At 38.2% G+C, this 122,450-nt stretch overlaps 2 protein-coding genes across 2 annotated transcripts; one reads left to right on the top strand and one right to left on the bottom strand.

Annotated features, from left to right (window-relative positions):
* Positions 1 to 56,759: 56,759 nt before the first annotated feature.
* NAA30 (N-alpha-acetyltransferase 30, NatC catalytic subunit) lies at positions 56,760 to 79,000 on the bottom strand. The gene is made up of 5 exons (XM_002824781.5): positions 78,874 to 79,000; positions 77,843 to 78,611; positions 72,680 to 72,803; positions 69,684 to 69,739; positions 56,760 to 60,148 (listed from the first exon to the last, which is right to left on the bottom strand). Exons 2-5 carry the CDS (start codon positions 78,608 to 78,610, stop codon positions 60,011 to 60,013), a joined length of 1,086 nt encoding a protein of 361 aa, XP_002824827.1. The 5' UTR covers position 78,611; positions 78,874 to 79,000; the 3' UTR covers positions 56,760 to 60,010.
* Positions 78,334 to 121,785, top strand: LOC129049775 (actin nucleation-promoting factor WAS-like). The gene is made up of 3 exons (XM_054530168.2): positions 78,334 to 79,017; positions 116,597 to 116,729; positions 121,110 to 121,785. Exons 1-2 carry the CDS (start codon positions 78,683 to 78,685, stop codon positions 116,682 to 116,684), a joined length of 423 nt encoding a protein of 140 aa, XP_054386143.2. The 5' UTR covers positions 78,334 to 78,682; the 3' UTR covers positions 116,685 to 116,729; positions 121,110 to 121,785.
* Positions 121,786 to 122,450: the final 665 nt, after the last annotated feature.

Below are 122,450 nucleotides of genomic sequence, written 5' to 3'. Positions count from 1 at the left end.
CAAAAAGACCCTTTTATGCCTTATATGGGAAGCCTCCAAAAACAGAAAAAAATAGAGGAAAACACCACTTCAATTTGACATTCAATCCATTCACATCAGAAACTAAGAAGATAACAAGCCTGAGATGTCAGGCGATAAAAATTCATGTTTCTTCCAAGGACAGAAGGTTATTAGATTGTCCCTGGCCATATCTATTCCCAGTTCTTTGTGAGTAGTCTTCTTACTTTTTCTGTGGTAGGTAAGAAGCATATTTCCACCAAAAGAATGCATGTATTGTTTGACTAGTCAGCCTTCTAGAAAAAATGAGATCCTTGAGAGGATAAACAAATCCAACCTGTTCATGGTGTCCTCACTTATTGTGGTCAATATGGAAGGCTTAAAACACAAAAAATGGGATGGACAACTTTGAACACTAAAATTAGTGGAGCCAAAGGCACGTCTTCACCATTCTGTTCTGTGACTTGAAATTCAATTTCACGAAACCCACTTCCACAAGCTTAATGAACTGTGAGCTACATGAGGGCATAAACCATGCCTTCTTCCTATGGTATTCCTGCTTCCTAGCATGACAGCTGGCAAAGAGTTTATCATTAAATGTTTCTGAACTAATGAATGTGTTGAGTTTACTAGTCAATTAGAGAAACACTTGTTTCTCTCCAGCTATGCAGTTGCTCACCCTCATTTCCATCATCTCCCAGGAGTCTTGGATAGACAAGGTTGATTATACAGTAAAGAAAATGACTTTTTCTTCCAAAAGCTGTTGCCATTTATACACCTAAATGAATGGCCAAAATTAAGCATTGCCTTGGGATACAGGAACTATGTGTACATGCCAATAAGGATGACATAGCTCAAAATACTTTTCAAAACTATCAGAGTGTGTTAGCTTCAAAAGAAAATCCATCCTAATGCCTTCTCTGTTTATTAGCCAGCTCCATGTAGAACTCCTTATAATGCAGTTATGAATTCAAGGATTTTAAAGGAGTAATAATTATAGTAATAATTGCCAACATGCATGGCCTATTTATTGTGGGCCAGTACTCTTCAAATATTTTACCTATTTAATCCTCACAGTGATTTTGTAGGTCAGTATTAATATCATCCCCATCTTAAAGATGAGGAAATTGGGGCACAGAAAGGTTAAGTAAGTTGCCAGAGTCACCTAGCAGAACTTCCCTTTGGAGTAGACTATTGTTTACCAAAAGTGACCAGACAGAAGCCAAGGACTCTTCCCTCCTTTCCTCAGTTTTACTTCCAACTCACCAATTACATTACACAGCACCCTGTATTTGTTTTGCATTACATGGTGTGGTTCCTTTTGGGAGGAGCGGGGAAGAGGTAATAGTACACTAGAAAGGGTGAGAGCTTTGTGGAATTATCTTTTAGCAAGGAATAGCTTAACTGATAGCCGAACTGCAGGCAAAGGGAGGATAAAAGCACAGAAGAAAGGCAGATGAGAGAGTAAAGGAAACCTTAACTGTCTTCCGAATTTGGCCTAGGGAATCAGTCACCAACCTTTCAGCACCAGGGACCAGTTTTATGAAAGACAATTTTTCCACAGATGGGTGAGACGGGGGATGGTTTCAGGACGAAACTGTTCCACCTCAGATCATCAGGCATTAGATTCTCATAAGGAGCATGCAGCTTAGATCCCTTGCCTGTGTAGTTCACAATAGGGTTCACACTCCTATGAGAATCTAATGCCTCTGCTGACCTGGCAGGAGGGGGAGCTCAGGCAGTAATGCTCCATCGTCCACCACTCACCTCTTGTATATGGCCCAGTTCCTAACAGGCAATGGACCAGACCAGCATCTGTCTGCAGCCCAGGGGTTGGAGACCCTTGGCCTGGGGGCAGCATAGGTGAGCATCCCCACCGGAAAGCCCCATCCAGGGTGGATCAGTTGCACACTGTGACAAAGACTCAAGGGTAGCAGTTCTCAATGCTGGCGACAGGTTAGAATCTCCTGTCAAATGATCAAAAACTAATAACAGTCAAGATTTCTGGGTCCCACCTTTTGATTTAATTGGGTTGGAGTAGAGCTCTGGCATTAGGTGGTTGAGGTTTTTTTTTTTTTTAAGCTTCCAGGTGAATCTATCACACAGCTAAGTTTGAAAATTACAGCTTTAGCAATAAGAACATTCTATTTTACCAGATTATATCACCTTCTAGCTATAAAAGAAAGAACTTCTGAGATCATTTTTTTAAAGTTAAGGACATTAGGCCTGGAGCTTCACAAAACAGTAAGAGAAATGTTCATTTTGTAAGTAATTTTCTGAGAACACCAATCCTACACTTAATCTCGAATTTGTTCAGGGCAACGTACGGCCATCATAAACACAGCTGTTGCTGATAAAAACTATAAAATTCAGCCTAGAGGTAAAGTTGTCAATTTTCGTCAGCTGAAAATCTCTCCAGCTTTGGAAAGAAAAAAGGCTTGTCTAGGACTAAATGCATACTTTCTCTTGTGAAAATAATATTTTCCTTCTTGCTCTGAATTTTTCATGAGAAAGAGAAATATCTTTTTTCCTTGAATACTTTTGGAAATATATTTTTCTCAATTTTTTTTCAGGCAGAGTGTTGTTTTTCGCCACATACTTATTTTGATGATAATTCAGAGTTACTGTACTGGGGTTTAACTAAACGTAACTTTTGTAGGAGTCACCTATGAAATAGCCTTGTGAACAAATGGATAATGTTTTCTGCTTATGTAGAGCCTTTAAAAACAGAAAATAGAACCCCAGCTCTTTGTGCCCCTCCCTTTTTTACCACAGAAACATAATGATCATCAAATTATAATTAACATCAACTATTTTCTGCCTTGAATAAACAATAAAAGCCTATTTCCACATATTACTGCAAAACCTCACCAATTTAGATTGCTGCAGGGAAGGCTTCGGAGAAAGTATGCTAAAGGGTAGGCTAAGGAAGGTCAGACCATTAAAAATCTGAATTACATCTCATTTTAAGAGAAATGCTATTTCATTCAAGTACAGAATACACAATAACACAATTAGAAACTAAGTCAATAGTTAAGGATTTTTTAAAGATATATACTTTATAATAAGTCTGCAATTCATTCATTCGTGCATCATTTAATCATGCATTCAATGAGTGGGTTTGAGTATTACTACAGGCCAAGTACTGTTGCAGATGCTGAGAATATAGCCATCAACAAGACAAAGTCCCTGGACCCATGGGTTACATCCCAGTGGGGGAGATCACGAGCAGATAGTCGAGTACAAGATAATACAACTTCATGTAATGTTAAGCATGACTAAGAAAAATAAAGCAGATAACAGGGTAGGTAGGGATGGAGTGAACTGCTTGAGGCAGGATGCTCAGGGAAAGACTCTGAGGAAAAAACCGTGAATGAAGGGAAGGTGTGAACCACGAAAAGATGCATGGAACAGGCTTTCCAAACACCAGAAGAGCAGGTGCAAAGGTCCTGAGACAAGAATGAGCTTATAAGGTTCACAAGCCAACAAGAAGGCCAGAATGACAGAGCGACCAAAGGAGAGACAAACAGGGATGATGTCAGAAAGCTGGTCAGGGCCCAGATGTGAGAAGCCCAGAGGAGCATGGTATGACGATGGGTTTGAAGTGTAGTACAGTTTTAGAGTCAGAAAGGAATACTTGTGGTCTAGACTGATATCTCCAATATGATCATGAACAAAGGCAAACAGACCCACTAAAGTCACATGGCCATAGCTAGCTGACCTGGGGCTGACCCTGGACCCACTGAGCAATCAGAGAGGCCCTTGGTTTCTGCTGGTGGCAGGAAGCTCAGCGAGGAAGCTCAGGAGCCATGGGTGGCAGTGCTCTGCCCTGTAGGCCAGAGATGCAGAGAATGCTGACCTGTAGCAAAGAACCAGAGACCCATTGAGGCCTCACAGTACATCTGTTCCTCATTCCCAGTCCTGCCCAAGGCCCTGCTGCCCCCTGCCCTTCATTCTGAGACTGTGTACCTATCATAAATTGCACTTTCTGCTTGGGCCAGCTCCAACTGATTTCTGCTTCTTAAAATCAAACAACTTCAACTAATGGATATCTTAAGCAGCAGCCACCTCCTTGCCTCATGACACAACAGCAGAGGCTGTGGTGTGCTGGAATTGGCATGAGTGGCCAGCACCGGCTCTCAAAAGGAACCATGAGGATCTCTTCCCAATCTGTGTTCAGTGATGTCATGCCAGCCATGGTGGGAACATTTACACCAGAAAAATTAGTGAATGTTGCAGATCAGGGCTTTTTTCAGAAAGTTGATATTAAGCATTTACAGACACAACTGGCTAGAAGTAAGACCCACCAGGCTCTGGAGCCAGAGGTCACAGCCCAGCTTGGCCACTCCCTCTCTTAGGTAGTTATTTCACCTGTCTGGCCAGCATCTTCACTGTAAAATGGGGAAAAGGATAATGCCTACCTAACAGTGTGTTGTGGCAATGAAATAAGATAATACACATAAAGTGCTTAGAACAATGCCTGACACATAATAACTGCTCAATACACACTAGTTACCAAACAATGTTATTACCATTGAAATTAGGAATAAAATAAGATTTTGTGTGTGAGAGAGGTTCTAGAAGTCTAATCAGTTCAACAAGACATAGAACAAAAGCCAGAAGTACACAACTATGGAACCATGAAAATAAATGCATCACAATTAGCAGAGGAAGTAATTATATGGCTGGACTACCCAAGGGAATCAACAGAAACATTTTTTGATTTAATAATGGAATTAAATGGGTGTTGGATAAAAGAACTATATTTTAAAATCAACAGCTTTTGCAAACCACTTCTCAGAATTTATCCAACAGAACACTGTGCAAAGACAAACGCTCAAGGGTAAATAGTGAGTTCACCGATCACAAGGGAGATGTCTCAGGGTACACTATCTTGGAATATTCTTTCTCTGTAACTCCAAGTCTCAAGCTCCCCTTTCCATTACTATTCAAAACTGTGCTCTTAGCAATCCAAGGTACTTTTGTCACTCCTGGCTTAAAGTGCACCCTCAGGATTCTCTCCCACTCTCCCTTTTTCCTCCCCAGCCAGGATCCATGTCTAGGGGAAGACACACAGGCCTCGATTATGGTGCTATCCTGGGGGCATGTGGGGAATAGCTCATTGGTGCCATCCTTTGTCCAAGCTGGCCTCGACTGAACGATACCCATCTTGATGATCTTGGGCCTTGGCCTTCCTCTCCTGAGCATCTACCCCAACTTCCCTGGCTGGTGTCACTTCCCACCATACTCTCAGCACTAGCCTTGTGTAATGATTGCTCAGGAAGAAGCCCAGTGGTTTTCTCCTGCTGAGGTGGTCACCACCTCGGTCTAGAGGGTGTGACTCATCCTTCAATAATCAACTATATCTTCTATACAGTCCCTAAGGTAGGCTGTCCATGCCTCATGCTGTGCTAAGAAATCCCCATGGCTCTCAATTCTCAGCTCCCCTCCCCCTACTCTGCTTTGGAAGCCTTGGAAACTTCTTAAATATTCTCCATAACCCATGGGGTGGGGAGATGGGGGGCCTATCTCAGGCACTCTCTACCAAAACATGTCTTGCTGCCATTATTACTGTGCTGTAGTCCACAGATGTTGCCCTCCTGAAGTAGCAAACAGGTGGAGGCAAGGTACCATGAAGCTCAGGAAGCTTAAGCCTCAAGGCCCCTCGTGCACACAGCCCTCTGCCCTGGGAGGAGCACTAGCAAATCGTTTACATGAGTTTTCATTACAGTTCTCCAGGAGCAGACAAGGATGAAATGCAGCAGTTTATGTTGGAGCCAATGCCACGAAATACCAGTAGGGGAGTAAAGTGAGACAGGGAAAGCTGCCAATCAAGGGGCATAATCAAGGAAGTTACTATTCTGGGTACCAGGCTTAATCCTCTTGGGGAATTCTGTGCCTCAAAGTTATCTCATCTATAGAGGAAGTATGCTGGGGTCTGATACACCACCTTTAGTCAATCATTGCTTGATGGCTGCCAGAGCACCAGGGAAGAAGAATTAATTCTCTGGTACTGCTTAAATGCCATGTATCCTCAGGTCTATCTGCGGAGAGAAGTTCTCAGGCTCAGAGATACAGATGCTGGTAAAAGCCAAGCCAAATTAAGGCCTGTGGGGATATGGATGGGGGCGCCAAGAGCTTACTACAACTTGGTTACATGTTTTTGTAAAATGTGCAAAAGTGGCCGGCGTGGTGGCTCACGCCTGTAATCCCAGCACTTTGGGAGGCCAACGTGGGTGGATCACGAGGTCAGGAGATGGAGACCATCCCAGCTAACACGGGGAAACCCCGTCTCTACTAAAAATACAAAAAAATTAGCCAGGCCTGGTGGTGGGCACCTGTAGTGCCAGCTACTCTGGAGGCTGAGGCAGGAGAATCACGTGAACCCGGGAGGCGGAGCTTGCAGTGAGCTGGGATCACGTCACTGCACTCCAACCTGGGTGACACAGCAAGACTCTGTCTCAAAAAAAACAAAAAAAATCAGTGGTTGCCAGGGATTAGGGGAGAGAAAGAGTTGAATAGGTGGAACACAGACGATTTTTAGGGCAATGAAACTACTCTGTAAGATACTACAATGGTGGATACATGTCATTATACATTTGTCAAAAACCCATAGAACGCACAACACCAAGAGTGAGCCCTCGTGTAAACTATGGTCTTTGGGTGAGCATTAGGTGTCAACATAGGCTCATCAGTTGTAACCAATATGCCACTCTGCTGGGAGATGTTGGTAACAGGGGAGGCTGTACATACGTGGGGGCAGGAATACTTGGGAAATCTCTGTACCTTTGTCTCAAATTTTCTATAAAACCAAAACTACTCCAAAAAAAGTCTAATAAAAATAAAAAATTTTGGTTTATAAAGGCCGTCATGTTTTCCCCTCCAATTTCCCCTCTGTCGCACTTCCCTCCCCTTGGGTAGTATGTGAAAAGTACCAGCAGGTCTCAGAATCTGGCCAAAGGGAAGTACAATTGGGGCTATACTCAGTTGGGGTATAGTGGGATATATTACATGATTCCCAGTCCCTTCCATGTGTAGTTGTTATCTGTAAGCATTGTGATGAAGGAATGGCTTGGAAGCACACCCCAGCTGCCCACTGACTCATCCAGAGATGTGAGACCAGGGATTGTGTTGCAATATGAACGTACCCTGCAGCACCTGGCACTGGAAGTATGGAAGTAGTGGAGGGGAGATGAAGTTTTAAATATGTAATGCCAAAAGCTAGTCAGTCTGTGGTACATCGGGCAGTTAATTAATAGAAATACTATATTGTTTTTCTGTTTTCTGTGACATTTGTGGTATTTGTCAACTTTGTAAAATTTATAATTAAAATTTTTTTCTCATAATAAATATTTGCTTTCAGTTCCAATTTTATATTCAGAATTTTTATTCTTTTTTCCTTGTTTTTTTTTGGTAGAGATGGGGGTCTCACTATGTTGCCCAAGCTAGTCTTGAACTCCTGGGCTCAAGCAATCCTCCTGCCTCAGCCTTCCAAAGTGCTGGGACTACAAGCATGAGTCATCATGCCTGGCCTACACTTTTTCTTAAAGAAGACACTTGAAAACATATGTTTCTGTCCAGCTTGCAGTCAGAGACATAAGCTTTTCTGCTGTTAGATCAACAAATATTCCTAAGGGCAGGAGTAATGGTCAAAATATTTAACTGTACTCATAGCATGGGCGGCACCAATCAATGGCTCCAGCATGGTCCTCTAAACCTAACTTACTGAATCAGGATATGCTCCTCCTCTCGGACTTTGAACCAAAGGAAAGGCCAGGTTCCATGTTAGTTTCAAAGCTCTCTTGCTTTCTTCTCTCAGTTTCTTCCAACCCAAGAAGAAATTATTTCTTCTTGGTGTGGTAGGAAGTCTGTTCCTGAGTCATCATCTTGCCACCTCTTTGCCCTATGTTCAGAACATAAACACTATGTCCTCTGTGTTCTCAGACTTCCAGGCTGTGGCTCTTAATATCTAAAGAGAAGGTTTTAAAATGCAAAAGCCTTCTTCTCTCTCAAGAGCCTGAATTTTGTTATTGGAAACTAGGGTTGCAAGTTAATTACAGCAGCATAAAATTTGAAGTAACATTAATGTTAATCTATAGCGATGATTGAAAAATAATAGGATATCTATACTATAGCACCTCAATAAAGTTGATTCAGCTTTTTTACTGATAAATAAAAGTTGTACATATTTATGGGGTACACATGATACTTTCATATATCCATGCAATGTGCAGTGGTCAAATCAAGATAACTGGGATATTCATCAGCTTACACATTTGTTATTTCTTTGTGTCAGGATCATTCTAAATCTTCTCTTCTGGCTATTTTGAAATATACAATAAATTATTGTTAACTAATAATCATCCTACTGTGCTATCAAACACTAGAACTTGTTTCTTCTATCTAACTGTATTTTTGTACCCATTAACCAGCCTCTCTTCATCCCCCTCCCACTTTCCTAGCCTCTGGTAACCGCCATTCTACTCTCAGCCTCCATGAGATCAACTTTTTAAACTCCCACATATGAGTGAAAACATGCAATATTTGTCTTTCTGAGCCTGGCTTATTGCACTTAACACAATGTCTTCCAGTCCTATACATATTGCTGCAAAATGAAAGTATTTTCTTCTTTTTATGGCTGAATAGATTCCACTGTGTATATATATCACATTTTCTTTATCCATTCATCCACTGATGGGCACTTAGGTTTGGACTGAACACAAGCCCACAAATCAAGTAGCCATCTCAGAGAAAATGTGTCTGAATTTCCAATGCATCAGACAGCAAAAAGATGCACAAAAATGGCCCACAATAATCAGTCATATGAAAAACCATAAAATGGCCAGGTGCGGTGGCTCACACCTGTAATACTAGCACTTTGGGAGGCCAAGGCGGGTGGATCACGAGGTCAGGAGATCAAGACCAGCCTGGCCAACATGGTGAAACCCCATCTCTACTTAAAAAAAAAAAAAAAAATTAGCTGGGTGTAGTGTCGTGCACCTGCAGTCTCAGCTATTCGGGAGGCTGAGGCAGGAGAATCACTTGAACCCGGGAGGTGGAGGTTGCAGTGAGCCAAGATCAGGCCACTGCACTCCAGCCTGGGTGACAGAGTGAGACCCTGTCTCAAAAAAAAAAAAAAAAAGCATAAAATACATCCTACATAATAACAACAAAGAACATAAACTTTTTAGGACTGATCCTAACAAAAATGTATAAATCTTATGTGAAGAAAACTACAAGACATTGTTAAGAAAGACAAATAAATATTAAAATAAATGAAAAGAAAAACTAGTTCCTGGGTTTTGAAATTTAGAATATTTGCAGGATATTAATTCCCAGTGGGACTGGAGAGAGGGTGAAGCTTGAAAAAAAGAATTCCAAATTTATCTAGGAGCATATACAGGTAGATTAATAAAAACATTATGGAAAGAAATAATGAAATAATGATGAGGGGACTTGACCTACCTATTGGAACTACATAAATGTGTTAATACTTTATGGAAAATATTTTGAAATAGCTATCAAAATTTTAAGGGCAAGTACTCTTTGCCCCAGTAATTCTGCTTTTGGAATTTGTCCTACAGATATATCCACATGAACAAAACGACATTTATTCAAAGATACGTGTTGCAGTATTTTTTGTAATCATAAAATATTGGTAATAATCCTAATATCTATCAATAGGAAACTGGTTAAATAAACAACTATACAATGGAATACAATACAGCTATAAAAAATAAAACAATGCAGATGAGCAAAGATATTTTTGAGCAAAACAACAACTTGCAGAGAATATATATGGTATAGCATATACTTTTGCATAAAAGAAAGAGGAAAAGAGAAATAATCTATATCATCTATAAAATATATGACATATATGGTTGTTTACACACAGAATTTCCCCAAAGGAATATATAAGAAAATGATAATAGTGATTGGCTCCAAGGAGGAAAACTGGGAAGTCAGGAGAGAAGTTGGAGGGAGACTGTTTTCATACAAAATCCTTCTGTGCCTTTTGAGTTTTGTATCATGTGCAGGAATTGCCTATGTATAAGACAAAATAATTTTAAATGAATTAATGAAAATAATTTTAAATGAATTAATGAAAATAATTTTTGATATTAAAACTAGAACTAAAAGTTAGCTTAATACTAGGAATAACTGGCCGGGTGCGGTGGCTCACGCTTCTAATCCCAGCACTTTGGGAAGCCAAGGCAGGCAGATCACCTGAGGTCTGGAGTTTGAGACCAGGCCTGACCAACATGGAAAAACCCTGTCTCTACTAAAAATACAAAATTAGCCAGGCGTGGTGGTGCACACCTGTAATCCCAGCTACTCAGGAGGCTGAGGCAGGAGAATCGCTTGAACCTGGGAGGTGGAGGTTGCGGGGAGCTGAGATGGTGCCATTGCACTCCAGCCTGGGCAACAAGAGTGAAACGCCGTCCAAAAAAAAAAAAAACTAAGAATAACTAACTGTAAAATAGAGTTTTACATGCATAAAATTATAATTTGAGTTAGAAGAACCATAAATAGTTTAACAAATGTATCTGTCAAAAAAAACCAATAGATGTTTTGAAAATGAAAAATATAATTTTAAAGTAGAAACTTTATCTCACTCAGCTAGCAAAACAGACTCCAAATAAATTACTGAGTTAAATGCAAGGAATAAAATAAAAATCCTAAAGAACTATATTGGAGAATAATTAAATACTATAGCATGTAATGACATTTTTTAAAATTAGTAATATTCAGTGATTTAAAAAAGGTATAGCAAAACATATATTTCTGCCATATGCCAGATGCAACACAAACTCAATTACCATTGTTTTAAATGAAGAGATAGATGGGTGATTGCAGGAGTAATTTTACCTTTTGGGGAAATAAACTAAGGAGTAATTAATGAGCTGACAAACTTGTCTGAGGAAATCTCCAAGAATTTGAAAGAAAGAAGTAAACCATGAAAAGTTGATCTAATAATTCCCTCCTTTAGAAAACCGACATTATATATGGAAAAACAAAGAGAATAATGATAGCAGGCTTTTCATCAAAACAATTGAAGATAGAAGGCAATAGGGCAATATCCTTAAAGTACTAAAAAAAAACAAAACTATCGACCTAGAATTTTACACGTAGAGAAAGTATGTTTTGTAAATAAGGCAAAGTGAAGACTTTTCTAAACATACAAAATCTAAAATAATTCATCAACAGCCAACCAGCATTAGAAGTAATGTACACAAAGTTCTTTAGACAGAATGAAAATGATATCAGAAAAAATAAAGCACGCTAGAAACAATAAATATGTGGGTAAATACTTTTTTAAGTCTCTGTGAAAGCTAATTAACTGTTTAAAGCAAACTAACAATTTATTATGAGTTTTATAATATATATGTGGAAGTAACATGTATGTCAATAGCATAAAGGCCAGGAAGAGGGAAATGGAAGTATATTGTTATAAGACTTTTATACCACACATCGCTAGGGCAATCTTTTTAAAATTTATTTTTTAATAGACAAATTAAAAATGTATGTATATATTGTACACAACATGATGTTTTGAAATATGTATACAACATGGAATTGCTGAATCAAGCTAATTAACATATGCATTATTACCTCACATCATTTTTTGTGGTGAGAATACTTAAAACCTACTCTCAGCAATCTTCAAGAAGGCAGTACATTGTTATTAATTGTAGTCATCATGTTGTACAATAGATCTCTTGAACTTATTCCTCCTATCTAACTGAAATTTTTTATCCTTTGTCCAACATCTCCTCAACCCCCATCCTCCACCCAGCCCCTGGTTACCAACATTCTACTCTATGCTTTTAGGAGTTTAACCTTTTTAGATTCCACATATAAGTGAGATCATGCAGGGTTTGTCTCTCTGTGCTTAGCTTATTTCACATAACATAATGCCTTTTCAGGATTTCCTTTATTTTTGAGATTCAATAGTATTCCATCGTGTATATAAACCACATTTTCTTTATTCATCTATCCATTGATGAACACTTAGGTTGATTCTGCATTTTGGTTACTGTGAATAATCCTGCTGTGAACATGGGAGTGCAGATATCTTTTCAACATACTGATTTACTGATTTCATATACTTTGGATATATACCCCAAGTAGTAGCATTGCTGGATCATAAGGTAGTTCTATTTTTAAATTTTTGAGGAACTGCCATACTATTTTCCATAATGGCTATACTAATTTACATTCCCATCAATAGTGTGCAAGTGTTCCCTTTTCATCAGATCCTTGCCAGCACTTGTTATCTCTTGTCTTTTTGATAATAAACATTCTAACAGGTATAGGGTAATATCTTATTTTAGTTTTAATTTGCATTTCACTGATGATTTGTGATACGGAGCATTTTTTCATATACTTGTTAGCAATTTATATGTCTTCTTTTGAGAAATGCCTACTCATGTTCTTTTCTCATTTTTTAATCAGGTTTTCTTGCTGTTGAGTTTATTGAGTCCCTTATATATTTTGGCTATTAACTCCTTATCTGATATATATTTGCAAATATTTTCTCCCATTCTGCAGGTTGTCTCTTTCATGAGTGATATAATATTACTTGAACATAGACTGTAATACACTTAAAAAGTATACTACAGATGCTATAGCAACCACTTAAAAAAAGGCATAGCTAATAACTAATAAGCTAATAAGAGGAGACAAAATCAAATCATAAAAAATACTCAATCCAAAAAAAGGCAGAAAAAGTGGAAGAGAGTGGAAAAAAGAGAAGAGATAAAAATAAATAAATAAACCCAAATAGTAAGATGACAGATTTAAACCCAACTGTATCAGCCAGGCACAATGGCTCAGCCTATAATCCTAGCACTTTGGGAGGCCTAGGCAGGATGATCATTTGAACCCAGGAGTTCAAGATCAGCCTGGGCAACATGGTAAGACTCTCTCTCTGTTAAAATAAAAAAATTTAAAACAAAATAAAACAAAACTCAACTATATAAATAATCATATTAAATGTAAATGGTCAACAACACAATTTAAATGCAGAGATGGTTGAACTGGAAAAAAGAGCAAGAAGCAGCTATATGCTATCTATAAGAAACACAATTTAAATGTAAAAACACAAATAGGTTAAAAGAAAAAACCAGAAAAAGATATAACATGCCAACACTAATCCAAAAAAAGCTTCAGTGAGCATATTAATACTAGATAAAATAAACTTAAGAACATATAACAGGCATGATTGTCATTAGCAGCCAAAGTTATATATCCTTCCAATTTAGGAAGAACAGAAATAAAAGATAAATTTCATGCCCCCAACCCCCAGCATGAAAATAAATCCCTGAAAAGGAATCTGATAGCCATGAAGAGTCACATCCCCACCCTTTGCGATGGCAGGACCACGTGATTGAGTCTGGCCAGAATCACATGGATTTAGGAATGGTCATTTCTCAAAGAAGGGATTCAAGGACACTGACTAAAGACCAATGTCCACTACCAAATGGATGCTAAGGGACTGGCTACCTCTCTAACACATCACACGTGTGAAGCACAGTAATGGTGCGGTCCTATCCAAGAATAATGTGACAATGATGGAGGAGCTTGAGAGGAGAACATTTACAGCGCTTATTAGCTCTGGAGATAATGTATTTTACTTTCTAAGAGAATAAATGAAGAAATAATTTTGCCCGATAATTTATTAGCATAAACTCTACATTTTGGGATTCCTTGAATTAAAAAAAAAAAAAAAGATGTCAACATCAAATCTAGGTTTTCAGTAAAGACACAGAAGGTGACTTTACAGTATTATATTATTTGTGCTCCAATGAACTTACTCAAATGTTCCTGTTATCCTTCAACATTTTCCCTAAAAAATTTCTTCCAAAAATAAAATTCAAGCATTACCCCACCAGTGTAAAGTTGGGAACCTTCTAAATCTACTTCCAGTTCATAATACATAGGGAGGCTTATTAAGGAAAAGTAAGACTCAGGATCAAGACGGAACACCTCAAATCACAGATTACTAGGACTGAAGAGGAATTTAAGAAGCTTCTATTTCAACCTCCCTTCCTCAGCGACTGAGATAACCACGGCACTTACATGTGATCTTCAAGAAAGATTGATTGACCAGCTGATTTTAATGCATACTTATTTAGCTTAATTGGTAAATGTCTTCATAGCTATTTGAAAAAGGACTTATTTTTCAATCAGTGTGTTTTGCAACATACCACACATACACACACATAAGTCAACCACCACTCATACCCCAAAAGAAACAAGAATCCCCAGTACATATTATAGGCCTTCTTCAACCTAAGGGTTGTAGAAGTTTGCCATCTACTGACTTTTTGCTGAAGTATTTTGTTCTCCATGAAATATTGCTAATAATTATATATCAATGCCAGTACATAGATTGAGTTCTGTAGCCTTTTGCAAGTATTTTCCAATAGGATGTAAATTTTTTCTTTTTTCTTAAAAAAAAACTATAGGTAAAACAGCAACTCAAAGTACTTTATATATATGTGTGTATATATATATATTTATATGTATATATGTATATGTATATTTATGAAAGAAAACCAAAAGCTCAAAGATCCTACATGAAATATTTAACAGCATTCATATTCATTTGAAGGCCCTCTGCTGATCATTCTCATTATATGTACTTCTAGGTTTTAAAAAATAATAATAATAAAATTGATCACAAAAATTTGGGAACGGTGAATACATTTTCTCTAACATTTCTGCTTCTAGTTCTCTCCCCTACTCTAGCATTTCTTTCCCTGCCTGCTTTCTTTCCTGGGGTTTGAGTCAGATGCCAGGCATTCATTATTACCCTTTCTCAGAAAACACTTTGGTAAATCTGGCCCTGACTTGTCTAGTTCTGAGCTGGCTTCAAATTTTTCCATTATTATTTGCAAAGTTCCTGTTATCTAGCTTATGACATATTTCCTGACTTAATGTTTTACAGGGGGTCTGAAATATAGGCTATAAAAGGCACACTGAGTCTTCAAAATAATGCCTAATTACTAATAGAGTAATTGGAGGTAGGCACCAAAAGCCATACCCAGTTATTACATGGGGATCCTCTACAGACTAGGTTGTGAATATATCAGGACAAGATATATTGTCCACTAAATTCTGATAGCAGAGTCTATCCCCACAACTTTTTCTCCCTTCCTTACTCCCATTTTTAATCTTTTTGCCTTTCCTATTTCCTCTGCAGAATCTGTTGGGCTACTCTGCATCTCTTTCACTTTACTCTGTAGGCTAGAATCCTCCCTGTAAATATTGGAAAATATTAAAATAACTTTCCATATATCAAGGATGGTGTCATGACAGAACTACTAGGGTGGGGCAAGGGCAAGACTAGAGGATTTCTGAAATCCTTTGTGATCATCTGATTCTATGGTGATAAATCAACCCACTGCAGAGTTTATTTAAAATATTAGCACAGATATAAATGAGCTGAAAGTCTTCTGATAAATGCAAACTGGTTAATAAAGACTGACCTAAAAGAACTATCACTTGTGGAGGGGTATAACTGTGATAATAAAACTACATTAGCAAAACTACATGGAGTCTCAAAGCCCAGGAATAGGGAGATTGCAACAGATGTGGAGAAGAAAAATATTGTCAAAGCCAGCAATTTTTGAATATAGGTGATTCTCTGCCAAAGTTTCCTAGTCTTTTAAATGGTAAGACAACAGGAATCCTTGATGAAACACAGCTGCATGAAACCCTAAACAGAAACTCACTATCTCTGGTCAGAGATTTAAGGGTAATATATATTTGTCATATATATAAATATATACACAGTTGACCCTTGAACAACACAGGTTTGAACTGCAAGGGTCCACTTATACACAGTTTTTTTCAACCAAATGCAGATGGAAAATACAGTATTTGCAGGATACAAAACCAGAGTATCTGGAGGGCTGATTTTTCCTATAAGCTCCTTCCACGGGGCCAACCAAGAGACTTGACTGTATGGGGATTCTGGTTTGTGTAGGAGCAGAGGGTAAGTCCTAGAACCAACCCCTCACATATAACAGGGCATGGCATGTATGTAATTTACTTCTCAAAATTCTCTGAAGTAGTAGTTATTTTTTCTATTTCTAAAAATTTCCCCTACTTTTTATATGTGAAGAATCAACCTCAGAGATTAAGTAACTTGACCAACATAATGTGGATATTGAGAAATTAGAAAAAGAAGCTGGAGGTAGTTTTCATTTTTCTTAACCACCCAAGACCAATTTTAACTTCTGCTTCACAGAGAAGTCCATGAACAAGAGGAGAAAAGCAAAAAGGTACAGGAGGAAAGGAGTAAGGGAGACCTGCAGAGATTGTCAAGAGAGTTGTGTGTCCAAACATCCCACTGAAATGCAATCTCCATGAGGATAAAGATTTCTGTCCTGTGTGTTCAACATTATAGACCCAGCACTGGCCTAGCACAGGTATTTCACAAATATCTGTTGAATAAATGAATGAATGATTATGTGGTATGAATATGCTACTTCAAGTTTTGACTAAGCTTAGCATATAAGGTACAGGTTTTGAAACTGTATAAATGTTTTATATATTTTAAAAATGAAACTAAATCAAATATTAAAAAGTAATCTTGAGAATTACAGTTTTGAGTTTTGCATGTAAAGAGCATAGAATTCCTTACCCTCTCCTAACAACAAGTAAAACATGATGAAACTGAAATATTAATAACTCTTCTTGGATCCATCAGAGAAATGAGGTCACAGGACAAATCATTGTCTTGGAAATTGGAGAGACAGACAAAATAAATACAGAAAATTATGACACCAGAGCAGAAACCTCTGCAGGAACCAGTTCCAGGGTAAGAGAACCTAAACTACAACTGATGAATTGCTGGAGGCTCAGTGTAGACAAGTCTGAGAGATAAAAATTCCAGAGGGAACACAGTCATAAGGACATATCCACATTTTTGTGAGTTTTACCTATAAAACTCCATGAGGTCCTCACAAGGAATATCAGAGAAAAATCTCATGTTTCCAGTTGGAGGATGGAAAAAGTAATCATTTGCAAAATGTATTTCTAATATATTTCAATACACCAGCACATTCTGTTACTCTTATTAATGCCTGCTCTTAGGAGAAACTATTTTACTAGAAGCTAAATTAATGGGGTTTTACCAACCTTGGGGAAAAGAAATACTTAACTCCAGCCTCCTATAGCCATCCTATAGCCATCCTGTCCCATCTAAGGGGGACACACATCCTGTGTCACATAAGAGGTGGAGGGGACTGCAAAGTGCTGGTGAAGTTGACAGTCCAGAGATACAGGCCTACCAAAAGATGGAGACCTCATGATAGGACTATAAAATGCTTTCCATCCCCCCACAACTTACCACTACATTACTAAAGGCCTATTTAGTGCAGTTCCTTTCACTCATTATATCATGTCCTCTTTTCTACAAAAACTACAAAGGCATACTAAAAGGTAAAAAATACAATTTGAAAAGATTAAACAAGCATCCAGAACCAGAGTCATATATGGCAGAAAATCAGAATTATCAGACAAGGAATTTTTAAGAATTGTAATTAACATGCAAAGACTTTTAATAGAAAAAGCAAATAACAGGCAAAGCCAGATGGATAATGTCAGCAGAGATATGAAAATTCTAAGAAAGAATAAAAAATGAATGCCAGAGATGAAAATCACTGTGACAGAAATGAAGGACTCTGATGTGCTCATTAGCAAACTGAAAAGCTAAGGAAAGATTTTCTGAGTTTGAGGATATGACAATAGAAATTTCCTAAACTGAAAAGCCAAGAGAAAATGGACTGAAAAAAAAAATGGAACACAGCATCCAAAAACTGTGTAACAGCCACACAGGGTGTAAGTATATGTAATGAGAATACCAGAAGGAGAAGAAAGAGACAAAGAAACTAAGCAATATTTGAAGCAATAATGACTTTCCCCCAAATCAATGCCAAAAGCAAAACCACAGATTCAGGAAGCTCAGAGAACACCAAGCAGAATAAATGCAAAAAAACAAAAAACAAACAAACAAAAAAAACCCTACACCAAGAAAAAATATACCTTGCCTACCTATAGAGCAGCATAGATAAGAATTACATCCAATGTCTTCTCAGAAGCCATGAGAAAAAACACCACCAGTCTAGAATTCTACTCTGAAATTATCCTTCAAAGGTTAACGAGAAACAAAAACCTCACACCAACAAACTTGGAAGGAATTTGTTGCCAGTAGACATACCTTGCAAAAATACGTTTAAAAGTTTTTCAGAGAGAAGAAAAATGATATAGGTCAGAGATTTGGGTCTACATAAAGAAAGCAAGGGCATCAGAGAATGAATAAAAAACAGAACCATTTATTTTTCTTATTCTTAATTAATCTAAATGAAAACAGTTTGTCCAAAATAATAAGAGCAACAATGTAGTTGATTATTTGGATAGACAGATATGCATATGTATGTCTATGTGTACATAAAATGAATGACAGTAATGATGTATGTGACATGAAGAAGGAATTAGAATTATTTTTGTTATTATAAGATACTCATAATACATTTGAAGAAGTAGGGAGTATTATTTTAAAGTGGACTTGGATTAGTTATAAATGTATATTGCAAACTTTAGGGCAACCACTTAAAAAATGAAAAAAGAGGTATAACTGATAAGCTGAGAAAGAAGAGAAAATAGAATCATATAAAATGCTCAATTAAAAACTAGAAAAGTTGGAAAAAGAGTAGAAGACAAAAATGGGAACAAAGAATAACGGCAACAAATAGAACACAGTAACAATAAAGTATATCATAATCCAATGATATCAATAATCACTTTGAATGTCAACGGTCGAAATGGACAAATTAAAAGACAGAGATTTTCAGAGTGGATCATAAAACAAGATCCAATTATCTGTTGCCTACAAAAAACAAACTTTAAACATAAAGACACATATAGATTAAAAGTAAATGGCTGAAGAAAAATACACTATGCTAACATTAATTTTAAAAAGTAGTAGTTATATTAATTTCAGAAACAGGAATTGCAGAGCAAGGAAAGTTATCAGGGACAAAAAAGGGCATTACATAATGATAAAGGGGTCAATTCTTCAAGAAGACATAACAACTCTTAATGGGTATCTGCCTAACAACAGAAAATACATGAGGCAAAAACTGATGGAACTTCAAGAAGAAGTAGATGAATCCACTAACCCCTCTATCATAAATGGACAGGTCCAGGAAGCAGAAAATCAGCAGGGACATAATTGAACTCAACGGCATGATAAATCAACAGGATACAATTGACATCTAAGATTATTTCATCCAACAACAGCAAAATACATATTCTTCTGAAGCTCACATGAAACATTCACTAAAATGGAACACGTTCTGGGTGATAAAACACAACTTAACAAATTTAAAAAGATAGAAATTATACAATGCATGCTCTCAGACCATATGGAATTGAACTAGAAGGTGATAAAATAATAGCTGGAAAATCCCAAAATACTTGGAGATTAAGCAGCACACTTCTAAATAACACATGTGGAAAAATACTTCAAGAAAAAATTTTAAATATTTTGAACTAAATAAAAATAAAAACACAACATATCAAAATTTGGGGGATGCCATGAGGAGAATTTCTAGCATTAAAAGCCTATGTTAGAAAAGGAGAAAAATCTAAACTCAATAATCTAAGTTTTCACTTTAGAAAACTAGAAAAAGAAGAGCAAATTAAATCCAAAGTAAGCAGAAGAAAAGAATTAATAGAAATTAGAGCAAAAATTATTAAAATTAAAAACAGAAAATCAATAAAACCAAAAGCTAGTTCTTTGAAAAAATAAATGAAATGGATAAGCCTCTAGCCGGGCTAAGCAAAAAAAAAAAAAAAAAAAAAAAGAGAGAGAGAGAGAAGACACAGATTAATAATATCAGAAACGAAAGAGGAGACATCACGGCAAATCATGAACATCAAAAAGAGGAAAAAGAAATAATATACACAATTCTATGCCTACAAATTTGATAACCAAGCTGAAATGGACCAATTCCTTTGAAGGCATAATCTGTCAAAACTCACATAAGAAATAGGCTATCTGAGGCTGGACATGGTGGCTCATACCTGTTATCCCAGCACTTTGGTAGGCCAAAACAGGTGGATCACTTGAGGTCAGGAGTCTGAGACCAGCCTGGCCAACATGGCGAAACTCTGTCTCTACCAAAAATACAAAAAAATATTTAGCTAGGCATGGTGGCAGGCAGCTGTAATCCCAGCTACTTGGCAGTCTGAGGCAGGAGAATCACTTGAGCCCAGGAGGCAGAGGTTGCAGTGAGCCGAGATCACGCCACTCCACTCCAACCTGGGCAACAGAGCGAGACTCCATCTCACAACAAAAAGAAAGAAAGAAAAGAAAAGAAATAGGCTATTTGAATAGCACTATTTCTATTAAATTAATTGAAATACTAATTAATAACCCCCCAAGACAGAAAGCAGAAGGTTCAGATGGGTTCACTTGTGAATTCTACCAAACATTTAAGGGAGATATTACATCAATTCTCTACAATCTTTCAGAAGATAGAATCTGAGGGAATACTTCTTACCTCATCCTATGAGGCCATCATTACCCTAAGAACAAAACCACACCGAGACATTCCAAGAAAACTACAGAGCAATATCTCTCATGATTATAAATTATTATCAAATTGAATCCAACAATGCATAAAAATAATTATACTTCATGACCAAGTGGGATCTATCCCAGGTATGCAAGATTGGTTTAGCGTTCAAAAATCAATAGGCTAAAAAAAAATTGCATGAATATATCAATAGCTGCAGAAAAAGCATTTGACAAAACCCAATATCCATTCATGAAATAACCTCTCAGCAATCTAGGAGTGAAGGGAAACTTCCCGGCTGGGTGCAATGGCTCACGCCTGTAATCCCAGCACTTTGGAAGGCCGTGGGGGGCAGATCGCTTGAGGTCAGGAGTTCGAGACCAGCCTGGCCAACAGGTCGAAACCCCATCTCTACTAAAAATACAAAAATTAGCCAGGCATGGTGGCGGGCACCTGTAGTCCCAGCTATTCGGGAGGCTGAGGCACAAGAATCGCTTGAACCTGGAAGGCAGAAGCTTCAGTGAGCCAAGATCACATCACTGCACTCCAGCTTGGCAAAAGAGCAAGACCCTGTCTCAAAGAAAAAGTAAAAAAAAAGTAAAAAATTAAAAAAAAGAGGGGGGGTAATTTCCCACCAAGGTTAGGAACAAGGCAAGAATGTCCCCTCTCATCACTCCTTTTCAACATCTTACTAGAAGTCTTAGCTAATGCAGAAAAACTATATAGATTGGGAAGGAAGAACTAAAACTGTCTTTGTTCATAGGTGACATGATCATCAATGTAAAAAATCCAAAGGAATTGATTAAAAATTTCTGAAATTCATAAGCAATTATAGCAGGATTGCAAGATACAAGGTTAATGTACAAAAGTCAATCGTATTCCTATATACCGGCAACAAACAAGTGGAATTTGAAATAAAAATAACATCGGCCAGGCACGGTGGCTCACGCCTGTAATCCTAGCACTTTGGGAGGCCGAGGCAGGCAGATCATGAGGTCAGGAGTTTGAGACTAGCCTGGCCAACATGGTGAAACCTCGTCTCTACTAAAAATACAAAAATTAGTCGGATGTGGTGATGCACACCTGTAATCCTAGCTACTCAGGAGGCTGAGGCAGGAGAATTGCTTGAACCCTGGAGGCGGAGGTTGCAGAGAGCTGAGATCATGCCATTGCACTCCAGCCTGGGTGACACAGTGAGACTCTGTCTCAGAAAAAAATAAATAAATAAATAAATAACATTATCATTTATATTAGCACCCCAAAAATGAAATACTTAGGAATAAATATAACAAAATATATACAAGATCTATACAAGGAAAACTACAGCATTCTTTTGAATGATATCAAAGCAGAATTAAATAAATGGAGAGATAGTTCATGCTCATGAATAGGAATACTCAATATTGTCAAGATGTCAGTTCTTCCAGACTTGATCTATAGAATCAATACAATATCAATCAAAATCCCACAAGAAGAACAGAGTTGGAGGACTCACACTACCCAACTTCAAGACTTATTATAAAGCTACAGTAATCAAAATGATGTGGCATAGGCAAAAAGAAAAATAGATTGACAAATAGATAAATATAACAGAATAGAGATATTAGAAATAGATCTAACTAAATATAGTCATCTGATCTTTGACAAAGGAGAAAAGGTGATACAATGAAGCAAAGATAGTCTTCTCAACAAATGGTGCTGGAACAACTGGACATCCACATGCAACAAAATGAATCTAACACAGATTTTACGCCCTTCAAAAAATTAATTCAAAATGGATCACAGATCTAAATGTAAAATGCAAAACTATAAAACTCCTGGAAGTTAACATAGGAGAAAATCTAGATGACCCTGGATATGCCATTGACTTTTTAGATACAAAACAAACGGCATGATCCATAAAATAAATAATTGATAAGCTGGACTTCATTCAAATTAAAAACTTCTGCTCTGTGAAAGACAATGTCAAGTGAATGAGAAGAAAAGCCACAGACTGGGAGAAAATATTTGAAAAATATACATATGATAGAGGGCTATTATCCAAAATATACACAGAACTCTTAAAACTCAATAATAAGAAAATGAACAACTTGATTTATAAGTGGGCAAAAAACCTTAACAGACACTTCACCAAAGAAGATACATGAATGGCAAGTAAGCATATGAAAAGATATTCAGTGTAATTTGTCATTAGGGAATTGCAAATTAAAACAGCAATGAGATATCATTACACACCTATTACAACAGCCAAAATCCGAAACACTGACAACAGCAAATGCCTGTAAGGATACAGAGCAATAGAAAGTCTCATTCATCGCTGGTGAAAAAGCAAAATGGAACAGACACATTGTAAGACAGTTTGGCAGTTTTTAAAAAACTAAACATATTCTAACCATATGATCCAGCAGTCTCCCTCCTTGGTATTTACCCAAATGAACTGAAAACTTATGTCCACACAGAAATCTGCACACAGATGTTCATGGCAACTTTATTTTTAATTGTCAAAACTTGTAAGCAACCAAGACGTTCTTCAGTAGGTAAACAAATAAGTAAACTGTGCTTTGCTGGGCACAGTGGCTCACACCTGTAATCCCCCAACACTTTGGGAGGCCGAGACGGGTGGATCGCTTAAGCCCAGGAGTTCGAGACCAGCCTGGGCAATGTGGTGAAACCTTGTCTCTACAAAAAACAAAAATAAAAAATTAGGCAGGTGTGGTGGCACACACCTGTAGTCCCAACTACTCAGGAGGCTGAGGTGGGAGGACTGCTCCAGCCTGGGAGGTCGAGGCTACAGTGAGCCAAGATCACGCCACCGTGCTCCAGCCTGGCTGACAGAGCAAGATGCTGTCTAAAATAAAATAAAATAAAATAAACTGTGCTTCATCCAGACAATGAAATATTATTCTGCACTAAAAAGAAATGAGCTATGAAGCCATGAAAAGACATGGAAGAAACTTAAATGCATATTACTAAGTGAAAGAAGCTAATCTGAAAAGGCTACATACTGTATGATTCCAGCCATATGACATTCTGGAAAAGATAAAACTATAAACAAAATGAAAAGAAAACTGCTTGCCAGGGACTGGGGGTTGGGGAAAGGATGAATAATACAAAGCACAGATGATTTTTAGAGCAATAAAACTATTCTGTATGATACTACAATGGTGGATACATGTCATTATACATTTGTCAAACCCATAGAATTTACAACACCATGAATGAACCGTAATGTAAACTATGGATTTGAGGTGATAGTGATGTGCTGATGTAGGCTCATCAATTGTAGTAAATGTACCATCAAATGTAGTAAATGATGCAGGATGTCAACAGCAGAGGAGGTCGTGCATGTATGGGGACAGGAGGTATATGGGAACTCGCTTATTTTCTGCTCAATTTTACCTGCAAACTAAACCCACTCTAAAAAAATAAAGTTTATTAATTTAAAAAACCAGTTACTAAATATTAAAAACAAAGTAACCTAACTATCAAATTGGTGACATAACTACAGAGAATAATTATTTCAGTAACTTTTATATACAACATTTGACTTTCTAGATAGATAGATAGATAGATAGATAGATAGATAGATAGATATACAGAAAGATACAGGTATGAACATAGATAAAGATATATGGTTCATATAGATATATCTTACTGATTCTGCTTTTCTGGAGAACCCAAACTAAGATACAGAGACCAAGGACAGTTTATGACTCATAGCAATAGCAGTAGCCAGAGTATCATAATTTCTGCACTGGTTTCCCAAGAATCAGTTCTAACAAAGCAACACAAAGAGGGACAGATAACCCTGTACACGTAATGGGTTGCATCTGAGGAAAGAAACTCTGAGCTTAGGTAATTCTAATACTTTTATATGCTAAGAAGCTTGCCTGCCCTTTGCTCCAGGGGGAGACACTATCACTTTCTTCCAACACCATTGACTATACAAACATCTTTGAAAAGACAATCCAGACAACAGACAGTTAAAGCCTTGTCTTGTAAGATCAAGAGAAACACAACAGCCCCATGCAGAATTGTCTTCTAATGAGCTAATCAGCTGACCAATCTTAAAATCAGTAAAAATGGAGCAACCAGACATCATATGTCTCCTGATGTGATCAACAAGAAGTCCACATAACCACCCAGAGATTATTCTTGCCAAAGAGGGTGAATCTGAATCTAATCAAGTCTAGAAATCTAGCTACCAGTTTATAGAAAATGGAGGGGATAAAGAACAACTTGAACAGAAATTGTATGGGATACATGATTCAGTTCCTCCATCAAAAAGGTGAAATTTTAAAAGATGGGAGAAGAAAGGACAGTTATGGCTTAAAAGAGACTTGAGAATGCAATGTGCAGTCCTTGTCTGATTCTAACCTAAAGCAGCCAATTTAAGACAAGTTTTAAACAAAAGAAAAGATTCAACATGGGCAGGGAATTAGGTAACATTAAAATTATATGAGAAAATTATTATTATTATTATTATTATTATTATTATTATTATTATTATTAGGGGTTATAATGGCATTAGGGTTATATGTTTTTGAAAATCCTGTGTGTTCAAGTTAGTTACTGAACTATTTATGAATAAAATATGACACTGGCATTTGCTTTAAATTACTTCAGTACCACTAACAACAACCAAAGGAGAAGGAGAAAGACAAAGCAAACTTTGCAAAATGTTATTAGTTATTAAAACTGGGTGATGAACACATAAAAGTTTATAATACTATTTTCTTCTATATAATTTTGAAATTTTCTGTTAAAAAGTTTCATAAATAAATAAAACTGTAGAAGAATTTGTTTAAAGAACCAAATGAAAGTGAGAGAATTAATTATAAACATAGGGGTCCTAGGGCCCCTGGTGGAGTTGCTTTAATTCATACTCTAGTGGAGCATCTCAGACCTTCTGAAGCCTGACCTTCAAAACAGAATAACCTCCATTTCCCTTTGTTACATTTTTCATTGAGATGATAGAGTTTCTGGTTTTTTTTTTTTTGGGGGGGGGTATCCTCCTGTCTTTATTTATTTATTTTATTATACTTTAAGTTTTGGGATACATGTGCAGAACGTTCATGTTTGTTACATAGGTATGCATGTGGAATGGTGGTTTGCTGCACTCATCAACCTATTATCTACATTAGCTTTTCTCCTAACGCTATCCCTCCCCTAGCCCCCACCCACCGACAGGCGTAGTGTGTGATGTTCCCCTCCCTGTGTCCACATGTTCTCATTGTTCAGCTCCCACTTATGAGCGAGAACATGCAGTGTTTGGTTTTCTGTTCCTGTGTTAGTTTGCTGAGAATGATGGTTTCCAGCTTCATCCAGGTGGATTAAAGACTTAAACATAAGACCTAAAACCATAAAAGCCCTAGAAGAAAACCTAGGCAATACCATTCAGGACATAGGCATGGGCAAAGACTTCATGACTAAAACACCAAAAGCAATGGCAACAAAAGCCAAAATTGACAAATGGGATCTAATTAAACTAAAGAGCTTCTGCACAGCAAAAGAAACTATTATCAGTGGAATAGGCAACCTACAGAATAGGCGAATATTTTTGCAATCTACCCATCTGACAAAGGGCTAATATCCAGAATCTACAAGGAACTCAAACCAATTTATGGGTTTCTATTTTTAAAAAAGGTAGGAGAGGCCAGGCGCAGTGGCTCATGCCTGTAATCCCAGCACTTTGGGAAGCCGAGGCAGGCGGATCTCTTGAGGTCAGGGGTTCAAGACCAGCCTGGCCAACATGGTGAAACCCCATCTCTACTAAAAATACAAAAAAAATTAGCTGGGTGTGGTGGCAGACACCTGTAATCCCAGCTACTCGGGAGGCTGAGGCAGGAGAATCGCTTGAACTAGCGAGGCAGAGGTTACAGTGAGCCAAGATCGTGCCACTGCACTCCATCCTGGATGACAGAGCGAGACCCCACCTAAAAAAAAAAAAAAAAAAAAAATGTAGGAGAGATAGCAAAATAGAAAGAAACAGAGAGGGGAACTGAAGGGAGAGCAAGAGAGAGATTGAGTTTTGTCATAAAAACAAAAAACAAACACGAGGGTGCATTTGCCTTGGATTTTTCCCCAAGGTCTCACTCCATCTATTTGAGGCAAAATTTAGCTACAGTTTTCTTCCTGTGTCCTTTTAAATTCCTCTTATCATTATATATTATTTCAACAAATTCTTACACATTGGGCACTGTGTGAGATGCAAAGAACACGAGCAAAAAAGATGTGTCCCCTTCTTTTTTTATATGTATCCCTTTCTTTTATTTATAGTCTAGTGGAGGGGACACCCATTAATCTAATGGTCACATGGATGAGTGTTCAGTTATCAATTGAGATTAATCCTGTGAAGGAAGTAAAAGAAGATATTTCCATAAGGGCAAATGACACAACTTTGGGAAGCAAATAAAACATCCCTAAGGAAGTGGCTCTTAGATCTAAAGTGTAAGTGGATGTTAACTAAGTACAGGAACCTGGGGAGAACTGTTCTAGAACAGTCAAGGTGAAGGCCTTGAGCTCAGCATGCAGAAAGGAAAACATATTAAAGGGGACACCGGAGTACACAAAGGAGGGAGACTAGGAGACCCTCACAGTAGCCACGTTAGAGATAATGGTGGCTTACATGAGAATGGTGGCAGTGGAGATGGAGAGATGTGAACCACTGGAGAAATATTTAGGCAGTAAAACTGACCCGACTTGGTAATGGATTAGATATGATAATGAGTTTGCATGTTTCTTATTGTACTCAGTATTATTTCTGCACTATCCACCTAAAGCACTAATATTTGGGGGGCTGCTTTGTCAGTATATGACTGGATGAATTGATTGTAGGGTGCCAGGAAAAGTTACCAGGAGCTGGTCCTAAAGAAAGACTGAGCTAAATATTTTATATGAAGATGGAAAAACTGTGAGGAGAGAACTGGCACTGCTTTCTAGCACCTCACCACTTCTATCCATACACACAAATACATTCCAACTTACTGCCCAGCCCCTGAGCAAAGAGGAATTTTCTGAAGTCAAAGATCTGGTTTGCTTTTAGACTCTTACAAGCTGAGAGACATTGGTCATTTTAAGTTTCTGAGTCAGGGAACTCAAGCTGCCTTCAAGGACCATGAACAGAGACTCTTGACTCCTTAATAGGGTACCTGGGCTGAAATCTGAAGGGGAAGAAGCTGGTGAGAGCAGTTTACACCTGGGAGTGATGAGCCCTACAGTACTCCTTTGAAGGAAGGCTGGTCCCTTCTTCTTGTGAAATCATGCAAATGGTACTTTTTATTGTACAAATGTAAAGAATGTAGTTCTATTTCAAAAGAGTGTCTTTGCTTTAAATTTGTCTACCCAAAACCTGATTACCTCCCCACCCACAGAGAGAAAGATCCAGGGTTCTAATAAGCAAAACCTACTAAGTTTTCTCTAATGACTATAATGTGGAAAGAGAAGAAATGGCAGGTGAGGTGGAGTTGGGGATGGGGAAAGAGTCCAAGCAAGATAGATGTAACAACATAATCAAACATAATTTTTTGTCTGAGAAGGAAGCAGAGCAAGATGGCCAACTAGAAGCCTCTACTAACCGTTCTCCTTACAGGAACACCAAATTTAACAACTATCTATACATACACACACACACACACACACACACAAAAACCTTTATAAGAACCAAAAATTAGGTAAGCAATTACGGTACCTGGTTTCAACTTCATATCACTGAAAGAGGCACCGAAGAAAGTAGGAGAGACAGTCTTGAATTGCAAATGCCACCCCTCCCACATCCCCCAGCAGTAGCCACATGGCATGGAGAATCTGTGCATTTAGGGGAGAGAAAGAACAGTGATTGTGGGGCTTTTCAGGGGAACTCATTGCTTCCCTGTCACGGAAGAAAGCAACACGAGGCAGAACTCAGTCAACGTCCTTGAAGGGAGTATTTAAACCACCTAGCCAGAGGGATTGTCCATCCCAGTGGCCAGAATTTGCTACCATGGGGTGAAGTGCAATGGGGTGCTAAATAAACTTGAAAGGCAGTCTGGGCCACAAGGACTGCAACTCCTAGGCAAGTCCTAGTGCTGTACTGGGGTCAGAGCCAGAGAATTGGGGTCACACAACCTAGTGAGATACCAGCTGGGGCAGCCAAGGGAGTGCTTGTGCTACCCCTCCCTCAACCCCAGGCAGCACAGCTAACAGCTTGCTACTCCAAAAGACACTCCTTCCTTCTGCTTCAGGAGAGGGAAGAGCAAAGAGGGCTCTGTGTTGTAACTTGGATACTAGCTCAGCCACAGTAGGTAAGGAACCAGGCAGAGTCCTGAGGCACCCAATACAGGCCCTAGGTTCCAAATGACATTTCTAGACATATTCTGGGCCATAAGGGAACCCACTGCTTTGAATAGAAGGTCCCAGTCCTGGAAGGATTCATCATCTGCTGTTGATGAAAACACACTTGGGCCCTGAATAATCAGCTCCAAAAGCCAGGTAGTACATGTTGTTGGCCTGGGGTAAGACTCTGAGATGTGCTTGCTTTAAGCATGACGCAGCATATTACCAGCTGTGGTGACCACTGGGAGAGATTTCTTCTGCTTAAGAAAAGCAGAGGGAGGAGCAAAGAGGACTTTGTCTTACAGCATAGGTACCTGCTGAACCACAGTGGGTTTGAGCACTAAGTGGGCTCTTGGGGTCATCAGTTCTAGGCCTTGACTCTTGGGTGGCATTGCTGGACCTGCCCTGAGCCAGAAGGGAGCCCACTGCCCTGAAGGGTGAGTCTGAGGCTTCACAACATTTACCACAAGATGACTGAAGAGCCCTGGGGCCTTGAGTGAACATCAGTAAGTAGTAGCCTGGCAACACTCCCATGGCCCTGTGATAGTGGTGACCACAGAGGTGGCCTCTGCTTGTGGAAAGAGGAGGGAAGAGTGGGAAGGACTTTAGCTGTGGCTTGGGTGTCAGCTGCAGTATAATAGAGCACCAGATTGATTCTTAAACATCCAACTCCAGGCCCTGACTCTCAGATAACATCTCTAGACCCACCCAGAGCATGAGGGAACTCATCACCCTAAAGGAAAGGACGTAAACCTGGCTGGCTTTACCATCTGCTGTTTGTAAAGCCCTAGGGCCTTGAGTGAATATAAGCAGAGAGTTGTTACAGTGGGCCTTGGGTAAGACCCAGTGCAGTGTTGGTTTCAGATCTGACCCAGCTCAGTCCCAGTGATCATGGCCACAGGGTTGCTTGTGTCATCCCTCAACCAGTTCCAGGCAGTTCAGCACAGAGAGAGAGACTCCATTCGTCTGGGAGAAAGTAGGGAAGAAAACAAGAGTATCTGCCAGGTAAGCCAGAGAATTCATCCAGATCTTATCATCCAAAACCATCTGCAAAAGTCTGCAAGAGCCACAGCATTACTGAGCTTGGGGTGCCCTCTAATGCAGATGTGGCAGCAGTGACCAAAAACATAGATCACAACACCCAAGTTCCTGGAAATACTTGGAAAGCCTTCCCAACAAGGATAGATACAAACAAGCCCAGACTACAAAGACTATAATAAATACCTAATTTTGCAATTTCCAGACACTGATGAACATCCACAAACCTCAAGACCATCCAGGAAAACATGACCTTACCAAAAGAACTAAATAAGGCACCAGGGACCAATCCTGGAGAGAAAGGGATATGTGACTTTTCAGATAGAGAAATCAAAATAGCTATTTTGATGGGATGCAGTGGCTCATGCCTGTAATCCCAGCACTTTGGGAGGCTGAAGTGGATGGATCACGAGGTCAAAAGTTCTAGACCAGCCTGGCCAACATGGTGAAACCCTGTCTCTACTAAAAATATAAAAATTAGCTGGGCATGGTGGCATGTAACTGTAATCTCAGCTACTCAGGAGACTGAGGCAGGAGAATCACTTGAACCAGGGAGGTAGAGGTTGCAGTTAGCTGAGATGGCGCCATTACACTCCAGCCTGGGCGACATAGCAAGACTCTGTCCCCCATCCAAAAAAAAAATAATAGCTATTTTGAGGAAACTCAACAAAATTTAAAATAATACAGAGAAGGAATTCAGAATCCTACCAGATAAATTTAACAAAAAGATTGAAATAATTTTTAAAAAATCAAGCAGAAGTTCTGGAGTTGAAAAATGCAACTGACATACCAAAGAATGCATCAGAGTCTCTAATAGCAAAATTGATCAAGCAGAAGAAAGGATTGGTGAGCTTGAAGACAGGCTATTTGAAAACACATAATCCGGGGAGACAAAAGATAAAACAACAAAAAAGAATGGAGCATGCCTACAAGATTGAGAAAATGGCATCAAAAGGGCAAATCTAAGAGTGATTGGCCTTAAAGAAGAAATAGAGAGATAAAGGTAGAAAGTTTATTCAAAGGGATAATAACAAAGAATTTCACAAACCTAGAGAAAAATAGCAATATCAAAGTACAAGAAGGTTACAGATCACCAGGTGGATTTCACCCAAATAAGACAACCTCAAGGCATTTAATAATCAAACTCCTAAATGTCAAGGATAAAGAAACGATCTTAAAAGCATACACACACAAAAGAAACAAATAACATACAATGTAACTTCAATATGTCTGGCAGTAGACTTTTCAGTGGAGAGCTTACAGGTCAGGAGAGAGTGGTATGGCATATATAAAATGCTGAAGGAAAAAAGTTGTTTTTACCCTAGCATAGAAAATCCAGTGAAAATATCCTTCAAACATGAAGAAGAAATAAAGCCTTTCCCAGACAAACAAAACCTGAGGGAGATTTCATCAACATCAGACCTGTCCTACAAGAAATGCTAAAGGGAGTTATTCAGTCTGAAAGAAAAGGAGAAATACTTTTCTTTCTTTTCAGAAAGAAAATTTTTTTTCTGAAAGAAAACGAGCAATAAGAAATCATCTGAAGGTACAAAACTCACTAGTCATAGTAAGTACACAAAAAAAATCACACAACATTATAACACTGTAATTATGGTATGTAAACTCCTATCTTGAGTAGAAAGACTAAAAGATGAACCTATCAAAAATAATGAATACAAGAACTTTTCAAGACAAACAGTACAAAATTTATAAATACAAACAACAGAAAGTTAAAAAGTGATGAGAGGAAGTTAAGATGTAGAGATTTTATTATTTTTATGCAATCAGTGTTAAGTTGTCATCAGTTTAAAATAATGGGTTATAAAATATAAATGTGCAAGCCTCACGGTAATCTCAAATCAAAACAAATACAATGAATACACAAAAAATAAAAAGTGAGAAATTAAAACATTCCACCAGAGAAAATCACCTTCACTAAAAGGAAGACGGGAAGGAAGGAGAGAAGGATGAGAAGACTAGGAAACAACCCAAAAATAAATAACAAAATGGCAGGAGTAAGTCCTTACTTATCAATAACATTGAATGTAAATGGACTAACCTCTCCAATCAAAAGACATATAGTGGCCTGAATGGATTTTAAAAAATAAGAGCCAATTATCTGTTGCCTATAAGAAACACAATTCACCTATAAAGACACACATAAACTAAAAATAAAGGAACGGAAGAAGATAACCCAGGCAAATGGAAACCAAAAAAGAGCAGGAGTAACTATACTTATATCAGATGAAATAGATTTCAATACAAAAATTGTAGAAAGAGATAAAAACGAACATTATGTAATGATAAAGAGGTCAGTTCCGCAAGAAGATGTAACAATTATAAATATATACGCACTCAACACTGGAGCACCCAGATATATAAAGCAAATATTATTAAAGCTAAAGAGAGAGATAGAACCCAATACAATATGATACAAGACACCTTGGGAGGCCGAGGTGGATGGATCATGAGGTCAAAAGTTCTAGACCAGCCTGGCCAACATGGTGAAACCCCCTCTATACTAAAAATATAAAAATTAGCCGGGCAATACAATAATACCTAGAAACTTTAACACCCCACTCTCAGCATTGGACAGATCATCTAGACCAAAAATCAGCAAAGAAACATCAGACTAAATGTACACTAATGGACCTAATAGATATTTACAGAACATTTCATCCAATGACTGCAGAATACATGTTCTTCTCCTCAACACATGGATCATTCTCAAGGATAGCCCATGTTAGGCCACGAAGCAAGTCTTAAAACATTAAAAAAATTGAAATCATACCAAGTATCTTCTCTGACCACAATGGAATAAACTAGAAATCGGTAACAAAAGAAATTTTGAAAATTATACAAACACATGGAAATTAAACAATATGCTCCTGGATGACCAGTGGGTAAATGAAGAAGTGAAGAAGAAAGCAAAGTTTTCTTGAAATAAATGATAATGAAAACACAACATACCAGAATCTATGGGATAAAGCAAAAGCAATACTAAGAGGGAAATTTATAGCTATAAGCATATATATATATATATATATGTATATATATATATATATAAAATGAAAGTAAAACAACTTCAAATAAACAATAGAGCCATGCATCTTAAAGAACTAGAAAAGCAAGAGCAAACCAAACTCAAAATAATAGAAGAAAAGATATAATAAAGATCAGAGCAAAAATAAAATTAAAATTAAAAATCAACAAAACAAAAGGTTGGTTTTTTAAAAAGATAAATAGACAAACCTTTAGCCTAAACAACTAAGGAAAAAAGAGAGAAGACCCAAATAAATAAAATAACAGGTTAAAAATGAGATATTACAACTGATAAGGCAAAAATTCAAAAGATCACTAGAGGCCACTATAAGAACTACATGTCAATAAATTGAAAAACCCAGAATGCATTGATAAATTCCTAGACACATACAACTTATTAAGATTGAACCATGAAGAAATACAAACTCTGAACAGACCAATAACAAATAATGAGATCAAAACCATAATAAAAAGTCTCCCAGCAAAAAAAAAAAAAAAAAAAGCCCAGGATCTGATGGCTGTATTGCTGAATTTTAGCAAACATTTCAAGAAGAATATGAATCCTACTCAAACTATAAAAAAAATACAGGAGGAGTAAATACTTTCATACATATCCTATGAAGACAGTATTACCCTGATACCAAAGCCAAACAAATACACATCAAGAAAAGAAAACTACAGGCTAATATTCCTGATGAACACTGATGCAAAAATTCTCAGCAACTACTAGCAAACCAAATTTAACAAGACATTAAAAAGATCATTCATCATGACCAAGTCAGATTTATCCCAGGGCTGCAAGGATGGCTCAACATATGCAAATCAATCAATGTGATAAAACATATCAACAGAATGAAGGACAAAAATCATATGTTCATTTCGATCAATGCTGAAAAGGCATTTGTTAATATTCAACATCTCTTCATGATAAAAACCCTTAAAAAAAAACCTGGGTATAGAAGAAACATACCTCAACAGAGTAAAAGCCATATATGACAGACCCACAGCTAGTATCATACCAAATGGGGGAAAACTAGAAGCCTTTCCTCTAAGATCTGGAACATGATAAGAATGCTCATTTTCACCACTATTATTCAACATAATACTGGAAGTCCTAACTAGAGCAATCCAACAAGAGAAAGAAATAAAGGGCATTCAAATTGTAAAGGAAGAAGGCAAATTATCCTTGTTCGCAGGAGATATAATCTCATATTTGGAAAAACCTAAAGACTCCATCAAAAAAAACTATTAGAACTAATACACAAATTCAGTAAAATTGCAGGATACAAAATTGACATGCAAAAATCAGTGGCATTTCTATGTGCCAAAAGCAAACAAGCTGAAAAAGAAATTTTTTGAAGTACCATTTACAAGACCTACAAATGAAATTAAATACCTAGGAATTAACCAAAGAAGTGAAAGATCTCTATAATGTAAACTATAAAACACTGATGAAAGAAATTGAAGAAGACACAACAAAATGGAAAGATATTTTCATGGATTGAAAGAATCAATATTGTTAAAATGTCCATTTTACCCAAAGTAATCAACAGATTCAATACTTATCAAAATACCAATGACATTCTTCACAGAAATGGAAAAAACAATCCTAAAATTTATATGGAACCACAAAAGACCCAGAATAACCAAAGCTATCTTGAGCAAAAACAAAACTGGAGAAATCACATTACCTGACTTCAAATTGTACTACAGAGCTATAGTAATCAAAACAGCATGGTACTGGCATAGGAACAGACACACAGACAAATGGAACAGAATAGAGAACCCAGAAACAAATCTATACATGTAAGGTGAACTCATTTTTGACAAAAGTGCCAAGAACATACATTGGGGAGAGGACAGCCTCTTCAATAATGGTGCCAGGAAAACTGGATATCTATATGCATAAGAATAAAACTAGACCCCTATTCTCCAGCTATATACAAAAATCAAATCAAAATGCATTAAAGACTTAAATCTAAGGCCTCAAACTATAAAACTTTTTCAAGAAAACATTGGAAATTGGATTGGGCAAAGATTTCTTGAGTAATACCACACAAGCAAAGGCAACCAAAGCCAAAATGGACAAATGCAATCACATCAAGTTAAAAAGCTTCTATACAGCAAAGAAAACAATCAACAGAGTGAAGAGACAACCCACAGAATGAGTGAAAATATTTGCAAACTATCTATCTGTCAAGGGATTACTAACAAGAATATATAAGGAGTTCAAACAACTCTATAGAAAAAAATCTAATAATTTGATTCAAAAATGGGCAAAAGATCTGAATAGACATTTTTCAGAAGACACACAAATGGCAAACAGGCATATAAATAGGTGCTCAACATCACTGATCATCAGAGAAATGGCAAATCAAAACTACAATGAAATATTTTCTCACCCCAGTTAAAACGACTTTTATCCAAAGACAGACAAAAACAAATGCTGGCAAGAATGTGGAGAAAAGGGAACCCTCCCTCATACACTGTTGTAGAGAATGTAAATTAGTATAATCACTATGGAGAACAGTTTGGAGGTTCCCCAAAAAACTAAAAATAGAGCTACCATATGATTCAGGAATCCCACTCCTAGATATAAACCCAAAAGAAAGGAAATCAGTATATTGAAGAGATATCTGCACTCCCGTGTTTACTGCAGCACTATTCACAATAGCTATGATTTGGAAGCAGCCTAAGTGTCCATCAACTGATGAATGGATAAAGAAAACATGGTACATACACACAATGGAGTACTAGTCAGCCATAAAAAAGAATGATATCCTGTCATTTGCAACAACATGAATGGAACTACAGGTCATCATGTTAAGTGAAATAAGCCAGGCACAGAAAAACAAACTTTTTATGGTCTCACTTATTCTTGGGAGCTAAAAATTAAAACAACTGAACTCATGGAGAGAGAGTAGAATGATGCTTCTAAGAGGCTGGGAAAGGTGAGGGGTCCGGGGGAAGTCAGAATGGCTAATGGGTACAAAAAGATAAACAATGAATGGGATCTAGTATTTGATAGCACAACAGGGTGCTATAGTCAATAATAATTTTATTGTATATTTTAAAATAACTAAGAGTATAATTGGATTGTTTGTAACACAAAGGATAAATACTTGAGGTGATGAGAACTCCATTTACCCTGATGTGATTATTATGCATTGTATGCTTGTATCAAAATATCTCATGTTCCCCATAAATATATACACCTACTATGTAAGCACAAAAATGAAAAATTGAAAAGAAAATTTTAATAAACCAAATAATGTATAGAGAATGTATTTTTACATTCTTTAGTGATAATAATATGTTAAAAACAATTATGGCTAACATTAATATTGATAATATTACTATTGATAATATTAGTGTCAATTACTTAGTCTGCACCAGCCATCATGCCAAGCATATTACATGGATTACCTCATTTCATCTTCTCAGCTTACTCAATATAAACTTATTCAATATAAGTAATATGGAGTAAGCTTATTCAATATAAATTTAATTCAGAAGAATTTCCTACCTGGAGTCTGAGACCCTCTGTTATTGGCATGTAATTATTTTTCTGCAGCAATGTAACGATACATGTAGTAGCTATAAATCACTATTTTGCCTTAATACATGCAATTTACAGACAATCTTGTCCCTCTGTATCCCAAACAAGGCAGAAGAATATTATGAATCGATATCTCAATGGGATTCTATTTAAGTTGTGGCAAGTCATAGAAGGAGTCAGGCTATTGTTAGGCTTATGTCACAGGTCTACCTAGCTTTATACTTTCATATAAGACATTGTCTCGGTTTTCCTGAATAGCTACCTCTGGGGAGGAAAAACAAAGTCAAAATACAAGATGTTGCCCAGTATAGTGTTTATTGCACAAAGTACTGAATTTAAAGACAAAAGACCAAGGGTCAAAGCTCTTCATGATACTTACTAGTTGTGTGATCACATGCAAACTTCACACTCATTTCCCTTTCCTCATCTGTGGTATCTTGAATTTCTTTGAGTTTCCTCAAAATGGCTATTTTGAATTCTCTGTCTGAAAAGTCACATATCCTTGTTTCTCCAAAATTGGTCCTGGTGCCTTATTTAGTTCATTTGCTGAGTTCATGTTTTCCTGGATTGTCCTGATACTTGCAGATGTCCGTCTGTGTCTTGACACTGAAGAGTTAGGTACTTATTGTAGTCTTCACTGTCTGGGCGTATTTGTACCTGTCCTTCTTGGGAAGGCTTTCCAGATATTTGAAAGAACTTGAGTGTTGAGATCTAAGCTGTATTTGCTTTAGGGGGCACCCCAAGCCCAGTAATGCTGTGGTTCTTGCAGACTCATAGATGTACCACCTTGACAGTCTTGAACAAGATCTGGGCGATTTCTCTGGATTACCAGGCAGACCCTTATTCTCCTCCTTTACTTTCTCCAAAACAAGGAGCTGCCCCCTTCTCCCTCCTAACCCCTGTTTTGAGCCACTGGAAGCTGTAGCACCCCTGTGGCCACCACCACTGGGACTGTGCTGGTCAGACCTGAAGCAAGCACAGCACCGGGTCTCGCCCAAGGCCTGTTGTAACCACTCTCTTGCTATGTTTGCTTAAGGCCCTAGGACTCTACAATCAACAGATGGCAAAGCCAGGCCTCTGTCCTTCCCTTCAAAACAGCAAGTTCACCTAGGCCCCAGGTAGGTCCAGAGGTGCCATTTGGGAGCCAGGGACTAGAGTCAAAACCCTTAGAAGTCTAACTGGTGTTCTATTGTACTGAGGCTGAGCTGGCCCTCAATCCACAAGACAGTTCTTCCCACTCTTCCTCCTCTTTCCAATGGTAGAGGAGCCTCACCCCTTGGTCACCACCACAGGCCCACGAGGACTACTGCCAGACTAAGGCCAATGTTCCCTTAAGGCCCATGGGCTCTTCAATCAGCTTGTGGTGAATGCTGCCTGCCCTGGAACTCACCATTCCAGGCAGTGGGCTCCCCTCCAACCCAGAGCAGGTTCAGAAATGCCATCCAAGAGCCTAGGCCTGGAATTGGGGACCCCAAGAGCCCACTTGGTGCTTTCCCCTGCTGTGGCTGATGTGGTACCTTAAGGTATAAGACAGAGTCCTCTTTACTTTTCCCTTTGCTTTTCTCAAGCAGAGGGAGTCTTGCCCCAGAGCCACCACAGCTGGGAATGTGCTGAGTCTCGCCTGAAGCCAGAAAGTTTCAGAGTCCCACCAAAGGCCCTCGATGTAGTACCTGGGTATCGCTGCTGGTTTTTCAGTTAGCAAGTGGTGAATTCTGCCAGAACTGGGTCCTTTCCTTCAAGGTAGCAGGTTCCCTTCTGGCCCAGGGTGTGTCTAGAAATGTAATCCAGGGGCTAGAGCCTGGAATGGGGGCCTCAAACTCTGATCAGTGCCATATCCTGCTGTGGCTCGGCTGGCATCCAAGATGAAAGACAAAGTCCTCCCCACTCTACCTTCTCCTCTCCTCAGGCAGAAGGAAGGGGTCTGTTCTGGAGCATGAGCTATGCAGCCTGGGGTTGGGGAGGGGTGATGCCAGCACTCCCTTAGACACCCCAGCTGATGTCTCAGTAGATCACGTGCCCCCTCAGTCCTCTGACTCTGGGCCCAGTTCAGCACTAGGACTCATCTAAAAGTTGCAGTTCTTGTGGTTCGGACTGTCTTTCAAGTTTTTTTAGAGCCCCTAATCACCTTAGCCCTTGGTGGCTAGGTTTGTGGGAACTCAAGTTCATACCATTGGGATCAGAAATCCCCCTGGCTTGGGCTGGTTTAATGCACCCTCCGTGGGCAGGCATCAGCTAAGTTTGGTCCGGTTTTCCTTTCTGCTCTAACAGGACAGAACTGAGTTCAATGCCTCACAGTCGCTGTGCTCTCCCTCCTCAGTACCTGGAGATGCTCTCCGCACATGCTGCCACCACAGGGGATGAGGAAGAGATGGCATCGGTGATTCAAGGCTGTTTTTTCCACCTCTTCAGTGCCTCATACAGTGATACAAACCAAAACCAGGTACTGAGTGGTCATCTGATTTTTGGTTCCGATAAAGGTGTTGTGTGTGTGTGTGTGTGTGTGTGTGTGTGTAGTTGTTAAATTGGTGTCCTTGCAGAGGGGGTGGGGGACAATCTGTGGAGCCTTCTCTTCTGCCATCTTGCTCCACCCTCCCCTTTCCTCATCTGTGGGATTGATGATAAAGGCACCTATCCACCAGGTAATTTATTACGATCGAATGCAGTACTCTGTGAAAGCACTTAGTGTAGACGATTAAGTAAGAGCTGACTAATCATTTGCTTTCTTTCTGCAGAAGAGTATAATTTATTCAGTCATCTGTCCTTATCCTATGAAGACTTTCACCAGCAACTGTGGTGCACATGTCCTCAGTCTGTCCCTAGTCACTTCTCAGTCCTACTTAATAAGCATACTTGCCAGCCAAACCCAAATATGTTTCTGCTTGAAGGCTTGGCCCATCAGGTTGGCACCCTGGGAGACAGCTTGCTACTAGCTCTGTCTGGTCTACCAGAGTTCTAACTTTGGTGCCACCCCTCCAAGACACACTAGCACAGCCTTGACACATGAAAGTTGATGAACAAACCAACACATTTGTCCTATAATTACAGGCTTTGGCAGCCAAGCGTCAACACATTGATTGCTAGATTTTGAAAGCTTTATTGGGTCTTAATGACCAATTCAACTTTGCATATGACCAAAAATGACTGACCACAGCTTTGGAACTCTTCTGGGTTTGACTGAAAATATGTTAACCCAGTGTTTCTCACTGTGGTCCCTTGGCCACTTGCTCCTGAACCTCTTGGGGATCTCATTAAAATGCAGACTTTCCCCAGAGCTGCTTAATCAGAATCTGGGGGTGGGCCCAGAGATCAGCACTGTTAACAAGCACTACAGGTTTTTTCTTGATCACAAAAGTGAGGGCTGGTTGAGCAAATTCAAGGTTATCATCCAAAGTGCTAAAGGCTTCAAGAACTATATACAAGAGATAATACTTCCATCCAGGACGATGTTTAAGTATATTGAAATGCTTAATTCTCAAATATTAGTTATAACTTTAAAAAGGCAGTGCAACCTAAGAAATGTAAACTGGTAGCAAAAGACCTTAAAATTTGCTTTGGATTTCTAACCACATTAAAAAAAAAATTTTCCCCATATCACAAGTCATCATGCAACTACCCACATTAATCAAGTGCATTGGTTGCACTAAAATAGGTAGATCTGTCCATTATGCAATAAAATGATTGACTTTAATGGCTTCAGTAGAGTAGGTATTATATCAGTCTCTGATAATAAGAATAAGCACAGTAGATAATCACTTGCCAAGTCAATCACTAGCTATAACAATTGAATGTGAACATCTCATTTTGGTGTTTTACTTGTCTGTTTTGAACTTTGAGTTGGAGTTAAGTAGGAAAAACACTTTATATTACACTGAGCAGCAGAACCTCCATTTCAGGCTCAATTAAAGAAAAACATATACACCATCTTTTTCCCTTCCATTTCCCTTAATTGGGGGCAAAAATTTGGTCAACATATTTAGCATGGTCAGTGGGGCCGGGGCCAAAGAGGCAGCCTGCGTGCTCCGGACATTGGTATCAGTCATCTAAATAAATTTATTGAGGCACGGATTTTTCAGTGCGGAACCAGGAAGTTATAAGTAGGTAAAAGAGGCTAAGATAAACCCTGTGATACTGGATTGGAATTGAAGGTATCAGTTTTTAACAAAGACAGATAGATAGATGGATTCAGAAAGATGTGTATATGTGTATGCATGTGAGTGTGTGTGAGTGTGTGTGTATAAATATATTTTCTAGTCTTCTGAGAAGGCCTAAAAGCAATGACACCCCAATAGCAATGAACACCGAGATCATGGCTTATAAATAACGTTCTTCACTAAAGAGCCAGAACTCTAAAGAAATGACTGAATCCAGGGCTTTGATAGGGAAATGGCCAATAAGACTAGAACTTCTTGTTGTACCAGAAAGTCAGTGCTCAAAGAATGATGGGGACATGTCAAAAGGACATATGAGCCAGCTCAAAGAGGCTAATAAGTAATAATACTAACAGGTAATACACATTGAACAAAGTAAAAATCCCTGAGTCCATATTTATATAAATAAATGAATGAAAATATAATGAAATGGGAGGAAAAGGAAAACTCTACCTTACAACAAAATGCCAAATCATAATGTAGGAATTAAAAAATTACCATTTAGCAACTTTCATGGTAATTATTGATTTGGTCTTGAATCATCATCAATGGATGCTAAAACTAATGAGTGAAAATTTGATGAGGAGCAAGATATTTATATACTCTTAAAGAATCTCTCCACAATATATTTATTCATTGCTTATTAATAAATAGGTATATAATTGTTATTGATTTTATATTGACTAACTTGGCAGACATCATCTTAACAAAGTAATAAAAGTGAACAGCGACAGTAGGAGGACAAATATCATGTGCCTTCTAATATTATGTATTGAGAAGCGCACAACATCATTTCTGTAGTATTTCTGCCAAAAATGCATAATCTGAATCTAATCATCAGAAAACATCAGACAAACTCAAATTGAGGAATATTTTATTTTCATTATTTCCACCCTTGTTTTTTTCTATCTTAGATTCAGGAGGTACATGTGCAGGTATGATGCCTGGGTATATTCCATGATGCTGAGGTTTGGAGTACCAATGATCCTGTCACCTACGTACTGATTATAGTCCCCAGTAGTTTTTCAACACTTGCTCTCCTCTCTCCCTCCCCCACCAGTAGTCCCCAGTTTATACTGTTGCCATCTGTATGTCCATGAGTACTCAATGTTTAGCTCCCCACTTATAAATAAAAACATGCAGTATTTGCTTTTCTGTTCTTGCATTAATTCGCTTAAAATAATGGCCTCCAGCTAGATCCATGTTGCTGCAAAGGACATGACTTTGTTCTTTTTTATGTTCAGCATAGTATTTTGTGGCGTATGTCTACCACATTTTCTTTGTTCAGTCCACCACTGATAGGCTCCTAAGTTGATTCCATGTCTTTGCAATTGTGAATACTGCTGCAATGAACATATGCATGCAAATTTCCTTACGGTAGAAGGATTTATACTCCTTTGGGTATATACCTAGTAATGAGACTGCTGGGTCAAATGGTAGTTCTGTTTTGTTTGTTTTGTTGTTGTTGTTGTTGTTGTTGTTGTTTGAGAAAAGGTCTTATTTTATTGCCCAGGCTGGAGTGTAGTGGTGCAATCACGGCTCACTGCAGCCTTGACCTCAAGCAATCCTCCCACCTCAGCCTCCCAAGTAGTGGGGACTACAGGTGCATAGCACCATGCCTAGATAATTTTTTTTTTTGTAAAGTTGTGTGGGGGGTCTCACTTTGTTGCCCAGGCTAGGCTGGTCTTGAACTCCTGGGCTCAAGTGATCCTCTTACCTCAGCCTCCCAAACTGCTGGGGTTACAGGTGTGAGCCACCATGCTTGGCCTGTTTTAAGTTAAGAACTCTCCAAACTGCTTTCCACAGTGACTGAACTAATAATTTACATTCCCACCAACAATGTATAAGTGTTCCCTTTTTTCCACAGCCTCACCAGCATCTGTTGTTTTTTGACTTTTGAATAATAGTCATTCTTACTAGTGTGAGATGGTATCTCATTATGGTTTTGATTTGCATTTCAAATTGAAGAATATTTTACACAGCAAATTTTAAAAACTGTCAATGTCATAAAAGATAAGGAAAAAATGAGGGAGACTAAAGAGAAATGACATTTTAATGTAACCTATGACCCTAGATTGGATTTTGGACCTATAAAAGGTATGTTAGGACAAATTTTAATGTGATCTATGGGTTAGGTAATAGTATTGTTCAACATTAGTTTCCTATGGTTATGTAACAAAGAGTCTTTATTTTTAGGAAATATACACTGAAGTATTGGGGCAATGTGTGTCATGTCTATAACTTTCAAATGGTTCAGAAAAAATAATACAGAGAGAGAGAAAGAATGATAAGGCAAAAGTGGTAAAGTTAACAATAGGCAAATCTCAGTGAAGGACATATAGTTCTTTGTACCACTTTTGCAAATTTTCTGTAAATTGGAAATTACTTCAAAGTAAAAAATTTTAAAAGGTATACACACTCCATCCTTATAAACTAGAAACATAATTTTTTAAAAAGCTGCCAGCCATTTGCTTTATTAAAGAGGTGCTAACTCTGAAGGGCAAAATAAATGTAGAAGGAAATATTTCATTTCCATAAATGAGTAGTAAGCATCTAACTTGAGGAAGAGCGCCCTGTAAGGAACATTAGTAACTCAATCCAGGTGGAGCAAGCATGTTAACTAGGATTCTTAGAGATCTTCAATAAGAAATGTAGCCCTTCCTGTCAGACAACAGATCTCAGGCTGAGAGTGCAGGATAACCACATCAGCTAAAAGCTCTACAAATTCTGAGTTGGTATCCATTACAAAGATGACCTCATGTCCAAAGTCCAATTTTCTTGCCCAAATTCCTATTTTGGAAATTAACATAATGTTCAGATCTTCAAGTTAAAATAATAAGTCCTTGTTTTTTATTTTGCAAAATAAAAGTGCTGATATTTTCCACGTATAATAGTAATACAAGCAACTCACATGTATGAAATACTTACTCTGGGTCACATCCTCTTCTAAGGATGTTACCTGCACTGTTTCATTTAATCATCTCCATTTTCTTATGAAGTAAGGACAGTTATTATTCTCTTAATTTTACAGATAAGAAAACCAGTGCCCTGCCGGGCACGGTGGCTCACGCCTGTAATCCCAGCACTTTGGGAGGCCGAGGCGGGTGGATCACCCAAGGTCAGGAGTTCAAGACAGCCTGGCCAACATGGCGAGACCCGGTCTCTACTAAAAATACAAAACTTAGCTATGCGTGGTGGCAGGTGCCTGTAATCCCAGCTACTCGGGAGGCTGAGGCAGGAGAATCACTTGAATCCGCGAGGCGGAGGTTGCAGTGAGCCGAGATCGTGCCATTGCACTTCAGCCTGGGCTGAAAGAGCGAAACTTCATCCCAAAAAGGAAAAAAAAAAAAAGAAACCCAATGCCCTGAGCGATTAAACTCTCCAGGATCACAAAGCTGTTAAGTGACTGCACCACAGTTTGAACTAAGACTTTCTAATGCCAAAGCCTATGTTATTAACTACTATGTAAGATGCTGTACTATGCTTCCACATTCTGTTGTTCCTTCTAGCCTCTGGCTTATAGTAATAATGTAGGGTCAAAATCCTTTAACAAATACACCATGTCAGTTAAAAAAAAAAATCTGAGGTACCCAGATTGAAAACCATTTAAGGTAGCCATCTAAATACAAAACAAAGAAAGAGGAGAACTGCTCTGCCAATACTTGGGCCATAGTTTTGACTCACATCATGTTGCATACTGCCCTTGATTGCCTCACTGCTGTGGCAAACTGGTAAGTGTTTCATTACCTTTAGTCGTTCTTTTGGTTAAAGGGCAGAAGAAATAGCTTGGTTAGAAAAGAGCCTGAAAAATACTAATCTCCAATTGTGGTTTTCCTTTATGTTTTTAATTAGGAATTCCTGACTCAATCAATATTCTTTCTTCCTCAATTGAATTTTTAAATATGTCAAATAGCTACTCCTGAACAATGTCTCCAAAAATAAAATAGGAGCATCTAAGAGCCAGGACCAGACTAGAAGAAAAATCATGATCCTTGCTTCCTAGTTCAGTCCCAGGAGCTCTCAGGAATTTTTTCTGCCTCAATACTCAATGGATAATTGTTATGGTGTGACATACCGCCTTGCTCGGTTTCTGCAGGGTCAGCTGGAACCTTATCCATTTCTCTTTCAAATAGGAAAGGGTATCAGAATCAAGTCAGCTCAAGTGACATTATTATAGGGATGCTGTTGACTCTAATTTATTAAACACTTGCAAACTTTCATGTGTCAATTATTAACAGTAACAAGTCACAAGTACCTCTGGATAAATTTATATTATTTGTATATATTCTGGGATAAATTATTACTTTTTATTTATTTATTTTGTAGAGATGGGGTATTACTATGTTGCCCAGGCTGGTGAACTCCTGGCCTCAAGCAACTGATCCTCCCATCTCAGCCTCCCAAAGTGGTGGAATTATAGGCCTAAGCCACCATGCCTGCCCATAGGTTAAATTTGATTGTTGCTTCCTTTTAGGGCTATTACATTTTCCCCTCTTCTACTGCAACTATTTCATTTTACCTAAATCCCCACCATAGTAGATCTGAGAGAAGGGTGGCAGAGGCAGAGAAACCTGTTAGAAATCATTCCAGCCCAAGAATTTATACTTATAAAGTCTATCTTCTCCCTCATCAGCTATGAGACAGGAGTGGTGAGAACTGGAACGTGGGGAACAGGGCTTGGGAAGCCACTCTCTTTAAGATCCCTTCTCTGCTCCCAGAATGCCCCCAAACAGCAAGTAGAAGGCCTGACATTACACTGGACTCTGTTACTGCCTTCATATATTCCAATATTTAGTTGCTGCTATGTTTGAAAGGCATTCACATTGAGATTTTTGGCTAATCAACAAGTTTTCTTCCTAAATGAATTTGTGAATATGTCAAATAGGTACTTCTGAATAGTTTTCACTCAAACAAGTTGGAAGCATCCAAGAACTTGAGGGTGCTACATGCTCAAGTCCTAACATCCTGGGGAAAGGGCAGGCACAAAGGATCACCAGAAAATCTCACAAAACAGGTTGCCTCTGGTCCACCCTCGCAATCTGCAGCATAATGTAAACTCTAGCTCTATATCCCTTCTATGTTACTCCCTGTAAGAATGAGGGGCTTCCCAGTGTCCTGCTTGTGCTTCTAGATGTTCTGCATTGCCATCACCACTTCCTGCTGCCTCTGCATCCTGTGGTCTATAACTTCTCAGGGTGACATGGAACAAGAACCCTTTACCAGCACCAATACGGCAGGGCTACTCATCGCCAAGCCCTCGTGCCCTCAGTTTAAGAAATGGATACTTTGGTGAAACAGCTCTTTTTTGTGAATAATCAGTCCCATTTCTCTTTCTTGGACACAAGTCCATAAGTGCTACACTGAGAACAATGAGTAAGAGCATGCAGTAAGTCTGTGCACTTCAAACTGGAGCATTTGCTTCCCCAAGGATTCAAGATGGTGTGCTGCTGGGGAGAGAAAGACCATGGGTATAGGTGGCAAAACCTTCTGGAGCCTACATTTTACTAGATTTGAGGGCAAGAATGAAATAGTTAAACCATTTAAATGGTAAATGATTGTGACATATCAAGAAGAATGCAAAAATCACATAGATAATGGCTATTTGTTAAATGCAAGAGACAGAAGAAATTATATACTCGATGTAGATTCCTTCTATTTCCTCTTCTTTGTGGACCATAAACCCATCCTTGGAAAAGTTGGAGAAGGACCACATGATAATGCTGTGTTGAAATCAGGTGACCCTCCTCCACCACTGGTCCTTAGACCAGATTTCTTAACTGACCATACTCTCTACTCTCCTGGGATGTTGTTTTCCATGAGGGTCCATGGTCTTTGATACAAAGGTCACAGACCCCTCAGCCTGCCCTCTAGACTTGCTAGGCACACAGCTTAGGCTCCATCTCTAGGATCCTCTGCTCAGCAATGCTTTTGGAGAAACCTTTTAGACCCTACAAAGTCTCCACTCTTGCCTAAGATGGCAGTGGAGAAATAGTCCTTTAATTTGAAAGCAGGTCTGGGCTGGGCATGGTGGTTCACGCCTGTAATTCCAGCTACTCAGGAGGCTGAGGCACAAGAATGGCTTGACCATAGGCAGCAGTGGGGCGGCAGTGGCGGGGACGGAGGTTGCAATGGTCAAGATTGTGCCACTGCACTCCATCCTGGGCGACAGAGCAAGATTCTGTCTCAAAAAAAAGAAAAAAGAAAGAACATACAGGACTCTTCCCAGCTGTAGAAAGTTTTCATCCAGGCCCTGGTGGCCCAACTTTGGTAGCCACATTTGACTCAAGGAAGACAGAATAAGGGTCAAGGTATAACAGGATCCCAGGATAGGTTTCTCAGCCCAGGTGGCAGCCACTACTGTGTGTTCTTGTATTTGGGTTCTGCCCTTGTATTGTCAGACTCCAGAGAGCTGGACAGCTGGATGCCACCTCAAAGCTCTTCTCTCGGTTGCTCTGTGTGAAATAGGCTCTGAATATACAAGCTTTTAATAACAAAAGTGACAAAGAAAATAAACTTGAGCACTTAATCATGTCATAGCAAATGCTATTTAATCATCACCACAAATACGTGAAGTAAATTTTATTACTCCTATTTTACAGATGAGAACATTGAGGTTTAAAGTATTTAAATAACTCATCCAAAAGTCAGACATGTTTTGTACTAATGTCTCTGACTCCCAAGTAGTGCTTTTAACCCTAAGACTTAGTTTTGATGTGGCTGAGACCTTTCATTGCCCTTGTCCTAAGCCTAGACCCTGACAGCAGCTCTAGTTTACCTGCCACAGTCCTCCTATATCCCTTCAGTCCCTGATGGGAAGAGATGCAAAGATAGCTCTTATTGAAGCTATTCATGAAAAGGACCTCCTTCTCTCTACAAATCCCTTATCTCTTCTGGGCATGCTATATGGTGCAAGTGGGGCTCCTTGGGAAGTCAACTCTGAGATGAAGATCAGCATGCACTTAGTTTTGTTAGGAAGTACTCATAGGAAACATGGTAGAGAAGAAAGGGAAGCTGAACTGAGATGTAGTCTCAGTGAAGGCTCAGCCAATCCCTTAGGGAGTTCTGGCACTGGATGCCCCTTCAGAATTGTGAGGGAGCCGAGCCTTTACACATCCACATCAACCAGGACTTGACTAAGGGCATAACATTGAGCAAAGAAGCTGTCATTGGCTGGTGTACTTCCTAAAGGGGCTGATGCCTGAGGATTGTCTGCCAGTAGCACTCCCATTTCAGCAGCAGGCAGATTTTAAGGCCTTCATTCCTGAAGGGGGAACAGACTATTTCAAGAGGATCACACACACACACACACACACACACACACACGCACACACGCACACACACGTAAAATCCACAGCACTCACCAATGCCTTTAGAACTTTTTTAAGAGAAGGGACAGAGACATGCTACAAAATACTGACCTGAAAAGAGAGAATTAGGCTGCTGAAAAGATCCAATCACATTCGCATTACTTTTATTATGCAGTTAAGAAGTTTTAAACTGCTTACTAGGAAGATGAACTATCCCCTGCTTTCTAACTCATCTTTCAAAATTTGCCTTCCATAGTTCTGACTCACTGCACATCTGAATACCTATTTAAGTGTTCCTAGTTTCCCAAGAGAATTCGGAGACTGCTGTCTGCTCAAGAATACAATTCTCTCCAGGGCCTCACAGATCTTCGATTAGTACTTTATCTTTGCTTCCCTAAACTTCTGCTATCTTGGACCTCAGAGACTATTTGATGCTACAAGAGCGGAGGTGTCTGTTTCCTTCTACAGCGCCAGGTGTAACGTTTGGCACATAGTAAGTGCTCAATAAGTATCAGTCAGCGAGGTGACTAAATGGTGTCTTCCAGTTAGGAGTTTAAACTTCTCCTTTGATGCTGGCAAACGTTTCCAGTATTTCTGCTATGGTTTCCCCTTATTTACCCAAAACATTTTCCAGAAGTTATGCTGACTTAGAACCAAAAGGATTAAGATTACTTCTCAGGCATCCCTCTGCCCAGATATCCAAATACATAATCTGCTAGTTAACTTAGTTAATCCTTGAGGGCGGGCAGTGGGAAAGAAAAGAAAAAAAGTTGAGGCTTACACAGTTACATAACTGTTCAATGAGAATTCGATACTTTGCAATTAAAAGTCAAACACACACACACATAGCCCCCAACCATAATCCTCCCTTGGTAAAGGCAAACTAAACTTAGCAAAAAAGGTACCTATAACATTTAAAAACTGCTCTTTGTAAAAATAAAATCATTCTAGATGAAGATTCAGAAGCCCCTACTTCAATTCACAAAATTTCTGCAAATATTTCTTCACCTTTTTCTGCCTGTTTAAATAACCAAACTCTTAGCCTGAGCTAGTGGATTATCTTTGCCTACATTTTAAAATGTCCCTGCTTTTAGGCCTGGATTCTCCCTGCTATCAGTAGGCTGCTCTGACTGAAAAGGTGCGTTCATGTTCTTGGCTTTGCCAATAAATTAACTTTATAGCTAACTTGGCAAGGTTCCTTGGGTGGGGGAGACAGAAGTGGAGTATCAAGTGGTCAAGGAATGGGAAAATATAGTTTATAGATTAATAAAACTTGAGGATGGACACTGTAAACTTTTAAAAGCACTTTTAGTTTTAAAGCGCTGAAGTTATACCTCATAATTAAAGGTATGTACAAATAAACTGTAAAATAAAGTGTCTAGCTGCATTAGGTTCATAAAAAATGATTTTGTTTGGGATAAAATATATAAATTAAACATCTCAATTTCTGTAAAACTTTATTCAAATTCTTAGGTCTAATTTTTATAAATCAGGGTAATTTAATTGTATTTGGATTTTATGTGTCTGAGCAATTAAATGTCTGACATGATTTTTAAAATCTTTATATTCATAACAAATACAACGGGTCTTTGTTTCTTTTAAAAATGTCACAAATTTTTGTAAAATGTCAGAAAAGTATTCAGAAAGAAAAATATCTTTCTTTCTTAGTAATTCTCCCAAGTTTTTGTCATGTCAACATCTCTAGGATCCTAAAAAACAGTTTAGTGATCACTTCTGCATATCACATCAAACTTCAGGTAGATCTGTGAGCCCAACAGCCATTCAGCAGGCTCTGTTTTCTGTGCCTAGCACAGATGCCCGGTCCAGAGCAGGGACTCAATAATTGTTTAATAAATAACTGAACAGAACTGCCTCATGGCAGAAAATAATCTCTGATGATCTTATGATGTAAAGGTAAAGAACATTAGCAGAAGTAGTATATATACATTCATGAATAACAGGGAAAGAAGGAGGAAGAAAGGGAGGGTAATATGGAGATTGCCAGTTAACACCTTTGATACGTCGGAGGATTTTAAGTCTGAGAACTCCTTTCTGTTGCGCACCTTAAGAGGATTCTGCATCATAAAATGATTTTGTCTGCATAAAACCAATGTATTTATTTTATGCCTAATACATTCCAGGCACTGTTCTAGATAGTGAACAAATACAGCCATGAACAATTTCCCTACTCTCATGGAGTTATACTCATGGAGTTATACTCCAGCGAATCTACATCACTACCCTAAAAGACAAATATTGATCTGACACTCATTTTTATGAGTAGGGAAATGACAAAGTTTTTCTCTCATAGTATGCTTGAGATCCCTGCCTATCCAGTGGTTAAGTGGCACAGGCTTTGCATATGCCTACTCTAATTGAAGTCAACTATAATTACAGAAGACCAATCCAATCATTTAACATTGTATCATACCAGTTGATACGTTAAGCAAGTTGATACGTTAAGCAAGTTTTCACCAACAGGAAAAGGGTCCATTAAAAATATATATATACAGCTGGGCAAGGTGGCTTAGGCCACCGTGGGATTAGAAATCCCAGCACCTTGGGAGGCCGAGGCAGGCGAATCACCTGAGGTCAGGAGTTGAAGACCAGCCTGGCCAACATGACAAAACCCCGTCTTTACTAAAAACACTAAAATTGGGTGGGCATAGTGGCGCATGCCTGTAGTTGAAGCTACTTGGGAGGCTGAGGCAGGAGAATCGCTTGAACCCAGGAGGCGGAGGTGGCAGTGAGCTGAGATCGCGTCACTGCACTCCAGCTTGGGTGACAGGATGAGACTCCATCTCAAAAAAGAACAAACAAAAAATTTAAAATATATATATACACACATATACACAGACACTTGTTTCCTGTTTTCATGTTTATAGGCCTATTAGAAAGAAGATATTAATATGACCTGATTTTGCATAGTGTTAAGTATTGTTATATATTTCAATTAGACTTCAAACATGACGAATAATCAACATAGGTTCCCCCCGCCCCCACCATGTAACTCTTTTATTTCCCTTATAAACCTATTTCCACGGGCTTACTTGAAATTTGACCAAGTAAAATTTTACCTGAAAAATGATGTTACATGCTAGAGTAAAATATTTATAAATTTAAAATTAAATATAAATGATTTAATAAAGATTATTCATTTCAACTTTCATAGAACCAGACAATATATAAGGAAAGTTTGTTCTGAAAAAGAAACAAATCCCAGTCTCCTTGAAAGATATTATAGACCTAATCACTGGAAACCAACTAGATTTTAAGAAAAATCACTTAATCCTAAATCCTTTAATGGATTTTACAAATCAGACGTATTAAACATTTTGACAGCACTTAAATTTTATGCTGAATAAAACCATATTTAAATTTATAGGATTCATTAATGTTATAATTTACCCAACAAAACATATTGGGCTCTATCTTCTTTGGGTTTCATCAAGCACCATGTGTGGTAGCAAGAAAACTAGACCTATGAGACTCAGGAGGGCTGGGTTCAGGTCACATCACTGATGTGTGACCTTAAAGGTGTCATTTAAACACCTTGAGTATTGTTTTTTAATCTGCAAAATGAAAATATCTTTCCATCTCTAAAGATCCACATAAAGGCTGAGTAAAAGTAGGTGAAAGTACCTTGAAAACTGTAAGAAGGCAATCTCACTGTGTGCTATTTGTTACTATTACTCAACTGCCCTCCTGGTAATAGAGAAACTTAATCAGAGCTCTCACCACTCCAAAGTGAGGGACTAATATCCCAACAGCTGCAAGGATCCTATAAAATCATGCCAGGCCATAGTGAACTCTTTCTATTAAGTGGTACAAAGGTGTTCTGCATCTCTAGTTGGGTGCTCTTGTAAACAAAAAAAAAAAATCTGGGCTCACTAGTTTGAGAATGACTCTGTGGCTCATACTCAATATATTTAGTGTAGTTGCAGTACAATGAACTCATAAAATCATCTCTTAATTTTATTCATTTCTGGCAACTCTAGTCAGCCATATGGTTTCGGATTTCTTTTTAAATTCAGATAATGGTTGTAGTAAATTTATTCTGAATTATCCTCCACTGATTACTTTCTGACCATGATAATTGGAGTATTTGATGATAGGGTGTTTATCTTTGCTGCATCTCAGGTTTTCACCTAAACTGTCTTCACTTGCTTAATCATCTCTATTAAAACTTTGTGCATATATTACCGCCTTTTTCTCTCCCACTCACCCAATTATCTTTTCTACCATGCCTTGCTGATTATATTTCAAAACCCAACACCTTCTCCTAAAAGTCATTCTTTAGTCACTGTTGGTAATTTCACCATATTTATCGGCTCCATTTTTCTCCCAATAAATGTCTTATTATATCCATAGGAAAACACTAGGTACTTGGGATATGCAAGACACAGCCCCTACTCTCAACCTCACCTCTACTTTTCCACTTAATCATTTCCTTTAATTATCTTATATACTTAAGAGTAACTCCTCTGTATTCATATTTACTGTCCATGAATGTAACCCAATGTTACTAAAAATAATTTCCTAGAAATTGGAACATTAACTGGTTATATGATGATTAAGGATTAGTGTGAGATGGTATCACGGTTTACGTTTTTTAAAAATGAGACTTTACCATTTGAGATAAGTACTGAAATACTTATGGATAAAATATAATCTCTGGGATTTGTTTTAAAATAATATGGGATGGGTGGAGATGAACAGGGCCAGATTAGCCACGGCATTGGGCCTGATTTTTAAGTATATGGAGAGTTCATTATACTTTTCTATCTACCTATTTTAATATTCCCCATATTACAAATGCAAAAAGATTTTTCTCTTCATTTGCTACAGTCTGGGCTACTCTTGCAGGATCTAACATAATATTTAGATAACTTTTGTCATTTAAATAACGCTATAAAACTCTATTGAATAGACAGCCGGGCGCGGTGGCTCACGCCTGTAATCTCAGCACTTTGGGAGGCCGAGGCTGGTGGATCACAAGGTCAGGAGATAGAGAGCAGCTTGGCTAACACACTGAAACCCCGTCTCTACTAAAAATACAAAAAATTAGCTGGGCGTGGTAGCACATGACTGCTGTCCTAGCTACTCGGGAGGCTGAGGCAGGAGAATCCCTTGAACCTGAGTGGTGGAGGTTGCAGAGAGCCGAGATCGCACCACTGCACTCCAGCCTGGGCAACAGAGAGAGACTCCATCTCATAAAACAAAAAACAAAAACTAAAACCCAAAAAACTCAATATGCAAAATACAAAATTATATATAAATTATATATACTATTAATAGCTACCATTTGTTTACGATGTACTAGGCTACTAGGCATTAAGGTAATTTATGTACATAAATTATCTCATTTATTATTCACAATTAGCTCATCAGGTAGTTATCACTAAAAGCCCAGAGAAATTAAGAAACTTGCCCACTATCATCAGGATAAAAATAAACTTTGAACATTATTAGTTCCTAATATGAAGAAAATATCCCACAATGACTTAAACACAATGCCCACATCCATATTGATATACTTCGTTTCCAAATTATAAGCTATTAAGTAGACTTGGCCAAAGACAAATTTGAAATCAGTTTACATTTACCTAGTTAAGTCAATACTTGGTGGACTTACAAATTTTATTTTATTTGCATTCACAAAGAAATCAAGTATAACGCTGACTATGCAGAGTCACTGTTTACAGCCACAATTTGGAGGGAGGGAGGGAGAGAGGGAGGTGTCAAAAGTATAAAGGCAGCAGGTTCAGCCCCTTAAAAATGATCAATAACCATATACAATCATGAGAAATCTTGGCCTAAACATCACAATGATCAATCCCCTACATGTTAGGGCATTGAGTCCTCTGAGTGGTTCACAAATTTTAGCAATTACTTTATATCTTAAACTTTTAAAAGTTTCATGCAACTGTGGATTTTAATGCAGCACAGTTCCTTAAAAATGTCAGTACTTCCCTTACTGGAATTAGCGCATTCCTAAAAATACATGCATTTTTACAAATTATTACAACTAGCTTTCCCTCTACACAATATTTAAATACCAGGAAATAAAACTTCTTAAAATGCCTATTTAAGGGGCAAAATATTTTGTTTTTGGTTTGTGCAACCTGCTGGCTTTTAAAAAGGGTGAGTTTCTTTGGCATGAAAGGAAAACATAGGAGACATACAAATCTTTGCAGTTGTAAATGAACAAGTGACGGCACACACTTCCTAGAATACAAATCTCACTAAATACTTATACTAAAATCCCTCGGTCAAGGAGACCAGAAAAGTCTTATAAACGTTTTTAAGAAATTTCAAATTGATTTACTATGTAACACATCCAATAACAAATGTCTTTACACAATTTCTTTAAAAGCAGGTCCTTCTCCTAGCATATGGTAAATTATTTTATTTACAAAAATGTACATACAGTTCTCATGAAACTGAGGTATTAGAAAATTAAGATATTCATACAGCAAAGAGGTAGTCATAAAAATCCATATCTAAAAATAAGCTTCTTAGCATTATAAAAACCTTACATAATTAGACTAAAACTATTTCATTATAACCCCCATATTGCATAGTTTAAATAGTAGTATTAGAAGATAAATTTGGCACTTCAGCGGTCTTTGTTATTTCTAGGTCTGTTTCATATTGAGATTAAATATTGACTTAATCCCCAAAGTAATGCATGTTTTGAGCTCTTTCCTCAACAGTGTTAACAGGTTGTACCAAGCTTGGCACTGTCTTTGTGTCCAGGTGTTTACTATCCCTATTTCTGCTCTTTTGATGAACTACACTTACCAGATGACCAGCCAGGGTCAAAGGTAATACACCATGGTGATGGAAGGCAGCAAAATTAATCTGGTTCTTCCAGAAGTAACATTGGCCTTTGGCCTCATCCCCATAAGTGGATCTTGGAGGTTAAAAACATGATAGACCTCCATGTTCCAACTTGACCACTCATGAGATGATCAATCTCATTTACAACTGAAATGATTTCAAATTCATCAAAAATGAGAAATTATTAGGGCCAACTATACAAATATTTTAAGGCTAAAAAGGTAAGTCTCATCAGAAACAACTTTTGGCACTTGAATCTGCATCTCTGCAACCCAAGGAACTTCCAACAATAAAATCTGAAAGGGCTGCTTTTCTCAGAAAGGCTACACATAACAAGAGCAGTGGTTGGTGGGGTGGAAAGTGGTCAAACACTGTATTAATGAAATATATTGTCAGTATAAACAGTTCAGCTATACTCTTGCTCAGAGGTAATTTTTAGTTGTGTTATTTTAAAAGATTTTTCAGAGACAGTCTTGCTATGCTGTCCTGGCTGGTCGCAAACTACCATTTCAGCCTCCCAAAATGCTGGGATAATAGGCGTGAGCCACCACATCTGGCCTAATTGTAATCCTTCCATTTTATCTTTCAACCTATACAAACACTCCCTTCCTGTTATTACTGCTTATCTAAAGCTCTGCTGTCCAATACAGTAGCCACAAGTCACATGTGGCTAACTTTGACTAAAATTACAAATTCAGCTCAATCATCCCAGCCATACTTCAGGGGCTCAGTAGCTACATGTGACTAGTAACTACCACACTGGGGAGTGAAAAGGATACATCTATCCTTATATAAAGTGTGACTGGACAGTAGTGATCTAAAGTGTAGCAGTGCTATATGCTTATGAGATTTTTTAACTTTTTAAAAGTTGCTTATAAAAAGAATATCATAGGCTGAGCGTGGTGGCTCACGCCTGTAATTCCAACACTTTGGGAGGCCAAGGCGGGCAGATCACTTGCGGTCAGGAGTTTGAGACCAGCCTGGCCAACATGGTGAAACCCCGTCTCTACTAAGAATACAAGAAATTGGCTGGGCACGGTGGCATGCACCTGCAGTCCCAGCTACTCAGGAGGCTGAGGCACAAGAATTGCTTGAACCCAGGGGGCAGAGGTTGCAGTGAGCCAAGATTGTGCCCCCGCACTCCAGCCTGGTCAACAGAGTGACTCTGTCTCAAAAAATAAATCTAACACCTCTGGGCTACAGGTTAATACTGATCTGTGTTCACTGGTGTGAAAAAATGGTATCAACCTTCTGGTTCTTATTTAGACTTTAGACTGAATTTATGAAGTATTCGAGTTCCACATAAGGCCCAAATAAAACAAACTCAGATACTTTTACAGCATTACTATAAAGAATAATGTAAAGATTTGGCATGCATGATAAAAGTAATTTAGCAGTTAAATGATTAAAACAGATCATTTCATCCTTCCACTAAAATCCGAAAATCTTGACATACAGAAGTATTCACAGCTACTTAAAGCTCCTCACAAGGCAGGGGCAAAAGGCTCTTTAGATATTGCTCTATTTTACTTTGGTGTCTTACCAAGGGTGGGATGGGGTGGGGGGAACATTACAGAGTGGCAGTGTACAGACAAAAAAGTAAATTAAAATAAAAACTGTCCTAGAAATAAACTGCTATGAAACAGACTAAAAAGATAAACTTTTGACTGAACACATGGAAAATGTACTGATAACTGACATTATGAGTTGACTAACTGAATACTTTTAGGAAAATCAAGGTTATGTTATTTTCAAATTTACTTTGTCAGAACACACAACAGTGATGACAATTATGTAATACTTCTTCCCTGTAACTCTTAGGTGAAAGGCAGGAAGTGGGAAACAACATATTGTTTGTTGCTGTTTTACTTAGTAGGTAAAAGCAAAACAACCCAATCATAAAATGCACACAGCTGTATCTAAAAGAAAAATGCAAACACAACTTAACCATACTTTATTTGACTGCATCTTATTTAGACAGCTTGCACATTTCAAATCCCATTAAATCTCTCTCCAAAAGGATATGGGACAATAGAAGAAAATTATGCAGCAATATCCAGTCAAACAGCAGTCCAATATTTTGAGATACACGTGATATTTTATAGATACTCAACTCATATCTGACGTCAATATAATTTATGGTTATGTTTTTACAAACCTGAAAGCCCTGTAACATTACAGCACTCATTTTAGTGATGTCATGGTGCACTGAAAAGTAACTCTGATGCGCTACCAATTTGATTTTATCTATACTCCTGAAAAGTGATGAACTTCATGATTTTTAGACACCATAATAAATATACACATCCAGTCTTAGACATGTCAGCCAGTACCATAACACAGGGCAAGGTAAAGTTAAAACATGAAAAACAAACTGCTTTACATAGATTTGTCGAGCAAGTGGGAAGGGTAATTTGGGAAAGAGGCAGAAAATATTAAAATCGATTTTTTTTTTTTTCTTATTTTGCTGGTTTCAACTTCAAAAACTACTGTCTGGTTTCTGATCTGTGGACTTTGCTAAAGTAGTTTCATCCCAATGTACAGGAAATACAGGAAATTATAATCAGCCCACACATCAAAAATGATAGTATACCCGTTAGCTTCTTCAATACTAACATATATAGCTTCATGGTAGCATGTATAAAAATGTTCAGCAGTACCAACTGCCAAACCAGTGTCAGTGGATAGTACAGTCAGTCCTAAAGAGGCAGCACCCCATTAAAAGAAAGTTGCACCTATTTTGCTCAGTTGTAGCCAAGTGAACCCATGCTACCAACTTCAGATAGAATTGTTTTAAGCTTATTTAAGAACAACAACAGCCTATTATCAAAAAGTAAGTTACTGTTTGAAGCTACTTCAACCTGAATGGAGTCTTTCAGTGTTGGTGCTGGGTTTTCATGCTAGAGGCTAAAATTTTAATCTACTTAAGTAAAAATTTTTTTGCATACCCAATTAAAGACATAAGGCATACACTGACATTCAACATATACGAAACAATATGGCAACCATCTGACTTTTTAGTCACACAGTTAACATCATCTTTACAAACACCCAACCAGTTCAGTCAATTCGGCAATTTTGGAGGAAAAGGTCAGTATGATGGTTTCATTGACAATCTGGCAAAAACATTAAAATGGTTGAACCAATGATCTATCTACTTTACAACCATCCCCATTAGTGATTCAAGCAAATATATGTTCATCAACCATTATGTATCAACCAGCAAGTCAAATATAAAGAAGTGGAATAAAATTTGATGACATAAATATGTTTTAGTTCAATTTCCTTCATATTAAATAACAAAAGCATCACTCTGGTTGGTATTCTTCTAAATGCTAGTGCCTAAATGAAGTTTGACCAAAAACATACTGAAAGGCTGAGTACTGTGTGGTTACCATATTTTTATTATAACCAGTATTGTATTCTGCCCATTAAACTTTCAAGAGCAATATAAAAAGGAAAACATTTTCTTTAAAAATAAAGAACTATAAATAATCCCACCAGCAGAAAGTTTTTATTTTCAAATATAAATTGTGTATCTTTATTTTTAAAGTATTTGTTACTATGTTCACTTTCAAAACACTATACTGAGCAAAGAGCAGCTTTCCTTTAAAAAAAAAAAAAAAAAAAAAAGCAACAAACTTTCCTGAAAAGGGGCCTTTACCAACTGTTAATGGAGGTAGGGTTTTTAAAAATACAGTAATTAGAGCCACAAAATATATTCCAAACCAAACACTAGAGTAGAAGTAGAGCATATTCAAATGAAAACAACAACAGATTCCTACAGTTTTCACAGAGAATGAATCTTTTTTCTTATGGGTACCTAGGTTTTCCAGTTAAATAATCTATCACAGGTTTACTGACTCAATTGAAAGCAATTAACTTTAAAATTTGTTACATTGCACTGATTGGCCAAAACACAATGTAACTAATAAACATGGTGGCTGTTAAGAAAACCCACAGAACTCATTCCAAAAAAGATTTCCATTTCCCCCTTTTGTTTTTCTGGCAGAAGAAAAGCAAAGCTCCCCTAAGAATTTGCTCATACAAGTGAAAATAAAATAAAGCAGCTTAAAATGGATACAATGCACCTTGAAATTTATTTCCAAGACCAAGAACCTGAAGTGAAGGATTTTAAGAAATGAAAGCAATGTGAATCCAAATCAAGTGGGAAAAACAAATTCAGCTACTTTGTAAAAGCTGTTCTTCGCAGCGTAGCAGTAATTTTGATTAAATAAAATCATATCAATTTACACTAATTTTCTATTCTTTTCCAAAACTTCCCTTACTCTCAAAAGAAAAAGTGCATCTAAACCCCAGCAATTCCCGGCTCCATCAACTTTTCTTATCTCTTTTGAGCCATTTCTCAATTTTCCAAGTAGATTCAACTTGCTACTGTAAGGAAAAAGGGACTTCTAAAGTAAACCATTCTTTCATTCACCTGAAAAAAGTATCCAAATTATAAAAATCTGAAATAATTTATCAAATTTAGAATTTAAATAAAAACAAAAGTTTGCTTGCAAAGGCCTTAAAGGAAAAGATAGCATGCATTCAAAAACTAGAGATGAAGACAAATATATTTATCTACACAGGCACTGGCAGACAAAATTTAATTGTTACCTTTACTCATTGTAAGACATACCCCACCCTACATTTTTTTCATTCACTAATCACTGAGGTACCAATATTCAAGAATGGAAAATTTAATATTGAAAAAATAAAACCTAAAACTGAAGCGTCTCCCTCACACCCTTCAGAAAACTAGGGCAGGTTTTGTGTGAAATGTTAGTATACTTAGAGACTTTTACAATCCACATTGGCTTTTTTAAGGAACAAAAATTATGTTCCACTTACTGGTTCTGTGATAAAATGATCACTGTGTAAATAACATTGTCAGCAGACTTTGCAAATGAACACATAAATCTTGGCTATCAACTGGCACATCTTGTTGGTACCAAAAGAACTCCTGAAGTTTAAAACAATCTTTTAATTCAGAACAAATGCGCCATGCCAAAGTGCAACAAATATTGTGCGACACTCAATGAGACACTGACAGGTAAGAGCTGCATGGAAATTACTAAATCCACCTGCAAAGCAATTCTGTACAAATTGCATTGCATGCAAAGGTCGATTCTGTGTGGATGAAAGTTGTTCCTTGATATCAGTTTCTCAACGCAGCCACAGTTTAAGTCGCAGTGCATCAACTCCATTTAAATAGTATCTGAACAGCCTCTTATCTCGAACAAAGCCAAGATTTTCATAAAGTTTCAAAGCGGACTTATTTGTTATTTCGGTTTCCAAAACAACCTTCAAAAAAATGAGAAAAAAACTAAGTTATAATTACATAATTTAAAAAATAATTTACCAAGTAAACAATTTTTTTAAAATCATACATTATTTTAAAAATTGATAGTGAAAACAATAAATAATATACAGAAAGAACTCAAAAACAGTCATCAAAATTGTAATATTATATTTGGGTCAAGGGCTTGGAGGACCACTGCAGATTTATCTTCTGTTCTACTGATTTGTGTGGTTTGAAATGTTTAGCAATGAGTATGCTTTATACTAAAACAAAGATTAATTATTTCCCGGTGGGGAAAGGTAAAATGACTAAAGACGAAAATAAAATCAACAATCAAAAGTGCTGGTTTATTTCCTTAAAATAATAAGCTATATTATTATAAGCAGCTATTCAGATTGACTTCCAACTTCCGTATTTTCATTAATATGTCATTTATTCTGGCAATAACTACCATATTTGTCTGGAGTCTAGACCAGAGTCTGCAAACTATAGACTTTGGGCCAAATGTGCCTGCTGTCTGTTTTGTAAATAAGGTTTTAGTCAAACAGCCATGTTTACTTGTTTACGTGATGTCTGTGGCAGCTTTCTCAATACAAGGGCAGAGCTGAGCAGTTGCCACAAAGACCCATGGTCCACAAAGCCTAAAATAATTACTAGTGGGCCTTTTACCAAGAAAGTTTGCTGAATCCAGACAAGAGGTATTCAAAATGTTACAGTGTGTCATAATCACCTGAAGGGCCTGTTAAAATAGATTGCTGAGCCCCACCCTCAGAGTTTATGAGTACGTTTGCAGTAGGACACAAGAATCTGCACTTTTAATATTTTTAAATTGCTAGATGATGATGTTGCTGCTGGTCAAGGGACCACATTTTGAGAACCATTGATCCAGATAGCAAAGCTTAACAGAGGAACATACAGTATTAACTTTCCTTTAAGTCTTTTGAAATATTACTGAGCCAGTGGCCCTGACAATGAATAACTGGTATTTTCGAAAACTGCGAATTTATTTTTACCTCCCTCTAACACCCTCTACCCCATCTTCCCAACTTTTACACACATAGCTCTATTTGCCTTTTCAATTGATTCTCAACTTATTTCATTGACAACTATCAACACAGTGAGCCACAGTTACTGTTGGGTGTCAACCCTCAAGTGTTTGGAGTGGGTGGGGGGGAAATGGCAAAGTATAATTAAACAAAGCCCCAAGTGAAGCATAAGTCTCTTCCTGTTCTTTCTCCAGCTATCAAAAAGTCTGACAAGAATGCAAACAACTGATGCAAATAATAGAGAAAAGACAGTACCTCAACTTTTATCCAAAATTGAACTCATAATCTGCTCTTCCTCCTCAATTCCATATCTCAGTAAACAGGATCACCCCCCCGCCACCACACCAATGCCTCAAACCTGAAACCCAGGAGTCATCTTTGAACCTTCATTCCTCTCCAACCACCTATATGCATCCAAGCACTGATTATTGTCAATTCTCCCTCTTAAATCTCTAAGTGGTCCTCTTCTTTCTATGCTCGATATACCACAGTCCAAGCTGCCATCAACTCTCACTATAATTACAAGAGGCTCCTAACTCAAGAGGTCTCCCATTCTCTATAGAGTTAGGGTGATGCTCTTGTTAATTCTCTACTTAAAACCGTTTATTGATTCCCTCTTGTCCTCAAGAGAAAGTCCACAATCTAAAAATAATATCAAGAGACATAAAAAGTCCATCAATATATTGGCCTCAGCTTTGCTTTAGGTCTCTCTCTTCTTGCTTTCCATGCTCAACACTGAATTTTCAGTTTCTGGAACCCACCATGATCTTTCCCACCTTAGACCATTCAAATAAACTGTTTTCTGTCTGGAAGAATGCTCTTCCTATCCTCCTCTCTTTTGGCCCTACCTTGTCACTTCCAGATTGGGTACAGTGCCCCTTTCCTTTTATAACACCCAGCAACATTCTGCACTCTTCCTATGACACATTCTTATTCAACATTTGATGAGTGGTATGTCATCTCTCCTAGCTGGTAAGCCCAACAACAGCAGGGACCAATGCTAAATCTAAACCTTTAAAAGATCTAAAATGAAGTAGTTAACAGTTCAGGATCAAGAAAATACACTCCTAAGAAAATCTAAAATAAAAGTTGTACAGCAAACAAATTGGTTTAAGATAAGTAAACGTCAATTTCTCTCTGCACTTAAAAAAACACAATTTGGCCAGGTTTGGTGGCTCATGTCTATAATCCCAGCACTTTGGGAGGTCAAGGCGGATCACTTGAGCCCAGGAGTTTGGGACCAGGCTAGGCAACATGGTAAAAACCCATGTCTAAAAAACCTTAAAAATTAGCCAGGTGTGGTGGTGTGTGCCTATAGTCTCAGCTACTTGGAGGGGCAGAGGTGGGAGGATCACTTGAGCCCAAGGGGTTGAGGCTGCAGTGAGCTGTGAGTGCACCACTGCACTCTAGCCTGGGCGACAGAGCGAGACTCTGTCTCAAAAAACAAATTAAAATACTCACACATACACACACATAACTAAATTTCTAGTAACATAATTAAATTTCCAGTAACGTATGTCATACTAGAGTCTGTAACACCACAGTCTGGTCAATACAAGTTTTTAGTTTTTAACAATTCTCTTGGGTAATTCCTGCAATTGTTATTAGGTCCAGCACCTAATTACAGCTAAAATGTTAAATCAAAGCAATTTAATATGAGAAACTAAAGTCACAACAACTCAAAACTTGGAATTGATTTCACACAAAGTGACAATTTTAAAATATGACAGCTAATATTTATCGGAGCTGTACTATGTGCAATGTAAAGCATTCTACATGTATTATGTAGCTTTATTTTCACAATAACCCTATGAAATTGATGTGGTTATCCATTTTACAGATGAATAAAACTCAAGGCCACCAATAGAGCAAGGACAGAACAGAGTCCAATTATGAACTAAAGCTTAATAGTAACTACTCTACTGTACCTCCCCCTTATTTCCCAAAGTAAAGCAAAGCAGTGACTGGGAAATCTAACCTACTTAAGACAAGATGAAAGGGATTTTAAGTCCGCCATCAATATTTAGCAATCTAAAATATTCCAAACACATCTGAGGCTACCACTACTACACAAATACACACTTAAAGTGTGGTTAAGAACTGAGTTCAAGTTTGTTTGCATCCTAATATATTAATGAAATGAAGCTCAATTACATAGAAAAAAGTTACACCAAGGTCTAACCTAGTCAAAATGTAAAGATTCTCGTGGCACACTCATATTTTCTAAACAAAGAGATTCTTTCTTTAGAAAATTATCTGACACAACAGAAAAATGCCAGGATAAAGTAACTAATTTTTAATTCTTAAATTCTTATAAACATATTAAAAGAATATCTGGATTTATATTAGAAATTCACCATAAAATGAGGTTATTTTGGTCCTAAAGAAACTTGACAGAGTTGGAATTCTACTTAACAGAAAAATAAAATTACAGTGAAATTCCACCGATCCTCTTAGCAACAGTAACAGACCATTATCAGGATAAGCCAAACCATTACAAAATATTACTGTTTAAGATAATATTTTTTAATACTGTAGCTGGAAGATCCTGGAAGGCAGGCTTGTTCACTGCTAGAACTTTAGCACTACCACACTGTCTGGCACCTAGAAGCCCTTCCACTGCTATTTGCTGAATGAACAACAAACAGTACTGCTCTTCACAACATCTCTTTAAGATCAGAATTAACATCATGTTGCATAGACAAAGAGAAAGACCAGAAAAAGTTAAATGGCCTGCCTACAATCACACAACTGCCAAGTGAGAGAAGATAAATATGGAAACCAGGCTTCTCATACTCAGTTATTAGGCCAAACTACTCACCCAAAATCCTTGCAGCTTAACTAACCCCACTGTATTCTGTTCTTTACCTTGCAGCCTCTATCACATAGCAAAATGTTTCCAGTGAAACTAAAGATGTTTTTTATATATATACATATATAATTAGTAAATACATAATAAACACAATAAATATAGTCTAATTAAAAAGATAAAAAGTAATCTTTTATAATGGGGGAAAAAGAATGACTGTACCTTTTCTAAGTTGGACTTTTCTAACTTAGAAAAGTATAAGTTATTTCAAAAAATAACTTAGATCTCCTTGGCTCCTAATAATCTAATTTAGTCATTAGTGCTAATGTGATCTATTTTATTCTTTTAATTGCACAAAATAGAGTCAGCTACTATATTATCTAAAATTTACCAAAATGTCTTTGGCATTACCTTTATATTGCTAGAAATAAGTAGCATTAAGCAGGTCAAGCAAATCAGGTTGTAGGGAAAGTCATGGGTTTGAATAGCAGATTGTAAACAGTCTGCCACAAGTTACATGGCGTACTATTTACAGAAGAAACTGTCTAGTAAAAATAAATGTACACAACAAAAAAAGAATGGAAAGAAAACACCAAATTCGATGTGTGATACTGTTTGGCTGTGTCTCCACCCAAATCTCATCCTGAATTCCCATGTGCTGTGCGAGGGACTTGGTGGGAGGTAACTGAATCATGGGGCAAGTCGTTCCCGTGCTGTTCTCGTGAGTGATTTAAGTCTTGCGAGATCCGATGGTTTTAAAAAGAGGAATTCCCTCGCACAAGCTCTCTTCTCTTTGCCTGCCACCATCCACGTAAGACGTGACTTGCTCCTCCTTGCCTTCTGCCATGATTTTGAGGCTTCCCCAGCCATGTGGAACTGCAAATCCAATGTGGTACTCTTTCTTTTGTAAACTGCCCAGTCTCAGGTACGTCTTTATCAGCAATGTGAAAACGGACTAATACAACGTGCTAGAAAGGTAGGTAGTGAACTTTCTTCTTCTGTTTCCCAAGTTTTCTGTAATGTTCATTACGGTTTTTCAATGGAAAAAATGTCTTTAATGTAAATAAGCGAAAATTAGATGACGTGATTTTCAACTAAAAATATTTTAAGATACTATAAATTCCATTAAGAAATCCTAATTCCACTGTATTCTGATCAGTTATCTCTGGCTATTCATATTCACAGTAATCGACCTAAAAACTCTCTTTGTGTGTGTGTGTGTGTGTGACAGAGTCTTGCTCTGTCCCCCAGGATGGAGTGCAATGGCGCGATCTCGGCTCACTGCAACCTCTGCCTCCTGGGTTCAAGCGATTCTCCTGCCTCAGCTTCTCCAGTAGCTGCGATTACAGGCACGCACCACCACACCTGGCTAATTTTTGTATATTTTTAGTAGAGACGGGGTTTCACCATATTGGCCAGGCTGGTCTTGAACTCCTGACCTCGTGATCCACCCACCTTGGCCTCCCAAAGTGCTGGGATTACAGGCGTGAGACACCATGCCCAGCCTAAAATTCTAAAAACAAACAAATAAAACAAAACAAAACAAAACAAAAACAACCTTGAAGTTTTCAGAGATTAAGATTTTAAGGATATCAATGGCTTAAAAATCGAGGCACTATTCATCATACTGATACTGATCAATCACCTGCCCATATTCTAATTTACTTCAGGGAAAAAAGTACATAAATGTAAATGGCCACCAAGTAGGTTGATTTTAGGTACACAGATCCTATTTTAAAATCTACATCATAGAAAACTCATTCATTCTATAAGTATTTATCTTATTCTTTCTTCTATTGTGAAACATGAACCTGACATACTTGTCCTAGCCACTACACATCTGGCAGCCAGAGCATGTAGGGGGTGTAAACAAATTTAAGCCAGATCAGCATACTGGTAATGTATTTCTTACTCATGAAGTAACAAATCCACTTGTTTCTTGTTTTGATACTATAATTTTTTAGTCAGCTCCAAATACATAGAAAATGAAAAAAACTTTTAGCTATACTGTTTTAACATATGTCTAATTCTGATATGAAAAGTTGGGAAACTTACAGTAAGACAAAATGAAAACATCAATTAGACTAAGAACAGTGCAGCATTATTTGGAGAAAAACATTATCAAAACATTATCTACCTTTCAATTCTGTGATTACTAATAACTCTGGCTGAATACTCTGAGCTTAAAATGACTAGTAACAACAAAGAACAATATAAACATGACTCAAGGTCACAAATTCTGTAGACAGAATAGAAACTAAAAATTGTTTGATGTGCACAGTAAGGTTTCACAGAGATTTCCAAATGTATCTTTTTTTTTTTTTTTTTTTCCCGACCACGGAGCACAGTAAGGTTTCACGGAGATTTCCAAATGTATCTCTTTCTTTATGAGAGTCTCACTCTGTCTCCCAGGCTGGAGAGCAGCGGTGCAATCTTGGCTCACTGCAACCTCCGCCTCTCGGGTTCAAGCGATTCTTCTGCCTCAGCCTCCTGAGTAGCTGGGACTATAGGCGTGTGTCACCACGCCCAGCTAATTTTTGTATTTTTAGTAGAGACGGGGTTTCACACCATGTTGGCCAGGCTGATCTCGAACTCCTGACCTCAAGTGATCCGCCAGCCTTGGACTCCCAAAGTGCTGGGATTACAGGCATGAGCCACAGTGCCTGGCCAAATGTACCTCTATTAAAAGGTTCACAGATTTTAAAATCTCTATCTTTGTAAGAATTTTAAAAATAGCAGAATAACCTAAGTAGTAGAAAATCTAATTTAAAACCCTTCTCAAATGTCTTTCACAGATTTTCAGATAATTTGTCAAAATTTCTAAACCCTTTAAAAGAAAGGAAGGTTGGTCTAAATTAATGAGAGTGAAAGCACATGTTTATGTGCCTTTTCATTAATCACTGTATTTTTGGAGATTTATCATTTCAAAAGCATTTTAACAACTTGGTTAACCCTGAAGATGCCTTTTAAAAAAAAAATCCTACTATGAACAAAAATAAGACAATTGGTGTTTTTAGAAAGCTTACAGGAAGTTCAGAGAGAAAGACAAGTTAATAACAATACAAGTCAAAATTTAAAGGTGCTTAAACAAGAGAGAGAGGGATACAAACATCATGCTGGAAGCACAGAACTGATCATTCAAAAAATATCTATGAAGCAGGTACTCTTATCACAAATGTCACACTAAGCACTCAGAATACAGCAACAAACAAGAGAAGGCATCTCTGTCCTACATTGTGCTAAGGCACTGAATAAGTGAAATTAAGTGCAATAAATATTACAAAAAGAGTAGCAAAAATAACAGAAAAGTGCAATGGATCCTGTCCAGAAGGATCAAGAAAAACTTAAAGGAGTTGTTGGTATTTGAATTGGGTCTTAAAGACTAAAGTATTTTAACAAGCAAAGGAAAACCAAATAGCTACCAGATCTTATAAAGAGTAAACAAGAGTTCATATGGCAAATTATTCGATCTGAATAATGCTGGACACAGATAAGCAAAATTTTTATACCAAGAAAAGGTTATCCAATCCAGAGACAGAGGTATTCACAAACTGCAAAAACCATAATCATACAAAAGGAGAAAGTTCACAAAGCTATCCCTGATGTCAGCCTAAAGATTAAGTAACATTCATTGTTTCAAAAGAAAAAATGAATGAATCAGCATTCACTTTTTAGGCTGGAAATGAAGTTTTTCTACCATAAAATATATCATTAATTTAGAATTTAACCTTGAGACCAAAACAATAAAAATCTTCGTATCATTCCTGACATCTTTAAATGAAAAGCCAACACTATCCAAACCTTTGAACAGTTAAACAAAAGCACACAGCCTGCCTCACAAGTAGTAACTTACGATATCAAGTAGGATAACTCAGAAAAGGTTTAATCATAGGGAACATAATACTCTCTGCTCTTAACACCCCTGTTCACTGGCTCTGCGGAAGATCAAAACATGATCTATTATCCTAAAGATTTCTCCAAGCTGTTAAGCAACTTTTGTGAAACCTGACTTTTCTCGATGAGCTGACAAGCAGTGTGGCTATGGTCCAAACACGGACCTATACTCATGAACATATCTGATCCAATCCTCTCCTCAAAATTTCAGTTACCAGTCATGTAAAGCTTTGGCTACTGCACCTTTTGCATTTTAATATTAAAAGCTGTGAATAATGTGAGATCCTTCAACACCTGTGAATTATTTCTTTGGAGTAAAATTAGATATTTTTAAATCCCAGGATGACTTCACTGTGCCACCCAGTATGTCTGTAGGCCTTCTCATATAACCACCACTGAGAATGGATCTGTCAGAATAGAGCCTAATGTGAACAAGAAGCCTGAGAATGCTCAGCAGTAAATCTCTGTATTCTAATACGGAAATGCATTCATGAGATATTGTTAAAAGAAAAAAGCAATTATTATTGTTAATAATTATTGAATAAGAATTACTTCATTTGTATTTTTAAAAACTATATATTTGCACATAGGTGTGTTTAAAAAATGAGAGAAAGCATTTCAAATAGTTAACAGTAGCAATAGGCCAGGAGCAACGGCTCATGCCTGTAATCACAACACTTTGAGAGGCTGAGGTGGAAGGACCACCTGAGGCCAGGAGCTGGAGTGGTCTCCAGCTGGACAACATAGCAAGACTCCCATCTCTACAAAAACAAAAAAACAAAAAAACCCCCAAAAACAAACAACAACAAAAAACAGTAGCTATCAATGGAAAGATGGATAAAGAGTTGAAAAGCATGAGAATCGTAGAAGGGACTTTGTTAACAAAAACACATGCATACATATATCATATATGCTGACTGTGTATAAATTTTGTACCAAAACACTCCATTTCTTTTAAGTCACTAAACAAATTATTTATTAAGGTCAACCTTTTGAAAAAACTTACCCAATTTCACATATTTTGAGAATTCTCTAAGGCACATCTGACCTCTAATAATAAAGACAATTGCTACTTCTATTACTCATAAAACTACTAGTACAACTTTGCTCCTCCTTAGTCACCACTGCTATGTTAAAGACATCTATACTTCTCTAGTTTATACTTGTTCCCTTCCACACTGTGCAACAGTAAATGTTAACATTCCCAATCATCACCAATATTTATCATGCACCTACTATATGTAGAAACACTGTGCAGTAGGATACAAAGAAATATCTGCCATCAGACCTTACAAACAAGCTGAAAAGAGAAAATGCTCTTATGTTAATGCGCAGATAGCTCTACTCTTAAAAAGTGGTTGTCTTCCCCCAGCCAACATTGTCATTATTTAATTCTGAAAAGATTATTTTCAAGTGTGAAATGTCCTCCATATAGACTGATAGTTTTCCATTTGTTAGAAACTAAGGCCAATATGTAAGCAAATTATAACAGAGTCTGTAATAAGAGCTACCTTAAATAACTGATGATAAAGCCTCTGAATACCAAAATTGTGTACTGAAAATGTCTAAGATTCCACCCACACATTTTGAAGAAATTTTAGCTCCATTTTAAAATTTGTTCTAGGTCAAAAATTCATGTGTTTTTAAATGGAATATAATTTTCCCCACAAGCTGCATTTGTATAGTAACACTGCAATGAAATCTGCAATAAATTACAAAATATTTATAAAAAATACCCAGTAAGAATAATGCCCAGATAAAAAGTATTAAACATTTTTAAAGACTTACCTCATCACAGTCTCCCTCAACCATGGCATATATAGCTTTCTTAACCAAGTTAGTACCTAGAATATAGATCTGAGTATTAATGAAGGAAAAATGTATTTCTTAAAGATAACCTAAATTATAATATTCGTAAGCACAGAAATGTCAAATGCTAGTTTCTATCTTGAATCCAGATACATGGATTATCTCAAATTAAATGGGAAAAATTTTAGCTATAAGCTAAGAGAAGCCAACAGAACCTATACATAACAGTATGTTTCCTCTTGAAAGACCTATCTCCCAATATACTCCTTTTTCTCAGACATAATTATTTGCCACAAGCAGGAGTTTGTTCTATTGTGTTTGAAAGCAGTAGGAAAGCGAAAGAGAAAAAGACAACATATGGTATGGCCAGAACAACCCAGGAACTCCGCGTGAGTTGGCCAGAACTTACTGCATAACCTGAGCTGATCTCACCAAAGATCCTTCAAACTCCCCTGGACACAAGGCACAAGACAACCTCATCAGAACTGTTGTTACCCACAGTAGGTTCCTATAAACTTTACAGTGAGCACGATGAAGTCTGGCAAGTCTGGCACTCCCACTGACGTCAGTGGTGTGTCTGTAAATGTCTAGCAAAATGTATCCTAGTTTAGGGTCAAATATAATTGGTATATTAAAAGGGAAAAAATTTGCCAAATCTGATTTTAAGAGCAGACATACAAATTTTATTTAAAAACTCTTAGGCTGGGTGCAATGGTTCATGCCTGTAACCCCAGCACTTTGGGAAGCCAAGGCAGGTGGATCACTTGAGGCCAAGAGTTCAAGACCAGCCTGGCCAACATGGTGAAACCCCGTCTCTATTAAAAATACAAAAAATTGGCCAGGCGTGGTAGCTCAGGCCTGTAATCCCAGCATTTTGGAGGTCAAGGTCATGGCAAAACCCCATCTCTATTAAAAACACAGAAAACTGGCTGGGTGCAGTGGCTCAGCCTATAATCCCAGCACTTTGGGAGGCCAAGGTGGGCGGATCACTGGAGGTCAGGAGTTCAAGACCAGCCTGGCCAACATGACGAAACCCCACCTCCACTAAAAAATAAAAAATTAGCCAGGCATGGTGGAGGGTGCCTGTAATCCCAGCTACTCAGGAGGCGGAGGCAGGAAAATCACTTGAACACAGGAGGTGGAGGTTGCAGTGAGTCAAGATCACGCCACTGCACTCCAACCTGGGCGACAGAGTGAGACTATCTCAAAAAAAAAAAAAAAAAAAAAACAATAAATCAGCTGGGTGTGCTGGTGTGCGCCTGTAGTCCCAGGTGCTTGGGAGGTTGAGGCACAAGAATTGCTTGAATCTAGGTGCTAGAGGTTGCAGTGAGCCGGGATCACGCCATTGCACTCCAGCCTGGGCAATACAGCAAGACTCTGTCTCAAAAAATAATAAAATAAAATTAAAAACTCTTAATTTTCAAACCATGCATACAAGTATGCATGCATTTTATGGCCCAAACAAAGTATGTCTGAAGGCCAGGATGCAACCCTAAAGCCACTGGTTTCTGCCCTCCAAACTAGCCAAACAATTGGCTATAATTTATCATGAGTCCTTATCAGTGCTTTTTAATGCATCAAAGGCTCAAACTTAATCCATAAAACAAGCCCAATTCATTAAAAATCTTAGTGGAAAGAAGTAACACTGCAATAAAGTTGGCTAAACCTAACATATTAAGTAAACCTATTTATAGTTACTTCTCATGATACCTAGGACTGTGTGAGAGTCTTAGGTTGGACAATAACACTTAATAGTTTTTAAAAAAACATAAAAGTGAAAAAACTACTAATGATTAAATACTGGTACAGGTATTAAACTTTTTTTATGAATACTCAGCTAAAGCACATCACAAAATTTGACATGCTTAGACAAATTCTTGTCTACCCAATCCTCCATTGTCAACAGAGGGCCACTAGGTCGTAGAGACTAGAAGAGTGGTTTTTCAAAACGGAGTCTTGCTCTGTCACCCAGGCTACAGTGCAATGGCACGCTCACTGCAACCTCCACCTCCCGAGTTCAATCGATTCTCCTGCCTCAGCCTCCTGAGTAGCTGGGATTACAGGTGCCCACTACCACGCCCAGCTAATTTTTGTATTTTTAGTAGAGACAGGGTTTCGCCATCTTGCCCAGGCTGGTCTTGAACTCCTGACCTAGTGACTCGCCTGCCTTGGCCTCCCAAAATGCTGGGATTATAGGCGTGGGCCATCGCACCCGGCACCTGGTGGCCTATTGAGTTTTATGGCGTTATTTAAATGACAAAAGTTATCTAACCCAGCCATAGAAGAGTGGTTCTTAATCAGGCTTACATCACAGTCACCTAGGGAAGCTTCAGCCCCACCTTTGACAAGACAAACAAGAGTCTCAGGGTGAGGGGCCCAAGTATGTGTTTATAAACTACCCACATGATTCTAATGATCATTATAAATCATGAGCGTAAGATTAACTAAACATGTCAGGAAAAGTAGACCCAACAAAAAATTAAGTTTGGGAATTATAAGAAACAATCAATTCTCATGTTCTGATCTTTCCTGAATTGCAATATATGGTTGATGACTAGCACCAAGTAATGGTAACAATTTGTCAATAATTTTGGCCACTTAACCCAAATACAGACAAGTGCTTGAAGGCTGGGATGAAGGACCATCATAATGTAATTATAAATTGCAGTATTTCTTGTGGTACTTAGCATAATGCAAAGTATTTTGAATGTGATTAAAAAAAATCTGCAGGTGAAAGCTGATGATCGGCTACTTGTTAAAAAGAAAAACTGTCAAACAAAACGTTAATAAAGAAAAAATTCTTTTTAAGAACTTTTTAAAAATACCATTTTGAAATTAAAAATTAAAAACCGCCTTAATTTTCTTCCCTTAGTTTCTTCCATTTCTACATACTTACATTTAAGTCTTTTATTTCAAAACACAACAAAAATGAAAATAGCTTAGGCATTCTTTCCATAAAATAATATTTTTCTTACCAATGCCATTTCTCCTGTATTTGGAATCCACGGCTAACATGGCTATATAACCTCTGCGGAACATCTTTTTGTGCATATCCAACTTGCAAACGATGGCACCTACACACTCCTCCCCTACCATGGCCTTAAAAATAAACAAACAGTTATGAAGAATACATTGCCATCAGGTACTGCACAATTATCCAGAGAAAACAACAACCAACCATTGGTAAGCATTTTTGACGGGGGAAGATAATGGGAACTCTTGCAAGACAGCCGTCACAGAAGTTTCAGAAATTTAAATCCCCTAACTCCTTTAAATGTTCTAGTGTTAAAAATTCTCAATATTCTTTAGAACATGAATTGTTTATGCTTACTATTAAAGCCTAGGGAAAAAAGACAAGATTCCACAAGGTAAACATTCAAGTACTTTATAAGATTACATATGAGGTGCATATAATCACAATTATTTGCAACAAAGACCTACCTAAGGTTCTGGAAGGGGAAATATGCAAAAAAAAAAATTATTATAAAGAAAAAGTCTATTCATTAGGACATAAAATATTGTAAAACTTGCCCATCAGCAGAATATAAATTTAAATATATTCAGTTAAATTTAGTAATAATGGCCAGGTGCTGTGGCTCATGCCTGTAAACCCAGCACTTTGGGAGGCAGGGGCAGGCAGATTGCTTGAGCTCGGGGGTTTGAGATCAGCCTGGGCAACATGGCAAAACCCTGTCTCCACCAAAAATACTTAAATTAGCCGGGTGTGGTGGCATGCACCTGTAGTTCCAGCTACTTGGAAAGCTGAGAAAGGAGGATGGCTTGAGCCGGGGAGGCAGAGGCTACAGTGAGCTGAGATTGTGCCACTGCACTCCAGCCCAGGTGACAGAGTGAGACCCCATCTCAATAAAAGAAAAAAATGAAAATAAATTTAATAATAAAGTTTTAATGAAAGCCAGATATAATACATATTTACACCTGAATGGCAGATTTCAATCAGAAAAAAAAAATTAAAAATTTTCAGAAAAAGCACAGTTTATAAGGTATTGCTTAGATCATACCCAAGAGGTTTTTGTTAATATATGTAAATGTAGCATAGTCTCATTTTTAGGATACTCCTGACAGTGTGGATAACTGTCATAAAGCTCTCAGAATATAGTTCAAAATCAAAGCTTTATGTTAAAAGCTTTAATTTTACAGAAATTTCTATTTTAATAAAAATGTACAGCTTTCCAGAGTATTAAAAGCTACATGTTAAATTCTAATCATCCATTTTCATTAAGATTTCTAGTGTTACCACTGAAAATGTTTTCCAAAAATTCCAATGCTGATAAAAAGTTCTAGTAACACAGTATTTCTGGTAAATATAAATAGGGCAATATCTCCAACTGTTTAAATAATGTGTCAGTAAGAAGTCTGTTTTCCATAAATTAACTTTCCAGAAGAAACTATTTCAACAAAAGCAGAAATGAGTCAAAAAATTAATAAGTAATGTCCAATTTATAATTAATACATATTTTAAATCTGTGACTTTTTTAGTCTGTCATTCTGTAAATTGATTAAAAGGCCTTTTTTTTTTTAACTGTGGAGAAATCTTTTAGGCAAGATAATTCTAATCCATTTCATGCAAACCTAAACTAGGTCGGAAAAATCCTTTTGAAGGAATATGAAATTCAACAACCCACGCTAATTCATTTCTGGTTTATCACACATTCCAAAACTATTTTGGGTCAATAAACCTCTGAAATTGTTATTTCTAATTTTTTCCCTCACAATACATCAATCTTTTAAAAAAAAATTTTTAAACAAAGACCTGAAGTATGCACAAAAATCGCCTTGACCAACTCTGAAAGCTTTTTCTGATTTGAAACTCACTTCAAATATATTTGTGTATATAGAGACATGTATAAATACATACACATACATAAAATTATCACAGACCAAATGGTATATTTAGAAGGGCCAGAAAAAATTTTGGCCTGACCTCAAAAGCCAGGCTCATGTGAAATGAAAACCTGTATTAGATTGATGATACAAACCTCAGAATACCTACACCTTATATAAAACTATCCAAAAATGAGGAAAAATTAAAACCATTAAACACAATACAACTGGACAGTACTTTCAATCTGAACAGGAATTTCAAACAAATCTTTGTCCTTTGAGCACGGAATAAGCAAACAAAATATTGTATTAGTTCATTCTTAAGACCTGATTTCTTCCTAATTTAGAATCTGTAGGAGCAAAAATCAATCTGTATACATCATCTACAAAGCCCAATATATCATACACCATTACGATGATATTAGTAGTGAAGAAGACCAATGCTGCATTTTTTTCCTGATAAACTACTCAGGAATATATGGTACATTTACAGGAATCATTAAATTGCTTGTCAATTTTTCCAAATAAAAGCTCTGCATATACATTTGGAATTCATGCTATTAAATGTATTTTTTCAAGGATGGGAACTGAAAAATCCCTGGCAAGATTACGACTTAACACTACAAGGCCAAAGGGTTGTCAATCTATAAAACTATGAAAAAAATAAAGTGAGAGATTCCCGAATTCTAGAACACTACAAATAGAAAACTGGAGGAAGCCAAAAAGTTAAATTTAGAACAAATAAACGGAAGTACTATGTTACATTTGCTGAGAGTAAGTTTAAGAACTTCAAAAAGATACCAACAACTGAAAATGTTACTATGAAAACAGGTAAAGATAAAATGGTTAAGTACAGAGTAACTGAAAGTGTCTCACATTTGTCCTTTTTTTTTTTTTTTTTTTTTTTTTTACATCTTTTACAATTAGGAAGAATCATAATAAGCTATCATTTTTATTAGTCAATCAAGTATTGGCAATTTTGTAAGGTTCAACCCCATATATTCCATTGACCCATTACAGGTTATCCACGGAAAACGGAACATTTTGGAGGTTTCTAATCTCTTGAGATTGATGTAAGGGCAACTGTCCCTTGGTGAAGATAACTTGGTGACACAATAATCTTCACTGAATGGATGAAGGGTATGTCATTTTTCAGGTTCTTATTTGTTACCATATTGAGAGGCCAGGAGAACTGGGTTCTAGCTTTACCCTTCCGTCGGTAAATATCTGGAGATTGAAACATTTTAAGTCACTTTGGTTCTTAACTTCTTTTCAATGAAAAAACAAAACAAAACCTACCCCTCTGTCAGTAAATATCTAGAGATTGAAACATTTTAAGTCACTTTGGTTCTTAACTTTTTTTCAATCAAAAAACAAAACAGAACAAAACCTAAGTTGGGCTAGATTATCTCTAGGATGCCTTTCAGTTCTAAAGGGATATGATTTAAAATAGACATTTACGCATCTGTATTTTTTAAAAAATAGTTCCTATGGGAAACTTAAATTTAAAAGTATGCCAAGATAAAGGCTTCAGTTCTAAATGGCCTGGTTGTTTTTTAACTACTGTTTTATTATTGTTTAATACCTCCTGATTCATACTTGCACCAGTAAATCTTATAGGTCAACCACTTGTGCATATCGCAATTTCTAGTTACTCAGAATATTAAACAAACTTAAGCTACTAAAGGCTAACATACACATTAGCTGGTGAACTGGGAAGGTTCTACATAAAATCAAATCTAAAGTTTACTAATATTGTTGACCAGAGTCTAAAATAGCAGACAAGTTGAGAGAGGCTTAGGTAAATATCAGGACTCAAAAGTTGACTAAATATCATATACACAACTATTTCCTGGAATTGACAGAAAAACATCTATTTCAATTTGAAATGTGACTCAATCACCTACTTCTGTGGATTAACTTACAACTAAATCTACAATTTTTAGCAATTACAGTGGCATTTGATATGACATTTATAATAGTGCTATAAATCATTTTCTCATATTCATTGACATAGACATGTCTTAGAACTATTCTGATACAATGCTTAGAATACTGAAAGAGCAGTTTTCAAGAATATAAAGTAGTACCCACAGTTTTAACAAATGTACTGAATTGAAATTTAAGCAAGTTAAGACAGAAAATAGAACTACCATTATCTACAATACCCAGGTTACATTTTCAAATTATCACCAAGCTAAAGAATCAAAAAGATAAGTATTGTCAAAATATCTTGCAGGGAATTACCAAGTGAAACTAAGCCAATGCTAAAACATTTAAGTAATGGTGGCTTTTCCCTTCACATATTATAAAATACTCCTTAAAATGATGTCATCTTTCTGTAGTAAAATTCAACAGAAACAATATGCTTGTGAGCACATGATACAAAGCATACACCTGCAGTCAACGTTTAAGTTAAAGGGTTCATACAGACTGAAATGGGTCAATATTATTGTGAAGAAATTACTGGTACTGCCAATACTATGTTAATTTTTAAAAACTGTCCGAAAGTCTTTCACTTACGTGTAATATTATTGTCAATTATACTCTACACAAGCCAGTGTTACTAGTGTTTGGCCACATCTACAATCAGTTTCTTAAATTAAAAAAAAAAATCAGATCGGTAACAATTTCACACAAATTTTCTACATTCCACCAAAGGGTATTTTGTTCAAGTTTCAGGAGTCTTTCAGCCACCAGAAGTGTTAGTAGCGCTTTCTGGAATGGAGTACCAGAAAGCAGGCTGGCTACAACTGTTAATTGTCCAGTTGAAGTAAAGGGAAACATCTCCATGATTACTGAAAATGCTTGTAAGATTTAATTCTCCAATATGACCACACCAAGTTTGCTGACATTCATGTTCACCAAAACATGTTTATGCATACACTCTTCCCTGATTATGGTTGTAATTGAGAGACTAATAAGGCCTGTATCTGAACAGAACCATGTTCAAATTAAATGACTGTAAAGTGTTTGAGGATGCGGGCGGGTAATTAAAGACGGTTAAACACGATTATAATCTAATGTAAACAAGACACAAGACCCCCACCCCAGTGAAACACTACACCATACAGGCTTGCTGCAGTTACACTAGTATCACGTTAACCCGAATCATGAAGTCTTACCTTCAAATCAATTACATTAAATAACTAGGAATGTGTACAGCACTTGACATCATATAACGTACTATGATACGCAGCAGGAGATATCCACTGCCACACTCTGGGCCCTTACTCCCTGCCCCGCACGGTCTGGATCACTGCTGGGTTCACCCTCTTTTTATTCTATCCACTTACCAAGAAGCACAGCTGTGGCCAGTTGTGGATAAAATATCTATAGGTATAAATGGAGTAGGGTTCGGACAGATCTTTGGTGATCAGTCTCATGATATCGGGCATTTGTAGCTCGGATTCATATCGGACATATCGTATCGTCCGATCCTCCCCAGGCTCAACCTCCCTGCCCGAAGGGCTTCTTAAGCTGCAGTCGGCGGTCAGGGACGAAGACAGCAGCCGCACCTGCTCGTCTTCCTCCTCCTCCTCCTGCTCGGTGCCCTCGGCCAGTCCATTGCGCGCCGCCGCGGGATCGCTCGCCGCCGCTGCCTCCGCCGGGCTGGGGACCGCAGTTCTTGCATTAGAGAGGGAGTGAGGGGGCCTCTCGCCCGAGTGTACCCCGGCTCCTTTTGTTGCAGTCGCTCTGGGGCCTCCGTCAGGGGTGGCTGTGGTTGCGGCCACCTCTGCTACGCTCAGGACCTTGCTCTTGAGGGAGGCGGCCGCCCGGAGGTGCCGCAGTTCGGGGCTAATCAATCCGTTGAGCTGCTGCTGCTCCTGCGGCGGCTGAGGGCAGCGGAGGCACGGATGCCCCTTGGCCGCCACCGTCGCCGACTCTCCGCCCGCCGGGCTCCTGCTGCCGCCGCCTTCGTGCTCTTCGTCGTCCTCCTCGTCCTCGCTGCAGCAGGCAAGGGCGGCCCCCGCCGGGAAGGGACACCGGGGCTCGACCGCCGCCGGGGCCGGAGGTGCTGGTGGTGGGAGGAGGCTGCTAGGCCCAGGCGGTACCTCCGCCATCCTAGAAGCGACACAGACCGAGAAGGGAGGCCATGAAACCCGGCCGAGGAGCGCGGAGAACGGGGGCGACGGATGGGGGGCGGCCGAGGTGGGGGGAACAAAGGCAGAAACCGTCCCTCACGGAGCTGCCCCCCCAATTCCGCGCCACCCCCCCGCTCTTCAGCGCCGCCCAGCTGCTCTGCCGGCCACCGTCCCCGTCCGCCCGGGCCCACCCGCCAGCCCTGTCACTCGCGGCCCCTCCCCGTCCTCTCCTCGCGGCTCACCCCGCACGGGTCCCCGCCGCCGCTGCCGCCACTCCTCTTCCTCCGCCACCGCCGCCGCCTCCTTCGCAGCCGCGGCAGCCTCCACAGCCGCCAAGGTTCTCACTCAGCCGCCGTCGCCGTAAAGCGCCTCGGCTGTTATCCCGGGTAAAGTTTCCTGGGCCTGGCTTTACGACACTTCCCTGCCTGCCGGCTGCCCGGGCCAAGAGAGAGGGGCGTGGAGGGAGGTGACCTGTGGAGGGGCGGGGACAAAGGTGTCTCCTGCGGGTTGCGGGGAAGGCTGCGTGCTAGTGGGTGGGGCTGTGGGGCCGGGAAGTTGCAGAGGGCTTTGGAGTCACAGGCTCCCAAACCTTCTTCCTCGGTTTGGGGGCGCCTCAACCTGCGGTGCTTGCCACGCGGGGCCGGGGAGGGACGGACCGGGCAGGCGCTCCCTGCTTAAAGTCTACCGGGCACTCGGAGCTGTAGTGAATCTCGCCAATTCGGGGCCTGTGGAACGAGCCGTTTACAAGTCAACTAAAAATGCCCTTTTAAAGCTGCACAGCGTTTAATGTTTGCCCTGACCAGGGGCAAGGAGAATGGGGGAGGAGCGATTAAAAATGGAGCAAATCAGGGAAGCCGACCGAAAACGAAAGGAAGATTTGAGCTGTGAAAATATGGGGATGACTGTCGAAACGTGGTGGTTTGCAGTGTGAATTAAGTTCAGCTGGCCCTTGCCACTTTGCGGCAAGGGAGTCAGCCCTCTTCCTCTCCCTCCTTACTCTGCTCCTCGCGCCCAGTAAAATTGGAGGCAAAAGTGACTGACAGGTGTTGGGCAATTGCTAGCACACCTGGGGAAGGGTTAGAGAGCGGTGGTGAAAGAGAGTGACCAGGGCTAAGAAGCACAGTCCTAAACTTGTGACACAAATAGGTTAGGAAGCACTGGTAAACAGGTGGCCTGATCCTCCCAAGGGATCTGCCTATCGCGTGCAAAGGGGATGGAACTTGAGCTTGTGGCTGGGCTCCTTTTGCTCTAGTCCACAATTGACTCCCGGCAGGTCTGAGCTGAGACAGGTAGTGTGACTCACCCGCTCACTGAACAAATTCGGTTTTGTTAAAAACCTGATTTATAGAGCTGGTCTGGTGTGCCGCAGATGGACATTTTCAATATATAATTCTATGACGGAACACGTTTGCAACTTTTTGCCGTAATCTAAACTCTGTATGTATAAAATATTTATTATACTCACAGATTCTGTGTCTCTGAAATCCAGACAGAGCACAACTGGGATGGCTTTTCTCTACTCCATTATGCCTAGGGCTTCAATTGGAAGACTCCAAGGCTGAGGAGTAGAATTACTTGAAAACTTCACTTTCACCGCTGATGGTTGATGCAGGATAAAGGCTGGAGGCCTCAGTTCTAGTCCATGTAGATCTCTCCCGGTGGTTTTTAGCATTGATTGGTTTGGGCTTTGTCACAGCCTGGTGGCTGGGTTCCACGGCAAGTATCGTGCGAGAAAGTCAGTCAGAAGCATATTACCCATTATGACCAGCCTTAGAAGTCATGTAGTCTCTAGCCAGGTGCGGTGCCTCACGCCTGTAATCCTGGCATTTTGGGAGGCCCGGGCGAGAGGATCTCTTGAGGCCAGGAGTTCGAGACCAGCCTGGCCAACACAGTGAAACCTCATCTCTGCCGAAAAATACAAAAATTAGCCGGGTGTGGTAGCTCACGCCTGTAGTCCCAGCTACTCAGGAGGCTGAGGAGAATCACTTGAACCCGGGAGGCGGAGGTTGCAGTAAGCCGAGATTGCGCTACTGCACTCCAGCCTGGGCAACACGGGGAGACTCCCTCTCAAGAAAAAGAAACAAAAAACAAGTTATGTAGTGTCAGTTCTGCTGCATTGTATCTAGGCAGACACAAAATTATATCCAGTTTTGAGAGGAGGGGAAATAGACTCTACCCTTGGTGGAGAGAGGCGAGGTTCTCAAAGAGCATGTGGGACCAGAAATATTGCTGTGGCCATTTTCAGAATGTATAACTTGCTACAGATGCATTGAAAAACCTCCTAAACACCTTGATGTGTGGGGGATATAAATGAGATGTATAAGTACAGCGTGATCCCATTTCTGTCTTTTAAAAAGCACAAAACAAAACCATGTTTCCAAATGTGCATACATTGTTTAAAGATACATGTTTTTCAAAGTTTCTAAGTGTAACCTGGGTAGTCAGCCAATGAAACAATGATCTGTTCAAATCATGGTGGAAAAACTGGCCCAAGAGGCACCAGATAATTCCATAAGAGATGTTTAAGGGTGAATTTTATTTAGAAAAATACCTCTCAGTCATTTACTTTGAAATGTAAGCCCTTCCTAAAAAACATGTACCTTCACTGTAGTGAATGAATGGCAGCAGGCCTTCCTGTTCTTTCTGTGTTGCAACTGGGCATTGAGCTCTGTCACACTGAGGAGCTGACCAGATGTTGTCTCAAAGTGGTTTTCAGAAAGTCAAGAGTTGTAAGGACCTTCTTGAGGTCAGGGAGTAAATGTTACTCACTTTGTATTCACATATCAAACACATAAAAGGGAAATCGTTAAGCTTTTTGACTGAAGTACACCAGTCTCTCATTCAGTAACCTAGAATGCTTATAATGACAAAGTAAATTCTGACCTCCTCAATAAGTAGTGGGGTAATTCTAATGTCTCAGCCCCAGTGATTTTTCTTTATATCCCAGTATTAAAATTACAATGTTGGCCTTCTAAATCAGATGACATCTCTAAAAAAAATTGTCTTTATAACATGAAATCTTTTCTATTTGATTCATGTTTACTTGATAGGATGATAGCACTATTTTAGGCATAGAAATAGGATTAGTTCACTATAATGCTTTAGACATATTTACTATTATGAGACTCTGAAAAAACAACTATCTCCATGAGCAATACTTCATAGGAAAGAATGGGCTCAGAGCAAGGTAAGTGTAGCAGTGATACTCTTCTGTGTGGTTAGTTGATATTTTCATTGTTTTGTAATATCCTATGAAGGAACAGCCATTTTTTCTTTTCTTTTCTTTTTTACTATTGTTGTTCTCTTTTGAGGAAGAAGAGAGCATGCCTTAATTTTTTAGAAGAAAAAAAACTTCTCATTAAATCAATTAAAATAACCAACAGCAATTTTAAAACAACATCCTAAAGCAATTTCTTGAAATCTGCTTGGAAGGAGAAAAATTTCTATTTAATTCTTTCTAACAGTGAGGCATGTTTCTCTTATTGGCTAGGTTTAGAGAGAAAACCTAGCTGTGTACCTACCTGAAAGGTAAATGTGGGAATGAATAATGGAAAGATGCTTTAAGTTCCCTTGACACAGCAGGATGACATTGTTATGTGCCATAGGCACACATACTAAATAATTTAAATATTTGTGTAGTTTTATTTTACATGTCATGTGGCTCTTAATCCCACTAATCCTATTATACATAAAGCCCCGAAAATGAATGTCCTTAACTTTGTTTCATCTTGAATGAAAGAAAGAACATACATCAAATTTGAGAGCTGAAGAACTTAACCAAAGGATGAATATTAGTATATTGTTGTATTACCTGTAATCTTAGAACACTCTGAGATGCCCAGATAAAGGGCTAACAATTTGATTCTTCCCTTCGAATTTGGGGAATGACAGTCTGTTCTTTAAACTTCTTTCCCCTTGCCAGTAGTGGATGGCAGTCCCAATTGTAGGTAGGCATCAATTTTGTCTGTAGAACTGAGGCCTCAGAGGACTATGAAGAACCAGAGAGGGTTGTAGTCAAATGGTCCCCATTTCCATTACTTTCAACCTCACACTAACTCTTCATGACCTGCCTGAAGACATGGTCAGGGTGATTCTCACAGATACACCTGCGCTGATGAGACATGTTGGAGAGAATCATATATTCCTAGAGCCAAAAAATTTTCGATCTCTAATTTAGCTATGCCTTCAGCTGTCTAGAATTGTTTTAACCTGTCTCCGAGGCCAGCTTCATCCAACAGCAACTATCCTCAACCACTACTTGCTTCACACTCTCAGCAGATAACCCTGCCTCCATTTCACTAAGAAAAGTGAACTATTTCATAGGTGTGCCTTCTACTGCCATACCTATAAGTTCATCTGTATCTGAACTTACCCTTACCTCCTCCCCCCCAGTCTTAAGAGGGTGGAAGATGGATCAGTTCTTCATGACTAATACCTCCCTCTACCTGTGGGCTTGATGCTTTCTCTTTCAGTCTCTTTTGGAACCTGTCCCATCATTGTTTCTTTCTCCTGAATTTTCATGTTACCTTTGCTAGCTACTGCCTCAAAGTTTATAAACATGCCCCATTTAGAGACTTTTCCCACTACCATCCTTTTCCTTCCCCCTTTTCACCACAAACTCCTAATCTGCAATAGGTATCCACTGTCTCTACTCAGGTGCAGGCTCACTGTTCGATGGTGGGTTGGCTTCAATCTCAGCCCTTCTTCAAACAACACTCTGGCAAAAAATCACCTGTTATGTCCTAACTGGACTCTTCCAGTTCTCACATCACTTTATTCCATCGTGGCATTTCATCCTGCCATGCCCTTCCAGAAACTCTTCCCTTGGCTTCTCCACTCTCTCTTACCCTCCTTTGGACATTCTTTCTCAGTTGTTCTTAACAATAGAAGCTTTTAATAATAACAGTAGCTACCATTTATTGTGGTCTTCCCATGTATTAAGCATGTTATAAATAATAGCTCATTTAGTTCTTATGATAACCCTATGAATTGGTGGTCAGAAGTCAGACCAGAATTGGATCACTGGCCTATTCCTGAGCCAGACACTGGAAAGGAGCTGGATTTACTCTTATGTCAATCAGGCCTGTTTGAGATGGAGTATGAGGTGAGCTTCTCCTGATGTATGTGGCTGGGGGATGAAGGAGTATCTAAATAAAATTGGAGTTCAGATCCTGGCTCTGCCAATTACTGGCTGTGTGGTGTTGACAACTTAATGTGCCTGGGCTTCAGATTCCTCATATCGGATATGGATAATATTACATGCCTTGTAGGGTTTTGGAAGGGTAAAATGAATTATTATATGTAAAGTGTTTAATACAGAGCGTATAGGAAGCCCCCGTAAATGTTAGCTGATCTCCCATCCCACCCATCCATCCTCAACATTTCTACCACTGCCACCCTTACAAAATACAAACCTATTTTGTCACTTCCGGGCTTAAATCTCTTCAGTGACTCCCATAGCCGAATAATCAAATCTAAACTTTGGTTAGGGTGCTCTGGCCACAAGCTCAATCTGGCTTTAAAAAAAATAAGGAAATGAGACAGTCAGAGGCAGAGTGAAGTTCAGGATTAGTTGTTTCATGATATAATTGTGAATCCAAGTTTCTGTCTCTCTCCTTCCATTCACAGAGTCAGCTCCATCCTAATGCTGATTTCCTTCATTGTTATAATATGGCTGCCAAAAGTGTTTGGGGCTAAGTGCTTCTTTATTCATGCCCAGTTAAGAGAAGGGAGAGGCTTTCAGTAACTCTCTCAGATTTACTTTTCCAGAAACCTCTAACCAACTTCTCTGGCTATATTCTTGGTTAGAATATATCACATGCTATTTCTGAGCCAGTCACTGGAAGGGGATTAAGAGTGAGGTGAGCTTCCTTGGAGGTGTATGGGTGTGTGGAAAAGGGATGTATACTAAACAAAATTGGGTTTGTGTTAGGAAGAAGAATGTGGAGTGGATGCTGTTAAGGCAACCACTTATGTTCACTACATAAACAAAGCCCTTTTGGTGATCTTACCTTGAAGCAGCAGTTACTTCTTGCCATTCACAGCTTCAACCCAAAATATTCAATTAATAATTATTGTGTATATAAATGAATGACCTTTGAACCAAGTTACTTGCACTTGCCAAAATGTACAAGATGATTTCTGGCCTCTGTGTCTGTGCTGATGGTCCCTGGAATCATCAACCCTCATAATGCACCCTCCTCCCCTCTCTTCTCTTTCTCTCTCTCTCTCTCTGTCACACACACACACACACACACACACACACACACACACACCACACACACCTCCCCACCTCTCGTAATACTGGCTTTTCCCTACTCTGTGAGTGCTGCAGACTTCTGTGATCGTTGTTTTTCTGTTGCTTCTTCTAGAAGTCTTTTAAGGGTAGGAATTATGTCTTATTCCTCTTTGTATTGGCATATACATAATACATTATTTTGAATACAAGAATGAAAGATTGATCTTGTTCTATACCTTTTCAGAATGTAGATCTCACTCTTGGTGTATATACCTTTAACTAAATTTACTTATACAGAACTTCTCATCACATATAAGATATACTTGGATCTTAAGATTATTTTACTTAAAATAATCACAGATGCTTATTATTATTATTATTATTATTATTATTATTATTATTATTTGAGACAGGGGTTTTGCTCTGTCACCCAGGCTGGAGTGCAGTGGCACAATCTCAGCTCACTACAACCTCTACCTCCCAGGCTCAGGTGATTCTCCCACCTCAGCCTCCTCCGTAGCTGGGACCACAGGTATGTGCCACCACACCTGGCTAATTTTTTACATTTTTGTTAGAGACAAAGTTTCACCCTGTTGGCCAGGCTGGTCTTGAACTCCTGAGCCCAAGCAATACACCCGCCTTGGCCTCCCAAAGTGCTGGGATTACAGGCATGAGCCACCGCGCCCAGCCCCAGATGCATTTTTTATTATTAAAATAAATACTTTGAGGCAATGCGTTCAATAACAATACAACAGTCTACATACACACGGTTGACTGAATTATTTTGGCTTTAGCTCACTACATCGTGCATCACATGTTTTAGTGAAGGGACATTTTCCATCATTGTGGGGACTGATTCTGTGAAGCCAGTCCAGGAAAGGACAATGATTTTGTAACGCCTGAATATTGCATTAAGACACAAGTTATGTGAAACAAAATGTTTATTTCATTATTTTGTCTCTGAGTGAGAAAATATAGAAACAATGAAGACTTTTAAAAACTAGGCTTAGAAAGGACAAACATGATATGCTAAGAATAGGATAGTGCTTACCTAGGGTGTGTAGATCTCCATTCCTAATATATTTTGATGTGTTCCTCATTTTAATGTGTTTACAAAACTGTCCACCCAAAAATGCAACCATAGTAAGGAAATGGAAAGGATAAAGTGACCAAGATATTTGTCATGTTATATTTATGCACAGTAATGGAAGTTTCCATGTAATATACAAACACACAGCTGCTTCTCAGAGTTCCCATAGGAGAAGCCTTTGAAGTTCAGGGAGTGCCTAACGGTTCTTTTGATCTTCCTTAGTCTTTTTGCACTTCAGGGAGCTTTGAAGGAGGGCAGTTTTGCTTATCACTGGACCTATTGTTAAGCAAAAAAAAAAAAGCCACTTCCTAGATCTATTGAGATAGGTGGTGCAGGTGAGGGACATTCCCTGACCAGCTGTCTGAACTACTGCTTATAGCCTATTTCAAGAGTTAATTCTATGGTCCAGCCCAAGTTAGCCTCTCCCCTAATTCACTTCAAGTAACTGCAATTGGTTAACTGCCTCTAGGCTATTCTTTAGTCTTAAAACATTTTTTGAAACTGCTGCCTACATATCAAGGAATTCATCTTATTATAAAGATTTTTTTTATATAACTCTTGGTATTTTAACAAACGTAATACATGCTCATACAGAGAAACACTGAAAAGTGTAAAAAAGAAAAGTATTTTACACAAGATGACCGTCAGAAATAATTACAATATACACTTTTATGTACTTCCAATCTTTTTATTATGTAAATATATGTACATTTCTTTTTATATAGGAGTGATCAGCTTTTTCTGCACATGTAATTTGTGTACTTTTAAAAACCTTAATGTTATACAAATGTTTTCTGGTGTCAGTAAAGATTTTTTATGAACATTTAATGAATATCCCCTATTGTTAGATGAAGAGGTCTTTTTTTTCAGGATTAAAAACAATCCATCAATGTATCACGATGTTTATTTTTTCCCACAGGGACTTGAAAAACTAATTTTAGAAATCCTTAAAGTCTATACACACATATGCAAATAGTAGCCCCCCCTTATCTGCAGGGGGTATGTTCCAAAGTCCCCAGGGGATGCCTGAAACCATGGATAGTGTGCTGTATATACTCTTTTTGCAATCTGATAACCTAGCTGGCTACTGAGTGACTAACAGACATGTAGCACAAACAGCACAGATATGCTGGACAAAGGGATGATTCACATCCTGAGTGGGACAAAGTGTGATGGTGTAAGATTTCATCGTGTGACTCAGAACAGTGTGCATCCTAAAATTTATGAACTGCTTATTTCTGGAATTTTGCATTTAATATTTTCACATTGTGATTGACTGAAACCATAGAAAGTGAAACCGTGGATAGAGGGGGACTACTACGTATCCATGAACAAGGAACAGGATTTAGGACTTCAGTGCTGAATGAAGTACTCACAGTATCCCCAAGACCACCACCATCCCAAAATGTATATCATCTTTAGTTTGATATGCACTTGCATCAATTAGAGTACCTTTTCAAAGAAAGTTTTTGAGAAGTTAAATATGGTCAGATTAACTCACTTAATCACCCACTTATTCATTCATTCAATGAACAATAGCTGCTTGCCTGCTAGGCATTATAGGTACCATGAGGAACAGGGCAGACTCGGCACTTGCCATCACAGATCCTAGTCATGATGAGGAGAAGGACAATTAAACCAGAGATTTAAGTAACATTCAGAAAGGGCTATGATAATGAAAGTAGTGACTGCAATGGATGCACATGGCAAGGGCAGCTAAGGTTTCCCAATGAAGGCAATATTTAATCTGAGACATGTAGGGTAAGCAGAAGTTAGCTAGACAAACAAGACAGGGTGGGTCATTCCAAGCTGGAACACCAGAAATGAAGCCTGGGAAGATCAGAATGTCTGTAAGATGAGAAAGCTGAAACCAGATCACAAAGGGCCTTGTCAGCCACCCCAAGGGGGTTAAATTTTATCCCAAGGTACCCTTGGAATCTGTTGAATATTTGCTCTTTGAAAAGATCATTCTTGCTGCAGTCTGGAAAAGGGATTGCTGTTGGCAGTGGGTATGAGAGATAAGGGAAAGAAGGATTGCTGCAAAATTGCAGGCAATAAGTAAAACCAATTCTTCAGCTATAAGCTGAGGAGGTCCTACAAGATGGCTAAAGTTCTGTAATCATCCTTCTTTTTGTTCAGCATCTCATCACATTTAGCTTCTGACCCTTTTCAACCAACCTAGCATGCATTAAGTACTTAATAAATGGTTGCTTTGTTTGCTCTTTTACTTGTTTGGTGAAGGAATCCATCACCTAACTCTATTGTGCTCTTTGTCCAAATAAAAAGTATTAGGAGGGAAAGTATTAGGAGGGAAAGGACCTTCCCCCACTCTTTTAGTGGGGTAGGGGCACCCCACTTATCTACAGTCATTCAATTGGATGCTGTATCTGAGCTAATTGCTGAAGCTTTCCTTCCTTGCCTTCCCTTTCCTTTCCCTTTTCTCCTTCCTTCCTTCCTTTCTTTCCTTCTTCCTCTTTCTCTTTCTTCTTCTTCTTCTTTCTTCTTTCTCCTTCCTTCCTTCCCTTCCCTCCCTCCCTCCCTTCCTTCCTTCCTTCCTTTCTCTTTCTTTCTTTCCTTCTTTCTTTCTTTCTTTCTTTCTTTCTTTCTTTCTTTCTTTCTTTCTTTCTTTCTCTCTCTCTCTCTCTCTTTCTTTCTTTCTCTTTCTTTCGAAATGGTCTCACTGTGTCACCCAGTCATGCTGACTAGAGTGCAGTGGCACAATCATGGCTCACTGCAGCCTCAATCTCCAAGGCTCAAGTGATCCTTCTACCTCAGCCTTTCAAGTGGCTAGGACCACAGGTGTGCACCACCATGCTAAGCTAATTTTGTAATTTTTTGTAGAAACAGGGTCTCACTACATTGCCCAGGCGGGTCTTGAACTCCTGATCCTCCTGCCTCGGACTCCCAAAGTGCTGGGATTATAGGCGTGAGCCCTGGCCAGGCCCAGCCTGAAGCTTTGGTTTTCTTTAGAGAAGTTTTCTGAGCTTATACAGCCCACAGAATTCCTGAGCTGTATAAAGAGGAGCAGTACCTCAATTCTGCCAATATAAGAACATGGGAATTTCATCTATTATAATAGTAATACATGTTCAACATAAAAACATGGAAAATGTAGACAAGTGAAAAATGAAGAAAAACCCAACATAATACCACAACCAAAGGACAACCACTAGTAATATTTTGAAGCATGACATTTTAGTCTTTGTGTGTAGTTTCAGGAGGATTACTTTTAGATTACTACGATACACACACACACATACACATATACATACACATTTATATCCTGATTTTTCTAAACTTAACATCATAGCACTTTAAAAGTTTGTGTTATTTAAAATATTACCTTAAAATTCTATTCATTGCAAAAGATTTCACTGTATGATTGCATTCCAATCTAATCTAACACAGGACCATGCTTAGGTTATGGTGAAGGAATTCATCGCCTAACTCTATTTTGTTCTTCCTCCAAATAATAAAGCGTCAGAAGAGAAAGTAGCACTATAATGTTTATTTAATGTTTGCACTATAAATAATGCTATGATGAGCAGTTTGGGCATAAAATTATTTGAATGCTTAGGATTATGCTTTTAAGATAACTCCTAGAAGTGCCGGGTGTGGTGGCTCATGCCTTGTAATCCCAGCACTTTGGGAGGCTGAGGCGGGCGGATCATGAGGTCAAGAGATCAAGACCATCCTGGCCAACATGGTGAAACCGTGTCTCTACTAAAAATTTAAAAAATCGCTGGGCATGGTGGCGCACACCTGTAGTCCCAGCTGCTTGGGAGGTTGAGGCAGGAGAATTGCTTGAACCTGGGAGGTGGAGGTTGCAATGAGTGGAGATCACGCCACTGCATTCTAGCCTGGCAACAGAGCAAGACTTTGTCTTAATAATAATAATAATAATAATAATAATAATAATTCCTAGAAGCAAACCTGATTTTTTTTTTTTTGATGCAGAGTCTTGCTCTCTTGCCCAGGCTGGAGTACAGTGGTGTGATCTTGGCTCACTGCAGCCTCTGCGTCCGGGGTTCAAGCGATTCTCCTGACTCCGCCTCCCGAGTAGCTGGGATTACAGGCACGTGCTACCACACCCGGCTAATTTTTGTATTTTTAGTAGAGACAAGGTTTCGCCATGTTGGCCAGGCTGGTCTTGAACTCCTGGCCTCAAGTGATCCACCTGCCTTGGTCTCCCAAAGTGGTGGGATTACAGGCGTGAGCTACCATGCCCGGCCCCTAATTATTTTTTAAGGTTTTTAATATATACTGCTGATTTAATTTACAAAGACAGTGTACCAAATTTACATTTCCACTAACAACATATAAGAATACTTGTTTTAGTTAGGCAATATTTAAAAGAAAACTGCTAGTTTAATACACAAGGAAAAAATTTCAAAATAATAAAGAATGTTATTGTGTTTTTATATACCTATAGTAATTAAATGAGCAAAGAAAGAAATCGACCGCAAAGATATTAAGCTAGACCTATACTAATAGACTAATTGGCTGTATCATTAATGTAGGAAGTTAGTATCAGGGCTTTAGAATTCCTTGACATTATTCTAAATTTTTCTTTATGTATTTACTTCTGTTTGACTCTGCTTTTTCTTACTCTTAGGCCGTAGTATTTTATAAGTTAGTTCACATATTTAAAAAGGTACACTATGCACCACAAACCATAACACTAACATTAACTTCTGATCTGTGTGGTTTGGAATAAAAGGCTTTGAAATTCATTTAGTAATGAGTTAATTTTAGACGGAAAAGTTAAAAGCTAATATTAAATCAATAAAAAATAATGACTTAACTAGAGAAAACACAAGAGGGCAATCTTGCACAGCAATAAAATATGTTTGCATAAGATAAAAAAATTTCAACATTTTTAATCAACTGTGATATTTTCAGTAAAAGAAATGTAAGGTCTTGTCAGTATGTATTATCTTTTTATTAATAGTTATATTAATAGTTGCAAGAAAATTTAGTGTCAAGGAAATCTAGTGTCAACATTCACACAATGAATTTTGTATGTAGTTGAGTTGTGTGTGTAGTTTGTTTGTTTGTTTTTTAATCCTGGAAAGTGAATCTATTCTCCATTGAGAAATGGCATCCGTTATATATATGTATATATGGCCTGGTTTTAATTTGTGGAAAAACAAGGAAATAGATGACACCATTTTTTTCTCTCTGGGATTTATTATACCTGTTTTTCAAAATGGAAGTAGTTTCATTTTTTTTTTTCTGATTAGGAATGCATGATCCATTAAATCTCAATGAAAGAGAATTTTTTATATTATTTTATTTTATTTTGAGACAGAGTCTTGCTCTGTTGCCCAGGCTGGAGTACAGTGGCATGATCTCAGCTCACTGCAACCTCCACCTCCCAGGTTCAAGTGATTCTCCTGTCTCAGCCTTCCAAGTAGCTGGGATTACAAGCGCACATGCCACCACACCTGGCTAATTTTTTTATTTTTAGTAGAGACGAGGTTTCACCATGTTGGCCAGGCTGGTCTCAAACTCCTAACCTCAGATGATCCACCTGCCTTGGCCTCCCAAAGTGCTGGGATTACAGACGTGAGCCACTGTGCCCGGCCGAGAATATTTTTTTTAAAAATAAACAGTAACTTGCTAAAGGAAGAGCATGGTGTAATTATTATATTAGGGGGAATATTTATGATGTTTTACATGCTTTAATTTCCTGACACTTTAATAGAATTGTAATTTCAGTCAGCTCAGGATGTCCTAAAAATTACAGGCATAAAAAAATAGTAGGTTTAAGGCAACTGCAAGCATCTTTGTATGTGCAAAATCACATATGTCTTGATATAACAGAGATAGTATCTGTGTAGTCTTTCTTATCATCTCTCATTGCTCTCTCGCAACTCAAACGAATTTGGAGTTTCTGTGCCAAACAGCATAGGAAATAAAAAAGGAAGGTAATAGAAATAGGCTTTTTTCTGAGCATGCTGGTGAAAGTGAGCCTGAAGAATTCTGTGATCAAGTACCTGGTACTTAGAAAAGCAATATAGCATAGTAGTTAACTGCATGGAGTTTGAATCCCTAATTTCTGCCACATACTAACTATGTGACTTTGGGAAAGTTTCTTAACTTCTCTGTGCCTTATTTTCCTTATCTGTATAATGCAATTAAAATGGTACCCATCTCATAAGGTTTATTGTGAGACATATAGATGCTTAGAGCAGCGTCTGGTACAAGGTAAGCTTTTTGTAAATATTTGCTGTTATGCAAGACAGCCTAAGAAAATCTCTAAAGGAAATAAGAACCCAAATATCAGAATATGAAATATAGGTATAGGAACCATGTGGGACATGCAAAAGAGCATTAGCTAGACCTACAAGAAGAAAAGTTCAGATTATAGCCATCCTTTTTCAAGCTACACTTGGCCAGAGGTTTTCCACGGTCCCCCAAGAAAAGAAATTTAAGATTACCAACAGCAACTTATTGAACGCTGCGAGAATTTTACTCATGTTAACTGTATAGAAAACCATACGTGCTTCTTGCTCCACTATTAAAAAAAAGTCATTCTAAAGTACTTTTGTTTAATTCTCATAAAACTCTTCATTAAAGAGCTTTGAAGGTCCAGTACTGTTATTGACAGCATCTGAACTGATGGGTCTTATTTGAACAGTGGAGTTAGGATATGGGTTTTCTGGGAGGCCAAATGAGAGAAGCATCAGCTTAATAGAAGGAGTGGCTTAGCAAAGCTTATTTCTGCTTATGTAATATGGCTGGCACTGGAAAATAGCTCAATCAAGTCACTTTCATGTTCACGAAACAGTCTCTCTTTGAGGAAGAAAAGTCCTGAAACTGGAAATCCAGGACATACGAGTTCTAGTCCTCCAGCTGCCATTGCTACTTTCTGAGAACAAGCAAACGATTCTGTTTGTTGTTTGGATTCTTGTTTTTTCTTTGGGTAAATTTCTCATCCCTATTATCATCGTTTCTAAGTTGGTTGAAAAATCTGAGTGAAAAGGTAAATTAGTCATTAAAAAAACTATTAACTATGTCATACTTTTTTTTTTTGAGACGGAGTCTCACTCTGTTTCCCAGGCTGGAGTGCGGTGACGCGATCTCGGCTCACTGCAACCTCTGCCTCCTGGGTTCAAGCATTCTCGTGCCTTAGCCTCCTGAGTAACTGGGATTACAGGTGTATGCCACCATGCCTGGCTAACTTTTTGTATTTTTAGTAGAGATTGGGTTTCACCATGTTGGCCAGGCTGGTGTCGAACTCCTGACCTCAGGTGATTCACCTGCCTCGGCCTCCCAAAATGCTGGGATTATAGGCGTGAGCCACTGAGCCCTGCCAACTATGTTGTACTTTTGTTTTGCATTATTCCATCTATATTTTAGTTTCCACTTAAGATAAAATGGTTAAAATCTTGAAATATCTTGCTAGGAAGGAATCATTATAGTAAATTAAGTGCTTGTGCACATTTCCACAGAGGTCATTTTGGAATATCAATGAAATTTTCTTTCATATCTTTGTGTCTTCCTATCTTGAGCAATCCTGAATTCTGCTGGAGTTTGAGAGAAGCCCAATGTGCTGGAAAGTCTACCAGGGAAGGCTGCTTGATTGTTACTATAACACAATTTTATTTTGGTGGATTACCTAGAGTCGACAGCTTTAACTTTCCAGGTTCTGGCACATAATTTCGAGGTTGTGATCTGAATGTATTAGAGCAACCAAATTTACAAGAGACTCATGTTTATATGTAGCAGGCACTATGCAAAAGACAAACATAATCCCTATCCTCATTGAGTTTAAGGGACAGAAACATTAAACAAATCATTGTACAGCTAATTATTACATTAAAGTCTGAACAAAAAAGTTCTGGGAGCTAGAGAGCATATGATGAGGCATGACCATCAAGCAGATTATTAGGAAAGATTTGTTAAAAAAGTTTATAATTTGGCCTTTTTGTCTGTTTAGTTAAATATGCGTTATCATGCTGTAATCATTTTCTGCGTCTGTCTCCAAAATGCATGTGTCTGTTCCACTGACTTATAATTTACAGTCTGCATATCAAGGTTCTCTAACTTCAAATTGCATCTTCCACTTCAACTTTTTCTACACTTTTATACAAGCCACTTCCAACTCTCAACACATTCTTTCTTTAAATGTACTAATAATACCTATTAAGTTATATATAAATACAGTGTTCTTTCAGCCTAGGAGATTTCTGTCTTTCACTAAGGCATTAACGTCATTAGTCAAAGTCTCTGAATTTGTGGGTTCCTTAGTGCCCTCCTACAAACACTCCTGGCAAAAACACAATAAACCACTAGGAAGTTAATGTATGTGCTTCATCAAAGTCCTGTAACTGGAGAATGAAGTAGCAGGAAACAGCTACCCAGCGGTATTATAAACATTTATAGGCCATAATCCCAGTGCTTTGGGAGGCCAAGGCAGGAGGATCTCTTGAGCTTTGGAGTTCAAGACACCCTGGGAAACATAGGGGGTCTTTATAAAAAATTTAAAAATTAGTTGGGTATGATGGTGCACACTTGTGGACTCAGCTACATGGCAGGCTGAGGCCAAAGGATTGCCCTTGAACCTGGAAGTTGCAGGTTGCAGTAAGCTATGATTCCACCACTGCACTCTAGCCTGGGTGACAGAGTGAAACCCTATCTCTAAAAATAAATAAATAGATACATAAATAAAAATAAAAATGTATAGCAGCATTAGTTATAATAGCCAAAAGGTAGAAACAACCCAGATGTCCATCAGCAGACAAATGGATAAACAAAATGTGGTATATATGTACAATGGAATATTATTCAGAGTTAAAAGGAATGAAGTTCTTAAAAATGCTACGTGAACCAACCTTGCAGACGTCATGCTAAGTGAAATCAGCCAGACACAGGAGGACAAATATTGTATGATTTCACTGATATGAGGTACTTAGAATAATCAAATTCATAGAGACAGAAGGTAGAATAGTGATTACCAGGGGCTGAGGGGAGAAGGGAATGGAAAGTTATTATTTATGGGCACAGAGTTTCTCTTTGGAATAATGGAAAAGATTGGGAAATGAATAATTGTGATGGTTGCACAACATTGTAAAGGTACTTAATGCCACTGAATCCTACACTTAAAAATGGTGAAAATGGTACATTTTATGTTATGTGTATCTTATGAAAATAAAAAATACACACACACACAGACTCAGTGAAAAGTTGGGGAAAAATACCGTAAGCCATCTAGATGCCTGACGCCTTGTGGATTATAAATGTGTATCAGTATTGTTTCTGTTACAAAGCTAAAACCTTTAAAAAAATTCCTTTTGTAACTTTTTATTTCCACACTCAATCTTTTTACCTCTTCCAGCTACCTTATAGTTGTTTTACTGTCATCCACAATATTTTCTGCATGTAAGGAATACAGTATTATCATTATTGTCATTGTTATTAATTTTTTATTGCTGTTGTTCTGGTATCCCATTTATATTGAGGGTTTGATGTATCCAGTATTAGCCTGTAAAAACATGAATAAAAGGGGAGTATGGTAGAATAGTGCTGCTCACGGTACAATAACTTTATATGATTCTATTGAGCTTTTGTCCTCAGTATATCAGGACACTATCAGATGCAACTGTGGCTTTTCATCTAGTTTTGTGCCCCTTAGAGATGACATGGACTCAGATGAACCTCAAGAAGTTGCCTGGAATAGGATGAGCTCCACAAACTAACTGCATGATTAAAGATGGCCTGTCCAGTACAACAAAACCCTTTTAACAAGTTGTTAGAAACATATGCCAAACCTTTTTGTATTTCTAACACCTACTTGGCACTGTAGAAATAGTTAAATCACCACAAAACATGCTTACTATGCTACACGCTGGGAGTGGGGGAGGCCTGTTTTGATTTATAAGAAAAAAACCAATTCATGAGTTTCAGCATTAGCTAAATCTCTTAGAGTTTGCTTTATGATTTTAAAATATCTTAAGAAAATACTCCATTATTCCTGAAATAATGAAAATTACTTATAATACTTTTATTATTTAAAACTATGAAAAAAGGGGTGAGTGCGGAGCTCATGCCTGTAATCCCAGCACTTTGGGAGGCCAAGGTGGGAGGATCATTTGAGGACAGGAGTTTGAGACCAGACTGGGCAACATAATGAGACCTCGTCTTGACAAAAATAAATTAAAAAATTATCCAGGCATGGTTGCATGAGTCTTTAGTCCCAGCTACTCGGGAGACTGAAGTGGGAGGATCACTTGAGCCTGGAGATCAAGGCTGCAGTGAGCCGCGATTGCACCACTGCACTCCAGCCTGGATGACAGAGTGGGACCCTGTGCGCCCCCAATAAAAAACCCCAACCCTCCCCCCAACTATAAAATAATATATTTTCATGTAAAAATCAAACAAGAAAAGCAAATAAATATGAAGGTTTTCCATTCTGGCCCATTGCAGACAATACCTCTCCTCTGAAATAACCAGTGTTATGGGGTCCACATTTTATCTAGCTAGGTCATAAATAAAATAAATAATAAGTAAATAACATAATAACAAATGAATAATACATGTTGTGAGTATAATAAGAACAAAAAAGTTTTAAAACTTGATATTTTACACCAATTTACTTGGTCTTTTTTTTGGGGGGACGGAGTTTCGCTCTTATTGCCCAGGCTGGAGTACAGTGGCGTGATCTCAGCTCACTGCAACCTCTGCCTCCGGGGTTCAAGTGATTCTCCTGCCTCAGCCTTCTGAGTAGCTGGGATTACAGGCGTCCACCACCATGCCCATCTAATTTTTTGTATTTTTAGTAGAGATGGGGTTTCACCACGTTGGCCAGGCTGGTCTTGAACTCCTGACCTCAGGTGATCCACCTGCCTCGGCCTCCCAAAGTGCTAGGATTACAGGTGTGAGCCACCGCACTTGGCTAATTTACTTGATAAATTATGAAGGGAAGATAGATTATTACCTAGATGATCAGATTTGATTTATAAATATTACCTCTTCTTTCTTTAGCCACGGGATAAGTACGAAACATAGAAATAGTCCAGAGTAGAAAAAATGATCTTATTTATGTCTGTCTTCCCCATTTCACTGTGAGATTCTTCAGGCTGGGAACTGTGGCTAATCTTTGTAGCCTCAGAACCTAAAACAGAGGTTGGCACAAAATAAGCTTGGCACAAAATAAGTGCTGAATAAATGCTTGTTATGTAGTGTTGACTCTACTGGGCAGTATTTATTATCTTGAATTGATAGCGCTGGTAGAATTCAGTTCCAAGATGTGCATTCCAGGCTACAATTCATTGCTAGTGCAGTATGGCAACCTGGATTGTCTAAAAGATACCACTAGATACAGCATGGTGAAAGCCACAGGCACCTACCTGCCTTAAAAATCCAGGAATCTGAAGATTTAAATTGTTCACAGATAGTTTTCCTCTCCCAGAGTCCCCAAACCCAGGGGTAGAGGTGGTATTCCTCTATGTCAGATTTCTAAACTACACACCATGAGCCTCGCATGAACTCAGAATCCTAGATGGTTTTTACAAACAAGTGTCTGGAAAGGGTCATTTAGATCTGGCCACAGGCCAGCTGCAGTGGCTCATGCCTGTAATCCCAGCAATTTGGGAGGCTGAGGTGGGAAGATCACTTGAGGCCAGGAGTTCAAGACTAGCCTGGGCAATATGGTGAAATCCTGTCTCTACTAAAAATACAAAAATTAGCCGGGCGTGGTGGCGCATGCCTGTAATTCCAGCCACGCAGGAGGCTGAGGCAAGAGAATCGCTTGAACCTGGGATGGGGAGGTTACAGTGAGCCGAGATGGTGCCAATGAACTTCCAGCCTGGGAGACAAAGTGGGACCTTGTCTCAAAAAAAATTAAAATTCAAAATATTAAGTAGAAAAGTTCTTGTGTTCCTTGGAAGTGCGCTACAGTAGAGGCAGAATGGCCACGTTCTATAAATGTGGAGAAGCACAAAGAATATATAGAAATTTAGCTATACTTAATTATTATTTCATACTTTTGCCTTTTAAAAACTCATTTTCATTCCAATTTCAGTGTTTAACATTAATATTTTGAGGTATATTCCATAAAATAATATTTAAAAACGTATACAAATCCAGTATTTTAGCTTTTTGAAAGTTACTTCAAAGCACATTTGCAGGGGGGATGTTTATTATCCTCATTACAGAAAAGGCTCTGGAAAGTCACCATTTGCTCAACCAGCTAGACTGGGGCCAGGGTTTAGAGATCTATGTTCAAGTTATTCCTAAAATATCAGAGGGCCATTGTGGGCCAAAAGTTTATATTGTTAACGGTATGACCGTGGTCCAGAAATATTTGACTCCTCATTGTTAGTTTAGGTTAGTCAAAATTAATTAGTTTCAACTTGCTTGACGACATTAATTGTTTGGTTGTGGTTTTCTGTAGGATTGTGTTGAGGAGGATTTTGAGGCTATGTCTGAGCTTTACAAGCAAACGTTGTGATGACTCAGCACTATCAAGGGCATTCAAAGGAGGAGTGGTGATATGTAGGGCCATTTTTTGGTTATCCTGTTCTAAATTAATTTTAAGGTTTCTTATAGCTCTAAAAGTCTAATTCTGTTTATAAACATGGCAATCTGTTAATGATGTATTATCAGTAAAAATTTTCAAGTACATATGTCATTTTTGTGTGCACATATTTTAGCATGGAAAAGGTTCTGGAAAGACATTCTTTGAATTGTGATGTGATCATCTCTAGGTGTTAGAAATTAAGGATATTTATTTATTTTTGTCTTTGTTTTCTAATTTTTCTTCAGTGATCATATATTGCTTCTGTAATAAAATTGTAAAACATTTCAAAAATGTCTGATACTAAAACAGGTGCTTAAATCCATTTGCAATTACAAATGTTACCAGGTATAAAATAAAGTTAATTACATCATGTTAGATGAATTATTTATTATAGCTAGCAAAACAAGTCTCATAGATATCATTAAGTAGTATTTCATGCATGTATATATTTTTTTCATTATATTTTAAGTTCTGGGATACATGTGCAGAACATGCAGGTTTATTACATAGGTATACATATGTCATGGTATGCACCCATCAACCCATCATCTACATTAGGTATTTCTCCTAATGCTATCCCTCCCCTAGCCCCCCAACCCCCAACAGGCCCTGGTGTGTGATGTTTCTCTCTCTGTGCCCATATTTTCTCATTGCTCAACTCCTGCTTATGAGTGAGAACATGCAGTTTTCTGTTCTTTGTTAGTTTTCTGAGAATGATGGTTTCTAGCTTCATCCATGTCTCTGCAAAGGACATGAACTCATCTTTTTTTATGACTGCATAGTATTCCACAGTGTATATGTGCCACATTTTCTTTATCCAGTCTATCATCGATAGGTGTGTGGGTTGGTTCCAAGTCCTTGCTATTGTGAATAGTGCTCCAATAAACATACGTGTGCATACATCTTTATAGTAGAATGATTTATACTCCTTTGTGTATATCCCCTGTAATGGGATCCCCAGGTCAAATGGTATGTCTAGTTCTAGATCCTTGAGGAATTGCCACACTGTCTTCCACAATGGTTGAACTAATTTACACTCCCACCAACAGTGTAAAAGCGTTCCTATTTCTCCACATCCTCTCCAGCATCTGTTGTTTCCTGACTTTTTAATGATCACCATTCTAACTGGCATGAAATGATATCTCACTGTGGTTTTGATTTGCATTTCTCTAACGACCAGTGATGATGAGCTTTTTTTCATATGTTTGTTGGCCACATGAATGTCTTCTTTTGAAAAATGTCTGTTCATGTCCTTTGCCCACTTTTTGATAGGGTTGTTTTTTTCTTATAAATTTGTTTAAATTCTTTGTAGATCCTGGATATTAGCCCTTTGTCAGATGGATAGATTGCAAAAATTTTCTCCCATTCTGTAGGTTGCCTGTTCACTCTGATGATAGTTTCTTTTGCTGTGCAGTAGCTCTTTAGTTTAATTAGATCCCATTTGTCAATTTTGGCTTTTATTGCAATTGCTTTTGGTGTTTCATTGCCAATGCCTATGTCCGGAATGGTATTGCCTGGGTTTTCTTCATGGGTTTTTATGGTTTTGGTCTTATGTATAAATCTTTAATACATCTTGAGTTAATTTTTGTATAACGTCTAAGGAAAAGGTCCAGTTTCAGTTTTCTGCATATGGCTAGCCAGTTTTCCCAACACCATTTATTAAATAGGGAATCCTTTCCCCATTGTTTATTTTTGTCAGGTTTGTCAAAGATCACATGGCTGTAGATGTGTGGTGTTATTTCTGAGGCCTCTGTTCTGTTCCATTGGCCTATATATCTGTCCTGGTACCAGTATCATGCTGTTTTGGTTACTGTAGCCTTGTAGTATAGTTTAAAGTCAGGTAGCATGATGCCTCCAGCTTTGTTCTTTTTGCTTAGGATTTTCTTGGCTGTATGGGCTCTTTTTGGTTCCATATGAAATTTGAAGAAGTTTTTTCTAATTCTGTGATGAAAGTCAATGGTAGCTTGATGGGAATAGCATTGAATCTATAAGTTACTTTGGGCCGTATGGCCATTTTCACAATATTGATTCTTCCTATCCATGAGCATGGAATATTTTTCCATTTGTTTGTGTCCTCTCTTATTTCCTTGAGCAGTGGTTTGTAGTTCTCCTTGAAGATGTCCTTCACATCTCTTGTAAGTTGTATTCCTGAGTATTTTATTCTCTTTGTAGCAATTGTGAATGGGAGTTCACTCATGATTTAGCTGTTTGTCTATTATTGGTGTATAGGAATGCTTGTGTTTTTTGCACGTTGATTTTGTATCCTCAGACTTTGCTGAAGTTGCTTATCAGTTTAAGGAATCTTTGGGCTGAGACAAGGGAGTTTTCTAAATATACAATCACGTCATCTGCAAACAGAGATAATTTGACTTCTCTTCCTATTTGATTACTTATTGCTTTCTCTTGCCTGATTGCCCTGGTCAGAACACCCAGTACTATGTTGAATAGGAGTGGTGAGAGAGGGCATCCTTGTCTTGTGCTGCTTTTCAAAGGGAATGCTGCCAGCTTTTGCCTATTCAGTATGATATTGGCTGTGGGTTTGTCATAAATAGCTCTTATAATTTTGATATACATTCCATCAATACCTAGCTTATTGAGTGTTTTTAGCATGAAGGGTGTTGAATTTTATCGAAAGCCTTTTCTGCATCTATTGAGATAATCATGTGGTTTTTGTCATTGGTTCTATTTATGTGATGGATTACATTTATTGATTTGCGTATTTTGAACCAGGCTTGCATCCCAGGGATGAAGCCCACTTGATCATAGTAAATAAGCTTTTTAATATGCCGCTGGATTTGGTTTGCCAGTATTTTATTGAGGATTTTCTCATCAATGTTCATCAGGGATTTTGAACTGAAATTTTCTTTTTTTGTTGTGTCTCTGCCAGGTTTTGGTATCAGGATGATGCTTGCCTCATAAAATGAGTTAGGGAGGAATCCCTCTTTTTCTGTTTTTTGGAATAGTTTCAGAAGGAATGGTACCAGCTCCTCTGTGTACTTCTGGTAGAATTTAGCTGTGAATCCGTCTGGTCCTGGGCTTTTTTTGGTTGGTAGGCTATTAATTACTGCCTCAATTTCAGAACTTGTTATTGGTCTATTCAGGGATTTGACTTCTTCCTGGTTTATTCTTGGGAGGGTGTATGTGTCCAGGAATTTATCCATTTCTTCTAGATTTTCTAGTTTATTTGCATAGAGGTGTTTATAGTATTCTCTGAGGGTAGTTTGTATTTCTGTGGGATCAGTGGTGATATCCTCTTTATCATTTTTTATTGTGTGTATCTGATTCTACTCTCTTTTCTTCTTTATTAGTCTGGCTAGTGGTCTATCTATTTTATTAATCTTTTCAAAAAACCACCTCCTGGATTCACTGATTTTTTGAAGGGTTTTTTTTTGTGTCTCTATCTTCTTCAGTTCAGCTCTGACCTTAGTTATTTCTTGTTTTCTGCTTCCTTTTGAATTTGTTTACTCTTGTTTCTCTAATTCTTTTATTTGTGATGTTAGGGTGTCAATTTGAGATCTTTCCTGCTTTCTCCTGTGGGCATTTAGTACTATAAAATTTCCTCTAAACACTGCTTTAGCTGAATCCCAGAGATTCTGGTATGTTGTGTCTTTGTTCTCATTGCTTTCAACAAAGTTATTTATTTCTGCCTTAATTTCGTTATTTACCCAGGAGTCATTCAGGAGTAGGTTGCAGTTTCCATGTAGTTGTGTGGCTTTGAGTGAGTTTCTGAATCCTGAGTTCTAATTTGATTGAGAGACTGTTATGATTTCCATTCTTTCGCATTTGCTGATGAGTGTTTTACTTCCAATTATGTGGTCAATTTTAGAATAAGTGCAATGTGGTGCTGAGAAGTATGTATATTCTGTTGATTTGGGGTGGAGAGTTCTGTAGATGTCTATTAGGTCCACTTGGTCCAGAGCTGAGTTCAAGTCCTGGATATCCTTGTTAATTTTCTGTCTCCTTGATCTGTCTAATATTGACAGTGGGGCGTTAAACTCTCCCATTATTATTGTTTGGGAGTCTAAGTCTCTTTGTAGGTCTCTAAGAACTTGCTTTATGAATCTGGGTGCTCCTGTATTGGGTGCACATATATTTATGATAGTTAGCTCCTTGATGAATCTGACAATTATGTGTCTTGGGGTTGCTTTTCTTGAGGGGTATCCTTGTGGTGTTCTCTGTATTTCCTGAATTGGAATATTGGCCTGTCTTGCTAGGTTGGGGAAGTTCTCCTGATGAATCTGATGATTATGTGTCTTGGGGTTGCTTTTCTTGAGGGTTATCATTGTGGTGTTCTCTGTATTTCCTGAATTGGAATATTGGCCTGTCTTGCTAGGTTGGGGAAGTTCTCCTGGATAATATCCTGAAGTGTGTTTTCCAACTTGGTTCCATTCTCCCTGTCACTTTCATGTAGACAAATCAAATGTAGGTTTGGTCTTTTCACATAGACCCATATTTCTTGGAGACTTTGTTCATTCCTTTTCATTCTTTTTCTCTAATCTTGTATTCATGCTTTATTTCATCAAGTTGATCTTCAATCTCTGCTATCCTTTTTCTGCTTGATCAATTTGGCTATTGATGCTTGTGTATGATTCATGACATTCTTGTGCTGTGTTTTTCAGCTCCATCGGGTCATTTATGTTCTTCTCTAAACTGGTTATTCTAGTTAGCAGTTCCTGTAACCTTTTATCAAGGTTCTTAGCTTCCTTGCATTGGGTTAGAACATGCTGCTTTAGCTCGGAGAAGTTTGTTATTACCCACCTTCTGAAGCCTACTTCTGTTAATTCGTCAAACTCACTCTCTGTCCAGTTTTGTTCCCTTGCTGGTGAGGAGTTGTGATCCTTTGGAAGAGAAGAGTCATTCTGGTTTTTGGAATTTTCAGCCTTTTTGCACTGGTTTTTGCCAAGACCAGCTCAGTTGGGGAGACCCTAACCCAACAGCGCTAGAGGAATTAAAGACACACACACACAGAAATATAGAGGTGTGGAGTGGGAAATCAGGGGTCTCACAGCCTTCAGAGCCGAGAGCCTCGAACAGAGATTTACCCACGTGTTTGTTAACAGCAAGCCAGTGATAAGCATTGTTTCTATAGATTATAGATTAACTAAAAGTATTCCTTATGGGAAACAAAGGGATGGGCCAAAATAAAGGGATGGGTTTGGCTAGTTATCTTCAGCAGGAGCATGTCCTTAAGGCATAGATCACTCATGCTATTGTTTGTGGTTTAAGAACGCCTTTAAGCAGTTTTCGGCCCTGGGTGGGCCCGGTGTTCTTTGCCTTCATTCTGGTAAACCCACAACCTTCTAGCGTGGGCGTCATGGCCATCAGGAACATGTCACAGTGCTGTAGAGATTTTGTTTATAGCCAGTTTTGGGGCCAGTTTATGGCCAGGTTTGGGGGGGCCTGTTCCCAACAGGTTTCTCCTCATCTTCATGGATTTATCTACCTTTGGTCTTCGATGTTGGTGAACTTCACATGGGGTTTCTGTGTGGAAGTCCTTTTGTTGATTTTGATGCTATTCTTTTCTGTTTGTCAGTTTTCCTTCTAACAGCCCCCTCTGCTGCAGTTCTGCTCGAGTTTGCTGGAGGTCCACTCCAGGCCCTGTGTGCCTGGGTATCACCAGCAGAAGCTGTAGAACAGCAAAGATTGCTGCCTGTTCCTTCCTCTGGAAGCTTTGTCCCAGAGGGGCATCCACCAGAAGCCAGCCGGAGCTCTCCTGTATAAGATGTCTATTGACCCCTGTTGGGAAGTGTCTCCCAGTCAGGAGGCACGGGGGTCAGGAACCCACTTGAGGAGGCAGTTTGTCCCTTAGCAGAGCTCGAGCGCTGTGCTGGGAGATCCTCTGCTCCCTTCAGATCTGGCAGGTAGGAACATTTAAGTCTGCTGAAGCTCCATCCGCAGCTGCCCCTTCCCCCAGGTGCTGTCCCAGGGAGATGGGAGTTTTATCTATAAGCCCCTGACTGGGGCTGCTGCCTTTCTTTCAGATATGCCCTGCCCAGAGAGGAGGACTCTAGAGAGCCAGTCTGGCTGCAGCGGCTTTGCCGAGCTGTGGTGGGCTCCGCCCAGTCCGAACTTCCCTGCAGCTTTGTTTACACAAAAACAAAGGGAAAACCGCTTACTTAAGCCTCAGTAATGGCGTAGGCCCCTCCCCACACCAAGTGCGAGCATCCCGGGTTAAGTTCAGACTGCTGTACTGGCAGCCAGCATTTGAAGCCAGTGGATCTTAGCTTGCTGGGCTCCGTGGGGGTGGGATCCTCTGAGCTAGACCACTTGGCTCCCTGGCTTCAGCCGTCTTTCCAGGAGAGTGAACAGCTCTGTGCCACTGGGGTACGAAAAAAACTCCTGCAGCTAGCTTGGTGTCTGCCCAAAAGGGCCACCCAGTTTTGTGCTTGAAACCCAGGGCCCTGGTGGTGTAGGCACCTGTGGGAATCTCCTGGTCTGTGCGTTGTGAAGACTGTGGGAAAACCATAGTATCTGGGCCAGATAGCACCTCCCTCACTTCACAGTCCCTCACAGCTTCTCTTGGCTAGGGGAGGGAGTTCCCCGACCCCTTGAGCTTCCTGGGTGAGGCAATGACCCACCCTGCTTCGGCTCACCCTCTGTGGGCTGCACCCACTGTCTAACCAGTCCCAATGAGATGAACCGGGTACCTCAGTTGGAAATGCAGAAATCACCCACCTTCTGTGTTGGTCTCACTGGGAGCTGTTCTTATTTGGCCATCTTGCCCAGGAATCCTTATGTACATATTTAATTGCAGCTTTTCTCCAAGAAAAATTTTTATTAACTTTTAAAAAATTTTATTTAGAGACAGGGTCTTATTCTGTCACCCAGGCTGGAGTACAGTGGTGCTGTGATAGCTCACTGCAGCCTTGAACTCCTGTGCTCAAGTTATCCTCCCATCTCAGCCTCCTGAGCAGCTAGGGCTCCAGGCATGTGTCACCATACCCAGCTAATACATTTTTATTAACTTTTAAAATTGTAAATAGTTATACATGTATCTGGTAAAATTTCCAATAGTACCAAAGTTTATAGAATTAAAAAGAATCTTCCTTCCAACCAGAATTGTCAATCTTCCTCCCAAAGATAACTACAGTTATTGGTTTCTTACATATCATTTCAAAATAATCATATTATATATAAGCATATGTATATTATATATTACATTATATATTCTTCACCCCAAATAGAAGTATCCTATATATTCCATTGTATTTTTTATTTACATTCACTTGATAATATCTATTGGAGCTCTTTTCCTACGAATCCATGTAGTTTCACTCCATTCTTTCTATTGACTGCATAATATTCCATTTTATAGATGAACCATAATTCAATTAGTACCCTATTCATTGACACATATGTTTTCCAAAATTATTTAGCTATTTTAGGCTGGGTGCAGTGGCTCATGCCTCTAATCCCAGCACTTTGGGATGCCAACGTGGGCGGATAACTTGAGGTCAAGAGTTTGATACCACCCTGGCCACCATGGTGAAACCCCATCTCTACTAAAAAAATACAAAAATTAGCCGGGCATGGTGGTGGGCACCTGTCATCCCAGCTACTCAGGAGGCTGAGGCAGGAGAATCACTTGAACCCAGGAGTGGAAGGTTGTAGTGAGCCGAGACTGTGCCACTGCACTACAGCCTGGGAGCTAGAGCAAGACTCTGTCTCAAAAACAACAAAAACAAAAATTATTTAGCTATTTTAAACAGCACAGCCTTGAATAGAGTTGTACATATATCTTTGAACACATGTCAATATTACTATTAGATAAATTCCTAAAAGCATAATTTTTAGGCCAAAATTATGCACATTAAAAATTTTGGTAGATGTGTTTCAAATCACCCACCAAAGACATTGTACTAATTTGCATCCTCACTGTACTAATGTATGGGAATGCTAGTTTTATTAAATCCATGTCAGTATGGCATATTATCAAACTGGAATTTTTAATTTATCTATAGGTGAAAAATAGTAACTGGAAAACTGGAAACTGGAAACTGCCTGTTACCGTCCATTCCCAGTTTTACATTGTGTTTTTTCCTAAGCATTCTTCCAGAAATGGTTAATGAGTTAACAGAGGATAACAAGACATTATCTAAAATTAGTTTCTTATAAGTTATTTGTCATTAGTATCTTTAAAAACACAGATTCCCTTCCCCTAACTTAATAAGCATCTATGGGAAGCTTTCTAAATGCAGAGCTGTACATTCTGGCTCTGGAGGGACAAAAAGATTAACTGGATAAAGGGTCTATCTCAGAGCTCACAATTTAACGGGAAAAATGTAAACAAAAAGACATGCTCTTAAAATATTATAAGGGCTGTAGGGGAGCATAAGAGGTTCAAGGGATTGCTTTAAACAGATTGAACAGGGAAGGCTTAACAAAGTAGGTGCAATATGTCCTTGAGGGATAGAGTATTAGTTTTCTAGGCCTGTTGTAACAACCTATATGCCACACCACAAACTGGGTGACTTAAAATAGCAGAAACTTATCGTTGAGATGGAGCAGGGACCCCTCTTAGGGGCCTGCCAGGTACTTCTTTCCCAAGCATGGAAATAAAGGAAAATTGTGGGTTCCTTCAAGGCAAATTCCAGGCATCTAGCTAGCCCTGAGAAGAAAATGAACAACTTGATAAGTGAGAAGGTGACAATAGCTTAAAACAATAGCTAAGGAAGTTGGAGTCACGAGATTTTTTGTTCCTTATAGAAACTAAGGATAACATCTTCACATATGTCCTTGAGTTGTTTTTCAGAAACTCAGATCCCCACCAAGTGGATCTGCTGGCCTGTAGATCTCAGATAAGGGGGAACTGACGACTGAACTCTGACCACTGTTCTTTGTTCTGAATTCCCTCCTGAGGGGCCTGGAGGAAGTCATGCCCACAGATCAGACCTAAACATTCCTTTCTGCTGACCTCAAGTTTTTAGACAAAACTTTCCTTCCATAACCAATTGCAAATCAGAGTCTTTGAATCCACCTATTACCTGTAAGCACCCCTACTTCAAGATGTCCCACCTTGTTAGGCCAAACCAATGTATCACCTCAATGTGTTGATTTATGAGTTTGCCTGTAACTTCTGCTTTCCTGAAATGTATTCCTGCCTTTAAAAACCCTTACCTGTAAGTCACTGAGGAGGTCAGGTCTTAAGCATGGGCTGCCTGATTTCCTTCTTGGTGCCTTGCAAATAAATGCCTGCCTTTCTCCCACTACAAAGCCTCAGTGTGGATGTTTGGCTTTACTGTGCCAGGAAAGTGGACCCTGTTCAGTTCGGTAACATTGTCTCAACAGTTCTGGAGGCTATAAATCCAAAATCAAAGTGTTGGCAGGGCCATACTTTCTGAGGCAGAATCCTTCGTTGCCACTCTCTAGCTTCTGGTGGTGGCTGTCAATCGTTATTGCTCCTTCACTTGCTGCTGCATCAGTCCAATGTCTGCCTCCATCATTGATGGCTGTCTTCACATCGTCTTCCCTCTGTGCGTGTTGGTGTCTGTGTCCAAACTTCCCCCCCTTTTTATCAGAACACCAGTCATATTGAATTAGAACCCTCCCTAGTGACCTCATCTTAAATTAAGAATCTGCAAAGGCCGGATTTCCAAATAAGTACATTCGTAGGTACTGGGGGTTAAGACTTCAATATATCTCTGGGAAAACACAATTCAACCCGTAACAATGGGTAGGATTTTTTATTTTTTTCTTTTTGAGACAGAGTCTTGCTCTGTTGCCCAGGCTGGAGTGCAGTGGCGTAATCACAGCTTACTGTAGCCTCAAACTCCTAGGCTCAAGCAATTCTCCCATTTCAGCCTCCCAAAATGCTGGGAGCCACTGTGCCCAGCCAAGATTTCGATAAAAGAGAATGGGGAGCAGTTGGTGGAGCATAGGTATTCTAGGAGAAAAGAATAAGATGAAGACTTATCAAGAAGAAGTACAGGGCATGTCCAGAAAATATCAAGTACTTTGTCTAGTATTGTGAGCAAGAGCATGTTGCAAGTGAGGGGGCTGTGGAAGAGGGCCTTGTGTCCATTTGCTCTCTGGGGAATGGCAACCACTGAAACTTTCAATCAGAGTGCATAGTTTAATCACTGTGCCTCAAGGATATTACTCTATGCTGTGTGTATGACAGATTGGATGGGGAAACTAGTGAAGGCAGGAGCACCAGAGAGGAAACTATTGTAGCTGCTTCCAAGAGGTCAGGCAGCAAACCTTGAACTTCTAGTCTGTGGGTTATGTCGTCTGCACTCATCTTCATCCTCAGACCCTCTACCACTGGGGTATGAAAGGGCTGCTTGCTTCTGATTTGCAAATTCCCACAATCCAGATGGATCTCTCTTCCCCATCAGAAAAATTGTTTGAAATATACTCCCGTATTTCTTTATCCAACTGGGTTGCTTTATGAGTTGCAGTGTTGCACGTTGCCAAATGTTACGCATGTTGCTTGCTCTAAAAGAGGCCTGGGGGTTGTTTATGACTCTTTGGAAGGCCTTTCTTTCTGCTTTTTTCCTTAGCATTTTTCAGATAGACTCGCCAAAACATCTTGAACCAGAAAATGAAATTTGAAAAGCGTCTTCTCCTTTAAGTTCTTAAGAGCTTTTCTGCACCTTTTCTTCAAAAGAGCGTCTAAAAGTGGGTTAATGACTGAATTAAGCAGTGCTGGCCAGGCAGATATTGTCTGCATCTGCGGAGGAAGAGTCCACCCACTGTTTACCATTGTGCTTGCCTGCGATATGCTTACAATTATGTAGGGGATCCAGCAACAAAAGAAAATAAAAGTCACCAGAAATAGATGAAAGGTACCATTGTATTCAGGAGCAGGGGTGGTGCTCATTTCAAAATCTTCTGTTTTCTGCTCTGAGGAGCAGAGGAGCTGGATAAGTGTATAGTATCGTCTAAGACTGAATAGTGTTGCTATCTGGGACTGTTTCTCTTGAGATCCTTGAATACATTTAGAATGTTCTTAGCACTTCTTTGCAGAGAAGGCTATCCTTATCATTCTCAGCAACTGACTTTCAATACCCTGTAGCCAATTGGCTTGCTCCCTATCTATGTCTACTGCATAAACCTAACATGATGTACCAACACACAGACAGGGAACGAGAAGAGCAAGATGCCATAAGCCTCATGGGTTAGTCTGAATGCCCAGTGTTGCAGGTAGCTGCCTAATATTTAAAAGGCTACCATGTTACAAAGAGGAAACTTTGACAAGGCAACTTAAATTCAGATCCAGATCCCAGTGCTATAATTGTTTTAAAGGTACCCCATGTGCTGTGTCAAACACCATACATCTACCTATAAACATTGTAGCTGATGCATATGCTCAAGGTATGCAATAGAGCAAAAAACTATTGACCAGATAAGCTAAAGCAGGCTATGTTCTAACTGACAAAACAAGATTTCTAATCTCAAGATGGTCCTGGTATCAAAGCTGAGTTCAAAACATAAAAACTAAGCTAAAAATGTTTGTATCAAGATTAGGGACGCTAGATTATAATACATTTTTGAAATGCAATGTTATAAAGTCTAACCTCACATGTATTTATTGCCCTCTGGAAGAATAGATACCAGTTTTTCAGAGAATAATTTGACTTTAAGATCGAAATGACTTTTATAGACACTAATTTACAGTTTATTCATTTATTCAACATTTTTAGCACCTTACATTGGTAGGAGGTAAAGTGTCCCATAAGCTATTCAATTATCTTTTAAAATAAACAAATAGATGAACGCCTTAACGCAAATATCAGGGTAGGAAGATTTACAGAAGCAATGCTTTTTTAAAACTGTAAATAATAACCATGCTGCATTATCCTTGCATTCAAGAAGGTTGGGAAATATTCCTTTTAAGATCTTCTTTCCCTTAAAATGTAATAACAGGAAAGAAAAACATTTGGGACTACTTTTTCTTAGTATTATGTGTACTCAGGAAATAAAGACATATATTTAAAGAAGTATATGTATATTATGTGTATATATACATTCACACACACACAGAAATATATTTTAATAGCAATAACTCAATGAGATTTGTAGAAAATAATCACTTCAATTTTGCCTTTTTTCTTTTTGTCTCCCTCCTTTTCTTTGATCTTCTTTCTTTTTGTTTTCTTTCCTGACTTTAGTTGTTTTCTCTTTTACTTCCATCTTCTCTTGTTAGAGTTTCTTCCTTTTCTCCCTTCCTTGCTTGTTTCCTTTTCACTTTTCTTTTTTCCTTCTCCATCACATTTTATAAATACCATTTCATATGCAAGATAATTAGTAAATATTTCATTAATTGTTAAACATATATTAGTTATCAAATACTTTTATACAAAACTTCCTAAAACCTATGCTGTAACAATGATAGGAATGAAACTTATTAAGAAATTGTTCTTTTTCTCATTTTGCATAAAGTTTGCAGATAAATGACTCCATCTTTCTTATTCAAATTCCAGAATGTGAACATAAAAGGAAAATATAAAATTACTATATAATCAAAATGAATTTTAATGAGAATTTAAAAGAAAACACACAGCTTCAGTGATATTGTTTCTCTTACTTGTATATTACCAAAGACAACACAACTGGCAAAATATTTGCCCATATATGTCAACCTTGGTTTACAGGAATATGGACATTGCAGAACTTAAATGCTTGGTGACAAGAAATACAGCAATCACTAGAAAGTTTTTTTTGGGAAAAATGGTACCTGCAGATCAAAGCAAAACATTTGAGATGCTAGCAAAGCATGATAACTTCAAAGGTTGTTCTCTGAACAGCTGCGAATCTGCTTTAGGTATAAAGCTTGCAAGAACTTGAGCATCCTGAAAACATTCCAGATTAACTTCCCAGTTTGACAGAAAGCTAATTGCTTTCTGGCCCTGAAAGGGATGATAGTGTGAAACCTAAAGTTCAGAAATCAATTTCTAAAATATGTCTTTTTTGGAGAATCTTTTCTTACATAAAAGCATGACTAGATACTGAATACTTCGTTGAGGAATTGAGTTTAATAAACAACCAGTATTTAAATAAAGAAGAATGGCAGGCAGAGATGAGATTCTTATTTGTAAATGCATTAAATATCAAAGGTTACACCAGTAAAAACGAATGCTCTTTCCTTAAGTGTCTGCTGCTCAGAACACTCGCCTACTCTCCATCTCTTTCATTACTTTTGATCAAATTGCATCAAGGCTGATTGATTATCATCTTCCCTCTAACTGCTAACTTTCTGAGACTCCTTCATTATGCTCCAAGGAGGACATCTTTATTACAAATAGCCTGGGGTGCAGATGAAGTATTGTTCAAAATTGATATTTCAATACAAGCACAATATGCTTTTGTATTGAAGCGGAACGAATGTTAATCCCTCTTTGTGCATTCACATCATTTTCTCTCTTCTTTTCCTTTATCTCACTGATACAATTTTTTCTTCTACAGACCTCAAAAGTTATTGCCCATGCTGTGCCCAGCATGTACCTACTAAGATTTGCAGGCTTCTTTTCCTACATGGATCCCTTTCTGCCAAATTCTGTGTTTACTGTACATTGAGGCTTTCTTCTCTCTCACTTTCACATTATAGTACAACTCATAAATTGCCCAACAGTAATTCATCAGTGAGGTAAATTGTCCTCAGGATGGTTTATCCATGAGCATCAAGGATCTAATCCTATGGCTGATTTAGGGCTGGCTTGAGACCTCTCCTGTGTTAAGAAAACTTTTGAAGAGTAGAGCCATGTTGTGCCCACCTGGGCATCAGCAAGGAAGTGAAACAGGGCCACCCTATGGGGCAGGATTCCAGCTTCTGAGGCTGGGTCAGATCCCTGCTCAATGCCAGCTGAGAGGATCCACCATTCTCCCCTTCACTGTCAATAAATCCAGAATGAATTGCATGTCCCATTTTTGTGTAATGTTTAATCCTCACAATACCCAAGGTAGGAAAAGTAAAGATGTAATCAATCAGTATCGCCTTCCAAGGGAAAAATGAGTTATGAGAGGAAGATGAGCTTTAAGGCACTTTCCAGCATTATAAATCACTGTCTAAAGCATCTGTATTTGTAACTGTGCTTAAAGTGTTTATCAGGAAAAAACTATATGTTGTATCTGTAAATGGGATAATAATAGTTCTTATGTCATATGGTTATAATGAAGATTAAATGAGATAATTCTTATAAAACACTTAACATAGTGCCTGTATTAGTACTCAAAAATAGTAGTAGTTATTAGTATTAGCTATTAATTAGTATATTGTCCACTAGGCCACACTTGCTCACTATTTTATACAAAAGTCACACGAAGCTAGGCAGTGTTATAAGTGTTTAAACTAAACAATAAGTAATTTTTAAGAGGCATATGTTTTTCTACCCAAATTTGTTATTTAGTTGTTTTTCTTACACACTGATATTTGGTGAAGAAAATAGGTTGTCACTTTTAGGAACCTACATTTTTATATTACATTATTACCAATAATATGCTGTCCTGATCTTGAGACTGAGCGTTAGAACTGAAGATGAAGCAAGGAATAAAAATTACAACATAAATAAGTTTTACCTGCCTCCTTTTATCTCATTTTTTAATGTGAAACCATATAAATACTATCGTATTCTTCCATTCCAATAATGCTGAGGAATCTCAGAAATCAATGAAATGTACAAGAAGGTACATCGTGAGATTTGTTACTAGTTGTGACGTCCTGACAACCCACAGCTGTGATATTACTCCCCTTAGACACATGATTATTTTTTGCCTATTAAGTACTGTGGCCTAAGAATATAGGAGCCTAATCTTTAAACACTTTCTCTCATTGTTTTTATGTTCCTTAAAAAACAAACCAGAAATATGCAGTCTAATACACTGCTACTGACAGTCTACCTTGATACGACATATTTGGAGATCTATTAAAACTTTAAGTGTGCATACTCTCCAATCCTGCAATTTCACTTACAGAAATTTTCTCTGCAGAAATACTTGTACAAATGCACAAAAACGTATATATTAGGATGTTTACTAAAGCACTATTTGTAATACAACAATACTGTCCCCAACTCAAAAGTCCATCAGTAGTGGTTAAATAAAATATGATGCATTCTGATAATGGAATACTATGCAGTTGTTAAAAAGACTAAACTAAATGTTAATAGAAAAAAAAAATGAAGGAATGGACACCAAATCACTGAGTGGTTTTTCTCTAGGAGAGATATTATGGGGGATATTTACTTATTTTTTCCATTATATGTCTTACTAATAGTTGAAATTTCAAAATAAGAATAAATTGCTTTTGTTAGCAGGAACAGATACACACACACATACACACACGTATGTATTTAAATATACAGTAAAACAAATACATAAAAGAAAACCTCAAAGGAAAGTACCAGGTCAACCAGAGTGGTTAGTTGAAGTAAAACAGGAATAACATTCGATCTCCAGACTTCAAGTCTATTGTGTTCTTTTCTTATAAGAACACATATTCTTAAGTATGACACATATAATGTTGGCGTATCTATGAAAGGAAAAAGGCCATCAGATTTGGTAAACTCTTTTTTTTTCTTTCTTATGGTGTCGAAAACTCTTTGCTCTTTTCAAATGTAGCATTCTTTATGCCTGTAGGACTCCCTCCTCCTCTGTGCCTGGTCCCCTCTTGTTAATGAGTCCCTTCCCTTACCCCTGCCTCCTCCCAGCCTCCTAGCCCCGTCCCTCATTTGAACAAACCATGCTGAATGGGCTTCTCTTGTAGCAAATGCAACTGAAAATTAGTGGCTACATGTAGCATGATGAAAAGGATTCTAAGGACAAATCTGGGACATAGTGTCATGATCAATTAGAGCACGAGTATCATGAAGATGATCATCTGCAGAGGTAGCAATAGTTTCATAGCTTTTCTTAGGGTTAAGGTCCCAGAGCATTAAGAAGCTTTTGAGACCTGCCAAAACAAAAAGCAAAGTCCCAACACATTAAGCCATTGTGTTCTGAGGAATAGTAATCTGCATCATGACTCTGTTTAGTGTCTAGGAGGGAAGGGACCTGGGGTTATACTAACCACTGAGTCTGAGTTCTTTCTGTATTTAGTTTTGTTTGTTTGTTTGTTTGTTTTTGTACACAGCCTTTGAGCTTCAAAGAGGACCATGGCTTACACCGAAGAGAATACAATTCAATAATTCAAGCATTGGGTTCAGAAAGAACTACACTTAACTTCAAATTTCTAAGTCCTAGGACAATTATAGGTTGAACTGGATCAATAAAAGATAGGGCTTGCCCATAAGATTTCTGAACTTTCACTTGAACTTGTCCAAATCAGAAGCAGAAAGCTGGAATTGATTCGAATTCTAGGGCACAGAGGCAAGGACACTTGTGGGTAGTACAAGGTACTAAAACACTTTCATCACCCCAAAAAGAAACCCCAAACCATTAGCAGTCATTCTCCTCCTTCCCCCAGCCCCTTGCAACCACTAATCTTTCTGTCTCTATAGATTTGCCTTTTCTGAACACTTTGTATAAATAGAATCATACAATATGTGGCCTTTGATGGCTGGCTTCCTTCAGTAAACATGTTTTCAAGGTTCATCCATGTTGTAGTAGGAATCAGTACTTCATTTCTTTTTGTGGCTAAATGATATTTCATTGGGCCAGGTGCAGTGACTCACACCTGTAATCCCAGCACTTTGGGAGGCCGAGGCAGGTGGATCATATGAGGTCAGGAGTTCAAGACCAGCCTGGCCAACATGGTGAAACCCCATCTCCACTAAGAATACAAAAATTAACCAGGTATGGTGGTGCACATCTGTAATCCTAGTTCCGTGGGAGGCTCAGGCAGGAGAACTGCTTGAACCTGGGAGGCGGAGGTTGAAGTGAACTGAGATTGTGACACTGCACTCCAGGTTTGTGACAGAGCAAGACTCTGTCTCAAGAAAAATAAAATAATATGGACACTCAGTTTGTTTCCACCTCTTGGCTATTGTGAATAGTGCTGCTATGAATACTCACATATAAGTATTTATTTGAGTACCTGTTTTCAACTATTTTGCATATATGCCTACAAATGGAATTTCTGGGTTATATATTTCTGGGTTATATGGTAATTCTATGTTTACCTTTTTTTTTTTTTTTTTTTTTCGTGGAGACAAGGTCTCACTCTGATGCCCAGGCTGGAGTGCAGTGGTGAGATCACGGCTCACTGCAGCCTCAACCTCCTGGGCTCAAGCAATCCCGGGTCTCAGCCTCCCAAGTAGTAGCTGGGACTACAGGCGAGTGCCACCACTCCACTCCCGGCTAATTTTTTTCTTTTTTTTTGAGACAGAGTCCCGCTCTGTCACACAAGTTGGAGTGCAGTGGTGTGACCTCAGATCACTGCAACCTCCACCTCCTGGGTTCAAGCAATTCTCGTGCCTCAGACACCCAAGTAGCTGGGATTACAGGCACGTGCCACCATCCTGGCTAATTTTTTAGTGTTTTTAGTAGAGATGGGGTTTCGCCATGTTGGCCTGGCTGGTCTCGAGCTCCTGGGCTCAAGTGATCTGCCCACCTAGGCTTCTCAAAGTGCTGGGGTTAGGGCGTGATCCACTGTGTCTGGCCCATATAAGTATTTTTATCCTATAGAAATATTAGGACAATGTTGCATAAATCAGAAAAATTCATTGCTCACCCTCTAGTGTTATTTATGTCAATGAACAATCCAACAGGGCTAAAAAAGTCAATATTTGACTCTGGACCTGAGAAAAGAAGCTGTTTATTGCAATTTGGAAATTACATTTTCTGTGATATAAAATTGTTTATTAGGAGCATGACAGTTTATAATACCTGGAAAGTAGAAATGACTTTTTAATACAGTTTAAATTAATGCAACAGGAGTAGCTGAAGGCACAAATTAAAAGTCATTTGCTTTTTTATACTTAAAATATAGAAAAAGAAGAAATACTTTAATTTTAAAAAGTGTTCTGATAATCCACAGACTTCATGTTGTACTTTTTAAAAGCAAATTTGATTTGAAAAAAAAAACAACAAACATATTTAGCCTTGTTGAACACCCACAATAATAATGTTTGAAAAAAACTTACCTCTTAAAGCTATTAGACACAGGGAAAGCATTGTGAATATACAAATCTCTTTTAGTTCCAAAACTAAACTCTATTTAATTTTTTTTCTTAGGGATACACCAGGCAGAATGGAGAAACTGAGACATCCTGGCAAATTTGATGAGGTCCCCAAGGTCTCTAATTTGGAATACGTCCTCTAGCAATGACCTGAGGCTTAACATCTGCTGATTCTGTGCTGCTATAAGGTAGTTCTTAGTTTACTGGGTCTGAAAAGCAGGTTTTTCTTTTAACCTCTGGTATTTCTTAACAGTTGCTACCTGTGGTATGATCATCTGATGATGTACTTTTAGCCAACTGTGTGTCATCATAGGGGTTTGTCTGTTTTAAAGAACATTCAAAGGAAAGGAATGGCTAGTCATATATGGGAGATCTTGTTAGCTGAGATTTAAGGGAGACTTAGAGAAAAGCTAACGGGAAAAGGATGTGCATTGTGGAGGAAGGGGTGACGGCTGTAACAATATAAAAAACCATTATAAATAATAAAACTGAAAAAAGATTTATGAAAACAGGTAAATGGTTGTTTTAGCTAGTGGTCAAATCCTTGGGAATCAGAGCTACAAAAGATAATTATGTGGATCTGCAAGCACTCTTAGAAACAGCAAAGGGTGTTTGTCTAACAGGCTGCAGGGGCAGAGTAGTAGTAGTGATAGCCATGGAAACACCGTCACTGGGACAACTGGGTGCTATGAGGGGCAGCTGGATGTCTTGTGCACACAATGGAGGTGGGCTGGAGTTTTAACACAGCCAGTCACATCCATGGCTCTCTGCAGCTAGTTCTAAACTGAATTTTGTTTCTTTGGTATGTTTTTCACTTGGGAAATTCAAAAAAAGATTAACAAAGGAACCCACAGCATTGATATGTTTTGGATGCTATGTAGAATTGATAAAAGAGTCCTCAGGATTCAGGATTCAGGATTCAGGCATTTAAACCAATTCACCTGCTTTACTCCTCGGGATCCTTACTATTTTTTAAAGCCTGTCCTGGATTTTATTTCATGAAATACTGTGTTACTCTGAGTTGTATGTGAACACACATACCACCCACATGGAGATGAATAAGGACATGATTTCAAATATATGTGATAAAAAAAACTTACCCCTTGACAGATATTACTTTCGTAATAGTATCTTTCCTCTCTTATATTAGAAATATAAGAATCTTGAAAGTTTTTCCAAAAACATGTGTTTCAAAATAATAGTATCCAACAAGGATGATTATGCTTATTATACTTAAAAGAGGCAGAAATGGAAATTGTTGGAACAATTTGTCCAAATGATCTAACAAATTCATGATTGAGCTGTAATTTAACCTAAATTGCTAGAGTCCCATCTTAATGATTTTTGCTGCTGCTTGTTCAAATAAAGGAATATTGATTTTAAGGTAATCACAACTGAGATGTAGTTCATATTTCTAATAATTTTCTCAGCAATACTGTTGTATTTCTCACCTAGAAGTAAAAGCATGTGTAAATGTGTTAAGATTGTATATTTTGGTGATATGGTTTCTATATTTTCATAAATTAAAAAAATTGTAAGATGGGGCTTAAAATGGAGTCATACTAATGAGAAATTTAAGATATACTAATATATAAGATCCTTCTTGTACTTTTATTTCTTGGATAAAAAGGTGAAGAAATCATAGAGTCTCAAAGAGGTAAAATATGCAATGATATTAAGACCAACCTCAAAAGTAAAAAACATAAATACCCATGTCTCTATCAAGTAAACTTGATAAATAAATTAGATAAACCTCACTGGTTTATCTAATTGGTTAGTTGAATTTTTTTTTTTTTTTTGAGACAATGTCTCTCTGTCACCCAGGCTGGAGTGCAGTGGCACAATCTCAGCTCACTGCAACCTCCGCCTCCCAGGTTCAAGAGATTCTCCTGCCTCAGACTCCCAAGTAGCAGGAATTACAGGCACCTGGCACCACGTCAGACTAATTTTTGTATTTTTCGTAGAGACAGGGTTTTGCCATGTTGGCCAGGCTGGTTTTGAACTGCTGACCTCAAGTGATCCACCCGCCGCGGCCTCCCCAAGTGCTGGGAATATAGGCGTGAGCCACCGCACCCAGATTAGTTAAATTTTCAACTAATTTAAAACTTCAAATTAGTTGAATTTTTAAATATTGAATTTTCAAATGACCATCTAGATCAACTAGTTCCTTTGCTCCAGCCAGAGGTACTGTTCATAGGCATAGATTACTTATACTAATTATCCTTTATTCATTTTCCTAAGATAAAAAGAGGACATAATAAATTATGCTAGATAACCTCCCTGGAATTATGTGAAAATTAATGAGATTATGGTTGTAGAGTTTCATTTTTTGTGAAGTGGCCAAAAAGAGTTTTTTTTTCTTTTTTTTGGAGATAGGGTCTTGCTCTGTCACCCAGGCTGGGGTACAGTGGCATGATCATGGCTCGTTGCAGCCTTGACTTCCCAGGCTCAAGTGATCTTCCTGCCTCAGTCTCCCAAGCAGCTGGGACTATAGGTGCATGCCACCATGCCCAACTTACTTTTTCATATTTTGTAGATATGGGGTCTTGCCATATTGCCTAGGCTGTTCTCAAAATCCTGGACTGAAGCTACCCTGTCACCTCTGCCTCCCAAACTGGCATTACAAGCATGAGCCACTGCACCCAGCCCAAAAACAGTTGTAAAAAATGACTAATTGAAATTAATGTACTTTTTTGAGCAAAAAAACTTAAAGTGCATAACTAAACATACACAAAGAAAGAATATGTTATTCAAGAATTATAATAGAACAATTAAGTTTTTGTTGACTTTGACATCAATGGCAAATACACTTAAATATGCATACCTCATTATTGTCAATAAACTACATCGTCACATTATTATTGACAAAAACAATAGCAAGATAAGCATCTTAATGAATGCAAAATATAGTACACTTTGTAGTTGTATATTTTTATCAATGTGTTCTCACATTTATTATATTACTTTATTCTCAGTTTAAATTAATGAATTTTTTTTGCTTTACATATATTCATGTAACTAAAACTCTCTTTCAAATGTCAAAAGAAACCCAACTGAATGTTATCTACAGATGTCTTTTACCAATTTTTTTTTTAACCTAAGTTAATTTTCAAATGTTGCTTGTTTAACCATCTCCTGTTTCACTGTCTCTATTTTTATGTTTTGTTCTTTGAAATACTTCTGCTATCTTGGGGAAATCTTTATCCTTACCATCAGGATTCTTTTGCTTTTTCTTTCCTTCTCCCATTGAACAGGTCACTTAAAGCCTTCCTCAGTAACTATTGCATATCCTTCCTTGGAGGACAAATTCCTGCTCTCTTTAAAAGTTTGTAGATACCAGCATTTTTGTTTTGTCTCAATTATTCTTAAACTTATAAGGATCTTTTAAATTGCTCTTTGAAATCCTTCAAATTCAATTTTACAAAATCAAACTTCCTCTGAAAATTTCTTTAGGAGATTTTGTTACTATTTTTGTTGAGCTTTATTTTCTATTCTTGCATCTCCTTCACAACATTCCCCTTCATAGATTCCCCTTCATTGAAATATGTCCTCTTTTTAATTTCCACCTTTTAAAAGGTGAGATATGAAGTATGTCTCTCACATGTTCTGGATTCTAACTACTAATTATTAAAACACAGCCACATTAAAATGCAAAATAGTTGCTGATTATCTAAGCCTACACTTCCTTCCTTCAGAAGTGGACATGGGGACCATCTTTTAAAGTTTGCGTTTGTTCCAGAGGGTGGTAGAGAGTTCACCATCTAGTGTTAATGCACCCTGCAGAAAGGAGGCATTCATGATAAATGCTAGGGACTATGGCAGACACACCCTCCAGTGATTCCCAATGAGTCACACCCTTGTATAATCTTCTCCTCTTGTGTGCAGAAATGGGTGACTCGCTTTTAACCAAAAGAATGGGGGTATAACTCCTTTGAGTAGGTTATACTATTAATACATGGAAGATGTGATAAGATGCCACTGCTCCAATTATGTTTATTATATAAGACAATGTCTAACAGCCTGGTGGGAGAGATTCTTCCACTGACCTTGAAAAAGTAAGCTGCCCCATGTTGTGAGAGGTTCATGGCAAGGACCTGTGAGTGACCTTTAAAGACCTCAGGGTGGCCTCTATCTGACAGACAGTAAGAATATGGGGCCTTCATGGATGAGGTGGACTCACACATGTAATCTCAGCACTTTAATAGGTCAAGGCGGGTGGATCACCTGAGGTCAGGAGTTTGAGACCAGCCTGGCCAACATGGCGAAACTCTGTCTTTACTAAAAATACAAAAATTATATTTTTGTATAATTTTGTATAATTTTGGGTGTGGTGGCGGGCACCTGTAATTCTAGTTACTTGGGAGGCTGAGGCAGGAGAATAATTTGAACCTGGGAAGTGGAGGTTGCAGTGAACCAAGATTGCACTACTGCACTCCAGCCTGGGTGACAGAGCTAGACTCTGTCTCAAAAAAGAAAAAGGGGCCTTCAGTCATAAAGCTGAAAGAAATGAATTCTACCCACAACCTGAATAAGCTTGCAAGTGGATTCTTCCCCAATTAACTCTCCAGATGAGAATGCAGCCCAGCTGACATCTTAATTGCTGCCGTGTGAAACCCTGATCTGAGGACACAGAAAAGCTTTTCCCAGGCTCCTGACCCAAAGACACTGTGAGATAATAAATGCATTTTGTTTTAAGCCTTTAAGTTTATGGTAGTTTCTTACAGAAATAGAACACTAATACAAAGATTGCCACTCTTTTCCCTAATGACAATTTCCAAAATATTCATAGACTTTCTTTCCTGTTATTTTCAATATTTTAATTTATTTTTATGAGTTTTTAAATATACTTTAATTTGTTCTGTCTCTCATCAATATTAACTTCTTTATTTGGAGCACATTTAAGTAATGGAATTTGCTTAACTAATAGATTTTTTTTTTAAGTATAGTACCTCTTGAATTTTGTAATGGGGCCAGGTTCTGTTATTGATTTTTTTGCCAAGTGCATAGACTATTAATATGCTTTTACTCTTTCAAAGAAGTATAAGTTGCTTTGTTGCATTTTTAAAACTAGAACCATAAACTTTAATTAATGGCTTTAGCTCTGCACATGTATTATAATAATGATCATAATGTTTTGCTGCAAGACATATTGTACTACTCAGAATATTTTCCATATTTCCCCAGTGTGTACTTTTCATTCACAATGTAACACAGAGCAAAGATAATAAAGATTTAATATGGAAACAAGTTTAAAATTAATGTGTCTCTTAGGTAATACAGGCTATATCTATTCATTCTAATTTATTTTAGGATACCAGAAATACCATATTCCATATTTTTATGTTTCACTACAACTGCTTCTTGAGTGAAGCAGGTATAAAAATGTAACAATATAGACTTATCAATAATTGTTTGTTGCTAACATAGAAATATCCTGAAGATACTATTTTCTGAATTGTCATTAAAATGAGTGAGTCAGCAGTAGACATGAAACCAGAGACTTCCCAAGATGATAACATGTCTTATTTTTGTGCTTCTTCATTTAGCTTTTTCCTTTGCCCCTCTGCCAAAGCTAAAGTCTTGCTTAATTTTGTGACATTTCTACAGAACAGTGATATCAGTTACTTCTTCAAAATTATTGATTTTATAAAATCTTAGAACATCGGTGTTGAATCTATTGGACTGTCTATACAGGTTATAAGAATATGTAATCTCATCAGTACTATGGCTCCTGTTGTTCAAGATTTGTGCATTTTCTATTTATATGTTCAGTTGTGTAGTCAGACTCAGAAATCAGATTATTACTTCATTTGTGAAGTCATCTTGTATGGGAATTACCCAGTTATGAATTTCCAAGGAAATTATTTGTGGCAAATGATTGACTTGTATCTTCCAGAGACTTTGCTTCC

The sequence above is a fragment of the Pongo abelii genome, chromosome 15 (assembly GCF_028885655.2).
Source record: "Pongo abelii isolate AG06213 chromosome 15, NHGRI_mPonAbe1-v2.0_pri, whole genome shotgun sequence".
Taxonomy (NCBI): domain Eukaryota; kingdom Metazoa; phylum Chordata; class Mammalia; order Primates; family Hominidae; genus Pongo; species Pongo abelii.
The sequence above is the reverse complement of the archived record's forward strand: the minus strand, read 5'-3'. Positions and strand labels throughout refer to the sequence as shown.

What these genes read in the sequence shown, in the direction of transcription:
- NAA30 (XM_002824781.5), bottom strand. Translation starts at nt 78,610, where the DNA reads ATGGCGGAGGTACCGCCTGGGCCTAGCAGCCTCCTCCCACCACCAGCA. An exon ending in ATACAGGAGAAATGGCATTG is followed by an intron (nt 69,740 to 72,679) that starts GTAAGAAAAATA and finishes TCTATATTCTAG; the next exon opens with GTACTAACTTGGTTAAGAAA. An exon ending in TTGAGGGAGACTGTGATGAG is followed by an intron (nt 60,149 to 69,683) that starts GTAAGTCTTTAA and finishes ATTTTTTTGAAG; the next exon opens with GTTGTTTTGGAAACCGAAAT.
- LOC129049775 (XM_054530168.2), top strand. Translation starts at nt 78,683, where the DNA reads ATGGGGGGCGGCCGAGGTGGGGGGAACAAAGGCAGAAACCGTCCCTCA. An exon ending in CGCCTCGGCTGTTATCCCGG is followed by an intron (nt 79,018 to 116,596) that starts GTAAAGTTTCCT and finishes TTTTTTTCTTAG; the next exon opens with GGATACACCAGGCAGAATGG.